Source organism: Enoplosus armatus, chromosome 15 (assembly GCF_043641665.1).
Source record: "Enoplosus armatus isolate fEnoArm2 chromosome 15, fEnoArm2.hap1, whole genome shotgun sequence".
Taxonomy (NCBI): Eukaryota; Metazoa; Chordata; class Actinopteri; order Centrarchiformes; family Enoplosidae; genus Enoplosus; species Enoplosus armatus.
The window spans coordinates 13,587,317-13,709,083 of record NC_092194.1 but is presented as its reverse complement, the minus strand read 5'-3'; the positions used below and the strand labels follow the sequence as shown (position 1 = coordinate 13,709,083).

Here is a 121,767-nt window from a genome sequence, read left to right as displayed (position 1 = left end):
AGCTTAATCTGAGGAGAGGAGGAGGAGGAGGCATCAAGATTAATAGACTTGGAGATGTTACTAAACACACCTGTACACACACACATACACACACACACCTCTCTCTCACATTCACACTCATGCATTGACAAAGCCAGGCCACAAATGTCAGAACTCTACTACAAGTAATGTGTAACTTTATGAAGGAAAAATGTCTTTTGTACAGAGAGCGACAACTTAATGACAAAAAAAGAAAACAAAACTATTCTGCGTTCAGAAAAAATACTTGTTGTTTGAGTATGCTAAAAGGGATATGTTCTTGCTTTTTTGTGAATTTGCAGTTGGGTAACAGTGGCCTTTCCTTCATGGCTTAAGCATTTGCTGACAATGTAATTACTAGACAGAGAAAAGTGCACTAGAAATGGTACCCCCCACCCCCCCCCCCCCCCTCGAGTAAAGGTAACCCTCCCAAATTCTTGTGGTACATTAACCACCATATTTAGTGTAATTTTAACATTTGAGAAATGTTGCTGTGGTGGATGTATGGCCAATTCCTTGTTTTCCTTTCCATCGAATGTTGAAAAAAAAATCCAAAAATAACTTAGCTTGTTTTTGAAGGTACAGCTTGGTATAGCTTTTGACATTCATTTAGAAGATGTTAAAATGATGACCTTGCTTTCCCGAGGTGATTTAGACCATTTAATTGCATTCCAAAATAAAGGGATCGATTCCATGATTAGAAGGGAAAAGATGGTAATGACTTTACCATGCTGAGTTCCCCAAAATAGTTTTTTTTCTCCACAGAAAATAGCATTAGAACCTCTTGAACCATTTAAATTGAAACCAATACATGACAATTTCATTTACTCCAGTGAATTTCAGTTTTAGTCCAGTTATTTACTGCTGTAGTGAAATTGTTTGGTGGTTTTGTTTCTTTGTTATTTTCCTGCTCATTTTATAATTATTTTTTAAACAAAGGCTGAAATGTTGCTCAACCAGCAAGTTTTGTTTTGGTGAGTAAAGGGGTTACAGTGCTCCTTGGTTAAATGATGAGGCACTTAAATTAGGCTATTCTTTTATTGAGAATCCCTCAGATTTTGAAATGAGTCTGTACATAAGTTTGACTAATTTAACATTCAATTTGGCATGGGGGGAAAACCCTCCTGAAAGCACTGCTCTCCAAGCTTTGGTTGCAGCACCCAATTTCCATGTTCGTCCCATGAATCAGTTCTTTTCTTTTTGTTTTATTTTCCCCTCTTATCCTTGTGTAAATGTAGTATTTCGTTGTTCCTCAAAAGTTAGTCCACTCCTTCTGTGTGTCTTCATTTAACAGGCCCTGAATGAATGGATGCATTGTTTCAGGAATACTGACTATCTTAGCTATTACAAAACATACAGATGTTATGTTTGTGTATGGGTGTGTGTGTGTGTGTTTGGGTGTGTGTGTGCATAGGTCTTCATATGCACTGTTGATTTGATGTCATGTAACGTCACCACTGACAATGTGATTAAGGCTTTGGCTCGTAGCAGTACAGACCAGCGTCCTGTTTCCCGAAGCGTCTTCAACATTTTGGGAAATTCACTTATTTGCTTTCTTTCTGAAAGTTAGATGAGAAGATCGATACCACTGTCATATCTGTCTTTTCAATATTAAGCTGGAGCTAGCAGCAGCTTAGCTTAGCATAAAAACGGCTAGCATAGCTCTGTCTAAATGTAAAAGAAATCTGTCTACTTGCACCTCTAAAGTTCACAATGAACATGTTTTATCTCATTTGTTTAATTCGCACAAAAACCAAAGTGTAAAAATGACATATTACAGTTTAACTGGGGGTTATGTGTGGGACTATTTCTTGGATGGGCACAGTGACTTCCTGGAGTCCTGTTGTCACTATGATGATGCCTTGCACAAAGTATTGGAAGTTATTGTGGCTGAAGAAATTGTTCCACACATAACCCCTGTAAAACCCCCACTTGTCATTTTTACACTTGATTTTTATTCAGGTTAAACAAACAAGATATAACGTGTTGATTAGTGAGCCTTTGCAGTGCTGGTAGGTGGATTTTGTAACCTTTGGACAGAGCCAGGCTAGCTGTTTTCCCACAGTTTCCAGTCCTAATGCTAAGCTAAGCTAACCAGCTGCTGGCTGTAGCTTCATATTTAATAGACAGATATGAGAGTGGTCTCAATCTTTTCATCTAACTCTCAGCAAGAAAGCAAATAAGCGTAATTCCCAAAACTACTCCTTTTAAGATACTTTGGGAAACAGGGACTGGGCAGACTGCATGCCAGAGACTGGCTGTGTTTGAACCCCATTTCCCACCCAAAAGAGTAGACAACCTTTAAATTGAATATGTCTTGCTCATAGAACCATAGTTGACTCAAACTAGTCTGAACAACAACACTTAGATTAAAACAAACTCCCAACAGTAATAGCAGTTCAGTTTGGACGTCTGGCTGCAATAACTGAAATTATCCCTAACTAAGGCACTGGCATGTTTGAAATTAGTGCTAACAGCAGATTTGGTACAACATCCATGTGCTGTTGCTAACAGCATCTCTTCTCACCTCCTGTCACTCCTGGTTAAAAACAATGTAGTGGCACCTCGGTCTCGACACGACTGGATTACAGGAGAAACGTTTTAATTTTCCTAATTCCACCCTGACCAACGCTCCCTTTACTTTCTATGCAAACTTTCTAACTTGGGAAACACATTGACCTCTCTGCAGACTGAGTCAGTGACGGGACAGGACACTTTAACGCTCTATATAGGTAGACGACCAACCCCTGGTACCAAACTCCAAACACCTGTAAATACTTAACACTATATTTAAGTTCTGATAATAATCCCAGCTTTTTTGTCTTTGAAATTTTAAAGATAGAGCTGTATTTATCGTTGCTGTCAGCATATACTGTAGCTTCAATTGACAGCATTATGTACATAGGTCACCTTTTAGTATTATTTCACATTGAAAAGTAGAGGGCGTTTGTGATGGAAATGACTATTGAGCTTCTAATAGAGTTTCTCTCTAGTTTTGTACGGTAGAAGGAAGGATAGTGCTAACACGGTACAGTAGTGGCAGTCCACTTGTTTCAAAAGTTTGATATATAAATATATATATATATATATATACATACATACATATATATAAAGCTGCTAGATACAATCACTAATTTTATTGTGTTGACAGAGAAAATCAGCTATGAACGACTGTTAAACCCTAATTCTCCAACAGCATATAACCATGACGGTGAGTTTTTAAATGTTTGATTGTGATGAAGTGGACACTTGTGCATGTGTGTGGGTGCACGAGTGTTACTATATATGTGCGTTCTTGTGTGCCCACGAGTGTGTGTGTGTGTGTGTGTGTGTGTGTGTGTGTGTGTGTGTGTGTGTGTGTGTGTGTGTGTGTGTGTGTGTGTGTGTGTGTGTGTGCGCGTGTGCGTGTGCGGGGTTGGTGTGTAACCAAATGTTTGGTTGGTTGTCATATTCTCCCATTGTAATTGGATTGCCCTGCATTTATTGCAAGCTGAACCAAGGTTTGATGAACCTGATTAAAACTTGCTGGCTGAGAAGCAAAATGTAGGACGTGCATTTATACAAAGTGTAGAGAATGCTGAAATAACACTTCTCATTCTGCATTAACCAGCACAGTGCAACTTCCTGTCATGTACTGTATTATATATGCAACATGTGTCTGTCTGCTTTAATATATATATTTTTTTGACCTGCATTATATAAGACTTCAGTTTTAACCACTTTGCTGCTAGTCTTTTATCCTCTTTCAATCTTGGAAATTTGTGCATATCTTTGGGAATGCATACAAGTGTACATTCTTGACATTGTGTAGATTAAAAAAAGAAAAAAGCTATATAAACCTGTTTCTCTTCAGTGTATTGTTTTAAAAAGGTTACTTTTCACAGCAGTTGAGTGGTTATGTTTCAATTCTCCGATGCTTTGGTGCACTGATGATACTCTATGTAAGCTTTTTTTCATCTTACAGCGCTTGATGTAACATTTATGTGATTAGTTCTAAATAGTGGAAGACATTTGTGTTTTGAAACTTGCAGTATAAATGGTACTACTCTTAACTATTCTGTAAACACTGCCTGTTTTCTTTCTTTTTCTTTCTTTCTCTCTTTGTGCATATTTCTTTCCTGTGCATCTTTTTTGTTTTTTCCCTTGAAGTTTCTTAGTGCCATCGGCTTTCACATCCTGACAACCTCAAAAAAGTGCCTCACGTCCATCCTAGTTTCCATTTTATTATTTAACATCTCTCGTTCTGGTTCTATTGGTTTCTACACGTCTAGGTATTTCTTATCATGGTTCGAGAATACCAAGTATATGATGTAAAATTTATAGTCCCAATAACTCATGTCATAGTTGTATTTTCTTTATACAGATGTAGCTCGTTACTTTTCATAAATATATAATGTAAATATGCATACATATGTTTGTAACTGTTTTTATGTTACATCATACACTTGTAATTTGACATATCAAATAACATTATCATAATAAAATGGTGAGTTTTAATCTTTTGTTGTGCGGGCCTCATTGTGTTTCTTTTCATAAAGCTTTATTATCCATGTAAAAACAAGATTGTAAAACTGGAGCTCGATGACGTAAATAACCTTCCTCTTTTGTAAATATAAGTTCAACTATCAGGACTGAAATCTCCAGTAAATCCTACTTCTGCATTTCAAAGACATACCAGTACTAATGTGTGTAAAATCCAGACGGCTAAATTTAACCAGAAATACCAAAGTAGAGCTGAAACGATTTGTCCATCAACAGAAAATTAATCTGAAACAATTCTGATAATCAATAACAGGTAGGTTTAAGTCACTTGTCAAGAAAGAATACCAAACATTCTTTGATTTCAGCTTCTGAAATGTGACTGTGCTGTTCCTCTGTTTTATGTCGTGAACTGAATATTTTTGGTCTGTTGGTCGGACAAAACAAGACATTTGAAGACGTCACCTCGGGCTCCGGTAAATTGTAACAGGCGCTTTTCTCTATTTAATGATTAATTGGGGGAAAATGACTAACTGATGATGAAAATGATAGCTGAGCCGTACTCCAAAGGCTTCAAGGAGGTCACAAGACACTATTATACTGGTGATTATGTTTAAGGAGATGGGGATTTAAATTAGCATAAGTTACAACAGAGAAACTGCTTAGACAAACCAAAGTCCATGTTCATCCTGTAACAACACTAATCATTATCTTCATATTTTTGACCCACATGCAGTATGTTATGTGATAAAGCAGGCATTTACAACTACTGAATTGAGAAGAAGTAACAAGCACCTTTACTCAAGTTGAATTTAATTTCGATCATTTTAAACAATTTTATGCATTTCCGTTTTTAATGATGTCAATAATGTACTTTTTACTCCACTATATTGAACAGATAATTGCACTAGTTACTTTGAAGAGTAATATTTTGCAGTCAACTTGAGATGGGATCATAAAATACAGCTTATGTCAACTTATAAAAACAAAAGTCTACGACAAAACGTATTTAAGAGTAGGATTTTAGAGGATTTTCTCAACCTATAAATAATGCTTTGAAATCATGCAACTCACACATTTGGAGATACACATCATTTCCAAAACATTACTAGATTTTGGGATTTCCTTTATTAATGCATCAATAATTAAAAGTAGCTTCTTCACAGTGCATACTTTAACTTTTGAAACTTCTGAAACACATTTTATTGCTAAAATTCGGGCTTTTAAATGTCAGTTTAACTGCGGTATATTTACTCATTTATCGAATACAGAAGCGGAACCATTGCAGCGGAACCATAGGTTGGGAGTCACACGTTTCACTCCGACTCACGTGCGTAACCGGAACAAGCAAGGAGGCATGATAGAGCAGCATCGCAGAAATGAATGGGTGCAGAAACGGTGTACGCTGACATTGTTGTACCTGTAACGTCGTCATGTTTTATGTAGACTAACGCATGTAAAAACACTCGCGGATTCAGCCATGGAGTGTGACATTTTGGACTCGTTAGAGCAGCTTGGGTAAGCTAATTCACTGTTAGCATCCTGCGGTACTTGTTTAGCTCTGCATGTATAGGTAGCTTCACAGTCAGTCATGTCCTCATTCTGTGTCTATAATCAAGAGTGGCTGTTGCAGCTTGTCGTAAAGTAACTTGTTAAAATGATACGTCTCTCTAACATCTGGGTGGTCTGGTGCTAATGTGACTCCTCTCTGCTAATGTGACGTTAACGGTGCTCAGCTATGACGGCCCTCTGCTGGAGGAGAAGGTGCTGCTCGCAGCCGCTGAGGGAGGCCTGTCCTCTCCTGACTATGTGGACCTCTGCAGGTGGCTGGCATCCAGGTTAAAGCCGCTGTGTGATCTGGAGGAGAGCGTTACTTCCGGTCCGGGTGAGCCACATCTATTCACACTTGGTTCTGTCGCTCTAAACTGTAGAAACGTATTTTTCTCTCACACTGGACCTGTGTTTCTCCCTGTCCTCCTCTCCAGGCGACATAGACAGCCTCCAGGTGGAGGTGAGTGGTTTGCTGAAGGAGCTGCACTGTCCTTATGAAGAAGTCGTTTCAGGGATTCTCAAGGGCAGAGTGCGAAGTGCAAAAGATCACCTCAAGTTTGTCTGTATGTCGTCAGTCGTGCTCCTTTATTCCAATCATTGTGACCCAAGCTCTCTGTGTGGTCAGTTCTGAACTTAAGGATGTCTTCAGTATTTTTGTGTCTCTTGTGAAGTGTTTCTAAGCTCCGAGCTCCAGGCGGCTCAGATTGTGAGGAGCAGACCAGCCTCTGACAAACAACAAGAAGAGAGTTCTGCGGATCAGGAGCTCCTGGCAATCCGTGAAACACTGAACCTACCAGAGCCCAGAGGACAGGACGCAGCAGGGGTTTTCTCTCAAGTCCAAGACAAGGTGGGACTATTAAATACAGTACATTCATATTAAGGACTTCAAAATGATCCTGTGAGAATCTTTGTTGTGATAATAGAGGATAACATTTTTTTTACTAATAGTCTTTTTGCTTTACTTTCATAACTCAAGGCTAACTCGCAGTGTTTGAGGCTTTGAGGTTTCTTAAAGCTTGGGGGACCTTCCTTTTTGATTCTGTCCTTCACAATACAATCGACAATTAAATAACCAGTACACTTGACTTATACAGTTATACATTGAATTGCACCTGTTCATGCGTTGTATTGTGCCATTTTAGATATGACTGCTTCATTGTTTTGTACTGATTTTAACAATTGTAATAAAATGTTTATAGATGAAGTAAAATAATTAATGAAGACATTGTTTGTATTGTAATTACAATAGAATTCAGTGTAGTACGTACTTTGCATGCTGCTTGCATGTATTGTAGTTAGCGTGTTTTTTGGCCTTCTTTGGTCCGCCCTGTTTCTATTAATTACAAGCATACTGTATGAATATTTTTCCGTCTTTTGTATTGTGCTAATGCATTAAACCCTGTGCATCACTGCAGGTTGATGAACTCCTTAAAGAGCTTCCAAATGGCTCAATTGGAAACCCGGTGCTAAAGAAACCTCTCTCCAGTGAACAATGGGTAAGTAGATGAGCATCTGAAATACACCATACATAAATGATATGAACTATTGCATCTGAATAGTAACAGTTTATTTGAATTGACCTCATTTTGTCTTTTTATATCTCTGCAGGAGAAGTTGCACAGCATAAACACAGTTCTGTGTTCAGAGTACGAGTGTCGGCGCAGGATGCTGATCAAGCGGCTGGACGTCACAGTTCAGTCGTTTGGGTGGTCAGACAGAGCCAAGGCACGTTCATATAGTAACTCATTAAACGTGACCTCTTTCTCCATGACAGGGGAATCTAAACTGATGGAAATTACTATAATTTTTCTAGGAATCTTCTTTTGCCCTATTTTTATTAGAGGCTGATTTTATCATATGTGTGCCTGTGGTTTGTTAGGTAAAGGTGGACAGCATGGCGAGGGCCTACCAGCCCAGGAGACACTCTCTGAGGCCCCAGTCCACAGTGGACATGGCCGAGCTGCTGGCTGCCAGAGAAGACATCTGCAACGTGGTGAAGACCAGCAGTGGCTCCAGCAGGGAGAACACAAGTTGTGCTGTCAACAAGGTAAAGAAGAACCTTTCCGTGTTCCTCAGGCGTTTGCCTTCAATCTGATGTCTTCCTCTGACACAAACATCTCGTCTTCTCGCTTATCCACAGATCCTGATGGGGAGAGTCCCGGACAGAGGAGGCCGTCCCTCAGAGATACAAGCCCCGACTCCTGAGATGCCGCCCTGGCAAAAAAGACAAGATGGCGGAGGAGGTGGTGGCTGGGGAGGCCGTGGTGGTGGTGGAAGAGGAGGAGGTGGCTGGGGAGGAGGAGGTTGGAGAGGTGGATGGAATCAAGGAGGACATGGAAGTTATGGAGGAAAAAGAGGACGGTACCAGTATTAATTTGTATGGATATTCTCTCGTGTTGGAGTTTTCTTTAAGTGATCCAGACGTCGTGTTTCACATGAACTCAATTCTGTTTTCTGATGAGCAAGAAAACCCTTTTATCTGATGCTCCTATTTTTACTTTCATTAGTGTTTCATTTAGCTTTTTTAAATATTCTGTGTTTTTGAGATGAAAACACCAGTATTACTGTAACATCATTACGAGTACTTTTTTGTCCAAAACCAAATGACAAGATCAAATGATTTAACATGCAGAGACATGATACTGTAACTGTGTCCCAAACCCATATTACTTACTAGGACACAGCTTGCGTTCATGCGACTAGGTTCATGTACTAGAGGAAAATGAACACTGAAAAGAGCGACAAAGACACTACATACCTGTTCCTCTTTACTCTAAACCTTTTGCTTTTAAGCTTATGTAAGAGAACTTTAAGGCTAGAGTGAAGGACGTTGAAGATGATGTCCGTAAAACCTGTGGACATGCAATCTTTCCCGGGCTGTCAGTTTGCACCCTGATGACTGAGACCACTGCTGCCTGTTGGAGAACAAGCTGAGGACACTGTAAGAAGGGCGGACTAAAACACAGGATATTGTGTGATCCTCTGCCTCCCTCTCAAGAACAAGACACTTGGACTGAAACACATCAGCTCTCACCTCCTTTTCTTGAAGATTCTGTACCAGCTATGACGACTGTGATCTGTTTTCACCTCTGAATTTATCCAATAAAGATCTTTTCTAATAATGTAAACTCTCTTATGTTGTTGTAAGTAAGATACAGACATGGAGCGCCACTGGCAAAATCCTACCACAAGGTGGCGTGATAGACTGATGTAATCTGAGGAACACAGCAGGTGATTTAGAATTGAATAGAAAAGAGAAAAAATGGTTTATTTCCAAATATTTATTCTTGGCTGAAAAGATTTTCTACACTTGTTTTTTTTCCAATGGCATACCATTTTGTGTTCAATAGATACAGTTTATACATAGTTTGTACAATAACCAATATTCATTAAAGCAGAATTTTACATTGTGTACATTATGAACAACATACCTGTACATGGACAAAACAGTTGCACCTTGGCCACAAAAATCACTCTTTTCAGTCTCCACACTAAGACTCAATCAGTATATTAAAACCAAAAAACACAATCTGAAGCAAATTCATATGGGTTTTAAAAAGATCCAGTTAAAACGCATCTCAACATCAGTTAAGACGTATTTTTCTCCAGTTAAGATCACTGCCCAAGCGTCTGACACCAACAACAAAAACATCAGGGTAAGACAAATGAGGGACTAACAATCACTTCACTTTGGCCACATTATAAATTAAGTTGGCGCCTTGAATTGATAATATAGGCAAACGATTTCTAATTAACATCATTAAAAAGATATTTCACTTCATGTAAACTTTTCCATGCCTGTAAGCTCTGTTTCTATACAGGTGCACTTCATATTTGAGCTCTTAATACTACCTATAGCTGCAGCAGGAAACGGCTCCTTTTACACAAATGTGCAATTGTTTACTAGTGAGGAAGCCATTTGTAACAGCAGGAAGTGTCTCTGCAGAGGGACATTTCTCACTGGAGTGAAAACAAGCGTGGCAGGCAGAATACTGTAACTAGAGCTGTCCCTCGGGCTACAGCCAACACGCTGCACAGCACTCAGTTACATCTGAATACTGACAAACAGCCTCATCGCCCCAATTTATATATACACACTAAACAATGAAACTAAGGCCCAACTGTCACAACTTAAAGGATCGAAGTCAAATTCAAGAATTATCACCATCATTATTGTTTGCAGTCCTTGTGCTTCATGCCGGGGCGTTTCTTAAATATATCAACTGGCATTAATAAAACATATCACTGCAATCAAACAAGCATTAAATGACAGCAAATGACAAAACTTCCAAATTTCCTTCATATTATGCAAGAATACACAGCCCTTTCAGCTTTACAATGCAGATATTTAGGCACTTTGTCTTGACAAAATATTTTGAAGCATATTGATGATGCTCAAATCCAGCACTCAAGAGTTCTCATGATACAAAAAGGGAGGAAAATGAACAGTATAAAACTAATTTTCCAGTTTTACTCTCAACCCCAAAAACCTGCACTGTCTTTCTTTTTCTTCGCTCGTCAACTAAACGCATTTCTACTTCCCATCAATCCAGTGTTTTACAAAGACCAATCCATCGTTTCGTCCTCTTCGTGATGTACTTTGTTTGGATAGATTTCCCATACTAACTAGCACAGCCGAATCAGGGGCTATACATTGTTATCATTCTGTTAAATGTAAATCTACATATTCTCATTAAGTTAAATGCAGGGACAAACATGTCTGTACCACCAGAGGCCACATGACAAAAGCTAAAGTCCATCTGAACTCTGAGCTTTATCCACTCTGTCTTCATTACTGTAGAAAAGTCTTTCATTATCAGAACCAATAGTTACCAAGCGGCAATCCAAAACATATTCATTTAAAACATGACCTTAGTCAAATGAGAATACAACCGTTTTTGATACACATCTATATTAGAGACTTTTTAATTCAGCTTAACATTGGTTCATTATGTACAAAGTACTGTAAAAGTGCTGGGCATCATTAAGCAATAATGTATGTAAAAAATAATATATATATATAATACTGTTTAGAGGCAGGTCATAAGTCTTTATGCTCCTTCATGTGGTATCGCTTCATCATTCCTGCAGCCTTACCTGATTCAACACCACCAAATACTGACCGCTACAGTGAACCGGTACATAAATCTGCATCTTCACGGTGCAGTTTGCTATAAACCTGGAGCAAACTCCATCCCACAATCATCTCTGAGGACTATATGTTGGGGCGGACAGACACTTGTGCTCATATGAGCCGGGAGTTGCGGAGGTACTGGATGAGGACCTTGTAGATGAAGGTGTACTGAGACAAGGTCTGAACCATCATCATTCTCTGAGCACGCAACTTGAACAGGAATTTTGGGACATCCAGCATCTGAAACAGACGGACGTTTAGTGTGAGAGAGGCTGCAACCAAGGAAATATACACCACATGTGGTCATAACGTGGTAACAGCTGTACGACACAGGCTGTATTTTGTGAAAGTGGGGAACTCACCTCATTGTGTTCTAGGCAGGCTATCATGATCTCTGACAGGATGACCACTCCAGTCCGTCCCACTCCAGCACTGCAGTGGACCAGAACAGGTAGGTTGGTGTTCTTTGGGTCACTGATGCTGTTTGTGTGTCTCCTCACAGACTGGATCTCCTCCAGGTAGGCTAGAAAAAGACAAGATTTCATTAGGAATACAATAAATGAATACAGAGTTTTGGAAACTTAAATTTTCTTTTCCAGGCTTCTACGAGATCATCTTCACCAGCTGTCTTTATTTCCTACAAAACTGATCTAGTGTCATGGCATCAAGTATCTGATCATAAGAGCATGAAGACCATAAGAGGGTGAACTGATACTGATCCCACTCACTGAGGAAGCCTTTGAAGTCCTCAGGACAGCCGTGGTCAGGCCAGTCTGTGTACTGCAGGTGCCAGACAGTCCTCTCTTGGCCAGTCAGGAGGTGTTTGATCTTTAGCCCCGTGGTGGCGTAGCAGCCGGACTCTGTGCGGAACCGCGTTGTGATCTTGAAGCGACCGTACGTCACTGTGTTGTGTCGTGAGCCGAGTCGGGGCCAATACCGGAAGCTCTTTTCTCTGCCGCTCTCCTGGAGGAAGCAGAGGACATACAAAAGGTCAGTTCAGGTAGCGACGGTGAGGAATAAAAAATGTGGAGCTGTAAATAAGAAATCAACACACCTCTTCAGCAGTAACCATGGCGATGATTGAGACACCCTGTTCCCACACCATCTGCCAGAAGTCCTGACACGTGTTCGTCAGGGGACCCTGCGTGCCAATGTAGCTCCACTCCTGTCCACCTACTGTTATCTAAGGAGACCAGGAGAGTCGTGTTAAAGTCATCATAGGATTCATCAGAAATTCTTCTAAACACTGAGAGCCAGAGCAGCAGAAAATGGAAATCCTTGTGAGCAGAGCAGAATAATTCTATGTGTGACTGCTCAGTAAACAGCTGACTGATGTCTTCTGAGGAGCTGGACATGAGCTCTAGAGACATGAGAATTTAGAGAGTTTAGTGTTAACAAAAGACACTAATTCCCATAATGCACAACATCAACTCGGGAACTTAACTGTAACTATTTCTAACTCATTTATTTCTTCTTCAATATTTGCTTTAATCTGTCTCTCACAAGTCTGCCATCTTTATGAAAGTACCCCTTTAAAAGTACTGAATTTGAAGCAGGCCATTCTTTTGTCTAACTGCTTCCACTGTTGTGGAGAAAATGTCATGTCAAGCACTGGCGGTATTTTGTTGCATGTCAAACTCTGTGCTAACTCAAAAATATTTGGTTGTTCTAAAGTGGTAAAGAAGAGGCCAGATATGAACTGCTGCAGCAGAGAAACAAGTCTGTATATACAACATTTTCCTTCCTCTAAGAGATAAAAATCCCTTAATTTAAGAAAGTCACTGTAAATTCACCAAGTCTATAGGAAAACTACAGTATATGGTGGTAAAAAAATGTGCCAAAACACCTGGTTTATCACCAAGGGAACTTTATAGAGTGCCACTATGTGTCCATACGTTTGTATTATAGGGACTGTAGGGTATTCAGTCCAGGCTGTAATAACATTTGTGACGCTCCACTCTGTGGTAAAAGTAAGAAAATTGTCGTGTCGTGATACATCTCTGCGCAACTTACTCTAATATGTGATGCGTTGATGTAGCCTGTGTTGTTCTCTTTAGTGGGAATCAGCTCCACACGGGTGTCATCGTAAGGCAGCACGTCTTGGAAGCGGTTTTTGTCTCCACTCTCTGGCAGCTGGGCGATGGTGCATTCCCCTGATGGTCGACGCTTTGGGATACTCTCGTACTCCTTTAACAACTCTCCCCTCTCCATGTGCTGCTCCAGCAGTTTACACTAACACACACAAACAAGGTCTAAGTTAACACATCACTGCCATGGATAATGAAGTCATATAGAGTCATAATGTTGACCTCATTTTGTCTTTCTTGGGCCAATCATTCTCTGGTCTGTGGTCAAAATGTAATCATCAGTGATATGACAAACAAATGAATGAGAACATTTAGATTATTAACAAACAGATGAAAATCAGATGTTAAAAGAAATCTGATATAAAAATCCCAGAGAAACGTGGATTATAAAATACATTCGCAGCACAAAAGCACCTTTCTCTTTCTATTACTGTAGTTTTACTTTCTATTACTGTAGAAATATTTTGAGTTGTGCTTGCCATAAGAGGATCATTTACTTTAAACTGTGGTGATTGAAACAAGATACACCAAATTTTGGATGCACAAGGACATAAAATGTGGGTGAAAATCATTTTAAATTAATTACAATTAATTTTTGAAACTGTCAAAACACCAAAATTGTGTCTGCAGTAGAGGAATTTTGTGGATGATGAATAGACGGTTGACAAACGGAGATAGTTTTGTAAAATAAATAATCAAGGACGACTGCCACAACTGCCATGTGTAGAAATTAACACTTACTGAACAATAACATCTTTGGTTGACGATTCCTGTGTGTATGACACATCTGGGAATCCACCGTGCTTACAGATGACACTATTAACGGTGACAACTTGATTAGCTGGAGAGCTAATTAATGTTGGAAGTGTCTGGAATTTACCTTCACTGTCAAAGCATCAAGATTAACAAGGCTGACCAGTTCAGCTGTGTGTCGGGAAAGAGAACATTGACTACGTTCTCCTTCATATATCCTTCAAAACAAGGCCTCAGCTACCAGGAGGTTACTAATACCAGCACAACCAGCAGCTCCTGGTAATGAGCTTTTTTTCTGGCCATAGCAAAGCTCTTAATGAAGTCATTAACAATACATGAGCAACATGTAACAAGTCTCATACGTTTCCATTACCTAACTACACATTACATTTGATTTTGCTTTACAAACAAATTTTTCAAGGAGCAAGTCACCCATATAATGAAAAACTATGAACTGTCCTACCCTCTCATCATTAGAGGCTCTTTCAGGCTCATCCTTGATCTCGTCGTGCATTGGCTGTCTGGACACTGACAGGCCATTGAGATGGGCCACCTTCAGAGGGCCCATCTTCTTCACCTCTGACCTAGCTCCTTTCTTCATGCCCTGGTATGACAACAGAGTAGAGACAGAGGAAAAGTGAGGACGTTTGTGTGCAAGCCTCTCAGAGAGGGAGTAGGAATACAAGAGAGGAGGGACAGCGCAGCCTCGCTGGGTGCTTTCAGGGAGAACGTCACCTGTCCGGTTTTCCAAGGTAGTCCAACCACATTTTTTCAACATGTGTCAAAGTGAGACTGTTTGCGTCATTCAAAGCTGGCCACTGAAACTATCTCTACTACTGTGTACATGCATGCTCATGTGATCTTGAAATGAGGCATAGACGTGTTGTGTTACTGAGAAAAAAACAAGTGTCTACTACACACTATCACAAGATACTGGGAGCAGTTCTTTTTTGCTTTTTGGAACAGAGCAATATAAAGCTGGAGTGTGACTAAATGTTGTTATATGTTAGAAATAAATTAAAGTATTACTACTCAACATGCCGAAAACATGATCTAATTAACTGCTAAATCACCAATCTTGCTTTCATAAACATTTAAAGACCAACACGTCTAGAAATCTTTAGAGAAGTGAGTTTAAAAAATCCATCAACAGGATGGCTCTAAGCTTAGGAGGAGACTGGGAACAGGACTCACCGGAGGGGGCAAACCTTCAACTGTTTTCTTCCCCGGAGGCACGTCAGACACGGGCCTCTTCTTGAAGTCTTTCTTAGTCTTCTGCTTGGCCTGGCCACTCAGGTCTCCCTCAGAGACCGATGGCATAATCCTGGGCTGTCGTAAATCTGACAGCAGGTACAGAGGCTCGCCCTCCTGGATCAAGGGGTGAACCTTGTAGGACAAGGAGCTGGTTATAGAGGGGTCTAGAGAGGAGCCTATGGGATATGCAGGAGGCGGCTCAATGGGAGTCTGTTGCTGAGGCGTCAGCGAGGAGAGAGATGTCAAGCTGCGATGCTGTTGTGACGGCTGGTCGGGAACAATCGCTGCTACTGCGTCCTGAGAAAGCGGAGTGTGACGTCCGCTGTCGTCCTCAAACTCCTCTTCTTCACCACTACTGTGGACCAGCATGGTGGCATCTGACAGGGACTTTTTGTGTCCATACTGTACGTCCTCCTTAATGTCTGCCCTGTCCTGTGTCTTGGTACGTTCCAAAAACACGTTGAGCTGAGAGCCCTGAGAGCGACCGCCACGCAGGACAGGAGGGGGCGTGGCAGTTTCAGCTGCTGAAGTAGACACAGTCCGCTCTTTGACCCTCATCCCCTCGAGACTGTGTGCTAATCCAGCAATCTCAATGGAGTTACGCTTCTGGGTATGGTATGGGTGTCTGTGTGGGGGGCCGCTGAACAGAGGCTCTGACACCTCTTGTAAGGAGTGGGCAACAGGCAGGCTGTCCTCTTGGAAAGTCTGGACTGAGTGATGCACACGCCTCGTGATGATCAGGTCTGGGTTGCTACTGCTGACGTACAGGTGACGCGACAGGTCAGGTGTGCTGTTAGCAGGCCGAGGATGGGCGTATGGGTAGGGAGGAGGTGGTCGGTACACGTGTGTCCTCATGATGTTAGGGGCTGGATACTCCTGTGCCTGCTGTAACTGAACATTAGTGAGCTCCGGGACACTGACCGCCCCCACTACGGGCCTCCTCTCTGTAGGGTAGGGGTATGGAGAGGGGCTGTGGAAGCTGGAGCCCAGATGGAAGGGATAGTGGTGGTGTTGGGCTGCTCCGCCATGCTCCCCTCTGATCTCTGGCTGGCTGTAAACTAGAGGGTCTGGTCTGCTGTAGGCGTACGAGTTTCCAATGTTCAGGTTCCTCATGGAGTGGCTCTGCCGGTGCTCTTGAGACAAAACCATCCCTCCTCCTGCTCCTCGGGTCTTTTGACGCATCACTGTCTCATAATCGGGAGTGGCACGGTAGGAAGGTGGGATGAGAGCGCTGTGGCGATGCGAGGGGACATAGTCCGGCCTGGTGATATCACTAGTGATAGAGGGGTTGGAGGACATGGGTGAGGGCTGAAGGTAGTGCTGGGGATTGGTTAGAGAGCTTGTGCTGTGGGCGCTGTACACACTGCCGTTACGTAAACGCCCTCCGCTGCTGTATTCCAGAGGAGAGCAGTCCAGGCTGGTCTGGGAGTGATAGTAATAACCGTTCTGATTGTTCATGTACAGGTTGTCTGTCAGAGAGCAAAACCGCAACATTAAAAACTAGCTGAAGAGGACATGTAGCATGCAATCACAGTGCAAAAGAAATCTTAGCATCATGTAGTAACTGTAATAATGTAATGTAATGTGTTTTGCATTCATTTTCAGGTTCCTAGCTGCCAGCCACTCTATATACAATAGCTACCTTGTGATGATGTGTAAGGCTCTGTGAAATGGCCATTGTAGTGCATTTGCGGAGGGGGCATCATGTAGGCCTGAGGCTTTGGCTGAAAATCAACGAGAGAGAGATTCAGTTACGGCTCACATGATCTGAATACTGTCCAAAAGCAAAGAATTAAATATAACTCTGTGGTCACACACACAACTAGATAATGATTTCAATATACATCATGTGCTGTAATGCAAGCCAGAAATGGAGAGTGAGCATGGACATTACCAGAGATATTCTAGTAGAGGATCTCCGTCTGACTGGGTTGACGACTGTGGGCTGGGTTTGGCTGGTGGGAAAACAAATGTCGGTCAAAACTAAAAGATGACCTAACCCAATAGCACTACTAGTAATACTTTTTCCAATACCTTACTTTGTCCTTTTGTCATTTAACCTGTGAGAACACACAGCAAGGTGCAGACCAGGTCAAGTCCATTAAACTTAAACACGTCTTTCAACTCTTCTCCAGTACACCATGCAACGTTCTAGCTCCAGTGCACCAGTAAGCATGGTGTAATCGAGACGAGCTGTGTGATGTGTTGTAATTTTGGATTGACTTTGATCAAAGAGACTAAGAGTCTGACCAAGCATTCAGTGCTAACTTTTTTATGGACACATTTCAGTCAGCACTCAACAAGTACTGAGGTTTGATATCCAGCCCGAGTGACAGGCCCACTAAGACCAAGATTTGAGACAGATACAATTACACTGAAAATATATAACAGATTGTAATTCAAAGATTTAAAATAACCCCGAAGTCAAAAATGGCTGGGCTCTTTCTCTGGTCCAATCACACCACAATAAATAAATAATAAACCAAATATATAAATTCATTTTACTTGGATGAAAAATCACTACATGTTTCACAACCCATTTCAGATACAGGGAGCCTGTTTGCTGTGGCTTTGTTGGCTAGGCAGTCAGGAATGGACGGGTGCTGGCACCTGCCAGATAGGCATACTCTAGGCGGTGGCTGACTGTGTTGCTCACCCCTTATTAGAAGGCAGAGAGGTACGAGAGAGCATTGGAAAGCGAGGAAATGATAGAGTGAGAAGGGACTTCTGGGAGACCTCAGAAGGCAGGGGGTCACACTCCTCTCTGAAGAGAGAGGAGGGCAGAAGTGAGGCTACACCAAAGAGGAGACGCATGCACGAGACGACAAAGAACAAAGAGACAGGAACTAGACTAGACGTGTTAAAAAAAAAAAAAACACTTACTGGCTACTCTTGTTAATCTTATAAAACTTGAGTCTGGCCAGACACATCCGGCACACATATTTGGAGGTTTCCATATCTTCCTACACAAAAGAGGAGAAAAAAATCATTAGATGGTGCAACAATTAGTACAGAGGTGGTGTTTAATCGGTTATCTCGAAGCAAAGCCATTCCTGTGTCTGCCCTCAAATACTTCTACATTGAGTTTCAGCTAATGGTATGTGACTTTATGACCCGCACATAGGTAACATACCCAAACAAACAACCCCCGCTACATCCCCACTCACACACACACAAACATAGGTGCATTGTTAAGACTAGCTGATGGCAAGCTCCACGGCAAAGGCAATTACAAATTCTGAATCTAAATCCAATAAGAGACTGAAACGTCCCAGGGGATGTGTAGAGAAGAGAGGGTGCAATGGCTGCGGAGACTCACGGTCTGGAACTGAACACTCTCCTCTCTGTTGGCCAGTTCCAGGGCAAAGAAGGACCTGTTGTGACTCATGTTGTTAATTTCATTCCACCTACACAGCCAATTTAAGCACAGTGGCAAAGAAAAAGAGGGGGAAAAAAAAAACAAATGATGTCATGGTGGTCACAAAACCTCATAGCATTCTTAAAGAGACTGTGGCATTGCTTTAACAATGCATAAAAAAAAAACTTACACATGAGGGAGTCAATCAAAAGGTACCTAGTACTCATAATGGTATGTAGATAGATACAGTTCAGCCAAGGTCATGAATGTTCACTTATTCACTTGACTGACAGATAATGCTTCCCACAATCCTTATCAGCGAGCACAGTCTACCTGACTCATTTCCTCTGGGCCACATTCAGGTCTAGAGAGCATTAAGGGACATTACAGAAGACAACCTTGCCTAAGAATAGCTGTGAGCTGTGCCACAAAACTCAATATATAATATATAATTACTGCTCAGTGTCACAAGTTACCAGACAAAGCCTTTATTCAGTGCTTCATACTTAGAAGTAGATTGTATTTTTGACTTTTAGGCATTGCTGTAATAGTCAAACACACATTATCCAATTTGTTTCTCAACTTACCTAAATAAAAGAAGTGGTCTGCCATTTTTATGCTTGACAAAGATGCCATCGAGGCAGGACCCCAGGGAAACATCTGTGCCTGTGCTGTCCTGTTTAAATGAAAGGAGAGGATAAAGACATTCAGAACAGTCTTTTACATAAAAGAATGCAGAGCATTTTTTTTTTACCTAATAGTTATTTGATCAAGATGCGCGATAGTAGAGATAATATGCAGCTTTTGAGTTAAGATTCTAGCAATCAAACATCATGCTTGTTCAAGATTTGGGCTGTTGAGGATTGCAGGCTAGACCTACCTTGGCTTGGTAGCTTTCCTGGCCATAGCCTTCCATTTTCTCCAGCTCCTGCATGTATAACATCTCTGCCTCTGGGGCTGATAAACCCCTGTTAAAGACAAAGATGGTGACAAAAACATGAAAAAAACGACTACTATAACCCACAGAACCTACATTAAACAACAAGACAGGAACACAAACAAGCAAAGCAATGAATAAACATATGGTATAACCAATTTAAAAAGTCATTTGTTACAGAGATAACGAGTAGAGCAGTTTGTTTGTTGATCCACACACATACACACACAACAGGCAGGCTGATGCTTTGAACACCTGCTCACCTGAAGGACTGATAAAGAAGAGCCACTTTCTGAGTGGCCTCTTCCAGCACCCGCTCATCCTGGATCCAGTCCTACGAAGACAGATTCAGAATTGATTGACTGAAAAAAGCACAAGATAGCTGTGACATTTTTCCTTTCACACATTGACCATGAAAAATAAATTGCTTACAATAGGGAACAGCACAAACTTCTGGAGGAACTCCTGGGAATCATACCGATTGAAGTCTCCAAAGTCAGCTGTGGACCAAAAAAAGACACACTAAATGAGTAAATACAGAAAGACATACTCCACATGACACTGCTGAATAAACCCTATTACATGTCCATTTCTGAATTCAGTACAAGCCAAAAAAGAATTGCAGAATTGTGTAATGCCTTTTGGAAAGCCACAGTCTATGATGACAAGAAAGACTAATTTTAGCAGAGGAGGGGCCCGTTTGTTATGAAAGGGAATTGCTTCAGTGTCTGACAACGCAGAGGTCCAAAACTGTTACTAGATTCAGCTTGCCGACTGGCAACATTCACAACAATGTCGGGTATCCCAGGCATCAGCACTGCTCAAAAGCTACAACTGCCCTTCACTCCAAAATATCCTAGCCAGGAACACAAAATGGGAACTAGCCAACTGTATTTAGAGCACAAATGCCAAGTTTGCATGACAACTTCAGCAGTGACTAATAAAGGGAACTTGCAAGAAGTTTCTTAGGGCCTTTCTTCAGGGTAAAAACTGTATGCTGGTCAGTCATTTGAACATGGCTGCAACAGTAAGTGATCTCAGCGGCTCTGCTATGCTAACACCCATGCCAGTAAGTTGCAGTGCCTGATATAACTTTGCCAACAGTGTTTGAGATTCTTCTGGCTGGGCAAAAGTTGGAGGACGTGTCAGGGCTAAAGCTCATGCAAGGGGAGTTCACATTCACACAGAAACACACACACACACACACACACACACACACACACACACACACACACACACACACACACATACCCTGTATGAATCATGAAATGTGTATGTGTATAAATGTTCTTTTAAACCTTTGGGTAAGCAGTTGAAGGTTTCAGACAAACTACTGTGAGCCGCAGACACTAAAAACAAGCCCCAGGGTGTAAAAAAAAAAGTGGTTCACAGCAAAAATCCAACACAAAGTCCCATTTTTCTAGCTGTGAAGAAGAATGGGAAGAAATTTCATTCTCTGATGGAGATTAAAAGGTAACTGTTTGAGAATCACCAGACTTATTGCAGTTTACCAACACCCTTACAAACTGGCAGAGTTTGGCAAAAACCTTAATAAACTGGCACACGCCTCCTGTCCAGAAATCATTGAAAATAATTCCAGTGTTGCCAGAACAATGTTCGTAGATGTGAGGAGGAGTTTAGTGTTTCAAGCAGGTGTTGCCTGATATCATGATTTATGGACATTGGAAACACCAGACCTGTCAAATGGCTAGTACTTGAGTATTTACATTCATATTACCTTGCACTGCCAGGCTAGCTAAACGAATAGCTTGTTCTAGTGAGCATGAGATCCTGCCCTCCAGAACATCCTTCTTCAGCTGCAGGTAATACTGATATCTGTGGAGAAAGAGAGGGTTACTTAAGAGTGGAGAATAGACAACCAGCCAACAACCAAATATGCCAAACTTTGTTCAGGTTTGCAGAAACAGCTTAAAAGTCATTACAGAGGGAAAACAGCAGTACAAATACAGCAGTATTATAAGAAACATATTTACACTTATACTTGATACCTCTCAGCTTGGAATTAAAAGAGATGGATGGTGAGAGGTAAGAATACATAACTATAAACTGGCATCTGGTTCAGGGGTTACAACTGTGCACCTAAGCTGCTTCATCAACCTCTTGCCCAGTAGGCCATGTAAGCCTAGCCAAAGCATATTTACAGACACAAAAACTTGACATGGTTGCACTACACTCTGCTCTGCACTAATTTCCTAACTAAAATGTACAACGTTTCGACTGCTATTCTTGAAGATAAATTGCCGCTAAGCTAATAAGGTTAGGGGCTTCGACAAGACACCTTGAGTCACTGATGGACATTCACCTTGTGATCTCCTGTTGCAGTTGGGTGACACTGGGTATGTAAAACACGACTCCAAAGTAAACGGTGGGCTCCAGCCCATACTTGTCTAGCTGCTTTTTCAGCGGCTTCTCCAAGTCAATCCATCTCTGCTGGTTCTGTTTGTTGAAGTACCACAGGCTGAAGTATGTTATCTAATAAGCAAAGAAAGCAAGCATTTATATTACATATTAAACAATATTAAGTGACTGCTTGCAATCAATATCACACATGCCTCCTGTTAAGTAACTTATTTTAAGTGCACAAATCAGGTCTTCTCCTAATCATCTACATAAGATTCAAAACATATGTAGACCTGAAAATTCAACCATTGTAAATGTCTCTAGATTTATAGGCTGTTGGCACTCCCTGTTCAGTCTTGTGACTGTCTGAACATCTCACAATGAACACTGGTAAGAAAATAAACCCCTGTAGGATTGCTGTTTACAAAGGACAATTGAGCTGAAAGAGACCTATTGTGATCTGCAGGTACTCTCAAACTGTTTTACACCAGACAGACATTATTCAAATGTTTTTTTTTAATAATGGGAAACAATAATGACCTGAAGCAGAGAGAATAAAAACAATTAAGACATAGGTTAGGGTATCTAATTTGTTTAAAAGTAAATTGCCTAGAATCCAACGTAAACACAATTGTGGTCCTCATTACATTTTACCAACATCAGACTGAAGCTGAATTAACATAGATTTTCAAACACAGGACCTATTAACCCATGTAGCATAATCGCAATGAGAAGTGTGACATACAATCTGCATAACCTTTCCATCAAAGAAAGACATCTGAGAGAACCCCATTGCACAAACAAACCTGGTGATATCAAAAACAAACAATACCACATTACTCACTGCATAGGAAAAACTCTAAATGAGGGTGGAGACCTGTTCTGCATTGCGAGTCAGACGAATAACAAATAAAGCCTTGCTTCACTATGCAGCAAAATAACAGACACTGTCACATAGTGCAAGTTCCTATGCCAGATAGCCTGCACATTCAGCAGTCACTGCTGCTGATTTGAGGTGCAACTGGGTATGACAGCATTCAGGCTTACATCTCTTTCAGTTCATGATTAACAGGTGGTGTCACTGTGTGATCATAGTGACCAAACAAATGCAGACATGAAGCTCAGTACATTATTCAATCCAGACTCAGGACTACTTTTCTTGACCATTTTGTTGATGCTATGTGCTAGCTGGCACTTCTGTTTGAATTACAATTTCGAAAACAGACATAATATAGTTTGTATCTGTGTGATGAGTTTGCCACATACATATAATCATATAAATGTGGAGTATGTAATTGACAAATTCCCAAGTCATGTCATAAGCAGGACAAATATTATGAGAGATTATATTATATAAGTAAACAATGACAAAATGGTTATCTCAATTTCTGTGGTCTTGCTTGCCAGTTCCAAGTAAGAATGTGACAAGAAGACAACCATGACAAAAAAAAAGCTTTCTTGCTGAGGTGGTGATTCTCAAAAATAGTCTATAAGAGAGAACAATCAGCACTTGTATTGCATGAAAACACATACATACCTCTCTTAACTCAAGTCTCTGAGCAACTGCCTCCAAACATTCCTGCCCAGTGCTCTCCACTGAAAGTGTAAACTCAACAAACTCTCCATTGAGCAGCTGAATCCGAGTGACAAGACAGCTCTTGCTTGAAACAGTATACCTTCGAGTCCTTTTGAGTTTTAAGCCAAATGGCAAGGGCATGTTTCACACTTCTTCAAGAGGGAGGTCTTCACTTAGTCCAGAGAATGACTCTCCTTGCTGCCCCCTCGGAAATTGTGTTAATGTTCAAAGTCATGAAGTTCATCATCAACAGGTAGATCTGCAAAGTGAGACAAGAAACATGTCAAAACATCTCCAAAATACTACAATACACAGCAAAAGAAAAAGCAAAACAAGGTGAATCACAACTTTAGTGACCATACTCATCACTAAAGAATCTGTTAAGATACTTTAGCACATCATACAAGTCTTCACACCTGGTCTGTCACCCTGAAACAGACGCCAGACTAGACAAACACAAGACTTATGGTAAAGTAAGCCTCTTAAATACGGCATCTTGTTTTAAATTACCTGATTTAGCTATCTCGGATTCGCAACTAAATGGACTCGATTAACGTTAACATTTCTCTAAGTTCTTTAAGAGTTAATGGTTTTTAAAACTGGAAACTGAAAATCATTTCAAGCAAGCCTATTGACTTACAGCTATTTATAGAAGGCTAACTTGCCTGGCCTGCGTAATTAATGTTGTCTATAATTAGGTTTGCTAGCCATTATTCCAAGCTTGTGGTTAGATTAATCCCCTTCCGGTGAATAGTCTGATCCAAACACCAACCAGTTTCAATACGCAGCGAGCTACTAAAGTCGAACACAACACTGCAAAAATCCCTGCTGCTGTCCACCTCAACCATGCATCCATCTCATTGCAAACTATCTACGTTATAACTTAACTTACTAAAGTTCAAAGAAGTTTGTCCCAAATGTTTGACATTTCCTGGACTAACTAGCGTTAGCTACTTTTCATTGGTAGTTTTGATATCTCCTTAACATTAATCGTTAACTACAACCAAATTAGCTTTAACGCTAGCGTGCTAACTTGTGTTCCAGCAAATAGCCGACACCCTTGGGAAGCTGACGTCGCCGGTAAATATTTTGGGCAAAAACGTTGACGTTACCGTTAGCCACCAGATGCAATTTAGTAGTCCAACAAGGGTTCGGTCCTAAGGGATTCCACCATCAAGGTCAATGGATTTATACTTTTCGGATATTCCTCGGAATTAGAGACCGCTCATTTGTCTGTAGTTTGTTTATGGATCCAAACTAACGTATCACCCCATGCCTCTTGGTCCGACAGTTCACTCAACTTCCAAGCGTGTTTCGCTTCCTGGGATTGGAAGAGCCACAAGCGTATTCCGTCTGCATCCGCGACTCTATAGCTCTATAACTTTACTTCAGCAATCGATAAGTCACCGATTTACATAGTAATATACTCTGACTCATCAATAACGTTATACAAAATACATGGTTTGCCGTACTTCCTCGAATAGACGCTTCAAAATGCATTGTAGTGCCTCAGTGGCGGAGGAATACACGGAGGTTTTCAGAGCTATGACATCAGACAGCTGGAATGCCGAGCGGTGAAAATGCCAGAAATGGGACAGCTGCCTGGAACTGCTGGTCGCTGACCTGTCTGTTTACCTTTTACATCGACTGACAGCTGTAATCGCAAACACCGAATATTGTGCAATGGTTAAAGCGTTTCCATGTGTAATTGTTTGCAAAACGGCTCAAATATGGTAATAATGGCCGCGCTGGTTTTGCTGCTGGTTGCAGACTTAGAGTTATTATTACCAGTTTGTAAATACAGTCTTAATAACCAGATGCAAGCATACAAGAAGCAGAATAATAGAACATTTATTGCAATTGTAAAGACACTTTATGGTGACAGTCCACTCCTATACCTACATGTCAGAGGCATATGTCAAGTCAAACATATTTATATAGTTTATACGTTTCTTTATAACAATAGTTTTTCTAGAAATCTGAAAATGTAAACTGCAGCTACATCATGCTGTATTAAAAACTGACTGGGCACACTCTCTGCAATCCACTCAAACTAATGGATACCGCTAATTCCACACATCTGACATCAGTGCAATGCTAAGGGCTACCCTTTGCAAATTTGCTAACTAGTTACCATTGATTGATTTTTTTAAATTTAGAGCATTACAACTCAAGTATGTGCCCACTTTACAATATCCAAAATGAGACATTCAAGTCTCTGATGTACTCGCAACACTTTGTTTGCTTATATGCAAATTTCATTGTGCTTTTGAAAGAAGATAAGAAAGCCGAACAGAACTACCACACTGGTGGGGCTTGTAAAAACATGGAAAACACAACCAGTGTTAAATCACATTTACAAATGTATACTTTCAGATATTTCAAATATTCCATTTCTCTCTGAGAAAAACACTCATTTGGTAACATAAACATTAAAAGGACAATTAATCCCTGAATACAGCAAAACTCAGAATTCGTCATCACTGACAGAAGCAACTGTATTTGTGTGTTGCTCAGTGGCAGTCTCCACATTATTGTAGTGTGTATTGTTCGACACATGAAGCGACTCTGACAAACTTCTCCCCAGATCCTCAAGTTCTTCAGATTGTCCATCGTAGCTGACCTCAGCTTGGTCTTGATGAAATCCTTTGTCACTGGCTAAAGTGGTGTATTCATGGCTGTCCTTGCTGACTTCTTTGTTTGTAACAGTTGTGCCTATTTGATTTTGATGAAAGTGCTCTTCGCCGATTCCTGTATTATCAGAAACTTGCTCACTGAGCAGAGGAGAGCTAATGCCCTTTTCCAGATTGTCACTGTCTCCATCCTTTTCATTTGTTTTAGTTGGTGAAACAGTCCTTTCAGGAGAGCATAAGGGTGTAGACACCAATAAGGGATCAGCATAAACTGGTGAATCGCAGTATTTAATTAGTGATGCATAGGGGAACAGGTCATTGTCTTCTTTGGTCTTCACTTGTTTCCCCGCTGATTCCAGATGTGGTAAGAATGTATCGAGCAGACCATTCTCCTTTTTTTCAAGCTCTGTACTGGAGGTGGATATGTTGGTTGGCTCTTCAAAATCCTTACGCAGCACTTCCAGAAGGTGGCGCATTTTACCCTAAAAGCAAACAATACAATCAGATGCACGAGAAGAAGTTTAGACCTTTGTGACAACCTCTTTTTCAAATATTTATTTAAAGCTGTAACCTGAACACTTAAACAAGACTTAACTTAACATACTTGGTATTCTGCATGAAGTTATATACTCACCTCATCAAGATGATGCAGATTCATGTCAATATGACGCTTTGTCACCCTGTCTAGGACCCTTGCAGAAGACATAGACAATTACACTACAGTAAGGGAGGTAGTAACAGGTACAAGCCACTGTCCACAATCTACTCAATTATGAGACACATGCTGTAGCTATTGAGAAAGAAAATAGAAAAAATGACAAACCTGTCAGAGATGTGCCCCCTGGACAAGATATCCTCTGTTACAGCAGAAATGAATTCAAGGTACATTAATTCTTCTTCCCTGTTGAAGAACAGACAAGAATTATTCACTCCACAGACACAACATTATCTTAGATGTTCTTAAGATTCACTGAAGCATCACAATAATTTTCCACTATATAAATTAAAAGCTACATAAGCATCAGACATTATCAAAGAGAGCTTACTCTTTAGATACACTCTTCATAATGGGTGATTTCCCGCCTTCTGGTGAGACCCTAAAAGATGAGGCTTCAATTATTTTAGAACTTTACACAGAAAATACACAAAAGTATAACATTATGCTAAAAATGCAACATAGTATTTCAACTTTTCTGATTTTACCTGGATGAGGAGTCAAAGAAATCCCGGTCTCTGCTCTTGTTTGCTCGACTGTGTTGTCTAGACGCTGAGAAATATGTGCCATTGAACTCATCCTCAGACCACTCATGGTCTGTATTAAATCCCTGTAAAACAAAGAGGGCTGTAAAATGAGAAGGGATATTCAATATCGTCAAGGCTATCTAATAATCAAATGTTTAATGTGGCTGTGAACACTTCAGTTCTTTATGGTTTAAAGGGACAATAAATCATGCAAGGATGACTGATCTTGAGCAATATATAACTATACTGCACTATTTTTCATAGTCTTTATTTGGATACTGTACCAGAGAATGACATCCGGTTCAGTCAGTGTGGGTAATATTAAACTTGTCATCTTCACTGATATAATTATGCGATAACAACTGAGGTTCAGTTTTTAGGCCTGGTATAAACCATATTTTATAAAGTATATCTTAAGTGAAGTTTAGGAAGTAGAGTGCAAGCACCAAAGCCATGATCACTTATCACTAATGATGTGAGAAAATACATTTATATGTCAATCCAACCACTTTAACACATGATAGAAAAATGGATAAATTAATGGATAATAATAAATGGATTAGCTAATGGATTAATTAACAGTTAACAATATAATTGTTGATTTAAATTTTGATAATCAGGAATTAATACTCAACTTAATAATGAATAAAGTGCCAAATATCTGATGGTTAAAGCTTCACAAACAATAAACTCTGAATGCTACATCTTATATCATCATGAAATGATTACATTGCAAATACATTTGGCTCCTGATCATACTAAGTAGGCAACTCGAAGAATCACTTTGATAACATGTGATGGACATTTGTCATGACTTAAAAAGGGAAGGTAGCGTTAGATGCATAAAAAAATGTCTGAATAATCAAATTAAATCCTCAAAATTACCTGAGATGGCTCATAAAATTCCTGTGTGTATTCCTTGGTTTTTGTGCTGCATATAAAAGATAGAAGTTATTTTTAACGCATTAGAACACACTTTGCACATATTAAGTAAACTGTTTTAAAGACATATCCATTGTTTTCCTTTGAGACTCACTGAGATTTTTGCTAAGTACCTTCCATGATATGTCTCCTGTCGCATCAATCTCGAGTTGGTGCCATCCTGAGTAGGTTTCCTCCGCGGTGCTCTGTAGTAGCGATATTTTGACAGGTACGAACTCTTATCTGATTTCAGGGTCTTAGGAATGAAAGGTTTGTCTTGGGTAAAGTGCTGTGAATGTTTCTGGAGCAGGTCTCCACTGTATGTCTTCTGAACGGGGTCCTGGAAAGTCTTGTAGCAACTCTGATCCCCCGAAGCTGCCAGTGAACACGCTGACTGCTTTCTGTGAGAAGTTGCCTCTGGGCTCCGGTACTTTATTTCTGATGCTGGGCGAATGTGATGAGACTGGTTATGTGAACTGACTTTAAACGACGGATAAACTATCTCCTTGGCATGAAAAGAGGTGCTGAACCTTGGGCTGGAGACCGAGGAACTCCTTGAGCAAACGTAGGGGCTGTCATCATACTGCACAGATAATCTACTCTAAAAAACAAACAAGTATTGAATCAGATATTGTACATAATGAAAACGTTTGAACGACAAATAATACAGGCTTTGCATTTAAAGCTTTGAACGCTTGTGATCAAAGTTTTCAGGCAATGCCATGGCTACTGCTGAAGATACACTGGCATCACATGAAGCAATGAGAAACACAACAGTGACTTGATTTCTTACCTGGGCTGAAGAGCAGGAGGCTCTGCTATTCCTCTGTGAGAGAGAGTGGGCTGACTGAGGACGACCCCCTTTCCTCAACCGCTCCTGTCTGATCTGGTCATTGTCTGCCAACAGGCAATGAAATAATGACTAGACACAGGAAATAGTCTCCTCTGCACTGTGTAGTCACTGGCAGCAACCCTAACTCCAACCTGCTGTGTTATTTGTTTCATGTCCTCAAATGACTCTGGGTAGCCCCAAGAGAACAGGCAAAGACTCACTGCACTTAATTGTGAGGTATGTGAGAGGGCCATAGCTTACAAGAGAGCACGATTTTTTACCATTAAAGATGAGGATGAGGATGAGTAGCATCCTGTACTCAAATGTGGCTGCATTGTAGTTCTGCTTATTGAGGCTACTGTCAGTGAACACTGATGCAAAGTGGTGAATTCAGAGAGAAAAAGTTGGTCTTGGAAACAATGCGTGACTGTTGAAAAGCACTTCAACTAATTATTATGATATTAAAAACCATTGTGGATGTGCTAAAACGAGAAATACTGTACATAAAATGAGAAATACAGTACATATAAAAAACCCAGAAATACATCCTCATTTCAACAGCAAAAAAAGTGTTTTGAGTGAAGAACAACAGAAGTTTGATTCAATATTTGATACTTGGTTACTTACACTTTACACTATGTATCAAGCTTTTGGGTACTGAGGCATCAATGGCAGCTGTGGAAAAAGGCAAAAATGTAAGATTACGAATCTAATTATTATGCAACAGAGATACATGTTTTAACCACATATAAGCATATAATGTATGCAGGAGCTTTATTAGTTTGGTCTACTGAATGTCAACGTAAGGATCATAATGTATTCCTGCCATGTCACTCACCTTTAGCTGAGTAAACCTTTTTGTAGTGAGACACCATGTGGTCTTTAATGATCGACTGTGTCAACTTGCTGGAGGAGGGAGGGCAGAAAGCTAAAAACACAAGAGACACAATTCAACATACAGTACACTGTAAAATTAAGCTCTTAGCTCACCATTGCCCACTGACTTATTTCTCATTCTGATATTAGCACATATTAATACTTACGGCTACTTTTCAGAGTCTGTCCTCTCGCACCAGCACTGCAACCCAGCCCAGACGATACACTCCCTAAAATGAACACAGATGGATATAGACATGTTGACTCCCTTAGTCAATTAAAAGATTTATAGATTGACAAATCAGTTGTAATAAATACTTTTACATTTAAGCAATTTATCAAGCAAGCATTTGGTGCATACAGCTTCTCAAATGTGAAGATTTACTATTTCTTTACTTTTTATATCTTTGTAAACTGGATACCTTTGGGGTTTTTAAATGTTGGTCAGAAACACTTAACAACATTTACTGACTAAAAAATCAAAAACATTTTCAGGTCTTAAAATGTTGTTTAAGAAATTATATGAGTATTATTAACGACTGAAAAAATATTGTAGTCCTTTAGCAAGTGTAATTACTATTTGTCTGGACGTGTATATTTTTATGTTCCAGCTCTAGTATGTTATTAGTAGAAGTGTGTAATTATTTTTCAAGGTAAGTTCAGAACAGATATTTAATCAACAAGTATGTGATGCAAACAATATATCAGTTGTTTTAAGTTTCTGTTTTTAATCATCAGACTTTTTTAATTTGATTTGAGTTTAACGTTATTCATCTTTTTTGTACTTCGGTTGTTAATATAGGTCGGGTTTACAGTAACAAATGGTAATACGGTACCGTGAAAACTAATACCACACATAGCAAACATATACAATATCAATGTCTTCAACTTACTGGACCAAAATAATGTAACGTAACCTTAGCTAGCATTAATTGAAGCATCGTCTTACAAGCTAACGTTACTCTCTTTGTTACGGATTTCAAGTTTAAGTCTTGAGAACAAGTAATGTGAATAAAGGTCTGGCCATTGTCTGGATAAACCTGAAGTCATATTAGAGTATTAGAGTGTATACGCTGTCAGCATTAGTTTATCTTTGGGTTGCTGCCTAAGCACAATTTGAATTTGCTTCCTTCTGCCGATTAACTAGCCAAATGGCTAGCTAATGCTAACAGTATTTGCATACCTGTTCTCGATTCCATGACAATGTTACACTCAGCGTATCCCATTTTCCTCAGAAATGTTCTTGGGCAGCGACGGCAGAGCTTGGATACATCCAGAAACTACAGTGTACTTTACTGTAAACATTTTAACGCTGTAAGATTATCAAGTAACGTAGGGGCAACAACCTAATACTAGCTTATAAGCAGATGAGGAGCAGAGCAAAGCTTCCCCGTCGCCATGCTGGTTGCTATGATTGCCTTCGTCATCACGCTCATGCGTAAGGAAGGACGCGCCACAAACTACCCACTCCCATACGCAACCACACACACACACTTGTCACGTGAAAGTGAACTGAAATAACAACATGGCAAAATGTATTTCACTCAGAATTCAATAGAATCCAATAGATTAATAATTATCTAGATTATTTGTCATGCAATACATGTTTGACTTTATTTTAATCCCAAATGTAGATATCCACTGGCACTGGTATTGTAGTATTGAGTTCATAGTGTACTGTACATATGCTAAAGACAGCAGAAAGAAAAGAAGGCTAACATCACCGCTGAATATTTGTGTTTCAACATTGTGGGATTTCTGGGTGTGGACATGATATTTTTGGAGCCACAGTTTGTGCATTACATTGGAGCCAGTGTGAATCCCATAAACTGCAGGAAAAGCCGGCCCATATTCCCATACATTGTCCCTGTGCCTGCCAATTAAGAGCAGGATTACACAGAAACATTCTTGAATTTATACAATTGTCTTCTGACCCTAACCCTAACCCTGGCTCTGCTAGCCTTTCCTCAATCTAGGCTGAGGACCGAGGGTGACCGGGTCCTTCTGGTAGGGCCCCCACTCTCTGAAACAACCTGCCTGAGGAGATCAGACTTTCAAGCTCCTTAACCCCTTTTAAATCCCTCTTAAAAAAAACATCTTTTTATAAGTGTGCTTTCACAGGGTTTGTGGTCTGAATTCACTTTTATCTGTAAAATCACCTTTTTTATATACAAAGGCATTCTTTTAACTCTTTGATTAATTATTTTAATCATTTTATATTGTTTTATTTTACTCTTTCATATATGTAGCTCCTTTTGCTCAATGTTGTATAACTAAACTGTTTTAAATTGTTTTTATCATTGTATAAATAAAGTTTATTATTATTATTAAAATTTTCACCAGAGTCGACCTCTGTGGCCCCCCCTTGTGTGGACATCTGGTGTCACATACTAGACATTTTTGGAAAGGGTCACGAGGCCGCAGCCTACTATTCTATGCTGCTTCTTAATTCTGACGGAAATACGTTGTCTCTCAGATTGACATGGGAAGCTGACCTCAATGTTGATTTCACAGATTCTTAGAAATTCAAAAAAAATGTCAAGGGAATTGAAAACAAGACTAATTCAATTTAAAATATTAAATAGAGTTTATTGGACCCCGTCCAAGTTGCACAGAGTGGGGCTGTGGGATGATGCGGGCTGTTGGAGGTGTAATGAAAACAATGGTATTCTGGTTCACATGCTGTGGAGCTGCCCGAAAGTACAGGAGTTTTGGTTAACTATCCATGACTACATTCAAATTATTATCGGCCAGGGTGTCCCTTTCACTCCAGGCTTGTACATTTTGGGGGACCCCACGGTGTTAGACGATCTAACTCCCTCTGATGCAGTTTGGGTCCAAACTGCCCTCATGCTGGGACGGAAACTCATTGTTATGAATTGGAAAGCCTCCTCTGCACCTACAGCTTCTCAGTGGCACATCCAGCTGGGTAAGCTAGCTGCACTAGAAAATCTATCATTCAGGTTACTCAATAGGGTGGAGCTCTGTCTCCGGAAGTGGGAGCGATATCATGCTTATATGGAAAGGGGTTAACAGGGTTGGATCGTCATAAGGCCAGTGCAACTTAATTGAACTGACTCTGTGGAATACTATCTATTATATAATGCTGCTAACTATGTGTCTTCCCTATGTGCACCATTGTATGTATTCTTGTATTGTATTATTCTGTATTTTGTTTTATTTACTGTTTCTATTTTGAGTTATTTAGTTTTATTTTGTATGTATTTATGTTCAAGCATTTCTATATTTTCATTTTCCTTCTTATATAGCTGTATATATTTTCTTTATTCATTTACTGTGTAATCATCTTCTGAAAACTCAAATAAAATGTGAATCATAAAAACATTTTCACCAGAGGAAGAGACAAGACAGCAGCTACAAATTCAGGACCCTTTTCTATCATAAGAAAATGGGACTTATTGGCAATTGTAACTGAAGGTGTTACATTTCTCCTTCATTGAGTGGTGGAACAGGTAAGCATTACTAATTATAGGCCGTTTTCACAGCAGGCATTGCGACTTCTGATCGTAGGAAAGGCGCAAGTGTTACTAATAACTATGACTATGCTCTATTCAAGTGCTCCAGGGTCCTAAATATCTATGCACCAAGTTTTATGAATAAGATGGCTGGCCTTGTCTATCTTGTTTATTACTGGTGTGCCGTTTTCAGGGCAGTTTCAGAATCAGAATCAGAATCAGAAATACTTTATTGATCACCGGGGGGAAATTATACAATGAAAGTAATTCCAGGGTGAAAGAAAGTACCAGAACTCTCTCCACCAGCAAGTTTGGAGAGGGGGCGCAACTTCAAAAGTCAGTACTTAAGAAAAAACAAAAAACGGAGTTATTAAAGGAATAAAGGAGAGAAGTAAGAAAAATAAGAAAACAAACAGGAGCGACTGTAACAGGCTGCATGCACGGTTGGCGCATGCGCACTAAGGTGAGGTTTGTGGTATATATAAGCCATTTGGCCTGCTGACAAAACCACCAAAGTTGCCTCATTAATAGTAATGTTTTATAGTAATGTGGCAGTGTGAAAAACTGACCAATGTGGGGAAACACAGAGTGCAACAAATATAAATTCTGATTCAACTGAGTACACGTCAGTCATGAGAACACTCTGTCAGCAGCGTATTGTTAATTCTGCCATGTTCCTTGTATTGTTTGATGGACCTTTTAACCCCTCACGTCATTTACCAACAGAGGATTGTAGATTACTTAAGCAGACTTTTTGAACAGTGTAGTAAACCTTAACCACAAACCAAGTCATGCTTCATTTGTTTTTTTCACTGTTTAACTGATTTTATTACCAGTTTAAAAGGTTCAAATGAATGTAAAATGGTCTACCCCCTGCTGCTCTCTCAAATTGAATGACACAAGACAGTTATCAATGTTTTCTCAAGCTGTTAAGGACCTGTAAACACCAGTGGGCTTATACTTGTAAAGTACAACAGGGCTATATTGTCAATTATGTTGAGCTGAGAAAATCTTTAACTGGCTTTGATGACGTATGTCAAATAGATGTGGAGAAAGAATTACAGTTTGAGCCTGTAAGGCTCCTGCACCTTTTCTGCTCCCAAAAAGTTTAATGTCATTTTGCTGTCTGAATAAATGTTGCTTCCCTGAATCTTCATCTTTTTTTTATCATACCCAAATGAATCAGATCACAGCAGGAAAAGCACACGTGGAACTACTAACATGAATAATGGCTCCATTGCAGTAATGAATGTTATTAGTTACACCTGTATTCGACATGTCGAGTGTCTGTTCAACTTTAGTTTTACTCCACATTCTTTAAATCGCACATATGTCACTTACTGCTAACCCTTTTTCAAAAAGTGCCCGATTGTTTTGGATTTCTTAAATGTTTTTACTTTCCAGGCAGCCATGGCTTCCTTTCTTTTTTCATGGCTGGACCAGTCGGTATCATCTGTTAAATCCCTTCTCAAAACTCACTTTCATATGAAGTCATTTTTGCACTTTTCCCCTTCCTTTGTTTTTATTTATTTATTTATTTTTTTACCATTGATTTAATCCATTTCAACAAACCAATCAATCTTGTTTTCCTAGTATTTTTTCTCGTTAACATATTGCATTTCAGTTCTTTTGTGTGTGTTATAGGTTGTAAAGTAATTATCATTATGATAATTATTATTAGTAGTATAATGCATTTGCACGTAAAGACTGTATTACAGTTACAGTAACATAATTTTGACAAAATTAAAAGGAGTTCTCAAGCATGTTTCACACAATCTATTGAAATGAATGGAAATCAATGGCTGCTTTGAGGTAGAAAATGTATTAAACTAATGTAAATAATGCTTGAATGGATGGACAAAAACATGCTAAAACAAGAGCATGGTCCTTTAAATACAACCTAACTTGAAAACTTGCAACACCTGTAGGACGTTTTGGCTACACATCATCAAAACAAAGGTGCAACGTTTTGAGTTACACATATATTACAAGCCAACAGACGTATTCTGTACTTTTAATATATTAGCCTATAATTTGGCCTATGGCTGTTTAAATTGCTCCCTATAATGGCCAGCTTCATCATCTGATTTACACAGTTCAGGAGGTCTTACAGGGTGGAGGAGGTGACTTTTCTTTTGCTATCGAAGTTCATAAATAATGCACTGTTTCCCATACATGCGAATGATGTAATGGTTTAAGTCCGCTGCTGATTTGGCGAACATCTCTGACTTGCCGCCCTGCGCCATGTGCTCAGTCGCCGGTTGCCAAACGATGAGAGGATAATCCTGATTTGGGAGGAAAAACACAAGAGTGAGTATTCAAAAACGGATTATAAAAATTAGTGAAATTGTAGCTGATGTAAAGCTAGAATCAAATGTCCTCCGGCTAGTTACAGTGAAAGGCAGGTGGAGTGGTGCGCTTTGGGAATGAAAGGGAGGAGAGCATCCTTCCCCGTTGTTCTCGCTGCCGGCGTAACGCGCGTGTAAAGTTGTTTATTTGGACACACTCCAGCTGTGTTACTGGACCGGAACACTGGTGTGTGTGTGTGTGTTTGAGTGGTTTGGTGCGACAGCTCAGTGAAAGGTTCTTACAAGTATCTCAGTCTGTCAGGCGAACACCGCGCGTCCAAGCGAGGTGGAGGAAAAAAAGGAGGAGGGGGTGCAGCAGTGGCAGACAATGCGGTTTGGCGATGCGTTTATTCCTCCGTGCAATTTACACCCACATCCACGAAAAGATGCTGCGCCGAAGACGTGGGAGAAGAATTCCTCGTGATCCGGCTATTTTTCTGTATTTTCTATAACCGCGCGGAAAAAAATTCCCCTGCGTTTTGATTGAGAACAAAAACAGAGATGAAATTTCCAATAGAAAACCCGAGGAAACAAGTTAACTGGGATCCCGAACAAGGTTGGTAATACTACTACTACTACAACTTTAGATATATGCAATTTAATAGCAGGCTACTCCTTATATCAGTAACACCTCATGGAGATACCTGAGACACAATAAATCTCACGAGGCTATTTACCGTAAAATGTCTTATTCATTATTTTGTTCATTTCACGTCGTACTTTCTCTTATTTGTTTCTGTTCTGCAAGAAAAGGACCCTTAACATGAGACAAAGCAGTTTGGGGTAATTCTTTATTCTCCATCCTCCTTGTGCTCAGCTGTGTAAGGCAGCGCTGCTGGGAGCGGAGCGTCAACCGCTTCAAGCCAGCAGGAATTACCAGCGTGAAACCGGAAAAGCTGTCAAAATAAAAGCATGTAAAGTTGTTGCCTAAAAAATAATAAAAGGAGTTGTCGCACGATACTGTCTGCATGGGGTTATGATTTCCAACCTTAACTACCATACATGTGTTATTATCAGATACATGGCTTATCACTCATGATGGCTTTTAACAATTTTACAGGATATAAGCTTTGACTCCTCCTCCCTGCCCCCTAATGTGAATACATTTCACAAATGGTTTCCAAAAAAGCAAATGGGGATTTTTTATCTGTCTTTCTATAGAAATGAAATAGAGATGTATAGATAGATTGATAGACACTGTTCGCAACTTCTTTAGTAAAGGTTTTATTTTGAAATTAATTTCGTCGTGGTTTCCCGGTGTTATTCAGGCGGACTTGACGCTTGGTTTTGAGGCTCAGCTGGTGAGTTAAACGCCTACAACCTGTCTCGTGCCATGGGAATAACTGGGCCAAAAGCAGACCTGAGCCAACCCAAAATCTGCCCTCATGTTTACTATTACTAGACTTAGTTTTGTATTTTGTTCATCAGTGGGTGAAAAATGCTTTTTATACACGTAATATGCAGCTGACATGCTGAAGTGTTGACAAACTGAATGTTTCAAGAGTCCCAACTGTTCCCCTTTTAAACAGTGTGGCAAATGGTTGATGCAACATTTCATCGTCATCATCAAACTCCTCACCATCATCCACATATGTTCTCCATTCTTTTAGTGGCTGAATTGAGGCTCGTCTTCTTTTATGGACCTGAGTCTCTTGTGAACATTTCCTCTGCTTTGGCCAGACATGCCGGAGACAGGGAGTGAAGGCTGAGAGAGAGTATCAGATAGCATCAGATAAAAAGCACTGCTTTCCACTCAGGAGGCTTTATTTAATTTGCAAAAATCAATATGGAACAAATTCAGTGGTTTGTGAAGGATTTTAGATTAATGCCACACAGCTTTTGAAATGCAAACCAAATCATTTTCATCACAGTTTTGGTTTTTGCCTCTATGGTTTAAAATTTAGATATAGACTTATATTATTTTACTTATGATTTCATTTCTTGTTGTTTTTAATCACTTAGCTGCACTAAAGTCAATGACATACAGCTTTCTGAACTGCCCTACAATGTACAGCTGCCTCTGCCCTGCTGCATAGAGCTGATTTATTCAGCTTCACTCACTCACAAGATGAGATCAAAAGCAGTTAATGTCTTAGTAAGACTAGTCATGGACTTGGGCCAATTTGCAATTAATTTACCAGTAGATGTTTAACTGCATCCCTCAAAATGACTGCACCAAATACAGCAGAAGATATTGATGTAGGGTCTTTCTGCGGCCTTAATTTTCTAATTCATCTCATGTTCTAAAAATAGCCAGCCACCGCCCATAAAGTCACAAACTGTAAATTGAAAGTGGCCGTTTTGCACCCTCCCGAGCCTTGTGACACCACTTTGCTGTTATTGATTCACTCATGATACAGGGATTAACTAACAAGATTCATAGCTCCTGGACCAAAGAATGAGACAACTTCCTGGACGTCCTTGGGGTGGGGAGTGTGTGTGTTTGTGTGCACGAGTGCATATATTTTAGTCATCCCATAAGTGATACTATTCCATTAAACAAAAGAGTGCCTCCCTCAAACAAATCCATCTCTCGTTCCTACCTTCCAGAGTTGAATCATTGACAAGAGGCTCCGCCCATGGCTCTGAGGCACGCCATGCTCTCTGATCTGAGCGAGGTGGGGGCGTCAGGGGTGAAGGCCGGAGCTCTGAATAGCTCATACGATGCTTTATACACATTAAAGGAATCTAAATTTGGCTGCCTCTGTGGTGCTGCTTGCCACTTGGTTGACCTGCTCCAACACACATGCATTTATTATAAAACCCATCCAGAAGCCAATGACTGAAAGTGGCACTTATCCCTCTCTTACTGTCTATTAGAAAAATTGAATCCTGCTTCTCAGGAAAGAGCGTAACTCAATTTTCACCTCCACCTAGTAATACTGTAAGGGTTTAGTCGCAAGTGGTGTGCATTATTGTGTATATACATCCATGTAATCTTCAGATAATTATTGCACCTAATTCAGGATGGTTTTCATTCATTACATTAATTTAATGACACAGTTTTCTGCATTAGTGATTAAAGCAGTAGCTGTGGACATTTAAGGCTCCATTTCAAAGGACTTCTGGCGTTTATGAGCAGAACCCAAAACACATTCTCAGCATGGCAAGATGTTGAGATGACTATGAGAGTCTCGCTGTGGCCCGGCTTTGACACAGCTGTAGGCTGGATAGCTTTAAGTGTTGGCTTTGTGAAGAGCCCTTTATTAGGTAGTATTGGAAGGAAATCACTCTTTAATCAGAATCAGAATCAGAATCAGAAAAGGAGTTGAACAGTCTGATGGCCACAGGCAGGAATGATTTCCCACTGAAGCTGCTCTTGTGTCCGACCAGTATGTCATGGAGAGGATGTGAAACATTGTCCAAGATGCCCCGCAGCTTAGACAGCGTCCTCCTCTCTGACACCACCGTCAGAGAGTCCAGCTCCACCCCCCACGACGTCACTGGCCTTGTGGATCAGTTTGTTTAGTCTGTTGGAGTCCGCCACCCTCAGCCTGCTGCCCCAGCATGCAACAGCATAGAGGATAGCACTGGCCACCACAGACTCATAAAACATCCTCAGCATAGTCCGGCAGATGTTGAAGGACCTCAGCCGCCTCAGAAAATACAGACGGCTCTGGCCCTTCCTGTAGAGGGCATTAGTGTTCTTTACCCAGTCCAGTTTATTGTCTATGTGAACTCCCAGGTCCTTGTAATCCTCTACAATGTCCACACTGGCCCCCTGGATGGAAACAGGGGTCATCGGCGCCTTGGTCCTCCTCAGAACAACAGTCAGTTCCTTTGTCTTTGTCACGTTGAGCTGCAGATGGTTGTGCTCACACCATGTGACAAAGTTGTCCACAGCAGCCCTGTGCTCCTCCTCATCACCTTTGCTGATACATCCAACTATTGCTGAGTCGTCAGAAAACTTCTGAAGATGGCAGGTCTCAGTGCAGTAGCTGAAGTCCGTGGTGTAGACGGTGAAGAGGAAGGGAGAGAGGACAGTCCCCTGCGGGGCCCCGTGTTGCTGACCACTCTGTCTGACACATAGTGTTGTAAGCACACATACTGTGGTCTGCCAGTCAGGTAGTCCAGGACACGAGGGGGGCATCCACCTGCATCTCCGTCAGCTTCTTACCCAGTAGAGCCGGACGGATGGTGTTGAACGCACTGGAGAAGTCAAAAAACATGACTCTCACAGTGCTCGCTGGCTTATCCAGGTGGGCGTAGACGCGGTTGAGCAGGTAGATGATGGCATCCTCCACTCCAAGTCGGGGCTGGTAGGCGAACTGAAGGGGGTCCAAGTGTGGCTTGACCAAGGGCCGGAGCTGCTCTAGGACGAGTCTCTCCAGGGTCTTCATGATGTGTGAGGTCAGTGCCACGGGTCTGTAGTCCTTGGAGCCACTGGGTCGCGGCGTCTTTGGCACAGGAACGAGGCAGGATGTCTTCCACAGCACGGGGACCCTCTGAAGACTCAGGCTCATTTTGAAGGCGTGGTGAAGTACTCCACATAGCTGGGGGGGCACAGGCTTTAAGCACCCTGGGGCTGACACCATCAGGGCCTGCAGCCTTGCTGGATTGGAGTCTCCTCAGCTGTCTTCTAACATGGTCAGCAGTGAAGCACATTGTAGAGGTGACCGGCCGGGGAGGGGTGGAGTCGTCAGGTTGAAGAGTGCCGTCAGCCTGGGGACTGGGGAACGAGGTGTGAGGAAAGCTCTCACAGGGGGGTGGGGGGCTATGAGGAGCAGGAGGGGGAGGGGGGAGTGGAATAGGTGAAGGTTGGAGGCAGACAGCAGTAGAGTCATGGGGGGGTTGAGCAGGGCCCACAGAGTCAAATCTGTTGAAAAACAGATTCAGTTCGTTGGCCCGGTCCACGCTGCCTTCAGCTCCTCTGTTGTTGGTCGGCCTGTAACCCGTGATAGTCCTCATTCCACTCCAGACCTCTCTGGTGTTGTTCTGCTGGAGTTTCCACTCCAGCTTCCTCCTGTACTTCTCCTTGGCCTCCCTGATCTTTACCTTCAGTTCCCCCTTAATGCTTCATGCAGGAGGCTATAGGTTTTCAATGGCTGTAGTGAGCTTGTGATGATGTCCTTATACAGTAAAGCAAGTGTTCAGTGTGCAAAACAAATGCACGTCTTTCTTTAGAAAAGGAACAATGTTTCAAGCCCTGCCTCAGGTACAGAGGTAGGCTCTCAATCTCGATTCCTCTATACCTGATGGAGAGCCAATTTGGGCTCGAAACATTAAAAAGTTGTATTGTACTTTTTCGTTGCAAGCAAGCAGAAATAATTTGTAAACTAGTGCCCCTTTGCTGTTACTGTATTTGACATGTAAGCCACATGAAAGCGTAAAGGTTGGCGAGAATACAGTATTTAAACTCATTCCTTGCATTCATTTTAAATTTCTTTTTATTGCAACAGACTGGTCATCACAGACCAGGACAAAGGACAAACACAGGGATCTGTAAACACTGGAAATGATCAAAAATGCCCTGTGTAATAATTTCAAACCCGCTTAAAGAAGACCAGTCCTACAAAACAACATGCCTGAAGATGTTTTTTCTAATTACTCAATCTGTTTTCACATTTTCAGCCTGTAACAGATTCAGGGCCTTCAGCCAATTATTAGAACAGTCTGCCTAAAATCATCAGAGTCACTTTCAGAAAACACAGAATTGCTGTTTCTGTCTTAGTATCCTTCAACACAAAGCTAAACAAAACAGAGATTAATCTAGTCTTCTCTTTCCTCATCTCTCTTTTCTAGTGGCGGTCCAGACCAACTTGGTCCCTCCCAAAAAGGTCCAGCCTGGCATGGCGAAGTCCAGCCTTGTCCAGGCCAGTGTGGCAACCATGCAGAACCCTATGGGCTGTGACCCTAAGACCAACGGTCACTGTCCACTGCCACGCCTGTCCATCTCCTCCCGCTCTGCCAGCGTGGTGGCCAGCATGGATGCCAGCTGTGACGGGACGGCCGCGGCGCTCCACTCAGTGATGAAGTGGAAGACGGTGCTGGCGGTGTTCATCGTGGTTGTTCTCTACCTGGTTTGCGGAGGCCTGGCGTTCAATGCACTGGAGCAGCCGTTTGAGAGCAATCAGAAGACCAGTATCACTCTGGAGAAGGCTTCGTTCCTGGAGAGACACCCCTGTGTTACTCCTGATGAGCTGGAGGCACTCATCAAGGTGAGTGACTGAAAGTGTAGATGAGCTTCTTGGAGTTTTAGATAAAGTGAGACATGATATCCACATTTCTTTGGTTTTCTCCTTCCATGTTCAGACAGCCTTGGAATTTGATGAATCTATTCATCTCCAATAGATTAGTTTGTAAGAGGATAGGAAGATAAGAAAAATTAAATGAAAATGATCTGTTAAGTAATATGAGAGTGTCATTCAATTTGATTGGTAGATAAAAGGAAGAAAGTCAGAGGACTGACCTTTATAGCAGCAGTTTTCTAGATGATGATTGCTATCAGGGGTAATTAGGGGTTCTCGGGGTAATTAAATCTAGTTTCATTAGCTTATCACATGAGCTTGAAAAGCTTGGATGCTACTTCCTTTTCATGTCCAGATTGTCCTTCAGCAGAATTTTACAGAATAATTGCTCACGTCCCCATAAAACATGTTTTGATTTCATGGATTATTTGTATGACAAACTAGCTTCAACTTAAAGTGACTTAATGTTATGAATGTATGTACAATGTATGAAATTCATTCTTAAATTACCGCTTACTTGGAGCAGTTTAGTTGTTGTTGCTTGAGAATGATCGTTTTATGATTGATGTTGTTGTCAGCTTCAGTTCATCCCTAATCCCACTCCACTACTCAGCCACTCTACTATTGTGAAACACCCCAGTTCTAAGTTTGTACACTGCTGTTATTATTGTACTTTTCTATTTAGGTGCACTTAGCACCTAAATGCGTATGCAAGCGGGTGGGTTTGGATTTGTCCACTCACTTCATCGAAGGCACCCAGTTGAGATTTTATGTTTTAAGGGTTACATTGAACATTGAGTTACAAGTTTTTCACTAAAAGAGTGTTGTTATTGCCCTAACAATGCTAATTTATAGATCTTTTTAGTGGCAATGTTATTAGGTTTCTTCCTGCCGTGTTGATGGGTCAATAAATCAATTACATAATGACTAGTGCCATCAGAAGATACGCCCCCTACTCTCTGCCCCCTGGTTGACGACAGTTGATGGGTAAATGTCAAGAGCAGACTGAGAAGCAGATCCATCCTTTAGCAGGAAGCACAATAATGCCTCCAGGGTCACCACGGAGACAACCATAATTCTCAGTGACACTTCACATCTGTTGGCAAACACACTGTACACAACACGCAGTTTTATGTTACATAACAGTACATTAAAGTAATCTTTGCCCTCAGATGTTTATCCTCATAGAGGTCAGTGATCTTTGTGATCTTTATGCTGTATCCACAGTTGCTTAGCGTGTAGAAGAGGGAATTTAATGGCAGCTTTGTATTGACCTTTGTTGACCTGAACAAGGCCTCCATTTTTTACTACAATAGCACAGTGGGGTTGTTTTGAGAAATAGATTTAATTACTCGGTTGTATCTGAATGCCTTACACCCTCAATAATAAATGTATTAGTACAGTATGAGATTCCAGAGCGAGGCTTTAACAACACCCACATGTTTTAAATAAGGAAATAAGCTCACGGCCGCAACAACACAGTTGTCTTTACTTTAAGAAACGTTTTGAAGCCAAGTTTTTCTGTTTTCTGACAAAACCGTGGGTGATATATCTTCTATTTTAACAGGAAATCTAGTCAAACTTAGGGGTTAGTTTGAATCCAGGAAGATTTCAGGACCTGCGTGACACTCTGATACTATAAGAATGAATCATTTTATGGCAGATCTCTCACATGAACCTGAATGTAAAACGGCTTGTTGTCAAAGTCAAGACTCACAACCTTTAAACTGTGACACAAAGATGGATTCAAGCTGACCTGAGGCATGCTGCTTCTGCAATGTTCCCTATTTTGCCAACATGGCTTTTATGCTCAACCACTACCTGCGTGAACTGAACCAGATAACAAGCAGATTGTGAAAAAAAAAAATTCCATCACATCACGACTCGACTGTGCAATTTACAATGTCTTTTTACTGTGTCAGCCGCTTTATAACGCAGGGTATGGCGATGCTTCACGCTGCTCTCTGGTATCACATCCAGAATTATAGGTGAAGACTTGAGGTCACTACATCACGCTGACATGTACAACGGCAAGCAGGATTGGAAAATGATTTGAGATGTGTCAGCGTGCAGTTGGCTGAGTGGAAAGTTTGATTTGCGAGGGAGTGCGGTGATGGAAAAAAGTGGGACTAAGATCAGTCAAACACTCCGTTGCAGAAGACGTTGAAAGAGAAAGAAAGAAAGAAAGAAAGAGAGGGACGTTCTGTGCCAGTATGGGTTATTTTTATTGGAGCGTAAGGACCAAATGTGAAATCCCTTTTATCAATAGGAGTTTATAATTAGCAGTATTCAGCAGAAGGTATATGGAAATACAGCAGAACTTGCAGAAGAGCACTGCAAATAATTCATATTTGAAGCAAAATCATAGCATGTGATACAGATATAAAGAGAGCAGAAAGAACCTTTTTGGAATAATGTGCTTTTTATGTTTTCCGCATGTCTGAGAATAGTAAATACAAGATTCGCGTTAGCGCCACAGTGGGTTCCCCTGATTCTCTTAAGCTTGAAATAACCCCAAAGAGACAACCAACCACATGGCATTTGGTGTGCTCCACTTTCCGCTAGAATGGCTCCATTTGACGTTAGCTTCTTCATCACTGCTCCAGTGAATATTAGACTGCCTATCTGTCTCTCTCTCCTTCTCCACACCCACCCATGTTCTTCTATTCTCTCTCAGAGAAGCATCCTTTCTTCTTCTTCCCTTTCAGGGCTCAACCTTTGAGCCACAAAAGCACTATCATGAGTTTGTAAAAAATCAATGACAGTATTTCCTAAGGAGAAGTGTGCAAATAAAAACCTTCAGCATGGTGTGCCTGCGGTCCGGAGGGAATCAATTATTCATTGCACAGGCCAGCAGTCACAGAACTCCTGCTGCAAGGCAGCACTAGTAGCAGAAGCTGAATCACAGACAAGCCTGTCTCCTGGACAAATGATCAGATTCAGATACATGAGATAACGTATGACAGCGTGTCTCACCAGGAACTGAAGGCTGAGTTAGGAGTTGAAATTCAGAAAATTTAGATCTGACAGATTTAATGAATTAAAAGAATAGTTTGACATGTTGAGATATTTTCTTTTCTTAGTTAGTTAGTTAGTTAGTTAGATGAGAAGATAAATACCACTCTCATGTCTGTATGGTAAATGTAAAGCTACAATAAGCAGCAAGACTGGAAACAAGGGGATACAAAACCAAAAATTACCAGTTGTGGTTTATGTGCCAGACTATTTTTTGGCCTTGTCGTATTTACATTTCTGTTTGTGTACAGATTAAACAATGCGATTTGACGGTTTAATTATTAGCTTTCGAGGTGCTGGTAGGTGGATTTAGTTACCTTTGATAGAGCCAGGCTAGCTGTTTCCTTCTGTCTCCAGTCTTCATGCTGAGCTAAGCTAACTGGCTGCTGACCGTAGCTTCAGATTTACCGTACAGATGTGAAAGTGGTATCAATCTTCTCAGCTCACTCTCGGCAAGAAAGTGAATAAGTGTACTTCTCAAAATATCAAACTATTCCTTTAAATCAGAGGAAATAAAATTGATTCATCACACTACTTAGTTATGATGGTACTTCATCCCTAAGCATTGCAAAAATAATGAATATCATGCCATGTGTGAAGCTCACGCTGACAAATAACACCATTTTTTCCCCTGCTGTCTCAAGAAAAGGCCTTCAGGCTGCTTCACAAGTACTCCATCAAAGAGTCTATCTGGTCTTCTAATAGGCTCCATTATTGGGATGTTCCTGCTGTGTCAAGCCTGTCACTCAGACAACGATTCTCTATGGTGACACAGCAGTGATGACTCACTGTTGTCAAACTGTTTGGCGGAGGAGTTGACAGAAAAATGGCAACCTTGGGAAGAATGTGGGTGTATATATACATTGCGTGTGTGTGTGTGTGTGTACGCGAGACGGAGGGAAATGATGTATTAGAGAGCAAGAACTAGTAAAGGATTGCTCCACAGCATGTGTTGATTTAATGTGTGTGAGTGTGTGTCCCTGCACGTCTGTTGACCCCCTCATGTCTGCTTCAGTATCTGTGCTGTCCACCTACCCACTGTGCGCCCACAATGACAGCAGACCTAATTGGCTTTCCTAGTGCCGTTGGGATGACTCACACTGTGGCACGATGTGAAGCCGCTCCGTTATTGACACCAGTCAAGCCTTGTTTGTTGATGAGTCACTTATCTGTGAAGAAACTTTTATAAACACTGAGATACCTACAGTAAAACTACGTCAGAACACGAAACCAACACCGTCAGAACTTTTTTATAGCATGAATTACATGAGTTGATTTTTAAAAGCACATGGATTTATAGTTGTTTGTGAGAACTTCTATCAAAGTTAGGCTGCTTTATCAAAATGCTACAGTGACTAATGAGGAATCGACTTTTCAGGTGTCAACACAGCGTCCCCCAACTAATGAAAATGCTGTAAATATCGGCCAACGCTTCTTCAAATGTCTCAACACAAGAAACTGTATGTACAGTGGTGGAATGTAACTAAGAGCATTTACTAAATCACTGAATTGATTACTTTACCACTGTGTATACTTGATTTCCATTTTATGTAATTTATACTTCACTACATTTCAGAGGGAAATACTCTACGTTTTACTGCACTGAATTTATTTGACTATGAGTTTCACATTAAACCACTTAATATATAAAGTAGTTAAAATGCTCTCTCCCTTTACCCTCAAAGATAAAATTCAGCTTACATGTTAATGCATCAGTAATAATAACAACACAATACTGAGTATTGTCCACTCAGTGGCCTCTTTTATCCCATTTACAAACATGAGGAAGGAAGAATATTAGAAACACATTTCAATACAATACAGTCCAGTTCAACACCACTGAAACTACAAGCTCAGTAATTAACATATAGTTAAATTAATGCCTCTCTGACAGTGTCAGTTGGTCAAACTGAACATTATTATCTTTGCAAAGGTTGAATTTATGGCTGAGCTGTTGGTTTGGATTGCATTATATTTTACAGGTGTACCTAATAAAGTGGCCACTGAGTGTAAAATCTAATATTGTGACACCAACCAATGGAGACATTGTGCTCCATAATGAGTAGTTTTACTTTTGCTTCTGTACTTTTAATGCCGGAGTATTTATCCACTGTGGTAAATCTACTTTCACTTCAGAGTACAAGGATCAGAGTATATTATCGGTGCTCCATTTTTAAAAAAAAACAGTAAGTCACAATTGTAAGATAATCATAAGAACAAAATAAAAAACAGAACCAGGTTGTGCTCAGTGGTCACTTCACAAACAGCACAAACAGTTCTGATAAAATCAAATCAGCCTTATCTGTGATGAGCAGAGTCTTCCTGTTTGGCAGTCATTTGTGCAGCTTTAATGCTTCAAGGTGGTCGGAGTAAAGCTGTAGATATTGCTGCTGGTGAGAGTGCTACAGAGGAGAGTGCTTGGCACCGGCTCACAGTGAGGGTGGGTGAAGGAGAGCGTGAAGCACCATGCTGGCTGGATCACTGCCGTCACCTGCTGTGGGGTAGAAAGACACACTGAGAGGATAAAGATCTGCAGTGAGTTAGCTCGCTCTCTAATGACCCTGCAGTGTAGAAAATGAAAATGCACATTAGCGAAGAGCCTGTCATGATTGTGTGCGCCTGAAAGAAAAATACGATTCTTCTGTGCAGTCAAACTGGAGGAGAGCATGTGTGAAACAAAAACACAATTTGTCATCCTAATTAACATTAACATGCAACACAAACGTCCTCAAAGCGCCTCAAACGTGTATGTGGAAGAGGAGGATTTTCCACATCTCTAACGCGGCGTGAACTTGGCTGGGAAAAAGGCGAGAGACAAAAATAGACCTTCTCATAAAGTATTCAGATACATTATGAGGCTATTAATAGCTCTCCCTTGACTCCAGAATTAGGTTATTTGGGGTTTATTATATAATTACCGCTTTGATTTTGCCCCGATTAAGTAGCTGTGTCTGCTAAAACCTGTGAAATAGCATTATTAATTGGCTAATTTTAGACACAAAAATCTGTCTCATTGGGGGGCTGCACTGATAGAGCTGAGGTAATCACATGCAAGATTATGAGTAGGCATGTGCAGCGATGTGTGTGGAAGTGGTCCTCCTCTCTGTCTGCTTTGAAATGTATGTCACGAGAGTTGATACATATTTCATTATATGGACGTGCATCTCGCTAACAGCTTGCATGGATTGATTGGGGGTTGCTCTGAATGAAGAGGCTGTACATTACATCTAACCAGGAATGTTGGGAAATGCACTGAAGCTATTTCTTACCAAAGGCATCCCTCACAATGACTTCCATGTCAGCAGAATCTGTGTTTATTTGAGCCCAGAGGCAAAATTCAAACTGTGAATTTCCACGGAGTTAAGAAAAATAATGCTTTCCTCATAAAATGCCCACAAACAGGACATTTGGAATGAACTAGATTAACATCGCATGGCTACATAATGGAGCACAGAAGGAGATCAATAAGAATAATGATGCAGTAAACGCAGAGCATTGTGGCTTCTTAATGTTTTCCCGACACTACACAAGCTGGGGATAAAGAAAAGCTGAGGGACTTAAGAAAAAGGCTGACATTGAAGAAAAAAAGAGATAACAGAGATCTCTGTGCTTCATGTGAAAGTCTATGTAGATTCAGTCAGTGTGAACTGTAAAAACATGCAAATTGTGTAAGAATGCTGAGTGGAAAGAAACAGCTCCATGTGAAGAGCCAGACACTGAATAATTTGAGGAGATCTTGTGCTAGATGTTCCTTGTTTTCATATATTGACATTATAATGGTTATTTTTTAATGAACATAATAAAACAGTGACCATGTATTGGAGATAGACTTCAATAGTTGGATAGTTCAAGAGGCTGCAAGCAAAATCTGAAGAAAACATATTTCTGCTACAAAACGTTATGCTTATTTTTCCCTACTTTCCTCTCATTTTTGCTTTCTTCTAAATTACTGGATAACTTTACATCCTTAGGACTCAAATAAAGCAAGGAATTTTTTTTTCTTGAACTGTTCTCAACCGGCAGACATATGCATCTAGTGATTGCTTCATTTGTTGGGAAGGTTGGGAACACAGCTCTGGATATCTAGGGCTGGACTCTATATGGCTGAAAGTATGTATACATCATAATATTCATGTTCAATGCATATTATGTTATGATATGATCATGTTATCATATATGAGCTAAGATACACTAATCTTGAACTGATCTAATTAATTGTAACTCCATCCACTTAGCTCTACTTCCTGTGTTATTGCAGCTTTATGACATGGGTGTAGGACTAATTCAATTCCCTCCATATATTCCCCTCCCCCATTATCAGGACCTTCCCTGCGCTCTTTCTTCTTCTTCCCTCTTTTATCAGGTAGCGTGACCTTCCAGGTTCAACCTATCCTCTGTTACCTCACGAGTGTTACATAACCAGGGGTCACACACGGACATTGGCAGGAGATGGGTTAACATGATCACTCTCTTCACTTTATATAGACTTTATATAACGAAATCAAAGCAGAGACATGTGATTGGTGTCATCAGCTGAGCTGGCATGAAATCATGACCCTGAATTCCTCTGTTTGAGAGTTATGATCGTTATAATTCATTAATTTTGTTCTTTCCAGCACGCCATAGATGCTGTGAGTGCAGGAGTGAGTCCTATTGGAGACACATCCTACAATTCCAGTTACTGGGATCTGGGCAGTGCCTTCTTCTTCGCTGGAACTGTCATCACAACCATAGGTAAAGTTTTACATAATCCACTCTTTAATACTCTGATACCAGTTATATCTGCTGCTGTTGACAGTCAATACAACTGCCATTTAAGAACTTATAAGTGAGTGCTTTAAGTGCTGATGTATCGTAATTAATTTCTAACCTTCTCCTGAACCATTACCTTCAACTTCTGGCTGTACTATTCCACATTCCCAGAATTCATTTTGTGTTTGGTCCAACAACGTGCCTCCAGTCTTCTGTTTAATCAGTTAAGGTTAAAGCTAATGGCGAACCACATCACGAAAAGATCTTTGATCTTTTGGATAATATTACATTAAACAAGTCTTCCCTTATATAAACAGGTGTAACAGCATTTACAATGCCATTCTTATTCTCATTTCATAATGAGATTAATTGGATATTATTTTTATTTATATTATTCTTTTTGTTTTTATCTATTAGTAAAACTTTGGGGCTCCATAGAAACCCCAACAACCCGGCAACACAACAAGAAAAAGTAACATTACATTGTCACTATTGTACAATTTTAATCTTTATATAAAAATTGTATTCTCGTCAATGTTTGTTGATGAGTAAAATGCTCCAGCAAACAACAACATGAGCTTATAAATGCAAGAATAATTAATTTTTTCAAATGGTGTTGAAGTGCTTTAGATGGGATTTGTCCTTTCAGTTTGTCAGAGGTGTTTTCTCATTACAAATCTCTGTAAAGCTCTGCACATCCTTACCTCTTATTGCTGCCCTCAGGTGAGTTTTACAAATCCCTTTGCCCTCATGAGGTGGTGCTTAATGATGCAAAGCCAAAGCACTGTGAGACTTAACAACCTGTGAAGATCAACATTATCGAGGAGGCTGACAAAACAGACGCTGCTGACATAGACGATGCAGTTCTACTTCATGTCATGGTGTCTCTATGTGCTTTATTCTCCTTAAAAGGCTTTCTTGCTTTTACAAGACAAACGTGATTAACAATTTGTGATTCAAAAGTCTTTTTAAATCAAAGCAAAAAGCCTTTGGATGCCTGGAAGCTTTGATCAAATGAGAGCATTTACAATAGATATAGTTTTATTTATGAGCCATAATTCCAACATCAAAGCTGATGCATGCAAATTTCTATTTCTATGTTCTTTCATTTAGGTGACTGGAAAAACACAATGTCCCTGACCTGCTGTTATAATGTAGTCCAGAGATTTAATTAACTTTGGCTAATATTCTGCTGAGCAGTGGCTTCATTTATTTCACTCCCCAGATGTATTATTTTCAAATTTAAGACCTCCAGCTTCAAATTACTGAACAGATACAAATAAAAAACATATTTATTCTCTAGACTAATTACTTTAAATAAAATTATATGCAACATATTCATTATAAAACTGTCCTTGATGTGGGAAAATCAAGAAAAACATGATGACAGAAGAAAAAAGTGGAAGGAAACATGCCACTATTAGCATTATTATGCTAATATTTTAGCCACAACACGTCGAAATGGGAGTCGGTAACTGTTTGCTTTGTCTCCTGGCTCACTGGCTTCTTCATTGTATCTCTGTCACTGTAGGGCCATATTTAATGCAATTTTCTCTAAGGGGAACCTAATTGTGCCCCTATAGGTGCTCATTTACCACAGACCCCTGCTACAGACACTAAGAGGCATTACATAAGGGCTTCAATTGGTTATGTTATGGTTATGTTGCATAAGAAAGTCTTGATTGTCTTCTTTTGATTCTCATCTTACTTTCAATACTCCACCTCCATCCTGTTTTTTTTACTCATTTACCCTCTTTTTTTGTCTTCTTCTCTCCTCTTCCTTGCGTTTTTCCTTTCTTTTACAGGTTATGGAAACATAGCTCCGAGCACAGAGGGCGGGAAAATCTTTTGCATCCTTTATGCCATATTTGGCATCCCTCTCTTTGGCTTCTTGTTGGCGGGGATTGGAGACCAACTGGGGACCATCTTTGTGAAAAGCATTTTGAGAGTTGAGAGGATATTTAGGGTGAGTTGCAAGTATCACAATGTATTACTTTTTCTTTGCATGTCTGTTGTAGTGTTTTGTAGGTCTTAGTGATGTTGTATGTGGATGACAACAAGCTAGTTTTAGTTCTTTTTATTCATATTTACCACTTTTCAGATGTATATCATGTATCAGTGCCTTTGGGCCTTTGTTGTCACCCTTAGATGATCTTTTTTAATTGCTTGTAATAGTTCTAATAGCACCTCCTATTTGATTTTCTCAGCAAAAACACAAACAGATCAGCCAGACTAAGATCAGAGTGACGTCCACCATCCTGTTCATCTTGGCTGGCTGCATTGTTTTTGTCACCATCCCTGCTGTCATCTTTAAACACATCGAGGGCTGGACCACACTGGAGGCCATCTACTTTGTTGTGATCACTCTCACCACAGTGGGAATAGGAGACTATGTGGCAGGTAGGACGAGGGCTGTTCTGTCATGATGTAGATGACAGTTTTGTTGAGCTATTGTGACTTATTTTTTTCCTTCCCCTCTAGGTGGAAACCGTAGGATCGACTACATGAAGTGGTACAAGCCTCTGGTGTGGTTCTGGATCTTGGTGGGTTTGGCGTACTTTGCGGCCGTCCTCAGCATGATCGGAGACTGGCTTCGAGTACTCTCTAAAAAGACCAAAGAGGAGGTGGGGTTAATTTAATTTCACCGCTCAGTATTACATTAGAGATGTAGAAAATAAAAGGTCAGCTGCTGCCTCCTCTGCCCATTCTCTCTTATTTTGCCTATTAATTGCTGCTCAGACCTCCACAAAAGGTTCTGTAACACGCAGCTATTGTTTGAGGTGTTCAAGATGTGAAGCTCTTTTACATAACTTATTAACTATTGATCCTCTAGAAAGGAAGTATTTTTCTATGGTTTTATCACATTTTATTGATGTTTCCGCAAACAACCCCACAACTGTCATCACACTTTGATTCCAGTGTTGCTAAATCTTGATTGGTGCATAGAAGTATGTGTTTCACCTTTTTCCAACTGAGTCCCGCCCACTTCAAACCAGTGAGACAAACTGAAATCTCTCATGTGAAATAACCAAAACTGTTGCAACTTTGGCAGAAGAGTTTTGTTATCATTCAGGACCTCATCAATCATAAAGAGAAGCTGATTGAGACGTTGGTTTTTAGGGCCTTTAAGAGACAATAGTTTAAAACTATGACAATGTCTTGCTGATGCAGATTGTACCCTATATGCTTCCCTAAACTGTTCCTGATCCTTTCCTTGCTGCCCTGTCGTCACAGGTCGGGGAGTTCAAAGCTCATGCAGCTGAATGGAAGGCAAATGTTCGAGCAGAGTTTCGTGAAACGCGGCGGCGCCTGAGTGTTGAGATCCATGACAAGCTGCAGCGTGCGGCCACCATCCGCAGCATGGAGCGCCGTCAGCTTGGCCTGGAGCAGCGAGCTCACTCCCTGGACATGCTGTCTCCAGAGAAGCGGGCCTTGTTCGCCAGCCTGGATGCTGGCCGCTTCAAGACTTCCTCCCAGGAGAGCATTGACACCAAGCTCAACAACTTGAGGCTGAAGGGGGCCTGCGAGCCGTACGACCATCAGGGGAGTGAGCAAACGCAACAGACGGCGTCTTCCTCAGAGGAGAATCTCTTCAACCTGCGCTTCGGATCCCTCACCAAGCTGGCCAGACGCAACAAGAACCGTGAGTTGCGGAGGAACATTCCTGAAGATGCGCGACGGGCGAGTGTAGGTGTAAACAATGGCAGCGCCATGCTGGGTGAGGAGAGGACGGAAGAAGAAGAAGAAGACGGGGAGCCAGATGAGGAGAACGGAGAAAGAAAAGAGGGAAACACCAGTCTGACAAACCTGTCACAGTACGCAAAGGAGCGCACCAAGTTGAATGGGTTCACACCGGTACAGGCCAAAGACAGAGAGAGCGAGTAGGTGTTGAATGGAAGAGCTCTTCAGAGACAGAGAGAGAGAAACGGAGTGAAAGAGACAGAGACAGAGACACAGAGCAAGAGTGCGTGGTCCTTTGAGATGTCAAGAAATGTGCCTTTCTGTTTCCTATGCTTAGATTGGAACTGCTCCCAGGAAATTCAGTCATCGTGCCATAGCCATGGGAAGAAAATATGTTGCCAAAAATGAATGAAATGAAGAGACAGAAGAGGCTGTAGTTAAAATACCTCATATTGGATGTTACTGTAGAATGGGCTACTTAAGGACTTTCCTTTCTACAGAATCTCTCCAGCTTCGTTGTCTTTCAGCCCTGACGACTCTTAGGAGACACTTGGGTGGCGGCTGTCTGTTAATGCGGAATCTTATTTTTTAACAAAGCGGGCAGGACATCCCGAGAGCTAGCTTCATGTCATCCATCTTCAGACACATTATCGATCCCCGCTTTGTCATCTCATGCTGTGGTGGCTATTTTTAGCTCAGCGACTGGCTACAAAAGGACTTCCGCATTTAATGAATGCAGGGTGGGCGGTTGTGTTTCTGCTGGATCAATAGACAATACGAGCATTTACCGAGCTGACATGTACAATTATTCCTACCTGGTATGTGACTTTGAAAATGTAGCCCGAGGGCATAAACTACTACATACTGAAATCAAATAAAAAACAAACTGATTGTGCATGGTTATTAAAACACAACCATAGCAGTTAATTGACATAAACTAACTTGAAATTACAGCTGTAATAATGTTTTGTTTTAATAAAATGTAATGTATTTCTGTAATGATTGCCACCATTTTCTCAATTTAAACCCGACAGACACACGTTTAGTCACCTTTAGACATGAGATTGTCAGCAACACTTTTTTTTGTATATGACAATTCACCTTATCACAAACGTCTTGAGACTTAAATTACTTTTTGAATTAATGAATGTGATGCTGTTGATTTTGTACTCACCAAGCATGTTTGTGTTTACTCCTTTTTATATCAGCCAAGCACTTGAGTTGAATTTTCCATTGAACTGTAAAATATGAACTAAATATGTCATGCTGATTTTTCGTATTTCCTTTCTGAAACACATTTTGGCTTCAATCATCTCCACACTGAAATGTGTTTTCCTGTAGTTCCTAGAGGTTTATTCACTGAAATGACCATTTTAACTTTACAAACAAACAGGCACCGACAATACTACTCTCATTTAAATTTGACAGAATTATTAAATGTATCAATAGCGTGCATTGCATGCATTTCTAAAGCTGAATTACACACACACACACACACACACACACACACACACACACACACACACACACACACAGGTTGTTTGTAACCTGTAATCTGATATGAATTGCATTAATCTTTCCATGACCATGACCTGTGACAAGTCCCCATTTGTTGTGTACAGTTTATTTCATGAACAGATCACATTAAATGTAGTGAGTGCCTTTTTCCAGATAATAAACATGACAAAATAAATTTGAAATATGGTAATTGCTTCACTAACAGCATTAGCATATTAATTCAATGTACAGTGGTGGTATTACAGGGTGAAGGGCGTTGCTTCTCCAAGGGCATTGCTACGAGATTATACTCCAGAATTAAAGCCAACAATATGACTGATCACAGTAGAAAAAGTGTAACTAATAACATTAATGATCGCTTATTCTATTAAAGTCTGGCGAGCCATGACAGTGTGACAGTGAGGCAGCATGCACAATACCGGGACCCTGAAACTGAAGCAGCTAAATGGGATTCAGCCATTGTTAATTTTATTATTCACACGTGTGCCGTTCTCACTGAGACATGTGAAAGTGTCCTTCCTGAAAAAGGCCTATATAAGAGGGTTGCTAGAAATACTGTTCATAGGTTTTGGTTAAGCATATACAGTACATGTCTAATAAAGGGTGGATGTATGTTAATGGCATGTGGTGGTCACATCTGGTAGGTGCCTGTCAGGAATTATTGTCCATGTAACATCACTGAAAAGGAAATGGTTAAATTTGACCTCAAGTGAAATGTAATTTATTTCTGGGGACACACTTTCTTGTAAAACATTATCGACGAATGTGGAAATATTCTTTAGCATTTTATGTTTAATTTCATTATCCAAACATCTCTACAGTTATTGAAAATACACTAAATGCTACTATGTATTATACTAGTACTAGTACTATATATGAAAATATTCAATGATCTTAAGTTCATGTACTTGGTGTATTATTTACAATTTTACACTTAAAAAAAATCAAGGGAATGAAGACAACAAGGACACACTAATTCAAACACAATATGTCAACAAAGCGTTGCTTCTCTGCACACTTATTTTTATCTCTTTCCTCTTTTCACTCCTCTCGCCAAACCAATTTTTAAAATATACATTATCACTACGAATTTGCCTTGACGCAGCTTTCGGGTAATTAAGTGACAGAATTCATTAATATGCCGCTGACTCCCAGCGTGTTGCAGGATGCTGCAGCCCGAGGTCTCCATCCATGCATGTCTTGCTCGGAGCCACTGTCACGTGTGTCAAAGTGTGTATGGCACCCAGGAAACAGACCCAGCTGACAGCACCACAAAAGAAATTAATCAGGGAGGCAGGTCAGTAACGGCAGAGCTATAAATTGCATGTAATAGAAAGGGAGGGTATGTGTGTATGTGTGTGTGTGTTTGTGGACGTTTTAGCTTCAAGGTGGAAGTGACCTCAACGTGCTCCGCCCTCCTCCACTCCTTCTCTTTTGTCTGTCTCTCACTATCTTTCTGTCCTTCTATCTTTATTTCTGTTCCTCCCACACACACACCATGAATCAACCAGATTGTATCCTCACACTTTATTTTATTAATGATTTTTTTCTCCATTTGTATGTTGTTCATTAGTCTGTCTTACACATCAGGAAACAGAAAAACAGTACACTTGTGGCTCAGTGATAGGAAAAAGGAAAGGGAACTTTGATTATTTAAGACCTTAACTTTCTAGAATTTAAAAAAATGTGCCTGAATTTCTAAAGATGGTTTAAAGACACATTTTATTTTTCTATATATTCATAAGGGTTGACAGGTTATCATTTTATCAGTAGTCATTGGCATACATAGCAGCGTACTAATAGACAACAAGTAGCAACAAGGGGAAAGTAACTGTAAAGCAACTATAATATAACACTTTGACTCTTGGAGACATCAGATCACTCAGACTCTCTCTGTGTTCACTTTGCAGCCAGCGCCCACGTTTGCTGCTCTCTTTGCCTAATTATCTCCTCCTACAGATCCCCTCCCTTCACTGTTTATTTTTCTTCACCTGCTTGCCTCCATTTAAACAAATCCAAGCTATTTTAAAAATCAACACAAAATGTTTATCCTCCTATATGGCTCTTTCCTTCCTCCCGTTACGTCTTCGTTCGTTTTGTGCGCTTTGTGTTGAACCTTACATCAATCAACTGCGTTATTCTACAACCTGTAGGGGGAGAAAGGCAGCTGTGATGGGTGGCTGCTCACATACAACTGCACCCAAAGGCCTCCTTTAATGACTAGTCATGATGAAAGGTGCGAAGGAAGAGTTTGACCTTGATGGCTGAGGAGCAGACTTGTGATTTGCTATACTTACTGCTCTTAACCATCCTCATGATACTGTATACCAAAGATGCATTTTCATATTGTGTTTACTTTTTAGGTGCAGTTTAATGCAGAGTTTTAACAAGACTGGAATTTGTATGTAACAGCAAAGAAAATATTTATTCATTTGATACTTATGCAAATTATTTTCATCCATCTGGCCTTCATCTAAATCCTGTTGCTTTGGCAGAGTAAGAATAACTCAACATTCTTGGTCTTCAAACTTCTCTGATGCCAAAAAGCATCTCTTATGACTCCAGTTTTTTTTCTGGCATACTGACAGTTATGGAAACATTAACTGATGTCAATCATCAGAGTGTTGAAGCTTTACAGCTCAAGAGAGCTGTGCAGTTTGCCAGAGGATGCTGCACAATCACTAATCCTAATAAGAATTGTTTTAGAGTGTGTATGAACAAAGGCCTGTGTGTCTCACCCGGAGAGGATGGGTGCATGCATGATCACGCTTCCTAATCTTCAAGTCAAGTCTACAAGTGCTCTTAAATATAGGCATACAACAGAAAAATGACTCCTCAGTCATTTGAGTTCTGAAGTGCACTCACTCCCTGTTGCAAATAGATCAAGTAGAGGGATTATTGTAGTGAATCCTGCCACTTTCAGTTCCCTTTAAACATGGCCATGAATCACCCATGAGGAGGAACTCATCTCCTGTTTATACATTTATAGTCATGCATAAGGCTTACACGCTCCTGCTTGTTAGTATAACTAGGATCTAAAACAATTCCTCTTGTGCAGAGTTCTTCTTTGCTGAACTTTGACCTAGTAGAGTAGAGTAACTTGCTGGGGCTGAGGGTGGAATTGACCTCGTGTTTTCTCCAAAATTCAAAATGGAGGGAGCATTGTTGCTATTTTAGGTATTCCCCGAAACAGCAAAAATCGCAAACACCATAAAAGCCCAAAGGACAAAAGAGGGAGAGCAAAACGGAAGTTGCACAATATAAGGATGTAGTTAACTGAGGCTAATGTTGGCTAGCCCAAGTACATGATAATGTGATGGGGCTGATAGCATTGCTGAAACAATATTATTTATCTATTATTTCAGCAATGCAATCAGCCCCATCACAAATTTTCCCTGTTAATTCTGAACTGACTGAGATGTAAGAGAACATGTGAAATTATTATTAGCAAGTCACAAAAAAGGTCTTTCATTTAAATTTCTACTAAATTTACAGCATTAAATTCATTACAATGGGAAATGAGACACGAGCATCAAAAGTGCATGTTCATGTTACCCTGGTATTAACCAAACTATACTGAAAAAAAAGACAGTTTCTTGTTAGTGAAGTCAGTTTGTAAACTGACAAAACTGAAAACAGAATTAAAGAACAGAAACAGAAACATTGCTGCATTATAATGCTGAGAGTTGCTACCCTCCTTTAAGTGATTAGAATTTCCTCACATTGAAGATTTTCAGAGGATGTCGTCAGAACAAGGAGTTGTTGTGAGGAAGGGAGAAGTGTGAAAGTGCTGAGAGCGACAGGGAGGATGCTGGTGAGGAAAAGTTAGAGAGAGTGTCAGACAGTCACCTGGAGGAGCCCAGCATGCTTGACATCAAATGCAGCAGGAGTGAGGTGGCATATTTCAGCGTGACAACGTGTCTGACAGCTGAGATACTGAAGTGAAGAGAGGTGTAATATGATGTCATCTAAACCGGCCAGGAGAAAGTGACAAATCGAGTACATCATGTGACACTGAAGCACCACAGAGGGCTTCGACTCAGACCAGGAGTCGGGTTTGAACTCAAGGCAGATTTGGGATTGAATGGGGTCGACAACTACAGTAACTGTTAAAGATATAAATTATTGGGCCGTGCTGGTGGCCCAGGGGTCTAACATGTCATCGCTCCTCTCTCTCCCTTCATATCATGTCACCTCCTAAACTGTCCACAATCACATCAATTGTGAACATACATCTACTGTATTATCCTCCGCATCGATGCAGATTTAAAGGGGCAATAGACACAATTTACCTTTAGGGCACAATATAACCATACTACAGTACAGGTATATAAATGTGGATACTGGAATAACTCTGAGACAAGGCTAAAACAACTTAGTTTTACAGGCGCAGGTTTATATGATACCAATATTTTGTTTGTTAGAATAGTATATTTTGAGTATTTCATTTCATTTCATTTGAGCATTAAACCGGTTGTTTCAGGATTGTGTCTGAGGCCAAAGATAATTTAGTAAGTGAATATTAACAGAGTTACAAAAGCTCATGTACTCATTTGGCCAAAGATGACTCACATACACAATGTTATGTGTTGCGCTACAAGACTACACCCAATACATGATGAGAGGCCTGTTTCATTTATGGTTGAATGTAAGTTCAGTTTTTTTTTACCAGCACCACCTATTTGTGTTTGAGATGCAAATAATTAACTATTATTAAATGGCTGATTGGATTTACATGAGCTTTGTATTTACATTATTACCTACAGTCAATTTATGAAGAATCATGCAAACTCTAAAAAGGAAAAACGTCTATGACTTGATGCCCTTATAGAAAAATAAAATGCTCACATTTCCGGGGGTCAACATTATGTCACACAAACTAAAAATCCATTAAAAATTCAGATACTGAGAAATGAGTCACAGTGAAAGAAAGAGCTCACCAATGCTCCCCGCCTCTCTGCTCTCCAATGACTAAAGATAACTGTCATTATGTGCAGACTGCGCACATCTGGCAAATGGGAAAGAAACAAGTGAGAGACAGTGGGACAGTTTGGATTATAGATTGAGAGATAGCTGGGGAGAGATGTGTTGGAGAAAAGCTTCATTAAGGGCGGCAGAACGGCATGAATAGAGTGGCAGGAGGAAAAAGATTTCAGGCTAATGAGTCAATGAGGAAGGAAATATTACTGTTATGATGTTTTTACTGCAGTAAATCCAGTTTGTAGTTGCAGCAAATTGCTGAATGTAAATTAATAACCATATTGACAACCTGGTTTATTCATAAAAACTGCAGTAAATACAGTAAAACTAGAGTCATTCTATTTTTAGTTTACATTACAAGTGGCTTATGTAATGTTGTTACCGCACAACACTACACTGCTATATTTGTCCATCTGTTTCCATTTTTAGCACATGTGCATTATTTGGTTCAGATTTTCTCTGCAGCACGTGTACGTGTGCATTAACCTGACTGTTCCCACAGCCTGCATGCCAACACCCAGCACCGGTCACAGCTGCCAGGGCTGCGATTGGCCAAAATGTAGCTGCACATCCTGATTCAAGACCTATTCTTTTTCCTTCCAACCTAATGTCCAAAGGCTTGTTGCATGAGATGGACCTTTTTGATGACAAGATGACAGGTTAGATTTACCATTGATGTTTTGTCCTCAACCAACACCTTGACTTCGACAGCAGCACTGTGGCTCTCTTTGCACTCTATCTTTTTATTCCAGCGAGGATCATGTTTCTGCATACAATCAGATCACCAGTGTAGATTGCAGTCCCATTCATTCATCATGCCTGAGAGGGAGCAGACTCTCACACACGTGCCGCTGCTGAAATTCAGCCAACATCCAGGTGTAGAGGCTGGCATTGACTGACAAAACCTATTGATCCTCACTTACCTCCATCTCTACATCCACGTGTACTTTACATAAAGAAGGCTGTCGGTTGCAGAGTCAAGGACAGTGGAAGGTGAGAAGTGAGAAGATGGGCATTCACGTGCACCTTTTTGCACCAAGGCTCTGCTGATGCAGGTTATTCAGCATTAGGTGAAGCAGGTTATTTGACATGGATGGATGGATGGAAGAAAGAGGCAGGACAAGGATTCACATGGAAGAGCACATGTCCTTCCCAGCCTTTGCTGTTATGAAGGCATGAAATGTTACACATTACCTGAGGAAAAAAAAACGTGAGATGCAAAATCTTGCAGGTTTGCCCACCTCTGTGGTCGTCATATTGTTCTTTTGTCAAAATAAAATAAAGATAAATATGTTCTCACAGTTACATCGCCTCCCATCAGGGGACATAAAGCTACAAGATTAATCTATGCTCAAATTCTGAGTGTGCACGTATTTTTGTATGTTCGTGTATGAGCTGCAGGGACATGTGCTTGCCTGTGTATGGTTACTGTGCCATGCACAAATCAGAAAGACCACCACAGACCACCTCTGAGATCCTGGTTGATGCATCATGTTGATAAAATAAAGATGAGAGAGGACAGTGTTTATGGCATACATTAATTTCTATATTAGCTGTTAAAGTGATCAAATAGATGTGTTTCACAGCAGACATGTTGGCATGTCATAGCAGCAAAAGCACAGGTGTAAGTGAAAACATTATATGTGGCTGCATTTCATTTAGATGAGCTAGTTCCAGGGTCCTGATGTTGTGCATGCTGGCTCACTGGCCATCATTAACAAGATTAGTTTCACCTGTGCTTTTCCTGCTATGATAAATCAACATGTCTGCTGTGAAAAATGTCCATATAAACAGTGTTGAAATCTTGCTGCACTTGCTGCAAGTGTCCACTAGAGCAGTGATTCTCAACTGGTGGGTCGCGGACCCGTTTTCAGTGGGTCGCAGGCCTTTGCCGGGGCAATAAAAAATGTTAAAAAAAAAAATAATAATCTGTGCTTTTATTTTGAAGAGGATTTTTCATGCAGCGGAGTGCCGTCTATTCACACTCCTTAACAGTAGGTGGCGATAATGGCCTGTAATGATAATTGACACCCGCCATTTCACAGCATAGAAGAAGACTTGCAAAGTTTGTTTTTAAAAGCGAATTGAGCATTGCGAAACGTAAATACAGCTGAAGACAAAACACAGAAACAGACTGAACATTGAACATGACCTCAGAGTTGCTTTGTCGACTATAACTCCAGACTTTGAGACTCTTGTGAGGACCAAAAAACATCCCCAGTTCTCCCATTAACTCCTCCAAACTCAGGTCTATGATGTCAGTAAGGTTGAAGTTCGTGCTGCTTAATTTTCTTCAAAGCACAATGTTTTTCAGTATTTACCAACTGATAAGGTAATCAGAAGAAAAGTTAATTTTGTATACTTGAATCTTTTTGAATTGCACTTTTTGTTTAATTTATTTTGAGTTTGTGGATAAAAACTGAAGAAACTGAATTTATTCCATAGTGCACTGTTGGTTGTCATATTTGCAATTAATTTTTATTGCCAGAATAAGTGACTGAATAAACTTTAAGAGTACAGTTACTGAAGTGTTACTGAATGTTATGTTAAATCAATTTGAAAAGTTGAAATTTTTCTTTGATTTGGGTCGCAGCTTGTCATTAAGGGGTGATGGTGGGTCCTGAAGCCAGACCAGTTGAGAACCACTGCACTAGAGAGCTTCAGATATCCACGTTTATCTTAAGATCCGTTTGCCACACCTTAGACACAACCTACAGATAAAATGTAAACATTGCATGAAATATTTATACATTTTTAGGTACATACTTGGGTGCAAGTTTATTGTCTGTCATGTGATTTTTATACATGCATGATTTCATTGGCTGACTTTTCATTTTAAAATAATATTACTTCATGGGATAATCATCAGAATCAGATTCAGAAAGCTCTCTCTATGACTTTTACTTTTCCTCCTGAATACCGAAAGTGCTAAATGTTGATTTCATGAGCAGTTTGCAACCAGAATCCTCACAGAAAACATTGAACTCAAACACGTACAGTTTCATTTTAACTTGAGACCTCAAAGTTTTGTCATGGGACGATGGTACTTATGGAAAGGAACAAATTAATTTGTCTGTTAAAAGCAAATACTCCATGGCACCTGATCCACACTTCTCTGACCAAACAGAAATAGTGTCGCAAAAAAAAAAAGAAGTCAAACCACAGTGAAATATTCTTTTCGTACTCACAACTTATTAAAATTATGTATGAAGTCACATTTGCAATGAAATCCCTTTGTTTTCTTTGGACCTGTTTAGAGAAGGTTTCCCACAACATGGTAACTGTGATGTTTGACAAATACTCCACGTTGGAACAGCTGTTCTCCATGACTCACTGCTCATAAAGGGTACATGCTGATGTTAATAAAGTACCTCAATAACAGAGATGTACAGTACAGGCAGAGTAAACATGTGGGGGGTAGACAAAATAATGTAAACACGCTTGCACTGAACTGCAATTGGGATTTATCAACTTTGAAGTTTAAGACATATACGTACAAGCAGGATTTTGGAACCTCACGACTATTTTGGAAGCCAATTAAGGTCCAACATGCAACTGTGTGATGTGGCACACAAACTGAGAATGGGCTTTAACCTTTTACTTTAAAAGTAGGAGACATCTTATGTCCAGCAGTCAAAGTCTTAAAATGAAAAATATTTGCATTTTCATAGATTTTAGATTTCTGTGGATATCATTTTTTGATTTTTTCAAGGTGCAACTTTTTTTGTGGAAGAGTTATTATTCAAAGCAAATTATTTTCATTTGTATTCTGCTGTTTAACTGTAAAGTTTACCACAAGCTTGTTACATTATTTAGTCCTGTTCTTTACTTAACCTACACCACGCCTTCATCTTTGCTTCTCTTCTTTACCTGGAAGAAGAGAACAACCTGATTGACATTTTCCTTCCCTGTTCTAGTAATGAAGCAGTAAAGGAGAGGGTCTGCAAGGCAGTTGAGGCTGGAGATAGCAATGCTGATCTTGTATGGATAGAGGAGCCATGCAACATGCCTGCAGTCATCCACCAGTGTGCGGAGAAGCATCATGACATGGATAGGTCCGAAGCAAAAAAAAAGGCAGAGCAGAACTACTGTAAGCAGCTTCGAAATCCGTTTACGCTCCTGTTCTTCTGTGGCCTGGTTGGATCTCACTGCCTCACAGATCCCCCAGGTGGAAAACATCACCAGGAGAACAGGAACAATAAAGCCCAGGAAGAAGCGCGCTACATTAGCCCGAGCCAAGTTCTCTGACAGCGGGAGGAAGACATCAAAGCACACTGAAAACATGTTGTTTTCATGGTATGAGTCCTCCCAGGTGATGGTGGTGGCGTTGAAACAGACCACCAACACCCAAATGGCAACGCTGACTGCTGCTGCAGAGCCAACTTTCCTCAATGAAGTGTACTTTAATGGGTGAACCACTGCCAGGTAGCGGTCAACAGCAATACAGCAGAGGAGAGCATCGCTGGTGTAAAAGTTAGTGAAGAGAAAGTAGACAGATAGCACGCAAACATAGCCTCCGTGGGCCCAAACTCCTCTCCACAGGAAGTCCAGCCACAGAGAGAGGCCGACAGTGAAGGTCAGGTCACTCAGGGCCAGGTTGAATAGATACACACCGAGCTCGTTCTTCTGTCTTATGTGCTGCCAGGACACGTAGAGGGAGAAGGCATTGGACGGGATGGCGGTGATGATGATAGCAAGGTAGAAAAACAGAAATGGCCTCCTCCTCGATGCGCTGTCGACTGAGTAACACTCTGAATGATTGGTGGTCAGGGTTAAGTTTTCCATCGCAGATGTGGTGTTCATGTGCTCACACCTTGTAGAGAAACAAGGAAGGAAATAAGGAAGGAATACAGCAATGCATATGAATACCTAAACCTATATATTTATATACTCCTTTATAAAGGGGTGCTACAACGATTCCACACATTAAGTTCAGTTTACTTGTCAGAGAGTTCAGCCTGTGAAAACGGTTAAAAATGTCCTCTAAACCATGATGTCATATTTCAACTTGGTGACAATGACTTTTTAATAGAAAGCCTGTGTTACAAACTGGTGGTGAAAGACAGCAAATGTAAGATTTAGGCTCAACCCATTCTTGAGACTAAAAATCAGGACATCTGAGCCTCTCAGCCTAAATCTTTCACTTTGTTAAATTTCAGTAAATTTGGAAAGATCAGCCTGCGGAGTCCAGATAGGTAAATCATCACTGTGAACATTTAATCTGCTTTATTTGTTTTGTCAAAGTTATGTTATTTTCTATTGGCAACTACTCACAGTTTTGCAAGCACCAACAAGGAGGTAATTTCACAACACACCCTTCTGGTACATGTTACCACATGACAGCAACGTAACAAAAACAATTCTCGATCAAATGTTAATGGACTATTTATCTAGAACAAGTTTCAAGAGTAAATTAAGTTTTTTTTTGCACCTTGCTGAAATGAGTGGAAACCAATGGCCTCCTGGAAGATATCAATCTAAAAACTTATGCTTTGGACAACAACTTAAAACATGAAAAACATTTGGTATGGTCCTTAAAGTGTCAACCCTAAACATACATTAACTCAGCAAGAATTGTATAAGGAAAAGCAAAATCTCAACTCAACTCATGTGAGGGTCTACTTACTCTTTATTCAGTCGTAATGCCGCTCCAAATTCTGTACATGAAATTCATTATTATGAAAATGAAAACATTCAAACAGATGCAGAGAATTCATTCAGTTGTCTTTTCTTGTCTTCCACTGCTTAATCAGCCAGCTTAAAGAAACAGGAAGAGTCAGCAGCTGCCTCCTTGTTGTCCCTGACTACCGTATGTCATTTACTGGGTTACAGGCCACGACAGAGCAAACTACCACATGGTAGATTTAATTTGGGTCCTAAGTCTATATGAGACTGCTTGTCTTCATGTTTGGTGTGTCAATATAGACATGGACTCAGGTAAAGGTGAGAAAGATTTTTGTCTGATAAAAGAATATATATCTACTTGACTAATTGTTTCCACGGCGTAGTTATGTTGTTATGGCTGAGCCTACAGAATAGTCTGCTCCTAAAGAATAGGTACAAGTATTTTTAAGTTTGTCTTAAATGCAATGCTCACATGTCCATTATATACAGTATGTACATTAAAATCATTATTGGTGGCTGTAATTGTTCCTTCTACCCATACTAAGATCCCATATTAAAGCAATTTCAATGTAAATGATGGGGGACAAAATCCACAGTCCTCCTGATAAAAATTTATCAGAAAGTTCAGCCAAAGTTAATATGAGGCTCCAGCAAAGTTAAACAAATAAAATGGGGATTTTCCAAAGTCTTTTTAGTACTATATTTCCTCTTTGTGTTACTATCCCTCTGCCGTGGCTCAGACACAAACATTGTCTGTGGAAGGACAAAAAGGGAAATTTGTACTAATAAATACCAATAAGCCTTTCAATGTACATATGGCATGTAAGTACTGCATTAAGATAAACTTATCATTTAATGGAATAATGCACCAGAAAAGACAGTCCAGAGGAGGCTTTACTCCACAGTCTACATCTATTGTACATTACAATAATAAAAGATAAAAAAAATAATATGAATAAGTTTCCACCTTTGGTATTACCTCTTTATATATATCTCTTAAATTACACAGTCCCATACAATCATTTATTTTCTATTAGATTTGCATTTAAAGGTTAAAATTGAAACAAATACACGATTCAGTTGTCAAGAAACTGACTGAATTCCAGTGGAGCTCTCTGACCAAATCCTCATAAAAACTCCTCTCCCTTTCTCTACAGCTTTCCTAATCTCTTTCTGAGCGTTCTCACTGATCAAACAGTATATAATAGGATCCAGTGTACTGTTTATGGTGGTTGTGGCAACCGTGACCAAGTACGGATCTCTGAGCCTCGAGGCCCAGACGCAGGCCCCAGGCTCCAGTATGGCCCTGAGCAGCATGACAGTCTGGTAGGGCACAAAGGCCACGATGTAGGTTACAAGAAGGAACATCAACAGCAGTCCCACTTTCCTGCGCTCCTTTTCCAGGATGGAGACGCTCTCTCGGAGCGATTGCATGATCTGCTGAAAGCAAAAGGTCATGATGAAGACAGGGACCAAGAAACCCAGGATGACTCGTGTAAGGGCGAGGTTGGCGTCCTGTTGTGTCATGGGTATTCGCTCCTCACACAAGTATCTTGAGGAGAAAGCTTGCAGCGCCCCCGTGTGGTAAAGCAAGATAATGTGGATGGCAATCTCTAAAGTCCAAACGGCAACACTCACTACTGCTGCTGTCCGCACCTCTCGCACCCAGTGAAAGTGGAGGGGATAGACCACAGCAAGGTAGCGATCAACTGAGATGCAGCAAAGGAGGCCTGAGCCGACGTAGAAGCTGTTGTACATGATCACAGCTACTAAACTGCAGAGACCACCCAGAGGCTTCTGCAGGGCCAACTCAATCCACACAGGCAGAGAGATTGTGTAGAGCAGGTCAGAGATGGACAGGTTGATGAGGTAGACTGCCATGGTGTTCCCATTCCTTATCAGCCTCCAGGCTACATACAGAGACAGGCAGTTTGCCGGAAAGCCCACAATGAAAAAAAGAGAATAGGCAGCTGGATACATGTGCTTTTCCACGGAGGACTCCACGGTGCAGGAGGTAGATGTGCTCGTGTTTGTCTGGTTGAGAACAGCAGCGTCCATCCTAACGCGATGATGACCAAACCCGAATGTGAATGGAAATGGAAAGCTCCTGTGTTGTGTTGACCCGAGATAAGCACCTCAATGCAAATAGTTCCCTGTGAAACAAGTTTGTTATGCTAAAACTGAAAATATCATCCAATACTTTCATTGTGGCTGTCGTTTTATTTCCGCAGCGTTGAAAGTCGACATGGGATCAACCCAGAGATTAAACTGTAGCTGAGAGTTTGTAGGAATATATGGAAATGATACTGAGGGTTACACTGTCATGGAAGTCACAACATTGACTGTATTACCACCCAGAGCATGTAACAGATGACGTTTTGGTGCCTTGCTTTAACAGCACACACCGACTGTCACTAGGATCAAAAGTAGTGGTAGAAAATATCTAAGCAAATTTGTACTTTTACTTGTGTTTCCATTTTATGCTACTTTATACTTCTGCCTTGCTACATTCCAGAGGCAGATATTGTGCTTCTTACTCCACTACATTTATTTGACAGTTATAGTTACAAGTGATTTCCAACCTTTTTGCCCTGTGACCCTTTTGCAAACATGTCTATGATGTTTCACCAAAGAGACATTTCCCCTTTGAACTTCTCAGATGTTTTTATTTAAACAACTGTTTGTTTGAAACAGTTGTTTCAATTTCAATTATCCAACATTTCATAAAAAAAGGAACACTTTCGAGAATAGTTTAAAGAACTTAATAATGACAAACTTGTGACTTATGACAATTTTTCTGATAATACTTCTGTACTTTTAATTGAATAGGATTAAATAGAATTTTAAATACAAGACTTTTACTTATAAAGGAGTATTTTTACATTGTCTCTGTACTTGAAGAAAGGGATCTGAATACTTCTTCCACCAAAACAACCTGGCAAAGACTGGTTAGTCTAAACAAACTGTGTACTTTGGGCTTCCCAGGAACAGCATGTATTTGCATGTCCTATCATTCCCTGCTGTCAGTGCCAACGTGTTGCATGGAAGGATTCAGTTAGTTCAGTAGTGTTTCATGAAGTTGAAATGTGCTCCTGAAGCAAGGCAGGCACAGCTAAGAAGTTCAACAAATAGAGTAGAGATCTGATTGCTGTTTACATTACAATGAGAATCTGTTGACAGAAGAAGCCTATCTGCGGAGAGTCTAATATTTAGGGATCACATCTCACCAAATAAAGGCTTGTTGGAGGTGCTGGACCAGAGACCCAGTGTAAAGATAGGAAAAACATCCACCCACTCCGATCTGTGCAACACACCACATCTGCCTTTTTAGTGTGCAATACTGAAAATCAATTAAACATTCTGGGAAAAGGGTGGACATTAATTTACATTTTAATCAGAATGTACATTATATTTCAACAGTTGTGTCAATCTCTTGTGGTTTCTAACAGCACAATACACGGTACACTGTAATACAGACATGTTTCAACAAATACAGTCACTATGAGAGGCTATGTTATATAATAAACATGAACAAGGTTTAATCTGATTAAACAGAGTTGTGACTCTGATCTATGAAGTGTTGAATCAAACAAAAACTCGTCTGAGGCTGAGAGCATTAAAATAGTATTCCATCAATTTAGCATACTTGTACTGTACTTGAGTATTTTACGCAACTTTATACTTCTACATCTCAGAGGCAAATACTGTGCTTTTTACTCCACTACATTTGACCGACAGCTGTAGTTACTTTTTAGATTACAATTTTTTCCTATACCCTTCCTGTCCAGTGAAAATCATGTATCTCCAAATTTGGTGAATTTGATAATACTTTTACCTAAGTAAGGTTTTGAATGCAGAACTTTTACCTGTTGTGGAATCTTTTTACAGTGTGGTATTACCACTTTTACTGAAGTAAAGGAAACAATAATAACAACAATAACTAACAATAAAAACATTGTACTCACCAAGAACCACAACCTGTCAGAGAATCCCACAGATTTTAAACAAATCGCCTGAGTGCTTGTCCAACATCCATGGCAATTTACAGACTGACTAGTTCAACCTGTACCTACTGTATTGACCATTGTTGTGCGTGCGTACCTGACCCTTTTCCTGTGCAATGATGGATTAATGCCAACATCTTGGGTGAACGCACTTTTACTTCCAAATAAAGTGGTTTAGATAATCTAGCTATAGTGTTGTAGTGATGACGTATTCCCAGATCTCAACAATTATCTTGGAGGCGTCTGAGAAAAGAAATCTATGAATCTATCTAAACTTTGCAGAGCTGACAAACACTGTAACAGTCTTTATAAAGTCACATCGGTGTAGGTTTATCATCAAAAGATTAAGTCTTGGGCTTCTGCCCTTATGCCACTACAGGTGATACATTAAATCAATTATGTAATTCACAACTGATACACAGAGGTTGTTTCAACAACAGTGACGTTTGTTCACACCATAGACTGCGGGAGAAGTTAGACTTCAGGCCTTTCTGCCAGAAAGGCTTTCTAACACATGGTTAACATTGTGAAAGGATCTATTTGAACTCAAACCATCTTTTCCTAAACCTAACCAAGTAGTTTTGGTGGCTAAACCTAACTAAACTGTGAGTGAAAACTGAAAACAATAAAAACAAGTCAAGTCAAGTAAGTGTAAAAATAAGTCAAAATTGACGAGACTAACTTCTCCCAATACCATGGTGCGCGCTGTAAAGAGATACCAGCATGACTGCATGAGTTCCACTCCTCAGGCTACTGTGACTTTGAAAAGCAAATAAACAGTACAAAGCAACAAATTGTACAAGCATGCAAATGTATGCAGAGCATGTAGATAGCAGGTTGGAATTTGGCTTGGGGGTCAAAGAAAGGAGAAATATTACACAGATATGAAATATGGCAGAGTTTGTTTTTAGGTGTTTAGCATTAGAATATCACAATACAGTCAGAGCAACATTGTGTAATAGTACAGAGAAACAGACTCAGACATGCACACAGATAGGCGTGGAACATTTTACCATTGAAATGTCATACCACGACTGAAAATCATTCCATTTGCACAAAGACACAAAGTCTGTTTCCACCTCTTTAGTACATTACTTCCATTATCCCAATTTGTGCCCATTACTTGTGCAATATAAAACACAATCTGGTAGTGCTGTTTAATTATGTAGCAGTGTTATTATTGTGTTAAATTTGAAAGCATTTCTGATACAGACTACACTTAAGCAATAAATGTTAGTTGCACCAGAAGTGGTACACAATGTGAACAGGATGTCTAGCATAGCTTCTCCAAAAAAATCACAATCCTGGCAGATCAGCTTCGGGTATTCTGAGAGTTAACACTTCTTAACAAGGTTGAGCGTGTGGAGGTGATAGTGAAGGTTGTTCTGTTTATGCTCCACTGCTTGAAGAGTTCCTTAACTTTCTTCCGGAAGTTTTTTCCTACAATGACGTATAGGATGGGGTTGAGAACACTGTTGAAGAAGGCGAAGTAGGTGAAGATCTGCCTGCAGATATTCAGGATCTCGATGAGCCTACAACCTGTCAGGACTTTAACATCTTTGAGCATGTATACCATCCTAGTAAGGTGGTATGGCACCCAGCAGATCAGGAACGCCAGGAGGACCGCCAGCACCAGAGTGGTGGCCTTATGCTCCATTTTCTGGGAGTTTAACCTCTCCATTAACCGGTTATTCACAGCTTGAATAATCTTGATTGTGCAGAAGGAAATAATGGCAATGGGGATGATGAAGCTGAATATAGTCAGCATCACGTTATACATCAGAAATTCAGTGGCGGAGTAACTACTATGGCACTCAGTAATTTTCCCTCTATGTTTCAATTTCCTGTAGATGAGCGTTGGGACACTCAGGAGCAAGCACAACCCCCACACCACCACACAGCCCAGTTTGGCATATTTTGGCCTACGCATTCTGCCATAGGACATTGTATGCACCAGCGCCACATAACGATCTATGCTAACCAGAACGAGGAAGTAGATGCTGCAGTAGGCGTTCATCTTAATGCCCACGTTGACGACTTTGCACAGGAACAGACCAAAAGGCCAGTCAAAACCCCTCTTTATGTTGACAGCCCAGAAAGGCAAACAGGACACCAGGACAAGGTCAGCAGCGGCCAGGTTGCTCAAGTAGATCTCAGCCACGGTGCAGGCCTTCTTATGAAGGCAGAAAACCATCAGGACAAACATATTAAACACGATTCCCAGCACAGAGATGAGCAGGATGTACACCGGCACCACAATATAGACCCATTGGGGTTCTTTTTCAGGACATCTAATGATATTCGTGTTGTTTTGGTCTACATTTATAGATGAGGTGCTGAAGTTAGCGGGGACGCTGTGGAGAGATAGAGGAAGGAAAACAAGATAAAACATTACGACAAAGACAACTTGACGGTAACTTGTTCATGTTCATGTTGTTATAATCATAACGTTGTTATGATCATAACATGGATTACTGGGAAACACTGAATTCTGAGTAATACTGAACACTGAGTTAAGGCTGTCTACTCTGAAGTGCTGAATACTGAGTGACACTGATAACGGTAAAGTGTTTTCCCCGTTTAATGCATTTCCCAGAGAAAGGTATGACCAATTAGCAGCAGCAGCAGTGTGAATTTGCATATTAGCTAAATATTTATTTTCACCAAGCACCTGTGACATTTAGATTTAACATTTAGATTCAATATTTAACGTTTAGATTAAAGATTTAACATTTAGTTTTAACATTTAGATTTCACAAATATTGCTGTAAATCTGGTAAAAAGTAACTTTAAAAAGTTCCGACCACTTTTTTAAGCGTTGTTTGGAGCCAAATGTAGCAAAATGTTGCTGTTAATTTCAATGTGCGCCACTTTACAATCTGCGCCCCATAAATAAATAATTTGTTTGATGATTGACTTAGCAAAAATGATGAAGAGCAGGCAAATAAACTTGCAGAGGGCAGGACGTTTGCAGTCGTGAGACACTAACAAGACTACCATTGTGCCGTAAAAATGCCCATGCAAAAAAAGTGGAATAATATCTGAGTAACATGAGAAATTGGCAGCTTCCTTGACAATTAATGATGAAAGATAACAATCACTGGAATGCTCTGCTGGCCTCAGGGATTAAGGTGCCTCCCATCTGGCTGGGAACCTTTGTTGCATGTCCCCTTTTGTATGAATAAACTATTATTGCATTTGTTGAGTACTTTTTTCTCTGTGTTGCCCTTTGTACACAAATCATAAACATGCAATTTAGAAAAACAAAAATTTTGAAGTTCTGCTTTCATGATATCTTCACCTATATTTGCAGCCACTACAGTGTTAAAATGCTCTCAATATAGATCAAGTGTATTTTTTTTTTGACTCTTTATGCTATATTTGTGTATCAGTGTAGTACAAACAGTACAACAGTTTTAAATACTGGTCATACCGGTCTTACTGTTTATCTAAACGTTGGAGCTAAAGCAGATCAACATCTTGCACTAAACGTGTCGAGACAAATAAAGTGACAGAGCTGCAGTCTGGATTTTGGCACGTTGGAACAAAAAAAAAAAAATACTGGTATTTATCTGTATTCATAACAATGTTATAAAGAACAAAACATTATTGATGTTGAACAATGTTGAAGATTGTCAATAGTCCTTGTAAATATTCTATATATTACAGAATAGTGGTAAAAACATAAAACAAAAAGTAACATACAAACCAAATAAAGCTTATGCATACCTTGTAGGTAGAAGAGCCATTCCTCCGGAGAAAGTCCAGATGTAAAATGTCCAGATACTCTGTTCAAGTGCCTTCTGCTTCTGTCCTCTGTCTGTCTCTGAGTCGCTCTCTTAAAGGAGAGAGGAAACTGATATTAAGGTGATGTCAGACACTCGGGATTATCAGTTGGTGTGCTGTATTGACGCCCCCCTCTTCCTTCTCTCTTCATTCTGCCTCTCTTCTGTTTTTTTCCACCTTCTAGTAGTATGACAGCATGTCTGTCTGTTTGCAGAAAAGTTTCGTGTTTTTTATGATATTTTCAATTTTAACATATGTCTTATCTTGAAGGTCAAAATTGTTTCTCAATATACTTGACTTAGATGTGGTGGTTTCTACACAAAGTTGGGTGGTATTAAGCAAGTTGTTGGAGCAAGGATGGGGTTCTGTGTTTGAGTGAACCAACTCTTTAAGAGTGAACAAACTGTTAACTGTATTAAAAGAAACCAGGCATTAAAACAACCCGGCCTGCAGCACCGGCACATTCACAGACATTCCTGTCAAGCTGCTACGGTCCTTAGCAGCGTGTGAGAACTTTACTTGGTTGAGTTTCATGTCACTGTCATCAACAAGGTCTCTTCCCTAAAGATACATTTTGTTTATTGTGACATTGTTTGCTAGGCAACATGGCTCACATTAGCAGTACCAGGCTAAATGAGAAGGGATGACAGTACAGGGTTTCTGCAGGATTCGCCACGTTCGAGACTTTTTATGACCTTTTTAATACCACATAGAATGTACTTGAATACACTTTTTATGATCATACTGGTTACACAATCAGTGTGATGGTAAACCTGTAGGGACTATTATTTATTCAGTACTTCCCAGCAATGTATAACAATAATTCATTGGTTCCCTGGTCCGGCTCCTCCAGCCTGAGCCCCCGGGCTCCTCTCGAGCGCAGAAAGACTCTCTACCTGATGCTAGCTCTGGACTGTGCTGCTACTTGCCTGCTCTCCGCTCTGTCTGGAATAAAAGTGACTTTCATTCATTACTGTGGTTCAGTGTGCTGCATTCCTAATTATATAATTATTTAAATTAATGCCACCTAGACTAGGATAAGGGGCAGAAAATGGATGGATGGATTAACCAATTAAAAGTTATTTATAATTTATTTAAATTAAGTTTTTGCCAAAATCGACATTTATCTATTATGAGACGATGAGCTTCCCAGCTACTGTAGCTAGCAGTAATGACAGTGTTTGCTGCAGGTCTGATGGTGCGGACTGAAACTTTCACAAAAAAGGAGCCTCCTGCATGCCCAAAATTTACTGTTGAAACAATCCCATGTTTTATATGTATATAAAACGTCTCCTGGTGTAACTACTGCCTACAGCAGGAAAGAGAAAATATTTAAGACTTTTGTAAATTACATTTTTAGACTTTATAATACCTTCTAAGGCCTTTTTAGAGGAAACGTCGGCCAGACGTGAATCAGGGATGTTGCAGTTCATGGGCAACGCCTCAACCCATAGACCACATCCATGAAGCTTTTATTCTAACATCAACACTTGATGATGTTCTCCCGAGTGCCTGCTGTGAAAAAACCCCAAAACCTTTAAAGTGATTCATCAAATGCTAAATCATTTTCAATTTGTGGAATTCTAATGTTAGGCGGAGGCAAGATAACTCCAGCTACTTGCAAATCCACCCTGCTATTTCCTCTCCTGCCTCCACAGTCTTGTCAATCTGATGGGACTTTTCTAAAATCTAGCATCATGTCAAACGAGAATGGCAATGTGGAAAAATATATTTTTAAATTAATCTGTGCTAACAGCACATGGAAATAAACACATTCACACAATTTAATGCAACTTTTCTTTGCCCAAAATGCAGCACAAAACTTAGACCTTCCCTCTGTAAAATACAGTTGAGTCTTTTCCAAGAATCTGGAATGAAAGGCGTAGCAAGTTAGGGAAATGGCATGATCACAACAATGCATGGACATAAACAAGATTAAACCAGGCCAAAACAAAGCACCACAGTAATCAACTGTAATTGTTGATGATATTAGGTTTAGATAATAGGCTGGCCCTGGAAATGGATATCAAGTTGGAACATACAGCAGTAATATTAATATATTTTAATATAAAAACATAAAAAACTCTTATGACTTTGAGCATGTGAATCTGCATACAGTTGGTATGGTAACTTCCTCACATTATGTTATCATATGTTGCTCTGTGTGATCGATGCTCTGTTGCACCTGTGACCACAGTGATGTCACTGTGTAATGACACACCCTCGAGTACTGTTTCGCATCTGTGCAGTAAGGTGAGAAATGAAACCCCTGGAGGTCAGTAAAGACAAGATTTTCAGCTGCGTTAAGTTGCTCTTTAAAACTCACTGTAATTCATTGTTTATAAAAAGCCTTCTAGATTTATACTCTGTAATGTTTGCAATCAAAGGTGTCAAAACATTAAATGCTGCTTTAACTGCAATAATGTGAGTAGGTTAATTCATCAAGTTGGACCCATTTACAGCTGCTTTCACTCAACAAAGTTATTTTCTTTAGGAAAACAATGAGTCTCCAGCAGGTAATGCCTTACATCATGTTGTTGCATTCAGGATTGATGTTTTGATTGTTTATTATAGTATTTAAGCAGTTCATACAAGCGTTGATTACAAATTACAAATACAAATTATTCCAGGAATACACAAAAGTAGCTTAAGTAATGAGTGTCACGACTAAATAGAAACTGGCATGACGGTATGTCATTATTGAATAAATGTTTACATGCCAAGTTATACTGTACAAGAGGAATTATGAATGTAAATGTACACAAAGTACATGGGCGGCCATTCTCTTGTGGTGGCTTGCAGAGTGTAAACTGCTTTGAGGAAAAAAAAAAGAAGAAGAATAGCGTTTCTGAAATGGCTGGTTTTGTTTTGTGTGTTTAACAATTAAACATCAAAATTCCAGTAACAGTGAGGCCATGTTGAAAGAGACAGATTCAGATACATAGTGTGTGTCCGCAGAGCAAGACATAAGTGTCTTTATGGAGACTGTAAACATAAAATCTGCTTCCATTTCTTCTACAAATTATGTCCATTATCTCTCGTTGTGTCAATTATTTCCAAAAAGCATAGTACTCAACATCATCTGATAGTACTGTTTAGCCATATAACAGCATTGTTATTGTGTTAAGTCTCAAGAAATAACAATTTGAGACTCATATCTTCTATATTGCATCTCTTTTTCCATAAGCCGCAACGGAAGTGGAGGACAGGATGTCATGAAGAGTCACATCTGATCCTTTGCATTAAAAATTACCACAGTCTTAATTTGCTCTGTTCTGTTAATGTAAGTGGACGCAACAGAGCGTTGATATGTGGTCATATCTGATCCTCTGCGGTGGTGTCTAGTCCTCCTGTAGATGGCGCTAACTTTCCTCCTAAAGTACTGCCCCGAGAAGACATACAACACAGGGTTCAGAGCGCTGTTGAGAAAGGCAAGATACACCGAAACCTGGCCTCCTATATCGAGAGTGTAGGACCACAGCATCTCATCCAACACTTGGACATCACAGAGTGTGTCAAGGAAGGTGAATACCTGGAAGGGACCCCAACACAGTAAGAAAAGTAGTGTGACAGCATACACCAGTACTGTGGCCTTTGTGTCATTAATGTCATGAAAACCTGCACTCTCCCTCCTCTGAGCTAAAGCCTTGATTATGTTCCCACTGCTGAAAACAATGACCAGAACAGGGAGAACAAAGCCCATCACGTTCATCAGAATCTGATGGGCCAACTTCCAAGGGCTGTCATGGCTATAATCCAGCACACAGGACATGGTCTCGTACTCCTTGATGAACTTCACCTTTCTGTGAACCATGGTTGGCGTGCTCAGCATGAGCCCTAACATCCACAGGATGAAGCAGATCACCTTGGCATAAAGTGTCCGTCTCAGCCACCTGGCCTTCATGGTCTTCACAAGTGCCAGGTAGCGGTCAACACTAATCATCACCAGGGTGTAGATGCTGGTGTAGAAATTGATGATGAAGATGGCGTTGACCATTTTACATAAGACATCTCCGTATGGCCAGTTAAAGTCGTTGAGGATGTTCATCGCCCAGAAGGGGAGGCCACACAGGAGGATAAAGTCAGCCAGCACTAGGTTGCTCAGGTAGATCTCCGCTACAGTCAGTCGATCCTTGTGGGCGAGGAACACCCCCAGTACAAAGCCGTTAAAGAGAAGGCCTAACAGGGATATGGTGAAGATGTATGGGGGGATGATGGTATGGACAGTCTCCCATTCTGCAGAGATCGGACACTCTGATGGACCGGATGGCAGGGGTGCACTGGTGTTTTCAGACCACAGTGTTGCCACAGATACAACCTTCATTGGCTCCATGGGCTAGGGAACAAAATAAATACACATAACTCATCAGTTAATACCATTATTTGATTTAAAACACATGATGCTATGTTATTTTGACATCTACTGCATCAGAAATTAAAACTGAATTAACGTGTTGATTAATTTCCCTTTACTTTGACAGGACTTATTTAAATATTTGGAAATATTTGGCAAAGATTCTTCGTTCAGCATGTCTCAGGAAGACCCTCTGTAATTCCTGAAACTAAAGAGTAAACTGACTACATTATTTCTGGCCAAGCTGAGTATTTTGGAAGTGTAGCATTGTCTCAAGTACAGACTTTGATAAACATGAAAAGCTCTTACCGTACGTTTCATGAAAGTGTTCCTCTTATGGTCAAAATCCATGAGAAAAGGCACGTCTGGAACAGGGCTGTGTGTACACTAAGATCCCAGTAGGAGTACACAGCGAATCAGAGGGGAGATCTGCTACGAGCATTTTTGTATATAGTGTTGCATTCTTCCCCACCCTTAGCCAAGGACTTCAATACATCAACTTGTTTGTCAAGGAGTCAAAATTCGGTCCGCGCACATGTTAGAGACAAGCTGAAACTGGGAGAGGCAGCAAGTGTTGACAACTGCAGACAGCAAGAAAAGATTAAGAAAGAAAGTATTATTATTATTATTATATATTTTGTAAGTGTGAAAAAGTATAGTGATCACTTGTGTGGTACTGATACACAGTGTTTTCATGTGATTATTAACATTAAAGGCCAAAGGAAAGATTAACTCACTGCACTGCGTGCAGTTCATATAAATGTGGTACCCATCCATCTGATTGAACTGATTAACAGGATTATTGCCTGTTTATACAGTTTGATCTACGCTTAATAATTTCTAAATGTTTGACTAAATAAGCAATAACAACGGACTTATCTCCATGCTTATTTATCCTTAATTCATGTGTAATCCTATCCTACTCTATTCTAAATCAAGATGATGAAATGGCAACAATAACAAACTTGATATGGCGTAAAAGCAAATAACAATCAAATTGGATAGAATACAAAATACAAACAGTATTTTTTGTCAGTATACAATGGGAAGTGTTATCTGAGAATGAGTATGTTTGAAGCTGTGGCATCCCTTTTATGGTCAAAATGATAACAGCGCACAGTACAAACAATCCTTTCTCATCAAAACAAAGACACTTCATCCTTCCAATAGTTGCAGATGATACTTTATTGAAGACAACAACACTCATACATTGTTGTATTATATTAAGTTATTTTTTAAAGCCTTAGTGGACACTTTAGTCTCTGGAACACAAATGCTTTGTGGTTGACACAAACATGATGGATTCATCACAAGTTTTCTTCCTTCACGTTACACCTGTTACAGTAAGAGCCAGGTTCAGCCTGTGAAGTTGTTCAAGAAAACAAATCCAAACGTCTAATCCAAACAACTAAACTTCCTGATAGTCGCTATAAAAATAGAAAGCTCAGTTTCAGATAACACTCATGAGAAATGTCACCAAAGTAAGCTTTGTCAAGACAGCCAACCTTCGCTTTGTTTAGCAAGAACAGCACAAGTGGAACAGCTCTGAAAAGAAACTAGTGTTTACAATAATAAAATATGACATCAAGTTCAAGACTGACAAACACAACACAGTATAATGCATCTCAAAGACCGCTAATCATCACATTGTATCTCATTTTTATAATTGTACAAACGAAATGTTTAAAGTGTTAAAACAACTTAATATGGCTTTAAGGGTGGATTATGAGCCAGACTATTTGTTTCCTTAGGACAGAGCCATGCTAGCTGTTTCCCCGTCTTTAAATAAGCTAAGCTAACCAGCTGCTGGCTCTAACATATATAGCTGACAAACATGAGAGTGGTATCAATCTTTTTATCTAACTCTCAGCAAGAAAGAGAATAAGCATATTTCCCAAAATGTTGAACCATTCCTTTAAGTTGCAATCGCTTAATGAGTGACTGTATAATGGTATTTCTGACACTATGACACTAATTGCATGTTAAATCAATTTATTTAACAGCTGTTTCTGATCAAATTTTTCAGTCTAGATAGATTTAGATTTTAGTACTCTCAGTTTGTTTAGTTGAGTTGAGGTTGACATTGGAATGACCAGACTTCCCCCATTGCCGTTTCCTCCTACACAACACAAGTCTAAACACTTCCCTCGCCCTCTGCTTGAAGTGCTTCCCCACAATCACATACAGGAAAGGATTCAATGAGCTGTTACTATAGCCAAGGTAAGTAGCTAACTGGTTGCCAATGTCCAACACGGTCGCCCACGTACATCCAGAAATGACCTCGTAATGATCCAAGGTGTCCAAGAAGATCAGAATCTGGTAGGGCAGCCAGCAGAGAACGAACACAGCCAGAACGACGAGCACAAGATACGCCGCCTTCCTTTCCACACTGCCTCTGCTGCCTCTTCTCATCTTCTGGCTGGTCCGAAGGACTTTGGTGATGTGGTAGCTACAGAAGGATACAATGGGAACAGGGATGACGAAGCCTACTATGCTGACAGTCATGTTGTAGCGCAGTCTCCAGCCTTCATGGGGATACGCTAGGTAGCATGCGTCAATGCCCAGGTGAGGGAAGAACTGGACGGAGCGGAAGAGGATAGCAGGGAAGCTGAGCAAGACCCCAGCAATCCAGATACTGAAGCAAATCCCACGTGCCCAGAAGGCCCGTCTCTCCCGCCCCTGGGTGAGGGGTCTAGTGAGGGCCAGATATCTGTCCACACTCACAAGCATAAGGAACAGCACACTGCAATAATAATTCATCCCTATGATGATGTTGATAAGCTGGCACATGGGCTCCCCAAACCTCCAGTGGAACTTGTTGACAATGGTTGCTACCCAGAACGGCAGGCAGGAAACCATGAGGAGATCAGCTGCTGCCAGGTTACTCAGGTAGATGTCGGCCACGGAGCTGCGCCGCTTCTGGAGACAGAACACACAAAGCACAAAGGAGTTGCCGATCACTCCAAGAAGGCAGATGATGGACATGTAGGCAGGCTGCATGGTGTAAACCCAGTCCCATGCATCTGTGTGGTTGCAGACGATCTCTGCTCTTGCGGCGCTCTCCATAAGTAACCCACCTGCTGAATTGTGGCTCACTGTGAAAGCTGTCGCACAGTAACAACGATTTTAGAGGTGGAAAAATGAGGGTGTGTTCAAAAGTAATACATGTACCAGTAAAACCTTTTAACTGTGTCAACACAGGTTGTAATGTATGTGTCGCTAACTTCACGTCATGGTTTGAATTCCAAAGTGTGAAGGGATAATAGATCTAATGGAGTGTGGATAATGAAGGTTTATCAGTCAGAGGATAGACATGCCGTCGTCAAAGAGGAGAGTCTTAGCAACAGCTACTATAGGGAGCGTCTGTGGTTGAAAAGAACCCGGGCAGAACATTCATACCTGTATGGACAGACAGCATGATTATGATCATTTATATATTAAAGTCCAACCGAAACTTGAATTCTAAGATATAAACTAAGATGATACTGCAGCTATTGTGCAAATATTTTTGGAATAAAATAGAATAACAGCATCTGGTGAGGCGTTTCTCATGGCAGCTGTTGAGTGACATTTGAGGGCCGGCTTTACTCGGAGACACACTGTCAACTTGCATGGATCTCTCTAACCCTCTGTTTGTTTGTGCGCAGCTGTGTGCCTCTCTCTCTCTCTCTCGCTCTCTCTCTCTCTCTTCCTAGTTTCTCCTCCTTGTCCTCTCTTTTCACTCAGGCTTGTCTGTGCTGGACCATCGGTCGCCCTGGGACCTCTTGTCTCTCTATCTCCCTTGTGTGCATGTTGTCCTTTCTCCTCTCTGTGTGAATGGTGTGCTTGAGTTTTGCCTCTTGTGTGTTTGTATAGTCTGTCCTCTTCCAGGCCTCTGTGGTGGACAGGAGGTCATGTGGCTTAGGTCTGTTTGGCGACACCTGCCGGTGCTCGACATCCTCCTGAATCTATTCTTCATATGTGTTTACAATCTATTTATAATTTTGTCATCATGCTTATTCATGCTGTAATTTTACAATGTTGGTCTATTGTGTACACACAACATCTATTGCATGTCTGTGTGTCTTGGGACAGGGATCCCTCCTCTGTTGCTCTTCCTGAGGTTTCTTCCATTTTATCCCTGTTAAACGGTCTTTCGGGTGAGTTTTTCCCTTATTCAAGTCAAGGGTCTAAGGATAGAGGGTGTCGAATGCTGAACAGATTGTAAAGCCCCTTGAGGCAAATTTGTGATTTGTGATATTGGGCTGTATAAATAAAATGACTTGACATTGTATACTACTGACTGGAGTAAGTCATCGTCCTGTATAGCCTTTGAACGTTGATACAAGACGGTTTTCCACCTTTTCAACAAGCCTTGGTTGTGTACCGTTTGCGATTCAAACCGCCTGTCTCTTTACAACGTTTGACAACAATCATATGGTTGCGGTTTTATTCCCCTTAGAAAGTGGAAGTTAGCACTGATACCCACAAGACATTACTCTTTGTTCATGTTACATTAACTCCTGCGGAGTCATCTGGAGCTCCTGCATACTCTCTGTTGTGTTAATACTGCGTTATAGACAGAAGGGGGTCTAGTTAGCTATAGCTGTCTTTCTTTCATGGGTTCAGTTGTCTACACTCACATGTGACCTAAGCTCTGTGTTGTAATTCGAATCAAAGGGTAACGTACGGAGTCACGGAGAAATGGAAGTGTGGAGACAGTCACTGGAGAAAAACAGAATACGAATTCCTTATTTTTTGTAAGCACAATTTTGAACAAAATAGTCAAAACAAATAGAGGATATACAGTATACAGTATAGTGATTCCTTTGCAAATTAGTTTCAATTTGACGGAAAAATGCAGACCCAATTAACACCTCTCAACAAAGAAGAATATATAATCCAGATTTGAAAGAACTGAGGGAAAAGCATAGTAACATAATCCTGAAAGTCAGACAAAACGAGGTCAAATTGTGTATTTTCAGCGTACGTTTCACCCTTTGAGGTAACTTTGTCTGCCTGCATGTTTTTTGTTCCACAACAATTTCCAGCCTTGGCATTGGTGGTAAAGCCTGACTCCTAACAAAGATTTCCTGTTTGGCATGTCATGCCTTCATTTCGGGGACAACTAGGGGTGTACCCGAGCCCACAGCCCACAATGAGTCAACATTGGGCCATTAAATGGTGGTGTGGCGAGAAATGTATAATGAGACAACTGATGTCCATACTGCCAAGAAAAAGGAGCATGTTTGTGTGTCACCACTGGAAACTCTTTGACAGAATCCCGTTTTTAACTCTGCAGACAATGAGTCAGAAACACCAGAAAACACTTAGCAAGCAGTTGTTGGGACTTTCTTGCGTTCTGGTTTTTGCGTTTTTGTGCTCAACTTAACAATTAAATGCATAATAAAGATTCAACAAGACATCCATAAAACCATATGTATGTTTTATTTTACGATTATGTACAGAAAAAACTGTAGTCATCAATACAAGACAGAATATAAAAACTATTTACATAAAATATTTTACAGCAACCAGGCTGATTTAGATCACACCACCTGTACATTCAAGATACTGATGCCAATGTTTGTAACATGGAGCTAGCTTTAGTTTACTGCATGTGGTGCAACTGTTGTATAAGAGAGAAAAGCAATTGTTTTTGGTCAGGGTCTCCAGCTCATGATAAGTGACACTTATTTAACATGGTTGAGACACAATAACACTTTTGTTTGCCATCTGTAACTCCTTCACATTCAGTCGAGCCTTGTATGTCCCTGCACATATGATTACATTTCCTAAAAATAATTAAAGCTAGAGAGAGTTTATCTTTAGTCTCATCAAAGATTGATTTGAGGAAGGGTGATTTGGTCTCATTACTAAACAATTACGTCCACTACAGGTCTAATCTAATCCTTTACATTGGCGCATGACTATTAAATGACTGACCACAGTCGTCTGCAAAGTCTATTTTTGAGGGGAACAGTGCTTTTGATAGAAGGATTTTATACCAAAGTCTTCAGTGTAGAGGACAGTGAACGTGTGGACTCGGAGGTTGCTGTTCTCTTAATGCTCCATTGCTTGAAGACTTCCTGAACTTTTTTCCGGAAGTTCTTTCCTACAATGACGTATAGGATGGGGTTGAGAACACTGTTGAAGAAGGCTAAGTAGGTGAAGATCTGGTTGCAGATTTCTAGGGCACTGATGAGGTGACACCCTCCCATGACATCAGCTCGTAAGAGCACGTCCAGTGCGGTGATCATGTGAAAAGGCACCCAGCAGATCAGGAACGCCAGGAGGACCACCAGCACCAGAGTGGTGGCCCTCTGCTCTGTTTTCTCAGCATTGAACCTCTGTATTGCCTGGATCTTCAAAGCCTGAATAATCTTGACAGTGCAGAATGAGATAATCAAAATGGGGAGGATGAAGCTAAAAACGATCAACATCCCATCACAGAGCAGCTCTATAGTGTGATTTGGGTAGTGCAGATAGCATGCATGTACACCATACTCAGGGAAATGGCTCACTTCCCTGAAGATGAGTGTTGGGACACTCAGGAGCAAGCCGAAACCCCACATCAGCAAACAGCCCAGTTTGGCATATTTTGGCCTACGCATTCTGCCATGGGACATTGTATGCACCAGTGCCACATAACGATCTATGCTAACCAGAACGAGGAAGTAGATGCTGCAGTAGGCGTTCATCTTAATGCCCACGTTGACGACTTTGCACAGGAACAGACCAAAAGGCCAGTTGAAATCGTTGGATATGTTGACAGCCCAGAAAGGCAAACAGGACACCAGGACAAGGTCAGCAGCGGCCAGATTGCTCAAGTAGATCTCAGCCACGGTGCAGGCCTTCTTATGAAGGCAGAAAACCATCAGGACAAACATATTAAACACGATTCCCAGCACAGAGATGAGCAGGATGTACACCGGCTGACTGGTGTTGAGCCACTCCCAGGCATCCGTATCAGGACAATGAGTGCCATTGGTGTTGTTTTGGTCTCCATATAAAGCTGCGATGCTGAAGTCTGGGACGCTGTGGACAACATAAAACAAAGACAATGAAAGACTGACATTAAAGCAACAGTTTCACATTTTTATGCTTTTTTGATTTCTTTCCGAGAGTTAGATGAGAAGATCGATACCTGTCATTGATCCTAACTCTCTGCAGAATAATTTTATTTCACAAAAAGTCGAGATATTCCCTTAAAACAAACATTTGAACAAAGACAACATATGATAAGAAAAAAATATTCAAATCTTTCTTATTTGGAACTTTTCAGGAAATGTAGCCGACTGACATGCTTAATAACAACAACGTTCATGTTCAAGACATATGCACACTGTGTACTGTCACAGCCCCGGGCAACATTTACACTGCCTTGAAAATACACCACTACATAAATGAAATCAAACTTGTAATGTTAAAATTGGACATTTATTGGTTTTTCACTGACTTTCCTTTGCATTTCTGTCTGTGATTATTGGGTTCAACTGTGTGATGTGCTGTTGGGATTGTTTTTGCCTTTGCCCACTGGGGAAATGTTCATTATAGGGTCATCCCCCGACTTGACCTTTATGTTTCCAGAGTAGCAGAGTTGAACAGTTTTTTCTTTTACAGCTTGTTACTTTCAAGCAGTGAGCTTTGTAGTGAACTAAAATAACATAAGCTACCACAACAACACGACTGAACAATTACTGTAGTAATTGATCCTCTGCAAACAGCTGACCATCATCATCATCATCCTCAAGGGCCAATCATAAAGCAGAACAGTGTATTTAGATGCCTATCTCTATTCTGTATATCTAACTGCTATTGGAATTACTAATTGTATTATTGCAAGTATTTCCATTGTACCTGTGTTTAAGTCACGTAGTACAGCGTTTGCCATGGTCCTATAATGAGCAACAGGCTCGGCTCTGTTCACCCTGGGGGTGTTTGATTTTGCTCTGCACAGTAGGAGATATCATCCGACTCAAATCTGTTTTGCACTAAGCCATTGTGTCGAAGTCAACTGTAGTTTTAAATGATAGTCAGTACATATGAGAATGTTTTTGCATGTATGAAGACTCAATAACAATCAATAGAGCTCCAATTTAAGTGCGTAAGAGTATAAGTCTACATCAAATGTGTCACCAAAGAGTTTGTTTTTGTTGTTGTAAGTAGAAGATACCAGCTCTGTGGCAGTGGGCAAACTGCACCCATAAGCAACTGTTGCAAAGTGCAACATGTGCTTTACAAAAACCAAATGTTTGACATGTATAAAGTTTATGGTCCTTAGTATATCTTCTCTTACTTGGGGCCAAAACTGAGCTCAAATATGATGTACTGCAATCAATGTAATTTTCATTCAATTTTCCATTCCACCAACACATCTATTACTGCTACTTTTTGTGTATCAGTAGCACAAACCAAAATCAATATACCAAAGAAGAGTTGGTAGAAATAGACGAGATGATAAAAGACATGTCTGTACTTGTAGGGTTCCAGTTTTATTATCTCCTTGAGTTAGTTTTGGATGTATTTCACTAGTGTCAAGGTATCCTTCAGGTTTCTTCACACATGTCAATACATTTTAAACAAGTTTCATTGTTACATTGTTAATTACATAAAATTATTATAAAGCACAACACCACTGTATGTAAGAAATCATGTATCAATGCTAATGTGAAATATTTTACAATATATAAACTAAATTAAGTTTTTATATACCTTGTAGGTTGAAGAGTCATTCCTCCTGAGTAAGTCCAGATGTGAAATGTCCAGATGCCCAGCTACACTGCTCCAGAACCCTCCCTTACTCTACTCAGTCTGTCTCTGACTCGCTCTCTTAAAGGAAACAGTAATTAAACTGATGTCAGCCAAAACGTCATACTTCAGTCTGCACACTTTCCTTCTCTCTCTCTCCTGTTTGTCCTCCTTTTAGTAAGATCATACACAGCATGTCTGTGAGCTTGTGATCTGACATGGATAATGAAGTTGAAAAAATTGTGTTGTGATTACATCTATGCTTTTAATCTTTCCTGTTTTGTTTTCAGTATGCAGCCACTTGAGTTGGAAGTTAAAGTTTCAAAGTGGGTAGGTGTCGTTTGTCTTGTCTTGTCAGTGTAAATAACAACAAAAAAAGCCTCATATTTGAGAAATTATTGGATATTTTGTTGGTAATAATAATGATGATCACAACAATTTCAAATATATTTCCCATTACATAAACATCTGACATATGAGCATAGTGATGTTATTTCCTCAGCATTAGACTACATGCATGCTTGGACTATAATGAAAGCCACTTAATGTTATGGGGAAGAGGTGTTTATGTACGGACCACTGTGCATCAGAGAGAAATGAATCCATTTGCAGTCTTCAGAAGTGCATTTTGATAGGGATGTTGTTACACAGAGAAACGTCACTGGACAGAAGTCCAGAGGAAGCACTGCATGAAAAAACACAACGTAAAGTCATCTGGCCAGGCACTTTGTCTGCCAATCAAATGCGTGCAAACACACATTCCTGACAGATCTTTGATATGTGATTTGTGTATTCCTACAGCTTACCTTTTGATCACTACGATAGAGAATAAAATGATTGTCGCGGTTTCACAAAAGCAATTTCCGAGCTTCCGCTTCCTGGATCATCTATAATCATCAGATCAGAGAGGGAATCGACTTCATCTGGCACAATGAAAATTTGACATCTACAAGGTGAAACATTAGGTTACGACAAGACATTTGAAAACATGGCCGACAACCTGAGACGTGAGGATGCTCCTTTTCGTCCTTCAAGAGGGTGTTTTGTTTCCTCAACTTTGACTCCTCCAAAACCACAGGACTGGCAACGCAATGTCTTCCTACTGGTGGTGATAGTCGCTGTCATGGCTGTTATTTTATAGATAGAAATGGTGAATGGCAAAGTCAAAACAATTTACCCATTCGGCATCTTCTTGATGTGGCACACTAGAAGGATTCAGACCTTTTCCCTCTGTTGTGATGTCAATCCAATCTCTTCCTAATCTACCAAACTAAGATTTGTAATAGACCAATTATTACAGATTTTCTATACTGTGTACAAATAGACATGTGTCCATTGCTAATGATGTGGAATGGCTCAATCATCAAGCCTGTGATTACCAGCTCTCATATGAGGACTGAGATTTTCATTTATCTCAGTGACAGCATTTGGATAAACAACATGGCTATTTAGAGACATTAAGATCTCACAGTGCAGCTAAATAGGGAGAATGTACTTTAAACCAAAGGCCATTTTCAAGTTAGCATTGATTGTAATAGACAAAGGGCTTAAAAGCAGTCAGTAATACGTGAAAACTGATCTGGTGTGTCATGTTCATGTGATTAACGTGCAGTAAAAGCATGGCCATGATTGTGAGCTTCCTTAAAATAATGTTGCAATGTTGTATTTCAGTTTTGCCATTTCCTGTTGGTCCTAAACACACACACACACAGACATTGAAGAACTCCCTCATGATATTCTGTAATGTATACGTTAGAAATCTAACTGATATCACACATGAAGCCATAACCATATTTTAGGAAAAGGCCCAAAAGAGTGACCTCAAAGTGACCTCCAGCAGGTGGGAGCCCAGTCGTCATTTATCATTCAGTTGTAGATTTCCAGTTGGTGCTGGCGCCATTCACTCACCCAGCATTCGTTTCCTATGGCAGTTCAAAGTAGGTTGTCTGTCATCCAATCTAATAACAGCACAGTAATGAGACTTCCTGGTGTTGCTATGGAGATATTGTTTCCTCCTTTTCTCATCCACCCTTTCCTTGTTTCTTGAAATGATAAGAATAACATTTCTTATTTGATGGATGTTTTTATTCTTTTGTATGCTTGATTAGTCTTTGTACCAGTGAGTGTATTGTGAAGTATTTACTTCCCACTCATCACACTTTTCCAAGACATTTCCTTCGAACCAAATGCATAACAAGGGAAACTTGATATTCAAACAATGAAACAAAAGTAGTTATGCAACACATTTATTACAAACAATGGAAATCCTCTAATAGCCAGGGTTAATATCAGAATATCAGAATATAATAATATTCACTATCCACTGTAGCATGTTGCTTGATGATATCTGGGTATGTGACTTGTTATGACTGGAGTATAATTAGTGCAATGGAAGCTATATTTGGCTGCATCAGGTGTTCCAATAGGCTGATTATAAAACTGTTAAATTAGGTGAAGAACAAAAGAAAATCTGGAGGAAAAGGTTGAAAATAGTCCCACAAACAACTGCAGCAAATCATTACTTTGGCTCTTGAAAGAACATTTACTGCATTTCTGACAAGTGTTCCAGCCACGATATCAATTGCACAACCTTTCAGGTTACAGATATGTAATCTCTCTTCCAAAGAAATGTCCCCCATCAAACGGTTTTATTTAGTGTTTTGTTTTCAGAGAATGATCTGCACCGTTGCTGCCCAGAAATACCTCCTCTCTTTTGGCCCATGCTCTCAATGGTTTTACCCACCAGTCTGTAATAATACCAAAATACTGCCAATGAAAACATTTGTGTAAGGAATTTTACTGTGGTTTGCCATCTGAAGTCGTGTGCATGTTTCTGTGTGCTAGCTGCAGTATATTACGTGCTGGTGGAGAACTAAACTTAAAGTAAAATGGTGCAGCTTGTTTCTGTTGTATTGTTGACAGTTTTCATTAAAAACTATTTTTCCACTGAACATAAAAATACTGTTAAATGTTGACAGCTCGTGGTTTATCCTGACTAACCAAATTTCTGGAAATGCAGGCTGCTGTTACTGTAGGTCTTTAAAATGTAATTTTCCGATGATATGAGCACCACAAACACAGTTCATTGTTTTGGGGGTGGCAACAGAAGTCTTAGTGGTGGTTATCTCAAAACCTTAGCAAATAAAATCTGCTTGGGTAGATGGGGTGAGTGAAAAAATATGTTTTGTAATATGACCCTTTAGCACACTATACCTACTGTATGTCCAAACATAACATTTATCACATTTAAAGGCCCTATCACTTCATTGTGTGTGATCTAAACCTCTCCCCCACACTATGAATCCTTTACATAGTGAAGTAATTTATCATAGCAAACTGAAAGGTCTTTGAGTAATCACGAGAGCAGACTACAACTCTGTCTGCTGCTGTTAGTTATGTCTCAGTGGTGTGTAATGAGGTATATAAAAAAATGTCTGGACGAGGGGGCGGCAAGGCTCATGCTCCTCTTCGAGAAATACTCAGCTCATTTCCTGTCTCCTTCTGCTTGTCTCTTAAAGTTTTTTCCAGTCTGTGAGCTCCATAACTCTGTGCTGATCCCGCCCCCGTTCCCCTGTTTCATAACTCCTCACAGATTTGAGACAACAGGGCACAGCTCCTCTCGTGTAGTTTATATATATTGTTTTCACAGCTGTCCGGTCCAATCAGGGCCTTTGAATGGAGTGTGAATGAGAGCTCATGAGAGGTGGAATCAAAAAGACTGACGCTGGGAGCTCTTGTCTGAAACCACTAATGCAACTTTGACAAGCACTGTGTGATACCACTGACGCAGCCGGCCATGCAACAGAAAGTCATTTCTTCAGAAATCCAAGCAAAATTCAACCCCTGTTTTTAATTTTGGGCGTCTGATGGCTCAAATGTTCCTGGCAGGAAAACACAGACCTAATATTGTATGCTGTATTTACTGTAATAGAGACAGAGATGGTAAAATCAGTTGTTTCTGTACTCCAGGGTGAGATAGGTTTTGGAAAGTGATCCTTTATATTTTGCTCTCTGGTTTCAAATGCCTGTTGTATAATTTTAATCTTGCTTTCAAATGAAGGCAACGGAAAATGAGCAAATGAAACACGAGGTAATAAAAATAGGATTCAATTTCACATCCCTTTTTCATATCAACAAACCAGCCATCACAAGACATTATGCATTGCGTCAAACTACCGGCGGGCGGCTGCAGTCCAAACATCTCTTTGAGTTTTGTTTTCACTCTGTGATTTGAACGTCAGAACAAATAAAAAAACATTTCACCTACATCAGGAAATCGGCCATTTATGGTGATATAAACGTGTTTATGTGCAATGAGTTTCTGGCTGTGGGTGGCAATAGTTTAGAGAAGAACTGAGCGAGAGGTAAACTAATGTGGGAGAAAGCCACTTGATTGGGGATGAATATGTGATCATTCAGCGGCTCGCAGAGTGGGGAATTGAGGTTGACCCCAAAGATTTTAGTGAACTACGCAACTTCAAAGTGAGCGTCCACTTTGTCAGTATCTGCAAATACTGTTGAGAAATAAGAGAATTTTCCCAACTGTGCTACGAATCAAACCAATTACTAAGTTAAGTTTTTATATGCTGTAAAACCAACTCAGCAACACACTTAAACATTTTATTCAAAAACATCTGAAATATGACACAATAGAAACTGATTATTATGTGAGAACTCAACTTCTGCTTCTGAGATTTTTTGAGATTTTCCACCATTAAAGGAATGTCTGATAAATGAAAAGTAAAATGGATATGGAAATGTAAGAAAAACAGATAACAGGCATGTCTTGTCTGAGTTGAATATTGTGTCTTTTTGCTCTGATGCCGACTGACAGACTACATGGCCAAAGTTAGCCTCAGAGGGGCAAAAGAGACGACTGCTTGTTTTACTGAATGGCTTTTGACAGTGTGGTGATACTTACAGAGAGGATTGCGACTGCATATCACTAACTTGTCTCCTTCATATTCTTGAAACATCTCTTCTGCCTCAAAACTTTTAGAAAACCTGATGCAATGAAAAAACAATGTGGAAGGCACATTTTGTCAAAACTTTCACTCTCTCAACCTTCATTTAAGCAATTAAGTTGCTTCTTATGTCAATAATACTTACAAAATTAAACAAACAAATAAAATAAATACAGTCTATCTGATTAAATGTAGACTGAGAAAAACAGGAAAATCCTTCACAACATACACATGAACTATTTCCTTCTACTCGTTCCTCCTAGCAGGCGCTACACAGCTCTGTGTGTCAAAACAGACACAGAACAGTCTCTTTCCACACGCCATCACACTCATGAGCCATATTATGTTACAGAGCAATGTCTGTGCTTTAACCCACCAATACAAAAGATCTTCTGTACTTACATACACATGTATATACAGTAGATCTGTTTATATATAACATAAGTCTGAGCATGCTGTATATACTGTATGTAAAACTTATTACACATCTATACTATATTGAATTTCAGTATTCCTTGCACCTTTATGCTATCTTGTACATTGGTACAAGTCAAATCCCTGATATGTTTGCACTTTGCCAATAAAGTTGATTCTGATTCTTCAGTACACAGTATGTAATGCATGTACTGAATACCCTCTCGGAATACCACCTGAAAACGTTTTGATATGGAGCCCTCTACTGGATGAAGTATAAAATGTTCTCAGCCTTGGAAATTAAATAGACAAAATACTGTAATAAGTGAGAGGGCAGCCGGCCCTCCTCTGTTGAAAACACACATGCACATTAAAACAACAACAAGTATTTGGTTTGGTGTGTATTTGATGATGATGTCTAAAATCTAATAACAGACACTAATAACTTTCCTTCAAACATTGGTGGAATGTAAGTACATGTATTCAAATACTGTACTTAAGTGCAATTTTGAGTTACTTAACTACGTACTTAACTTGAGTATTTCCATTTTTCCATTTCCAAATATTTGCCTCAGTAATACTGTACCTGTATTATATAATAAGTATAAAGTAGGAGAAAATGAAAATACAGATACAAGTACCTCAAAATTGTACTTAAGCACAATACTAGAGTACATTACTTTACACTAACATCGGCCATTCTTCATAATAAGTAAATTTACTTTTGATGCTTTCAGTACATTTTGATTATAATACTTGTGTACTTTTACTTGAATAATGTTTTCATTGCAGGACCTTTACTATAAAAGTATTTTTACACTGTGGTGTTTAAAATGTGGTGTTTTTTAAAATGACGAATACACCAAAAACACGCCTTTAAGCCACACAGAAATGAATCATAAAAGGTGTTGTGAATCATAAATAACACAGTAGATATCAGAATTGCCAGAAACAGAAAACAGTCTCCTGGCACACTTGCCAACATTTCAGAGTGAACTAGAGATGACAAAGATCAGCATCGATCAATCTCCGCTCTGCTCTGAGAGAACACCTGTCAGACATTCGTCACCACACAGAGAAATGGACTGAGGTTTCCACTGTTAATCCTGATCATTTTCCTCCCCATTCTCTTGCATTTTTGCTCTTCTCAATCATCCTGTCATTTTCTGTCAGCCTGTGCATCTGTCTATCTGTCTCCTTACTTGCCCCGCTCTCTTGTTCAATGGATCCCCCATTAGCCCCCGCAGTGGTTTCCACTTTAATTTTGGCCGGCAACCGTGTAAGTGAGACTCAACTGTGTCTGCCAATGGGTGCTTCAGGCAACCGGAGTGATACATGTCAGTCTCCATGGTGACAGGCTGCATGTTCTGCATGCTGATATCCAATCATATCCAGTGTAGTGACAGAGCTGTGGCGGTGGTCTCCTGAGGGACAGGAGTCTTATTCCCAGGACTCCTCCAGTCCTTTCTGAGACTTACATTTAATGTTACGTCTGCTGCACAGATCAGGCTCCTGTGTATAGATCTGACGTCATATCTGCTTTGTGATTAATGATTGAAGACGTTTGCCTGTAACTTGTTACTTTGTAGCCAACAGCATGTGAACAGATGTGCTGGTTGTTTTTCCAGTCTATATATATAGATTTGTTTTGGTCAGTCGGTCCATCACTTTGGTCCAGACTGAAATAACTCAATAACTACTGGATGGATTAGCATGAAAGTTTGTAAATACATACATGATCCTATTGACTTTAATGATCCCCTGACTAAGTACAGCCTAACAGAGCTGCTAACATGGCTGCAGGCTCATCTTGTTTCTGTGGATGATTACTACTCTGAACACTGCCAGACCGATACCGTGTTAATACTGCATGAATCTGCTCTATGTCAACGTGCTTGATGAAAAATATGTTAAGATGTTATGTTAAAAAATTAATAATAGTAATAAGCTTAATATGTTAGGCGCAGGTGGGCAGGGGCTGTATCCATCTTGTTCAAAGGGCAGCTCCCTCATAAATTCCCCTCTTTCTAAGGATGTTTTCTGTATGAGATGACAGGCAGAGACAGATACTCTGTCTTCTGTCCTCCTGCCTCATAGAAGAGTGTGTGTTTGAGAGAGAGAGAGCCAGCCATCCACTCAACAGCGATGCTAAATCAAAAGAATAGGGCTCCTGCCTTTTGGCTGACGGGTGATACTGAGCTCCCATCATGGAGTAACAGTAATGAAGCATTTTCACTGAGGCTGCTGCAGCATCAGGGGGTGGTGGAGCCCCCAGGATTGCATTAAAGACTCTCTGTACTGTCACACATGCCACACTATTTACCATCCGATTAGAAGTAGAAGCTTAATAAATCGATTACATGGGACTTACAAACAAATGACAACTGAACTGAAGATTTAAATTACGACGAATTTGGAGGGAAATTAACAAATTGAATGTTATTCAGGGCACACATCATCAGTTAACTACTCTGTGTCAATTTTTGCAGGATTGTTAACACTATCTTATCACAAATTACTCTGCTTACCGGGTTTATCATCTTGTTTAATCGCTCTGATTAGTCAGAGATGTAGGTGATGCTCTGTGAGCTCCTCATCAGGGGATATTAGCTCGATTGACAAGCATCATTAGTGGGTGTGTTTGCGAGGAAGAAAAGGTGGAAAGAAGAAAAACCCAAGAAAGACACAAAACAAAGTTGAGGTCCAGAAATGGCTGCCACAAGCTAAACGTGCTGTCCAAATCCATTACAGCCTGCTGTTGCCATGGTAGCAGCCCACCTAAAATCGTTTTCTCAACCAACCTTTCTTCCCACTTATATGTTATCAAGAGGCAATCACACAATGCCAGTTGGTAAAAAATCTCTGTTCGTGTGATGATAGCTGTCAGTTAGTCAGACTGTGATCGAAGCAGAGAATAAAACTCCATCCTGCTTGTGCGCTCAAGCAGTTACCTTCAAAAACAACGTCAGAGTCGATTACAGACGATGCAAACACAGCATAATTCATGTTATGCTCCGATACCTCCTGCCATATCAGTGCCTCTTTTAATCAGACAAATATTTTGTTGAGTGGAGGCTGTTGATCTGACAAGAACAAGTGCTCTTTCTTCTTCTTGGAAAGTGACCTCAAGCAGGAAATATTGTGATTCCTGAAATCCCAGTATTGATTCCGATAACCTCCTGAAAAACAAATCAACATTAACCTGCAGTAAACTAATGTATCTCCATCATCCTCCCTCTACTGTGGTCTGCTGCCATGAGCTCATTCACCAGGGGACAGCCATTAAACTTCTGATGTCAGCTCCCTGATCCACACCCAGGCCCGATGTCTTGATACACTGACTGCTGGGAACATCACTAATGACTTGGAAAAATACTGTTTAATGCATCTGGTGAGGCGCAAAAGTTGTGAAGGGTTTTTTTGGCACAACTTCACCTACTTGCATCTATAAAGTTGTTCATTATAATGCAACTCATTTTGATGAAATGCCAAAAAAGGCCTCAAGTTAGAGAGCGTTGGTCTCACAATAAAGTTGATCTTTATAATACAGGTGTTGCTGGAGTTTTGACCTCTCAAAGCAATCCAAAATTGGTCGTAGCATCCATGTGATTGTCTGCAGAGTCACAGCTTCTTAAAACAAAATCTTAAAACAAATAGCTGAGTGATTGATCGTCCCTAAAATTAATCTCATCATATTACAATCAGTGTGAAATTATTTGAAGATAAGACCACTAGGTACCCCACGACTCTCAAGCTGTATTGTGTATTTGTGTTTTTAATTTCTGCATGATTCTGTCTCCACTGATGGATAAGTGTGTGTTGACGCTCCTGATGATACTGAAGAGCTCCAGGATTACTCACTCCCTCACACATCCACAAACTGTAGCACACACACTTGCACAATGTAATAGACATCCTCTCCTACCTCTGATGTTGCTGTTGCAATGCTTTGTCACGATTATCAATTTGCTGTTATAGCCATAAATACAGTATGTGGCGCATTATAGAGATGGTAATGTACAGCCTTTGTTAAGCCTTGGGATAAGTGTGGACCCATACTGTATCTTCCCATTTGGCTCTGAAGTGACAGTTTGACAGGATGTGTCTAAGCGGCTTGGCATACATTAGCATCCCAGCACCTCATCACCAAGCTGTCACTCTCGAATGGACAGGAGTTGGGTTGAAGTGTTACGTCCTGTGAGACTCGAGGGCAACCGAGGAGCAGCGAGACAACCTTTCCTTACATCCTCCTGTTCACACTTCCTCCTGCTTTCCTTTCTGTTCCTCTCCTCTCCTCATACTTTCAGACTGATTAATCTCACCCTGGTTTTAAATTAATGACATTATCTATTATTCACAGGCAAAGCTGGCCTCATCTCGCACAGACCATATAAATTAAGTCTTAGCCACTGTAGATTCCATCACCTGAAAGTCTAATAATTATCATGCATTAGCATAGATTAACCCAGGCAAGATCAATGGTTATCAATTTCATTTAGCTCTTTCTGAAGGATTTTTTGAGACTCCTTTGCCTCTAGGGGTCAGCGGCTGTAGCAAAACCCCCTGGGACTTGTATTTTTTTCCACAATTGAGCCGCTTGATCGGATAAAGAGGAAAGGCACAACAAGCAGCAGAAGCAACTCGTAGGTTGTCCACAGATCATGTGCAGCCGACTTCACTTCCAGCTCAATCCCCTCGGCAGAGGGGGATCAGAAAGGCCCATGGCAAATTTGAAGGCTGCTGATCCACATATTATCAAACCAAGCTGCCTTTTCAGTCTGTAAGGTGGCGTAAAGGTTGTGCAGTACAGTTTCATGGAATTATGAATGTGATCGCGAAATGTTTTTGACATCACTTCTCCTCATGGTGACTTGGGATTTCTGGGAGAGGATATGATTGTTACAGTTATAAAAGCACCTGTGATGCTGTGGATCTCAGTAAAAAGGTGTAAAGTCAGACTTATGATTACGGAAACGTTCGATTACCCAGTGGACGAAGCCCAGTGACTCTGGTGATCCCCTGACTCTCCATCTAGCGCCACCATCAGGTCAAAATTTCCTTTTGTCCAGCACTTTGGTTTATGACCACATACCTGTGATAATGACATCCCATCAGCCTCAGATGTACTTTGTGTTTAGCTCTACTTACCAAATGCTAGCATGCTAACACTCCAAACTAAGATAGTGAACATGATAAACATTATACCTAGCTAAACATCTGCATGTTAGCATTGTCATTGTGAGGATGTTAGCATCCTGATGTTAGCACTTAGCTCAAAGCACACCTTTGTTGTTGCAGTACAAAGGTTAACTCACTTCATCAAGTAAATGTAGGATAAATGTATCAAATGTACCCAGAAAAGTCCAGAAGCATTGGTTATTTATTTTTTTAAATCTTTGCTTATGTAGGCCATCTCACATAGTTTTAATATTGTATGTTTAGTGTCTTTGCTTCCTGCAGTCTGTTGGTTCAGCAAAACAAGTATGAAGACAGAGAGAGATGGAGGGATGCAGGGGTCCTCTGAGGCGTGAATCCAGGTGGTTTCTAAACAACTTGTGCCTGTGTCAAAATGACAGATGGCGCCATCTAAGCTTCGCATCAATCTCACCTGAAGGCTCAGCAGCGACTGGTGATGTCTTGTCGGAGAGCTGGCTTCACCCACATCAGGTTGCGTCACCAGGAGCAACGCCAGGTGATTCGGGCTGAGAAAAGATGGAGCTAAAACACCTTCTCGCATGATCAAGCACTGCGTTCAAAGCAAAAAGGTTTGCCTTTAGCCAATAATGTTTCCGGTGAGTCATCCTTCACTTGACACTTGAAATGTCCAGATGAAATGTATCTGTGGACACGTGTGCCTCTTTTGTAAACATAAGAAAAACAAAATGCATTCATACAGAAATTTTAATAGCATATATCTTTACAAAAGGAGTATTGTGTATGTGGTTTACAACATGTCTAAATACAGTATTTCTACATCAACCATTTATTAAAAATAACAGGCTTGAAAAGTCTTTCTTTGAACATTGTAGAAGTATACTATAATATATTAACAGAGATTAGTGTGTCTGAATTTCTCCTTACATCGGTACAGTTGATATAGTAAGCTAGTATTGTGTATGAACATTTGAACATGTATGGTGTTTACAAGACAGGTTTGTATCTTTTAACCAAAAGCACATTGATATTATCTCCTAAATCCCAGAAGAAATATAGGTTTACTGAAACAAAATAGCTCTGTCTTTCTATTTCTCTCTCTGTCAAAGATATATAGATCAGTCAGCTTGTCAGATAAAGAAAGACCGGTTGACAGACAAATAAAAATGACAACTGGAACATTTTTACCAGTTCTCCTGTGGTAGTTTACAGTCTTAAAAAGGGAAATAAAACAGTGTAAGCAAAGCACAAATAATTAGCGAAGTTCAAACATTCAATGGTTTCCAGATGTAATATTTGTGTAAATGCAGTGCATTGTTTTCTGATTTTCTTTGTGGAGAATAAATTGCGTCTGTGGCTGCAGGTTGATGCCTGTGCCTCAGAGTAAAGTTGTTGTTCCCAATTAGAACGAGGATTAGTTGCCATGGAGACAGCTGCCTCCAGATTCCACAGTAACACAAAACTAATTTACTGAACAGTGACAAATGTAGAGGAACAGCTTGATATATAACACCATTTCATTTCAAAATAAGGCATCCTTTCCCCCACTCACATCAGTATACATTTATCACAAAGTTCACTATAGATCTGCTCAGTGTTAAACTACTCTTGAACACATACGACTTCCACATCTGCCCTCACATATCTGTAATATCAGGAACTTCCGCCTTCTGTTGTTGTTGAGTGATAAAAAATACTTTTACAGGCTGTACTTCAAGAAAATAAATAAACAATCACAAATAAGCAGGTGCAGTAAGTTAAGTAGACTACGTCATCTTGCGAGCTTTTAATTGTATTTACTTAACATCTGTAGATAATATCCAAACATTACTGAACAGACCATGACAATACAATTAGATTTTCTAATAATCCCTGGTGAATATTACTGTTGGTATTTGACAATAAGACCATTCATTTTAAAGGGCTTGACTTAGTTTTACACTACACATCTAATTATAAAGTCCTCATCCATTATGTATAATTGAGTTAGCATTGCAAATATGAGATTTTAAATGTGTACTAAAAATGTGTTTAATGATCAGCATCCTATTCTTGGTGCCCTGTCAGTAAAATTGTTTAGAAACGTATAATATACATTGATGATCAGTATCCATACCATGTTTCATCCACAAATTAGTCCTTAAATGAGCTCTAACGTCCTGGGCCTCAGGGCTGCCTGACATGAAAATAATCCAAGTACTTTCTAAATGTTTTAACATTCACCATCTCTGTTCAGCCGCATAATTAAAAAGTGCTGCCCTAAATTTCTCAGCAAGTATCTGGTGGATGTTTAAGATGGCCCCGGATCAACCCGAATCTTAAGCCCCATTTAATCTCCATTCTCATCTCTGCATTATAAGTGAGGGTGTTGTCTGAGGAGAAACACGGAAACAAACTTAAGATGAAAAATAAAAAGGTCCTTTGATTCTTGCTTGAGAGCGCAGGTCTGATGTGTTTCTGTTTATAACTAAAGAGCTTCCCTTCAAACTTTCAGTTGTAGCATCCAAAAATGCTCGGTGCCGACAAATGCAGCCAAGTCCCAGTCTTTCCCTGTCATGAAGAAATATAGTAGTCTATATGTCATTGTCTAGTATCACAACTTCCACACCCTCAGGGGCCCAAATTGATCCAAAAGCCAAGTGCGAGGAAGAGAGAGAGAGAAAGAGAGAGAGAGACATAGAGAGAGTGTGTGTCTGCTGCGATGCGTGGCCTCGCTCAGGGGTCCAGAGATCCGGAAAAAGCAGGATGTGTGTTTGTCTTTGTAAGCATATGTTCATCAGAAAGTGCAGGCGTAGACAACACCAACCACCACAATGTTTCCGATGGTGGCGACAATTGCGATCCAGAGCCAGATGGCATCGCTGGACATGGACTGCGGATCCTCCTGTTGGCCGTGTACTGAGGCGGCCGAGGCAGCGGCGTGGACGCTGGCCGAGGAGTTAAAAAGCGAGTGCTCGCCGCTGTAGTCGTCATTGGGTGAGGAGTCCATGAAGGCCCCCGTCATAACTGGGATCTAGTTGGGGTGGAGGAAAAGTAAAGAGAGAGGTTAAATATATTTCAATATTAGCTTCTAGTCAACCTGCATTTGAAGACGAGGAGAGAAGTGAAACATTTCTCATCAGGTATTTCATCAGTAGTCACTAGCTACCAGGGCCAGAGCTACTATTGAGGACACTGAGGTCCTCTATATTTTTTTAGGGAAAGAGTTACACTCTACTGTTAAAAACTTACTTGTGGTGGGTATTACTGATCCTGATTCCAGTACTTTTAGACTATGTTAAAATGTGACAACTTTTTTGATGGTTATGTTGGTAGATCCACTTTGGTCCAGACTGAAATATCTCAACAACTATAGGATGGATTGCCATGAAACATTGCAAAAACATTCATAATAGCCGGAGGATGAATCCTAATTACTTTTATGATCCCCTGACTTTACCATGATGTTCACATTTGTGGTTTAAGTGAATTGTCTCACCAGCTATTGTATGGATTGACATGAAACTTGGTACACACATTCAAGGATGAATTGTAATAACTTTGGTGATCCATTCATTTTTTCTCTACCTCCATCATCAGGTCATTTTTTTCCATATACTTTGGTTTATGACCAAATACCTGCAAAAATAATGACATTCCCAGTCACTTCATCTGGGCTTCGTGTTTAATGCTAATTATCAAATGTTAGCATGCTACCACACTAAACTAAAAGGGTATACTTACTAAACATCAACATGCTAGCATGCTGAAGATAGTATTTCGCTTAAAGAACTGCTGTGCAGCCTCAGTGAGCCGCGAGCACAGCTCTCAGTCTTGTTTCATTCAGGAGTGAGATAATGTTTTCAACGACTTTGCATATTTTGACAGTCTTAGTTTGCTAAAAAAAACGAATAATAATTTGAACTCCATAAAAACAAACCACTTTACAGTCCTAGTGAAGTGAGTCAGACCTCCAAAAAAAAAACATTGCCTTTCCTGACAATCATGCACGTGCATTAGCAAGTCTGAGTGCTATATTAAAAGAAATGCGAGGTAACTGCATCACGACATCATTAGTAAATGGTTACAAGGTTTCCCACACAGTCATGCAGGGTCCCACTCTGTCTCACACACCACTGAGTGTGTGTGAGCGTCTTTGCATGTGTGTGTATTAAGGAAGTAGTGCTTGATTAACATGGAATGAATATTTCAGATGTGGCAAGTGAAAATGATTTATTGCTCAGGACAATCGGAGCCCTGTGAAGGTTAGCCACTAGAGCAGAAGCAACTGAATGCTCTCGTGTGTGTGAGTATTTTACGTGTGTGTCTCCATAGCAGGGTATATGATCGGGAAATGCATGAGAGACCCATACTTCGGAAAACAGACTCTGCTGAAGATGCTAAAAATACCTCGGAGGGATGTTGAGCGCTCACATACACAGAAATTCTCTCTTGCTTGCTCATTTGCTCACCTTCACTCTCTCTCATAGGCCGCGTTTACATCTGGCATTAACATGCGCCTTGGGTGATCCGATCACAAGTGGACAGCTCTAAGTACAGGTGTGAATGCATCCAAGACGCACGGAGATCCAACCCCTCAGACCACATTCTGAGGTGTTCTGGGCTGCATAAGGCCACATTGTTTTAGCAGTGTGTACGAGAATGTGTCCTGGGCCACATTGAGGGATCGCCTACTCAACTGACATCCTCTGCGTAAGTAGAGATGTCCACTTGTCATCGGATCACGCAAGACGTATGTTAATTCCAGGTGTAAACAGGGAGATACACACAGGCTAATTCACAAAGATGTTAACACACACACACACACACACACACACACACACTGTTTAGAAAGCATTGTGCTGCTCTCCGTTCATTGGCCCCTGGTGGTGATTAATGACATGACACATCCTGTGGAGCGCCTGCTGTTCACATGAGCGTAAACACACTAACCACATTCAAATGAATGGGAGAACTGGCGTTTTCGCCATAACGCCTGATTTGGTGTGAATCCAGCCTAGTGGAGGCAGATAGGCATGCATGAAGTCCAGCAACCTGCCCCCCCCCCCACCACCACCACCTCAGTCACAGTAACTGCTGATTCCTTCTGCTACAAAATCTCATATCTTCCATCCATTTTAACATCTCTTTTTTCAATGACGAGCAGACGTATACATTTTGACGTATAAATTGATCTGCCTGAGGAACTGAAGCTGGCAAAATAAGTTTTGTCATTTAAATCTTCCTTTTAAAAGGTTATTTTGGGGTCTACCTGTTACTTTGTAGCTCGTCTTACCTCTCTCATCAATATGCTGCTGATTTAATTTCTTCTTTTTCTTTAAATCACACCCCACTGTGATCTCTAGACACCACAATATTGAAAACCTTATCCTGCATTCAGAGCTGCATTGAGCTTAATCAACGCTCAGTCGGACGATAACTGAGTCTCTCATCCCTGTCTGCATTCTTTATATTTATGTTTTATTTATAAGTAACTCAATGTCTGGTGAGCTGTTTGCATAAATGGGGAAGTGTACCGAATAAAACAAAGTGGATACTGGCAGTGTGTGCAAAAATATTCCAGAAGTAAGCCTGAATCTAAATATTTGATTGCCCAGGTTTACTATTTTTAGCAGAGATGGTGTTCTTATGTATGTACATGCAGATAGGCGTTTCTATTACATGTCAGTAGTATATCATCATTCTTCAGGGGACTTGCCTTCTCTATCCATTCATCCAAGCCCACAATTCCCATGTGGATCATGCACATGAGGTTAGAGCAACAAGCGGTTCAGCACTAATGGAAAAGAGGGACATAGAGACCTCGAGAAGGAGAGCATCTGAGCACTTATGCAGGGAGTGAAGGTCATCCCCTAAGCATTACTGCCAGGAAACACATACTTGTTGACAAACATGGATGGTTGACTTCAGTGATAAGGTTATACTACTGACCAAAGTTTCCTGGAAACCGTACACACTCACCTCTCCAGCGTAATGGTTATGATTGAGCTTAAACGCTCAAAAAGCATTTTCCCTGGCAAAGGTGAAAGTGGTCTCATCTCCCAAGTTGTCTTATGAAGCAATTCTTTTAATTTTTAGATTAGATTAAACAGAAGGTAAACTGGTCTTCTGGTTTAAACCCACCAGATTAACAAAGGGGAGAGCAGTGATTATATATCTTTAGATTGAAAAAACATTTTAGATGTCCTAAATCTGATGCTAACCTTACAAGCTTCTTGGAATGATAGAGCTAGCTTTCTCCACAAGTGTCTCATATCTGGATAAAATCCAGATGAGATTTAATGCACTTTCATTTACACTTAGCCAAATGTATCTGTCGCCAGATCACAAATCTGACTGCAATCCATCTCGGTTTTCCCAGGTTACATGCAAATCAGGATTGGCCCTGATCCAGCCATGAGGGTGGTGGTAATGCACCTGAAGCTGTTTGGTAACAACAGAAGAAGAACTTCTGCACTTTAGTTGCAAATGTGACAGTTTAGCTAGCTAGCTAGCTAACAACTATCCATAAACTAACACAAACACATGGATAAATTGTATTTACGGACTACGAATGAGACAAAAGTTTTGTTGTCTTCACAGCATCCACCGCCTGTAGTGGTTTGAACAGCCACAATGTCTCTAATGCTTTTTGGATGCATTTACCCTTATCCCCAGTGAGATAAATACAATAACACAGCCAGACAAAGCATGTGAGATATCAGCAATTTGTGTAGACTTACATCCCTCATTTGTAAACAAAGAGGGTAACACAGACTGATTTTAGAAAACTTTGAAAGGGACCTTTTCAGCTGAATAAAGTAGCTCAAATGAAAGCTATTGAGAGTGAGGTCAGTGGACTATTCAAAGTAACTGGGACATTGTTTCTGGAAAGGCATTCATTTTTCAAACACACTTTTGAGCAGCAGAAGTCTCAGCAAAACTACCTGCATGGCAAGTTACCAGTAAAGGTAAAACCCTTAAAACTACCATTTGAGGTTTACAGGTAAACAACTGTTTCATTCAATTATGTGATATCATCTGGAAAATAACTTCCCTCCATTAACCAACAGCAGAGAAATCTCCTGACTTGCATATTTCACACCTTCTTGGCTCTGAGTGATGCCTACACCTGTGCAATACTCCACACAGCAAAGCCCCACTCTGCGGTAGACGAGGCAGCGAAGTTCCTTTCACTGTACGAGTTCACCTGCTCTGCTCTCACAGCTTTGATTTATTCGTCCCAGCTGTTCCTAGAGCTGTGCCATCGTACACGGGTGATCGCAGTAATTGTGAAATAGAAAAGGACTGTAATTGCCTCCTGTGGGATGTCGCCACCAGTAAGTGCTCAGTGAAATGGCTTTGGAACAAACAAGCAAAACCCAAATAAATGTCCTTGGATAGTGGGGAAACCAAAACACATACCTAACCCACAGAAGTACTCAAGCATGGCTGTTGAGACAAAATCAGAGAGATGAAGTCGGTTTTCTGCACTCAGGGATAATTTGAGGTCACACAGTCAATACTTGTGTCCTTGTGGAGAACAAGGTGTACTCGAGAGAACAAACTGTATCAGAGAAACTAGGCACAGAGGCGGACGCCTGCTGTGTAAAGAATGGACTTGACTTGTGTTTGACATCACACGAGCAATCAATGAAAACACAAAGCTGTTGATTTTCCCAACTGTCACGACCATCTCTGCTCTATTGACTACAGTGCTGCTTGGACGGGTGTTATTGTGAGCTTCATGTGTCTCCATATGATGTCGTCCTTGTTTTTTCTGGATTTTTGTTTTGAAATCACACTTCAGCCGTGATGTTAAAAGAGGTCACTGTAGGACACACAAGATTGCACTGAAAGAGTGTTGTAGCATCTGCACAGTGAACTGATTTCAAAAGATGTTTTGTTTCTGGATTTATTTGGTTTTGATATGAACAAAATTTAAAAGAAAATGCTCCCCATTTTCGTTGCATTTGACAGAAAAGCTTTTTAAATGGGAAAACTGTGGCTCGTGCAAGATGGAAAACATTTTTGAGCGCTGCTGCAGCGCTTTGAAAAAGATATATACCCCTTGAGTTTTTTGCTCAACTTTCTGAACTACAGAATTTTGAAAAGCAACATTTTTTATGTATACACATCTTTATTTGCATTTGTGTTTAGGTGCAAATCTGTGTATCACTGTAATGACTGCGTCATATATTGCAATGGCGTTCCTTGAATTATGCGTCATGTCACCGCAGTCACAGCTGTTTTCATAAAAACAAGCTTGAGTAACAAACAGTGCATTTCTATGACTGAGTTCGCTAAGGAGCCATGAAAATGATTTACCCTCAAACATTAATAGGCCCGTTTCACAGCAGGCATTTTGACGTGTCACAGTAGGAGAGACAAAGGTGTTACTGATAACAGTAACGACGGCTCTGCATAATACTGGAACCCTGAAACTGAAGCAGCTAAATGGAATTCATCCATCATTCACTTTATTATTTACACCTGTGCTTTTCCTACAGCGACATGTCAAAAAGTCTTCAGTAAAAGAGGCCCTTCCTGTCCAAACGACTGCTGAACACAGTGCTCAGGAGCTCATCCAGCAGCAGCTCCTGAAACACACACACAGATGTTCCTTGTCGTTCTGACGAGCTCACTGCCTCTCCATCCTGCTGCCACTGGTGTGCATCACCATGTAGATTAAGACATCAAATTAAACTCTCAGTTTTGCATGCAGTTATTTACTGCATGACAATGCAGTGTAACTGTGTGTTTACTAGGCGTATGGGTCAGGTAGGTCCATGTATTTGCAGGGAGAAACTATACTAACTTTAAAAACTCCTCCTGTTATCTCCAAAGTACTGTGGTATCACAGTAGTGTTGTAAGAGAATCACTGAACAAAATATCTTATATTTAATTCATGTGTGGACTTGGGAGTTAGAAAATAACTGCTTTTTAAAAAATGGATGCACGCCGCACCAGACTGGTTGATGTTTGTCCGCTGTCTCCCTTCCTGTCTAGAGTACATAGACATGGTACGTAGATCCTCGTGCATTCATTCACTATTGCCTGTATGATAGACACTCAGTAGTGTACTCTATAGTGAGCAGTGAAATGAGAATTGGACACTTATGAATCATTGTTATTGTGCATCATCACTGGCAGGTGTGCTGTCAAATGACTCACATCTACAAAATGATTGTGGGATTGTTAGCAGAAAGTAGTGTATCTGCCGTGGACAATTTTAGAGGCGGCACTATATGAGGCATACATCTCACACAGAATTCTTCAGACACTCAAATTAAATGGCAAACAGAAAATATTAGGCTTTATATAGTAAATATGGAGTGATTTCAGACACGGGGCTCTTTGAGCTCTCAGCACATTGCAGAAAAGTGTTACAGAAGAACACACAAACTTCAAAATGTAAAAAAAGCAAAACTTACACTGTAACTGCTTTCTTGCCAAACTATACCCTTTACATTAAAACTTAATTGTTTTTGTTTAGTTTTTTGAGAAAAAAAGCTGTACACAACTGTACACAGTTACAACACCTCAAATTTCCCAAAGGAAGGATAAAAAATGTCAGTTTTTTGACAGGGGGTGTTATCTATAACCTATTGCACGTACAATTCAGGACACCACAGATCAGGGAAATAAATCAAACGGGATTACAGCAGGGTAGCGGCTTGCAGAACAAAGTGGCCATTCTTTCTATACAATGGCAGCCACTTAGTGAAAACAATAGATTTGGTCTGCACCATACTATACAATAGCATATTGACCTAGTCTTGCCATAAATCTGGAGGGAGATTTACAGAGGTTTAAAGGTGGCTTGTTCACCCGCACAGGAGTGGTGAGATCTCTAGTTTCAGGGCTGGTTCCTGCTGGTCAGATTAACAACTCTGTTTTCATTGATTTTCCCTGTCTCAGCAGGCCAGCAGTATTTCTTAATAAATCTTATAACTCAGTAACTTGGGTGTAGCCCAAGTGATCCTCGCTTGACGCCCTGGTCAATCTGTCAGCTCAGCACAGGAGAAGGTTCATTATACTCCATTGATATTATGAGTGATAAATGTACCACCTCCATGTTTCTTGACAATGTGATTGATTTCCGTACATTATCTGCACTTATAGCAGTATAAAAAAAGAAAATTTAAAACATGAAAAGCAGAGGAAATAATGCATGGTCACATCTGGAATAGTTACTCACTGATACATGCTGCTAATTAGCGGTTGCGTGATGACTTGACATTTGAGATGAAAGTTAACTCATCAGCTATGAAACATTAAAAATCCACCACCAACCAAGAGTGATTTCTTATTCCTGCCAGATGAGAACTGAGAAGCAGTGCCAGATGATCACACGGACAAGAAGTTTAAGTAATGAAAGTGACAGAGTGTGTGTGTGTGTGTTTGTGTACAAATGTGTATTTTACCCATCTGGAAAGCTGAAGTTTCTATTGTCCTGGACATAAGTGCATGTTTGAGCCTGTAGTGCTTTTGGTCTGTGACTCTCCAAGCTGCAAAGACTCAGTTCACACAGAAATAAAGAAAGAAAACCCTAAAACTATACATGGCAAAGCACTAAAACACAACACAGACAGACAGAAGATGAGGAATAAGTGGAACTGGAGTTAAGACATTTACAGATTTCATCTTTAATCTTCCAGAAGATGCACTGACTGCACCTCCATTTTCTCCCCAAAACAAAGGAATTAAGAAGCTCAAATCACAGACTGTGCAACACCGGTATTGAACTGTCAGCCTTGACAGTCTTTTCCACACGTATTCTGTTTTATCTTCCACATGATTATTGTGGTGAATACCTCTCTGGGCTTTCAGATTATACTGCTGAAATTATATTCATGTTTTATTTATTATTGACACAGCACACCTTGAAATTCAATTATTTCATTGAACTGTAACCAAAGTCTGGCAGTTAAACTTCTTTAGCGCGTCCTTGCCCCTGCAAATTTTGCCCTGGATCATAAGTTTAATATCAAGTATCCAACAAGTCTTAAAAAAAACAGTTCTCTCTCTCTTCTGGAATCTGTTGAATTATAAATTTGGGAGGTCAGACTGAATCAGATGGGGATTGTTGTCCTCTGTCTTTGTCTGTGTTTGTTAAGTAAGAAGTTATTTTTTATTTTCATTTGAGTTCAACAGGGGTAAAATGCTCGACTTACATTCAGTAGCATTTTCTCAGAGTGCTTTAAACAGCTACAAGGTAGGGGACAATCATTCAGGCTTTTTAACATAAGGTTACCGTCTTAATACGGGTACATAAATTACAAAGTGTCAGAGATATGATATACAACACATTTCCTTTGGTGGCTTCCTTTTTAAAAGAGACGACGGTGTATAACTCAACGTGGAGGTCGATTAATCATGAAAATGCTTTTCTCGTACTGCCAAATCCCCGCACTAAAACACATCGCTGTTTTAATTTGGCATATTTAAACTTGATTAATCAACTATTCACATCTTCATTCTGAGATACTTTTCAAAATATACATAAAAAAAAGCTTTTTCATCAAAGTCTGGGGCCATTTATTATTCACAGGAGCAGATATTTTAAATATGCATAAACATAGATTATGTGCAGCATGTGTTTCATGGTACAGTTTACACCAAAGAACACGTCATGCTATAGCAACAGAGATTTCTTGCTGTGCAATGTCGCACAGCACTTCAAAATCTCCATGCAGAGCTTGCTCATGTATTTTACATTGTGAGCAATTTCAATTAAAACACACCCAGTGGAGTCGCATATTACCTCTCTCAAGTTCAGTGGCAGCTGCTAGTTATGACGAGTCCCTGTGGAAGATTTTTGAATGGGCTCCCCCTTGTGCCAAGAAACACACAAGCAGTCATGTGAGCAAACAGCAAACACACTTTATTTATGGAAGAATAAACTTTGCCGATCTGACACTGATCTGATCACATCACTGCAGTTTTAAACCTACTTGTCTGTTGTTATTTCCATCCAGTCACATGTGAGGCTGAAAATCCCTGTGTATTGGTTAGAAACGAGTTTGTGAGACGTTTTCCCTAAAACATGATCATTTACAAATATCAACAAATTACTTCCTCTTCTGCCAGTAGAAATGGCTCTTGTGCATTCAGTGTCTAAGCACTGAAGTTCACTCGGCTGATCTGTACACAGTCTTAATAAAGAAGGCAGGTTTTTAAGAAATGTGTAGGTGTTTGTTAAACACTTTATCGTAAGGAAACAAAGAGAGATTTAAAACACTGCTGCAGAGGTTACTAAGCACCCCTATTATTATTTTACATATAAATGCAAAAACAAACTCCAACTAAAGTCGCCACAGAGCTGTAAAATCTGACTGACAGCTGGTCTGCTTGTGCCGCCGTCATCAGAAACAGACATCGCTTCTGGTGACAGTTTTGAAGAAAGGACGTCTCATTTCTCTAAAAATGCGTTTCCTCGTTCCTTCTCTCCCTGCGTCTTCAGTGGGAGGGACTAAGATGTAAGGAAAAAATCCAAGTGAGGGAACGGTAGATGCCATTAAGGGAATTGGCATGCACCCCCTCCCTGAGGAGCCTGAGGGCGAAGTCTATGCTCCTCAGGAAGATTCGGCTCAACTGTGCTGATTACACATTACACTATATAAGCTGTGGCCGTCAGTCTGTCTCTGTTTGTCTCTCCTGGCTTTCGCCCTTTTGGTTTGGTTGTATTTGGTTGGCCTTTAATTAATTTATCTTAGTTAAGTAGCCTACAATGCTGCTTTGTTAAATTACAGCTCATTAATGGTCTCTGCTCTTTGTCCTACCTTGAGCTGAGTTTTGACACCATGTGTTGGATTTAAAAAACTGGCTGCAATAAAACCATATATGCTAAGATACTCATATGTCACAAAATAAAACCAATAACTTAACAATTGACTGCTGACTTGCAGTCAAGAGCTGCACATTCACAACTCAGATGCAATCTTTTATTATTCTATAGTTTCTTTAGATCATAGAGACTTGAAAATAAAATTATTGCACAGGAGGGTAGAGTGGGCGGTGGGCCTTTTTAAGACTGAAAAGAAAGAAAATCAAAGCTTATAACTACTCTTGTAAACAAAATCGATCCAGAATGAAGGTCAGAAAATCACATATCTCTGAAAGCAGGCTGGAAAACTAACTTTCTGTAGGTGAAGATCATTTCAGATTTTCTGCTGCAACTGAATGCAGTGTTCTTTGTCTTACCATGGTTTAATGTAAACAGTAATTTCATCGCTTTGCATTGGAAATAATGCGGCAGAGTTGAACGCAGTGTCAAAAATGTGAAAATCTAAAGCAACAGTGTGCTTTTGTTATGTAATTAAATCACAGTCATATCATTGTCAGTATAAAACCTGAGGGTGGTGCAGTATCTGGGGAGCTTTTCACAAGTTGTGTAAGAAAGCGCCTGAGTGGGGGGGAAAGATCACCGCGCTGTCTGTGTATCTGTTGCTGGTGTCAGCCACCCCAACGGCTCCATCCACGCATGCTCATTCACTGTGCAATGCAGAGAAATTTCAGGCGTAGAGATGGAGGCCCTTAATTGAATCTCCACTCATGTAAGACTGTAAGGGTCTGGCCCTGCTTTTCACCCACTATTAATATACAGAGCAAGCAGAAACACTTTGATCTCTGAACTGTGCAGCAGACGGCAATAAAATTTGGCCACTATCTAACAGATGACAAGCACCTTTTCCATCAGGACTGCTCTGTGATTCATGGTGCCACTCTGTCCTGCTCGTGTCTACACATTCTTTAGACCACTGCCATTCGTAAATAACCATTAGTAGAGATAAGGATCATGACAAATTGTGATGTTGTGCAAATTGCTCCCCTGGTCAGCCACTCTGAAGATAAAAAGCTCTCATTCTAGCTCAACGATCAACTAAATCTCTTGTTTTTGCTTTTAAACAACCACCTTTTTATACCTTCGATCAATGCTCACATTGGCCAACATTTGTGGATAAAGATCATTTCTAAAAACAGTCACACACTTTTCAACTCCAATCTGTGGTCACATATTTTTAAGAGCATCAAAAGCAGGTTTCAGATATGCTAATCCACTGTTCGGTAAAGAAACAAAGGATGAATATATCAAACCGTGCTTTAATAATGCTAATATTGTCTGGTGCTCAGCAGACTATTTTCAGCATCTCATTGTTATGCACTTCCTTTGGTTTTGTATTGGCACAGAAGAAAGCTACTGTTTGAAGGTTCCCATACATTTAGCTCTATTAGTGTGAACACAATGTTGGTAGAGAGTCAAATTAAAGTGTCTAGCTCACAGTTGAAATGTGAATTACGACACAAGAGGGAATAGTATCAACAATATTAACAAAATGGCAGCAAGAACATTACAGCCCAACCTCCTGAAATTCACCTCACATCACTTTTCTCACTTCAAAACCCTACAAGGCCTCAACCAAGCCTCCAGGTCCTGGTTCAGTCCTGGATGCCAGACCTCACTCCGTCGTCTCTTTTAGCTCCCTCTGCTCTGACCTTGTCATCGCTGGTCTCAAATCTTTTCCCTCCTGGCTCCCCGAGGCTGCAATGACTCCAGAACAGCAGAGTCACTTCTCATCTCATGTAGGCTGAAAAGTCATCTCCTCAAGAAGTAGAACACCTCATGTCGCCCTCTCCTTTCTGAATTACACTCTTTTTAGCTCACTCTTTTTTATTTTAATTCATTTTTCTCTCCTCTTGCTGTAAATGATCAGATAATGCCCTTTTATGAGAGACTCTACAGCAGACCTCTTATGGCAGACATGTAATAAGTATGAATATGTATGATTGCAGTTCTACAGTTATTGTAAATCACTCGGTGTAACAGCATCTGCTACCTACCTATCTTCCTCAGCTTCTTTCTCTCTTTTTATATTTTAGTAGGCAATTTGTATCCACATATTCCTGCAGTCCTCTCCTGTCTGATTATTTCTCTTATTACAGAGCTAAAGAGATCTGCATGATCCCACACACTATGATATATTTACATTAACATTTACAGCATTTGGCAGATGCTCTTATCCACAGCGACACTGTAGTGCTGTGTCTTTCTGTAAGATAACTCTGCTGGGAAATGTGACCGAAAGGCAGCAGGAGTTTTTCAGGAGCAGCTGCCAGATGGAAGGAATTTCTCTCACACTCACTTGCACCTACAGTTTGAATTAAAGTAAAAATGTACACAAGGCTGCACACACACACACACACACACACACACACACACACAAACACTGTATGTAGACATAATTATGTGGTTACAGTTCTGCTCAGTATATAGTATTTGAAATTGTTTATTTGTGATATAGTTTGACAACTTTTTATAGAAGTTCCAAAAACACAAACATTGATTCAAACACTGAGCAAACCACGATACATATTTATTTGGGCTAGGGTCAGGGTGCATGCACTTGTAAAATCTATATATTAAAGGCTCATTATTACGGATTTGTATTAGTTGTAATGTAGCACAACAAGAATGTAGCACATTCTGTCTCAGCCCTGGAACTCAAACCATTTTCTGATGCCCCAAAAAAATACTTTTAAATAATTTAATTAATGTTATAAACATGCGACAACTAGGAAACTTGGAGGCAACCTCTGTATTGTTATAATCCTCTGTATAAAATATATCACCAGAATAGATGTAGGTACTGTATGTTATAAATGAAAATCCTGCTTCACTTTTCTGATCAGACAATCAAACACTGCAGTCTTTCTTGTTGTGCACTGTGTGTGTGTGTGTGTGTGTGTGTGTGTGTGTGTGTCTGTGGACCTGTTCTGCAACCCTCAGCTAGTGCTTCAGACCCCTCTGAACCACCACCCTTCCTGTCAAATATAAATTAAGCATAACACGTTTCAATTCCTCAGAGCTTTCATTCCCATATTGTTTGTTTTTTAAAACAATATTTTTACATATGAAAGTGCCCTTACAATTATTTTCCCCTTGTTCTGTTCTTCTCTTGTGTAATAGGCTGCTTGCTGCTGTCACAAACTGTCAATATCACAGAGAAATATGATTAATTACCACCCCTGTTAAAGCTAAGAAGTTGTGGAAAAGCTGTACCCCACTTCCATACTAATTCTAAGCAGCTTCTGCTTTCTGTTCACAAAGGAAAATAGACATAGAATAACTAAGTATATTCAGAAGTCAATATGCATACTAAAAACTGCTTAATATTCCTACAAAGCAATGTACAAAGGAATGGGAGGATGTAGTGGTGGTGCAGCAGCTCATGGAAGACCTTTAGAAAAACATTTAAAAAAAAATTTAAATTTGAAGCTGTCAGTGCACACATTACATTTTTTCCTTAGTACAATGGAAAGTACATAGATTTCATTTATGCTAACTGCAAAAATGTATGCTATTGTTGCTATTACAATTTACCCATTTTGGTTTGGTTCATTTGGGCCGGTGAGAAAGCTGTGGATCAAATTCTTGTGCAGACCAAACAGCGGGACACTGTGAAAAGGGTGAGCTCAGGTCCAAGTGAACTCTGAGGTTTTTGTGGTGTGAAAGCAAAGCAGCCCTACCAAAGGATTTTGTGATGGTGGATAGATGAACTTATCATGAATTCATAATCAATTAATTCTCTTTGTGAGCACCAGAGAAGGCTTAACAAATACATAAGGCTCAGTAAAGAGCTAAAGAGCTGTGTGATTTGCTGTTCGTCTCTAAAATTTGATTTCCTTTGTGGGCCTCATCTTAAGTCATTCCCTCCTTATTTCTGTCACAGTACAGTACTGTGCTGATGACACCTCGTTGACAGCTGTACTATTAATATTTTCTAATTGTTTTGGGTCCTCTAATACTGCTGAACTTCGGTACTTGAAATGTGTTTATTTCTAAAAGCAGAACTTGAAGCTCTGAGTTGTGAAATTCTCCTTTTTACTCTTTGGTAACATTTTTGTGAATGAAACTTGCCCACAAACAGAGCGGAACAGGCAGCCTTATATGGCAATTTTAGGGGTCTTGATAATGCTAATGATTAAATCTGACCAACGTGAGTGTGTGTGTGTGTGTGTGTGTGTGTGTGTGTGTGTGTGTGTGTACTCGTATGGTAGCACTTGTTTCTTGTACAGTTGGTTACGTGTGATAGGGCAGGAGTTTCTATTTGATTGTGTTGCTGTGTGGTATGTTTAATGTACATTGGGTGTCTTCATTGATTCAGTTTGTAGTCATGTTTATATTCTTATTTATGTTTATTTTCTCATATTTATGTCTATTGTTATATTTTGTCTAAAGCACATTGAGTTTACTAATAAAATGTACTATATAAATGAAACTACCATTGCCCAATGCCTTTGTTGAAGCCATGATTGACTGGAATGTTTCTATAGTGTGTAAATTGCCGTCAGAATAACAACACACTTGCTGTAAAATGAAATTAGCATCTCAAGACTATACTGGTGTAGCTGCCACAGTCCTATATATACCGCTGCAGGTTGGCATCAGCATTTATGAATGGTTACTGTATGTATTTTCCCTGTGGGAGGAGGGGGTGGGTGGGGTGGTGTTATGAATTTGTCACGCGAGTGCCATGTTGGCCTAGTTACAGTGTTTTCAGATACTGTAACAGTTCAGCAGGGCTCCCTCACTCGGCATGCCCTCAGTCTTGAATTAATATGATTTTTACAATATGTGTGTCCATGTATTTATGTAAATGTGTGCAAGTGAATTATTTCTATACAAAGAAAACATCCTAATTCATCTGATTTATATGCATTTACACACAAAACACACACACTTGTGTCCATAAATCACGGCTATAAATAAATAGATTTCTGTGTCTTTCACTCTCTGAGATGGATATATATCACAGGATGAGGTGGGCGTCAGGACACAGAGCCTGGTCCTGCTCATGTTTGTGTGTAAGCTGGGAGCATCACGTAGAAGCAAACAAGACTCTCCAGTGTGAAATTAATCAGTTACAGCATGTTCACAGTCTTTGATTAATAATTGCAACAATAAACAATAAGGGTTTTGAATGGGGTTGTTTTTCACTCATGGGCAAATGGTAATGCTACGCAGCATCAACCCTTCTAGGGGCTGTGTAATGCTTACAGAGTAAGCCCAAATGGATATGTGACGTACATACTGCGCACCAGATTGTTGTGTTGCACTACAGGTTGCATCATGGAGAAGTTCACTACACATTCAGTCCTTTTGACTGGAGCGAAATGCCTGAAAGCATGATTAAAAAGCTGAAAAAGTAATGTTTGTTGCTCCTCTGTAAATAACTCTGAGGTGAAACAAAACCGCAACAGAGAGACCATAGATCCATATGCGCTACTTAGACTGGTGACTGAATACTAAACAGTATGGTATTTAGCTCAAACACAACACAGCATCTGCAAAGAAAAGCTTGAAGCTGTAGCTGTGAATTGATTCACAATTCGTTGTAAGTGTTATTAAAAATTCAACATTTTAAGAAAAATCTAAGTTAGTGTACTTCTCCACCACTCATGCATACCAGTGGGCGCTCCAAATGATTTCCATAAGTAATACAACTGACTGTACTGTAAGTGCCTGATTCATCATCCGGGCATTAATGTTGCATACACCCGAAATGAGAAGGTCACAATCAGATTTGCTTTCATATAAAATATCATAAGAGCTGTGGAACATTAAGCGTGGCTTGGCTGGTACTGTATGACAAAAATAGCTGATGTAAAATATCAGGAGCTGGTTGCAGCCACACATTGTAGTTTAGCACAGGGGAGGGGTGTCATTTCAGTTCTGAGGAGTTCATCAGCTGGGAAATTGAAACTAGTCCATTTGTAGCCTAAATTATCAGATGCATATGACACAAATCAGCTATGAGACTGAAACACAGTAATTGAGTTCTAATAGGAAGGGGGTGTCACATAATCCAGGATAATGAGATGCTCTAGTCAGATAGTTCTTGAGCTGTGGCTGCACACTGAGACACTGAAACCTTAAATGCTGCCTTGCACTCAAAACTAAATATTTTCTCTCAGTGAAACAGTATTCTTTTTTGGGAAGTGAAGGTACATTATGTGCGATATAACCTCAGCTCCTTTGCAGATTGAACAAGAGGTTTGTCTGTACACTATGTCATTAGTTTCAGGGCAGGTTTCTTTGAACAAACCCAAGGTCAGACTCAAAGAGTTGAGGCCCAGTGAAACACATCAAATCAAAAGCAGGATTCTGCTGTTGGTATTATCATAGAGGCATTGTTTGAAGTCACAAGGGTGAAGAAATGAAAGATGTGAAAACTGACAATTGTGGAAAAGCTGCACCAGAAGTTCTGCTGTCCAAAAAATGGAAAATAAATCTGAAAACCCCCTTTTTAAAATTATGCCTGAGAAATGTGTTCAAACCAACAAGAAATCATTCTTCTCTCTTTCTGTTTGTACTCACGTGTTATGTGTTATTTATTGAAATTGCACCCAGGGATGAAAACATTTTAAATTGACATCTCCTAACTGGAGGAGCTGTGGAGACCCACGAACATAACACACATATAGTTTTATTACTTTATGTTTAGCATGCTAATGATTCCAAAAATGCATAATGATCCCCATAAATTACAGCAGCCATGGTGATGTTTAACTACAATCATAATTCATCTCTGCTTCCTCCTTAATAGTGTGTAATCAGCTGCTGCCATTCAACGTTTTGCCGGCCTTCACCAAAGCAAAGCAGCCACCTACTGTTTAACTATCATAATTTCCACCCGTGTTTTCTTTTCATCAAAAGAGCTGCTCATGAGCTGAATTCAGATTTGAAATTTATGTGTGCTTTAATGGCAAAAATGTCAGCGTGGAGCTTTTTTTTTTTGATGTACAGGCTGAGGCAATATTCATCACAGTATTTCACCCCAAATCATAGCTCAGTTTTATTCGGAAACATATCAATGCAAGGGGTAAAGATGCTTTGAAATTATCTCAGGATGGGTGGAGAATAGATTATTTATGTAGGAGTACATAATTCATACCTGCTGAATATCAGAGGGAAAGTTATATAGGAAGCATCATGCAGTTAGGGGGTTAGGTCTATCAGGGAAAGATGTTATTACTTCATACTTGGCTGTCACAGTCCATTAAGTCTCCCTTTCATTCTCCCCAGGACTTTCAATATGCAATCACTCATTTCACGTGCAAAGCAGCTGGGAGATGTTTGTGTCTACAGTGCAAACATGTTGTAAGATAAGATAGCGCAGAGACACTGGGAAAATATATACAATAATGACAGCAGAATTGCATTATTTACATTAATCACGTCAATCGTTGCCCACTTTAACCAGTAATTGATCGGTAAGCCCTGCCCTTAATTACTGTTGCTAAGGCTGTCAAGATTTCTGTTCTTGCATGGCACATATGCGGTTTACAATAATGGTGGCAGATTTACCACAATTGATTGATTGACTTTGATTTCAGGCAGATGTGGCAAAAGCTGGCTTCTTACTTGTAGCCAGCGACCGTCAGTTTGTACAGCTGAAATGACAACTGAAGCTAACAGATTTTATCAGCTGTAGCAAAGCGAACATTAGCTCAGTGAGTTGGTTAAAAACGCTGTCTCTGGCTAACTTTTTAATGCTTCCAGCAGAATTATGCACAATATGATATTGTGCTAAAAGAGGGAGGCTAAAGCTAACAGGTCCCAAGCAAAAAGTCAACATCCTCTGGAGCTGATGACCCATTTTCAAGACACAACAATAAAGACACAGCATTGTTCTTGTATTGCAGTGTAGAACTAGTTAACTCGTAAGTATGATAAGGAAAAATGTAAGATCAGACACTGTTAGGCTGCTTAGCTTTATACGTGTTTGTATTTTCAAACTTTTCACTTTTACCGTTAAAGCCTTTTAAGGATATGGACTAACCGATGTGAGGCAAAAGTAAAGCTCGGATCTCGGATAATGAGTTTGGCTGTTTGGAGTGTTAAATTCCCCCAAATCCAATAAAGAGAAGGACATTAAGTTAGCCTAAACTCTGATAGCATCCACGGCCGGGTTCCACACAGTGGGGAAATACAAAATACAAAGTGCAAAAAACACTTTTTAATCCATTCTTTACATTTTTGGTCTTGTATTTTTGGTTCTGAAGAGGGCAAAACAAATAAATAAACCACCATACAAACTTTTTATATACTGGGTTTGGCTCTAGCAACCCCATGTACACTGCTTCAACTTTCAGAGAAATCCAAAGCTTAACAAGCTTGCCGTGCCCGGTTAGCGTGCCAGTTGCTAAGCTAAGATTGGACCACCACTGTTCAGGGGAGGGGGTATAGCAAACGTTCAATTTGGTAATGAGGCTGTTTGGCGCTTGCTTCAACAGTTATCAGAGACAAAAATGGAGATGTGCAATTCCATGGTGGTAAGCCATTTGTTCCCATTTAGAGCATAACGATTTCTCACTTAAAACAGGAAGAGACTGAACCTGGGGCTGCTCATTTAACACGACCACCTACAGCGGCAGTGACTCTCTCCTATCAGCAACAGCAAGAACATAAACCGCTATTTTTAAGTCTAGTTTGATTATGGGGAGGATGACATAAACATCCGTCAGCCAAAGCATCCTTGTACCAAATGCAGCACATTGTGTTTGTTCTGAAGGTTCCTTCCTCCAGCCAGCGTATTCTTGAGGGTACATCCATCAAGTGAGAGAAAGCTATGAAGCGGCTCTGCTGTGAAGAGCCTAACCTTTCCCCCAACCAAGCAGTGAAAATCATCTATTAATCATTAAACATCTTCATCACTTTAAGGCTTTCTGTATGTTTTCCTCATTAACAGGGCCTACTTTTTAACATTGCTTACTGGCCTTTCATAGCCTATAAATGTGTTTGAATGCTCCTGCTGCCTGTGTGGAGTCACACATTTGTATTGTACACTCAGAAACACACAAAGCATAAAATGTACACTCATTGATTTCTAAGATTATTCTGCCAATATTAGTATTATTTATGGTTATAATGTAAACATGAAGGGATAAAAGGTAACAATTTACAATACTGTGCGCAAAAGTGAGTAGTTACTAAGGAACAAATCAGGAACGACCTGATAATTAATGAATCGTTAATGAGTAGTTCCTGAATAACTCTGAATTGAGGACTGCTAGGACTGGACTTAAATAGTTGTAAAGTCCAATCAAAACTTCCATAAAGCAATGGTCAGATAATCATGAAGTCACGAAGGACTACACTGTAAGTAATCAGTAGGATGTACCGCTTTACCTGGGGGTGCACAGAGTAACTAATTATTAAGTAAATAGTAATGAATGAGTGGCTACTAGTTGTTTTTATGACTCATCGATACTTATGAACAAATCATAACCTAATGATTCATTAGGAGATATAGTATCTCCCAGTCTGTTCTCTAATAACTCATCATTTCGTTAGTTATTCAGTTATTCAGGAACTACTCATTAACTATCAGGTCGTTCCTGATTCGTTCCTCTCTCGTTCCTTAGTAACTACACAATAAATCCTCAAACTGCTCTTCCTGGAAAGCTGCTTAAAATAGACCTAACAAACCTAACAGATTCACCTGCTTTTCATCTCTTTAAAGCATTGATTTTTCTTGTGCACACAGCTCTAATTGGTTTAAGGTGATTGTTATTTTCCCCAACCTGTTTACAACACTGCAGGGTCATCAAAGTGGAAGAAGGCTTAAAATTGGGGGCTGTTGCAAGTTTTCACTATCTCAAGACTACAGCTTTCATATAAAACCAATTGCTGAAAAAAGCAGACAAAAGACCAGAGGGGAAATGAACTCCTAGAGATGAAAAGGCTGGTGTGCCATTATTACACTCTTCAAATAAGCTTCCACTATATAGACACCAGGAGATTTATTTTTTAAAAGAGACAGTCTGGGCGTGAAGAATGCACAGTGAGATAACGTGATTATGTAATTGAATTTTTTTATGCAATTGAGAACAAAGATGGTCTTGATAGAGGACTTGTGGCGGCTGCTACTTCGAAAAAACATGTTTAATAGGAAAATAATCTCATCTGTGAACTATTCAACTTGCGTTTCCATATCTGACTTCATATCAGGGGGTTAGTGGTGCACAAACAAGTCTTCTCACTCCAGCCAGTCTTTCTCCGATCATATGTCACTTATATCACAGTTAACTTGGTCCAATCGTTTTATTTTGACTTTATAATCAAAGTAGCTTTTGCAAATAGTTCTGTAATTTGCAAATAAACAGTGGTTGTAAGCTGCATGAGTGTGCATGTAGCTGAATGCTTTAAACACACCTAACTTTAAAAATCATCTACTCTGATTGTATTGACTTTCTGGCAGGTATTGTAGTGTCCTCTCATTTGGCATCAAAGTGTATTTGCCAGTCCTGTCTGATCCTATATTCTGGGGGCTGTGAGTAAATACAGATTGCTCTGTTTGTGTTGAGGCTGTCAACCACTCCCTCCCTCCTTCATCTGTCCCGTCTAACGCAAGCAGAGATGGACAACCCTGTCAGGTAGAATGACTCGGAGCCACAGCTTCACTGAATAAGTAATTGAGTAATGAGAAATGCTGATGGCCTGTCGTGAAAAGAGAAAACATCTGAAATCAGAGTATGGACAGACCTATTGTGTCTCAGTTAACTGTCTAGACCATAGACTATATATAAAGATGGACGAAATGACATCTCCCCCAAAGTGAAGCCAAAACATCTCGATCGCCCCCTGGTGGCTGAAGCAGTATAGGCCATAAACCCCGCCCCCTCCATGTTAGCAGATGGGACATGCAAAAAATACAGTACACATCAAATACATTTTTCCCAAAGAGAGTTAGTTCTTATCACGCTGATGTTTGTTCAAGTGTTGTGGTTTTAATTAGTTATTTGATGCTATAAAAAGGGGGTGAAACGTCATGATTGACAGCTGAGATTGACTGTGGTGTGCTTGCGATTGGGTCAGATAAGTGTATGGGCAGGACCTCGCACCGCAGCTCCACGCGTCACTGCACAGACTCTGGCTCCAAATGACGTCACCAGAGCAAGACGACAGTGCCCGTATCCGAGATATTTTATCTTCACTTTTGTACAGTGCGAGGAAGTGGAGACGCGTCGTCCATCTTTATATGCAGTCTGTGGTCTAGGCATGTAAGTAAAGGAAAGGAAATTCACATAGAGAGCACTGTGTAAATATTCCTTGTGTGCCTTTTTCTTGTGCATGGGGATCAAATGTTGCCTATAGTACATTTTTAAAAAGGTCTGTGCGTGCATGCACATGCGTACATACAAAAACGAGTAAAAGGCCAAGGCCAGTGGGTCACTGTGTACTGGATAGACAGCGCCTTAAGGGTTTTGCTGCCCTGTGTGGCAGATCTGTCAGCTGAAGCAAGTCCTGAGACTGGCAAAATGCCCAGGATGGCTCTGGAGCCTGTCTACAACACATCAAACTTGACCTCAACATCAGTTAGTAACTAGGGAACACACTGGCTCATGCCTTAACATCTGCCATTTTAATGATTTCGACAGCCTGCACAAGGTGCAAAAGATGCACACGATGTGATCAACAATCTCAGTAGCCGGTCTGTAAAAACAGATTTATAAGTGAGTTCAAGTTAAAAAGTAAATCTTTGTCTTTTATAAGGAACTAAGGGAAGATAGCTAACATAACATTTCTCAATTCAGTCTATTTGAAAAGATAAAGAACAGATTGCCTCAGTTTAGTATTCAAAAGCGTCACTGTGATTGCCACCTATTAATCCATGTTTTGCAATGCTTGAGGATGCCACCACTTTCAGCCTAATCAAGTATGCCCTTTTTCATTTCAAACCAGTGAGGCATTGCTGCCAAATGCAAATCATTCACTAA

General features: G+C 40.2%; 10 protein-coding genes across 10 annotated transcripts; 2 read left to right on the top strand and 8 right to left on the bottom strand.

Annotated features, from left to right (window-relative positions):
- The first annotated feature begins 5,906 nt into the window (after positions 1-5,906).
- fam98b (family with sequence similarity 98 member B) lies at positions 5,907-8,422 on the top strand. The gene is made up of 8 exons (XM_070920958.1): positions 5,907-6,015; positions 6,234-6,382; positions 6,483-6,611; positions 6,720-6,895; positions 7,464-7,544; positions 7,657-7,773; positions 7,928-8,095; positions 8,189-8,422. The coding sequence occupies exons 1-8, from the start codon at positions 5,978-5,980 to the stop codon at positions 8,420-8,422; spliced, it is 1,092 nt and encodes a 363-aa protein (XP_070777059.1). The 5' UTR covers positions 5,907-5,977.
- An 898-nt stretch (positions 8,423-9,320) lies between these two features.
- Positions 9,321-23,657, bottom strand: ptpn21 (protein tyrosine phosphatase non-receptor type 21). The gene is made up of 19 exons (XM_070919959.1): positions 23,470-23,657; positions 21,895-22,064; positions 21,310-21,407; positions 20,004-20,071; positions 19,835-19,905; positions 19,515-19,602; positions 19,222-19,310; positions 18,596-18,683; positions 18,160-18,239; positions 17,171-17,231; positions 16,919-17,000; positions 15,481-16,745; positions 15,217-15,411; positions 14,486-14,626; positions 13,196-13,414; positions 12,237-12,365; positions 11,911-12,145; positions 11,545-11,705; positions 9,321-11,422 (listed from the first exon to the last, which is right to left on the bottom strand). Exons 1-19 carry the CDS (start codon positions 23,647-23,649, stop codon positions 11,294-11,296), a joined length of 3,549 nt encoding a protein of 1,182 aa, XP_070776060.1. The 5' UTR covers positions 23,650-23,657; the 3' UTR covers positions 9,321-11,293.
- Positions 23,658-25,369: 1,712 nt separating this feature from the next.
- On the bottom strand, positions 25,370-31,238 carry spata7 (spermatogenesis associated 7). Its single transcript, XM_070920885.1, has 12 exons — positions 31,196-31,238; positions 30,180-30,242; positions 29,975-30,064; positions 29,764-29,811; positions 29,098-29,201; positions 28,439-28,905; positions 28,269-28,314; positions 27,345-27,466; positions 27,188-27,238; positions 26,965-27,042; positions 26,776-26,833; positions 25,370-26,623 (listed from the first exon to the last, which is right to left on the bottom strand). The coding sequence occupies exons 1-12, from the start codon at positions 31,236-31,238 to the stop codon at positions 25,976-25,978; spliced, it is 1,818 nt and encodes a 605-aa protein (XP_070776986.1). The 3' UTR covers positions 25,370-25,975.
- Positions 31,239-36,337: 5,099 nt separating this feature from the next.
- On the top strand, positions 36,338-53,676 carry kcnk10b (potassium channel, subfamily K, member 10b). The gene is made up of 7 exons (XM_070920530.1): positions 36,338-36,392; positions 41,579-41,994; positions 49,656-49,773; positions 51,597-51,757; positions 51,999-52,191; positions 52,273-52,415; positions 53,026-53,676. The coding sequence occupies exons 1-7, from the start codon at positions 36,338-36,340 to the stop codon at positions 53,674-53,676; spliced, it is 1,737 nt and encodes a 578-aa protein (XP_070776631.1).
- Positions 53,677-63,804: 10,128 nt separating this feature from the next.
- gpr65 (G protein-coupled receptor 65) lies at positions 63,805-64,773 on the bottom strand. The gene has a single exon (XM_070921119.1). It carries the CDS (start codon positions 64,771-64,773, stop codon positions 63,805-63,807), a length of 969 nt encoding a protein of 322 aa, XP_070777220.1.
- Positions 64,774-66,678: 1,905 nt separating this feature from the next.
- On the bottom strand, positions 66,679-67,653 carry LOC139297222 (G-protein coupled receptor 4-like). The gene is made up of 2 exons (XM_070919792.1): positions 67,234-67,653; positions 66,679-67,035 (listed from the first exon to the last, which is right to left on the bottom strand). The coding sequence occupies exons 1-2, from the start codon at positions 67,651-67,653 to the stop codon at positions 66,679-66,681; spliced, it is 777 nt and encodes a 258-aa protein (XP_070775893.1).
- Positions 67,654-70,498: 2,845 nt separating this feature from the next.
- LOC139297757 (B2 bradykinin receptor-like) lies at positions 70,499-73,424 on the bottom strand. The gene is made up of 2 exons (XM_070920547.1): positions 73,329-73,424; positions 70,499-71,953 (listed from the first exon to the last, which is right to left on the bottom strand). The coding sequence occupies exons 1-2, from the start codon at positions 73,346-73,348 to the stop codon at positions 70,912-70,914; spliced, it is 1,062 nt and encodes a 353-aa protein (XP_070776648.1). The 5' UTR covers positions 73,349-73,424; the 3' UTR covers positions 70,499-70,911.
- Positions 73,425-76,608: 3,184 nt separating this feature from the next.
- Positions 76,609-86,488, bottom strand: LOC139297911 (B2 bradykinin receptor-like). Its single transcript, XM_070920721.1, has 3 exons — positions 86,434-86,488; positions 83,727-84,756; positions 76,609-77,721 (listed from the first exon to the last, which is right to left on the bottom strand). The coding sequence occupies exons 1-3, from the start codon at positions 86,451-86,453 to the stop codon at positions 76,609-76,611; spliced, it is 2,163 nt and encodes a 720-aa protein (XP_070776822.1). The 5' UTR covers positions 86,454-86,488.
- Positions 79,777-80,805, bottom strand: LOC139298145 (B2 bradykinin receptor-like). Its single transcript, XM_070921024.1, has one exon. The coding sequence runs from the start codon at positions 80,803-80,805 to the stop codon at positions 79,777-79,779; it is 1,029 nt and encodes a 342-aa protein (XP_070777125.1).
- A 13,289-nt stretch (positions 86,489-99,777) lies between the features above and the next one.
- Positions 99,778-102,735, bottom strand: LOC139297909 (uncharacterized protein C14orf132). Its single transcript, XM_070920720.1, has 2 exons — positions 102,700-102,735; positions 99,778-100,014 (listed from the first exon to the last, which is right to left on the bottom strand). Exons 1-2 carry the CDS (start codon positions 102,733-102,735, stop codon positions 99,778-99,780), a joined length of 273 nt encoding a protein of 90 aa, XP_070776821.1.
- Positions 102,736-121,767: the final 19,032 nt, after the last annotated feature.

Excerpts from the sequence above, each read along its gene's own strand:
- fam98b (XM_070920958.1), top strand. The coding sequence starts at position 5,978 with ATGGAGTGTGACATTTTGGACTCGTTAGAGCAGCTTGG. Across the intron at positions 6,383-6,482 it reads GAGCGTTACTTCCGGTCCGG|GCGACATAGACAGCCTCCAG; the intron begins GTGAGCCACATC and ends CCTCCTCTCCAG. Across the intron at positions 6,896-7,463 it reads TCTCTCAAGTCCAAGACAAG|GTTGATGAACTCCTTAAAGA; the intron begins GTGGGACTATTA and ends GCATCACTGCAG.
- ptpn21 (XM_070919959.1), bottom strand. The coding sequence starts at position 23,649 with ATGCCCTTGCCATTTGGCTTAAAACTCAAAAGGACTCGAAGGTATACT. Across the intron at positions 17,001-17,170 it reads CCTCTACTAGAATATCTCTG|CCAAAGCCTCAGGCCTACAT; the intron begins GTAATGTCCATG and ends GTTGATTTTCAG. Across the intron at positions 15,412-15,480 it reads CGCCTCAGCAACAGACTCCC|AAGGTTCACCCCTTGATCCA; the intron begins ATTGAGCCGCCT and ends TCCTTGTCCTAC.
- spata7 (XM_070920885.1), bottom strand. The coding sequence starts at position 31,238 with ATGGGATACGCTGAGTGTAACATTGTCATGGAATCGAGAACAG. Across the intron at positions 30,065-30,179 it reads ACAGACTCTGAAAAGTAGCC|CTTTCTGCCCTCCCTCCTCC; the intron begins GTAAGTATTAAT and ends TTGTGTTTTTAG. Across the intron at positions 26,624-26,775 it reads ATCTGCATCATCTTGATGAG|GGTAAAATGCGCCACCTTCT; the intron begins GTGAGTATATAA and ends GTTTGCTTTTAG.
- kcnk10b (XM_070920530.1), top strand. The coding sequence starts at position 36,338 with ATGAAATTTCCAATAGAAAACCCGAGGAAACAAGTTAACTGGGATCCC. Across the intron at positions 36,393-41,578 it reads TAACTGGGATCCCGAACAAG|TGGCGGTCCAGACCAACTTG; the intron begins GTTGGTAATACT and ends TCTCTTTTCTAG. Across the intron at positions 41,995-49,655 it reads AGCTGGAGGCACTCATCAAG|CACGCCATAGATGCTGTGAG; the intron begins GTGAGTGACTGA and ends TGTTCTTTCCAG.
- gpr65 (XM_070921119.1), bottom strand. The coding sequence starts at position 64,773 with ATGAACACCACATCTGCGATGGAAAACTTAACCCTGACCACCAATCAT.
- LOC139297222 (XM_070919792.1), bottom strand. The coding sequence starts at position 67,653 with ATGGACGCTGCTGTTCTCAACCAGACAAACACGAGCACATCTACCTCC. Across the intron at positions 67,036-67,233 it reads AGGTGCGGACAGCAGCAGTA|CAGATCATGCAATCGCTCCG; the intron begins GTGAGTGTTGCC and ends TTTTGCTTTCAG.
- LOC139297757 (XM_070920547.1), bottom strand. The coding sequence starts at position 73,348 with ATGGCTCTTCTACCTACAAG. Across the intron at positions 71,954-73,328 it reads ATGGCTCTTCTACCTACAAG|CGTCCCCGCTAACTTCAGCA; the intron begins GTATGCATAAGC and ends ATCTCTCCACAG.
- LOC139298145 (XM_070921024.1), bottom strand. The coding sequence starts at position 80,805 with ATGGAGAGCGCCGCAAGAGCAGAGATCGTCTGCAACCACACAGATGCA.
- LOC139297911 (XM_070920721.1), bottom strand. The coding sequence starts at position 86,453 with ATGACTCTTCAACCTACAAG. Across the intron at positions 84,757-86,433 it reads ATGACTCTTCAACCTACAAG|CGTCCCAGACTTCAGCATCG; the intron begins GTATATAAAAAC and ends TGTTGTCCACAG. Across the intron at positions 77,722-83,726 it reads CCTCTACACTGAAGACTTTG|CCCATGGAGCCAATGAAGGT; the intron begins GTATAAAATCCT and ends TTTGTTCCCTAG.
- LOC139297909 (XM_070920720.1), bottom strand. The coding sequence starts at position 102,735 with ATGGGAATTGTGGGCTTGGATGAATGGATAGAGAAG. Across the intron at positions 100,015-102,699 it reads TGGATGAATGGATAGAGAAG|ATCCCAGTTATGACGGGGGC; the intron begins GCAAGTCCCCTG and ends CACCCCAACTAG.